Source organism: Tasmannia lanceolata, unplaced genomic scaffold (genome assembly GCF_043159265.1).
Source record: "Tasmannia lanceolata isolate RefF3 unplaced genomic scaffold, GAP_Taslan_0.1 ptg000013l, whole genome shotgun sequence".
Classification (NCBI taxonomy): Eukaryota; Viridiplantae; Streptophyta; class Magnoliopsida; order Canellales; family Winteraceae; genus Tasmannia; species Tasmannia lanceolata.
In genome coordinates this window covers 44,231,726-44,375,904 of record NW_027518690.1, presented here as the reverse complement: position 1 = coordinate 44,375,904, position 144,179 = coordinate 44,231,726, and the positions used below count along the sequence as shown (strand labels likewise).

The 144,179-nt window shown below is 38.8% G+C and overlaps 4 protein-coding genes and 1 pseudogene across 6 annotated transcripts; 2 read left to right on the top strand and 3 right to left on the bottom strand.

The window, feature by feature from the left end:
• The first annotated feature begins 690 nt into the window (after positions 1–690).
• On the top strand, positions 691–7,644 carry LOC143890214 (putative pectate lyase 8). Its single transcript, XM_077394808.1, has 6 exons — positions 691–877; positions 2,502–2,567; positions 5,084–5,723; positions 6,321–6,424; positions 6,572–6,710; positions 7,010–7,644. Exons 1-6 carry the CDS (start codon positions 771–773, stop codon positions 7,229–7,231), a joined length of 1,278 nt encoding a protein of 425 aa, XP_077250923.1. The 5' UTR covers positions 691–770; the 3' UTR covers positions 7,232–7,644.
• Positions 7,645–8,689: 1,045 nt separating this feature from the next.
• Positions 8,690–20,896, bottom strand: LOC143891308 (putative voltage-gated potassium channel subunit beta pseudogene; annotated as a pseudogene).
• Positions 20,897–37,915: 17,019 nt separating this feature from the next.
• LOC143890213 (3-ketoacyl-CoA thiolase 2, peroxisomal) lies at positions 37,916–51,232 on the bottom strand. The gene is made up of 14 exons (XM_077394807.1): positions 50,935–51,232; positions 50,440–50,516; positions 49,762–49,846; positions 49,282–49,408; positions 49,089–49,187; positions 48,936–49,003; positions 48,721–48,828; positions 48,558–48,635; positions 47,445–47,577; positions 47,242–47,338; positions 42,616–42,739; positions 42,309–42,417; positions 38,350–38,433; positions 37,916–38,262 (listed from the first exon to the last, which is right to left on the bottom strand). Exons 1-14 carry the CDS (start codon positions 51,019–51,021, stop codon positions 38,153–38,155), a joined length of 1,386 nt encoding a protein of 461 aa, XP_077250922.1. The 5' UTR covers positions 51,022–51,232; the 3' UTR covers positions 37,916–38,152.
• Positions 51,233–55,523: 4,291 nt separating this feature from the next.
• LOC143890212 (cytochrome oxidase complex assembly protein) lies at positions 55,524–68,897 on the top strand. The gene is made up of 4 exons (XM_077394806.1): positions 55,524–55,860; positions 56,108–56,242; positions 56,589–56,773; positions 68,474–68,897. Exons 1-4 carry the CDS (start codon positions 55,775–55,777, stop codon positions 68,623–68,625), a joined length of 558 nt encoding a protein of 185 aa, XP_077250921.1. The 5' UTR covers positions 55,524–55,774; the 3' UTR covers positions 68,626–68,897.
• A 1,258-nt stretch (positions 68,898–70,155) lies between these two features.
• LOC143890211 (protein CHROMATIN REMODELING 20-like) lies at positions 70,156–131,979 on the bottom strand. Of its 3 annotated transcripts, XM_077394802.1 has the most exons (26): positions 131,904–131,979; positions 128,341–128,495; positions 114,635–114,697; positions 114,443–114,535; positions 114,251–114,343; positions 107,745–107,935; positions 107,385–107,634; positions 98,745–98,858; positions 97,737–97,820; positions 96,783–97,355; positions 95,559–95,848; positions 95,071–95,161; positions 94,778–94,993; positions 94,307–94,426; positions 92,896–93,062; positions 91,306–91,444; positions 84,075–84,224; positions 83,915–83,970; positions 82,699–83,002; positions 82,096–82,228; positions 81,232–81,293; positions 80,776–81,008; positions 76,689–76,892; positions 76,517–76,595; positions 76,076–76,338; positions 70,156–70,721 (listed from the first exon to the last, which is right to left on the bottom strand). In XM_077394802.1, the coding sequence occupies exons 2-26, from the start codon at positions 128,491–128,493 to the stop codon at positions 70,367–70,369; spliced, it is 4,476 nt and encodes a 1,491-aa protein (XP_077250917.1). In that variant the 5' UTR covers positions 128,494–128,495; positions 131,904–131,979; the 3' UTR covers positions 70,156–70,366. The 3 variants fall into 3 exon arrangements, with proteins under 3 accessions (XP_077250917.1, XP_077250918.1, XP_077250919.1); XM_077394803.1 differs by lacking the exons at positions 128,341–128,495; positions 131,904–131,979 and having other exon boundaries at positions 114,443–114,528; positions 114,635–114,687; XM_077394804.1 differs by lacking the exons at positions 82,699–83,002; positions 83,915–83,970; positions 84,075–84,224.
• Between the last annotated feature and the right edge of the window lie 12,200 nt (positions 131,980–144,179).

Here is a 144,179-nt window from a genome sequence, read left to right as displayed (position 1 = left end):
CTGCATAGTTCCTGCGCACGTGCACAGGCGCGGGAAACCTTTTCCTACACAGTTTCCCTGGATTTCTTTTCCTATTGCCACGTCAGATTCCCGAGAAACCTTTTCTTTTCCTTTCCCGAGAAAACAAGTGAACAGGGCCTTAAGGCCTGTTTGGACGTATGAAAGATTTTTCTTTTCATAGAAATTAAAGAGGGCAAAACAGTAAAAAAACAAAAAACGTTCCCAACAAGCGTGAGTTCGTGCTATGATGGCCGAAGGTGGTAGATGCATGGAAGCATAATAATAAAGTAAGAATAATGGTGCCGGAAAAAAGTTAAAATTTTAAAAAAGAAAGATCCAGAAGGTTAAAATATTTCGATCTAGATCGAACGGTTGTGAATGAGCTAGAGACGTGGGACCAGGTGGGGGATGAGGTTCAGTTAAAGCGGTAAAGTTAGTTGAGGTGTCAGAGGGGAGTAAATAGGGAAGCGTCTCGCACGTGATTAGCCGACACATTTAACAAAGTGGCATATAACGGAGTCGGTGCTCACACGTATCAAGGAGGGTAAGGAATCTGTTAATGGCGGTTAGGGGATTGGACCTCTTAACCCTCGTCTAGGGTTAATTAACCTAACCCTGGGTTAAAATTGGTGAGGGCTTTGGGTTCTGGTGGGGTGAGGTTGAACGTTCTATAAAATGGATGTTTCAATGCAGGCTTTTTGACTGTTTTTTGTAGCTAATCCATTTTTCTCTCTCTTTTCTTTTTTCTAGAGAGAGAAAGAGGCTTTGAGATGGCAATGGAGGCTTCTCGGAAGCTTTTTACATTGATTTTTCTTCTTCTGTTGATGTTTGTTGAAGCTCTTGAGAGCAATGTGAGTGAGGAGAGTCTAGATCTGAGGTAAATTTTGTTCTTTTTTTTTTTGTTTTTTTCTTCTGTTCTTCAGTTTCAGTAGTATTTTAGTAAGGATAATCTTAGGAAGTTAGTAAAATGTGGAAAGATTTGAGTTGTGGAGTAGAATTATTCAATGTTTCTCTACTTGTTTGTGTTTCTATTCTATCTTGATTTTCAGCATTGGTAAAACGAGCGATTTTCTGATTTTTGAAGTGTTTTTTTTTTTTTTGCTTCTATTGAAGTTTAGTGTTCGAGTACGGAAAATGTGTAAGGTTTCAAGAGAACAGAGGATGTTATTGACGACTTTTTCTGTCTTGATTTGAGAATTTCTTCGTTTTAAAGTGAGAGATTTTCTGATTTTTGAAGAGATTTTTGCTTCAATTGAAGTTTAATGTTCGAGTACGGAAAATGTGTAAGGTTTCAAGAGAAACAGAGGATGTTATTTACGAGTTTTTCACTTTTTCTATCTCGATTTGAGATTTTCTTCGTTTTTCAGCTAGAATTGGAAAATCGTACTTGAATTCTGCTTCTTTTTTTTTCGAATTTTCTGCTGGAGTGCGGAGAATTCCAGAGATTTGAGAGCGAAACTTAGATCTTGAAAAAACAAACGCATTTTTTGGAATTTTGACGTGATTTAGGGCAAATGTGGCAAACCTAGTTGGAGATAACGAGGTTTTTAGAACAATAACTCGATTTCTGCAAAAGTAGAGCTCAATTTCTTTGTGCTTTTGCTATTGTATCCAGTTTTTTTTCGATTTTCACGCAATTCAATTTGTAGAATGTGAACTAACGAGGATTTTCTGCTTTAGAGAATGAGAGCAGAGCTTATTAAAAGAAGATGTAGAGAAGTTAATGTCTGAGGAAGGAAGGTTTAATATCTTCTCTTTTAATTCCTTTCCTCTTTTCTCTGTTATTCCGACAGAGAAATGCATAAAACTGTCTCACTAACTGCGATGAAATCTGGATCGTTGGATTCCTTCCAACGGTTGCCTTGAATTTCTCAGATCGGGATCTGAGGATCTGAACCGTTTAATCCGTTAGATAGTTTCAGTTTCACCTTTCGTTTTCAGGAAAGCCGTTTAGGGCAACAGACTCAATTTACTGATACCTGCATCAGATGTATGAGACGAATTAAACTTGAGTCCTCGTATGTTTTCAAATTCCTAAAATGTCCCCTAGTTCTTTCGTCTTTTCAGTCTACATGAGGGTAATTTAGTCATTTTCTCATGGGCTACCATGGTCAAGGTAAAAAGTTTTCAAAGGGGAAAAACCAAAAAAGGATAAAAACATTGACACATCTACATGGGCAAGTGAGAAGAATCCTCTACTTTCTCGGAATCCAAAGTTCGAAATTAATTGGACGTTTGTTGTGATCTAACAGTTAATTTTATCTGGTTAGGGAATTTAGGGATTTAAAATCAACGGATTAATCTAGATGTGGAGATGTACTTTAGGGTAAGAATATAATAGTCTTTATTCTAATCTAATTACTAATTTTATCTAGGTGCCTAATCTAGCTAGGTTAACTCATTCAACCCATTTAATCTACCACCAACATAATCCAATGGTGAGATCTACACTCAATCCAATGGTTGGATCTTACATAATCTAACAGGGATATTGCGTGCAGGTCCGGGCATAACCCATGGGAACACGCCGTGGAGGATCCAGAGGAGGTTGCCTCTACTGTGGAGATGTAAGTCTTCTTTCCCATGATGGTTTTTATTCATGGAACTTCATTGTTTACAAAACTTACTACATCTGCTTCATTCATATGTGATATCTCGATTCTTGATTTATACGATTTTCCCTCCAATGTCTGAGAAGCAAACTAAAAATAAATAAACATTAAAAGATATGAAGAGCCGTTGTCTGTGATAGCTAAACAGTCTTGCTGCTAATTGGCGAATTTGGTGTTGCATATATCTTGTCACAGAGCTTTTGTTATTGGATTATTAGCCCTTTAAATTTTTATTGGAATATTTTTTTCCTTGGAAAAAGATTTTTCCATTGTTACACTCATTTTCAATGGAATATTTTCTATTTTCCCTGTTTTGTAGGAAAATTGTAAACCCATTAGATCCTTGAGAAAAAAAAATCATGGGTCTATTTAATTTTTGCTTATTTTTTTCCTAGGTCCAAACACCCCCTAGGTTTACACTTCTGGTGTAGGGCTGGCCCTAAAAAAAAAAAAGTTTGGACTGATGCCCTGTTATATGTAACTAGGAAATAGCTTTGCAATTATGACTTTATGATGACTTTATTGATTTATTGTTTTGCTTATAAATTGTAGAATTAAATGACTTAGGTAGGAGTGCCAATGGACCTAGATGGTCCGGTTGAGCCAAAGGATCCAAACATTAATTGACAAGATTTAGGCACAACCACTGTATTCGAACCATGTCCATTGAATGCGTATCCTAAGGTCAAAAATCATTTCAGATTGTTTCTTGACAGAGCCTCAAAATTCTTTGAAGCATCCTAGATCTGAATATAGGGCACTAATGTAGAAAATACCTTTATATTTTTGTTCTTTTATGTCTATTCACAGGAGTGCTTTCGTAACAATAAAAAAACTTACTCAAAATGACAAATGACATTCCAGTTTCCTCCTTTTCATTTCAACGATGATAGTCATCTCTCTCTCTCTCTCACTCTCTATCTCACATCCCCTAACCGTAAACCCTAATTGTGTACAAAGTAGAACTTAGGACATTCCACTGAAGACTAAACTTGGGTAGGGTAATAGCATTATCACCAAACTCCCCTGTTTCCACCAAATTGTGTATTTATCTAATTCCCAGATAGCATTCCATTTAACTGGTATTGACAACTGTAAATTTAGGCATTTTGCATGATTCCACTTTGTCTTTTCTGTTTTCTTTTACCTTTCAATATTTATGTCAAACCGTAAACTGTAAACTGGGCTGTCTACTCCACCCATCATTTGAAGAGAAATTATACAGTGGATGCGGTAAAAGTCAAAAAAGAGAGTTTGACCTTGATAAAAAATTAATGAGGTAAGTTTTTTCTCTCTCTGCCCTTTATGTTGGACGGTCGGCTACCACATAAAAACTCTCATTTAAAACCTTCTTAAGTGGAGAACAAATGAAAAGAAGAAAAGACCTTTGAGGCCATTCTAATTTTCTGCCGACATTTTTTACCTCCTCCCGTCAGCTTGAAAATTCAAATGTACGTCAGACAGTAAATCCACATCTTGTCACTCTCTGTGTTGATCCTTTGGCATGTATTCCCAATTGAGCAAATGAGTATAAACTTTTTTATTTTTGTCCATTGTAAAACACCGACATTGCTATCTCAGTGTCGGTGAACCTCATCACAACTGATAAATAGGTTTATTTCGAGATTTTTTACCTCTCGTCAGCTTGAAAATTCAAATGTACGTCAGGCAGTAATTCCACATCTTGTCACTCTCTGTGTTGATCCTTGGCATGTATTCCCAATTGAGCAAATGAAGGAAAACTTTTTTATTTTTGTCCATTGTAAAACACCGACTTTGCTATGTCAGTGTCGGTGAACCTCATCACAACTGATAAATAGGTTTATTTCTCATTATTGTTTTATCTTGACCAGACAGTGATAATGTTCATCAATAGTAAAATCTAACTTCTCATTTCCAAAAACATCCCATCTCCCATCAATTAATTACATATGTAGAAACAACAAAGACGTATGAAGTTAATCAACTAAATGTTAAATATGGAAGGGAGATTACCATCGACCCTGTTGAAGATGAGGCAAGAAGAGACAAAGAGCTTAGTCAAGAAGCTCGAAAGAAGAATGTACCATGGGTGGATGAGCGTCATCTTGTCAAGTTGATCCAAAGTGAGCAAGAGGACAATGAAGAAGAGGGCCCAAAACTAGATGAATCAAATAAATATGGCAGAAGGTTCCAAACACAAATTGTCTGAGAGTCTCTCAAAGATCCCAATATACTCCCATCAAACTAGCTGATTATGTAACTCAAGATTATTGGGTAGTTCGATCTCTTAGGTTTAGTATTAGCCTTTCCTGAGTTTGCATTTCCTTCTGTGGTGTGTTCTTAGTTAGGGAAGGCATCTTGTGCCCATGAATGTGATATCTTTCTCTTTATCTAATAAACCGGTAGGGTCCCATCAAACCCCAGCTTACCTACCAAAAAAAATTAATTACATGTGGTTTATAACATAATGATATTATCTGTTTGTGCAGGACCATAAGCAACAGCACGAGGAGGAATCTCGGCTATTTTTCCTGCGGCACTGGTAATCCCATTGATGATTGCTGGCGTTGTGACCCCCAATGGCATATCCACCGCAAGAGGTTGGCTGACTGCGGTATCGGGTTTGGACGCAATGCCATCGGAGGTCGAAATGGACGCTTCTATGAGGTCACAGACCCAGGTGACTACGACCCTGTTAATCCCCGGCCCGGCACTCTCCGACATGCTGTCATCCAAGACAGGCCCCTCTGGATAGTGTTCAAACACGACATGGTGATCACCCTTAAGCAGGAGCTTATCATGAACAGCTTCAAGACCATCGATGGCCGTGGGGCCAATGTCCACATTGCCAATGGCGCATGCTTAACCATCCAATTCGTCACCAATATCATTATCCATGGAATTCACATCCATGACTGTAGGCCTACTGGCAATGCGATGGTTCGCAGTTCCCCCACACACTATGGATGGAGAACAATTGCTGATGGTGATGGTGTCTCCATCTTTGGTTCTAGCCATATCTGGGTCGACCACAATTCCCTCTCCCATTGTGCTGATGGCCTCGTTGACGCCATCATGGGCTCCACTGCCATTACCATCTCTAACAATCACTTTGCTCACCATAACGAGGTAATGCTCTGCTTCTTAATTAATTACTTTAAAGTAGTTGGCGGGCTCAACCCAATTTTGGATTGGGTTGGGTTAGGATTGGGAAAATACAACCTGATTTAATTTCGAGTTGGGTTAGGATTGAGGCCTTGCGCAACCCGACCCAACACGAACCTGACCCATCCTGTAATTTCATTGTGATTTTTAAAATCATAGGCCTATGTTTTTTTTTGTATTTTTCCCGGGCCAAGCTGAACCCAACCCAAGTCAACCTGACCCGATTTGGAAAAAGGGGTTAGACAGTTTGGGTTAGGGTTGACAGATTTAGAGGTGCGATGGGTTAGGGCTGACCCTCCTTCACATGTGGATTGGTCGAGTCATGTTAGAGTTGAGGTAATGTTACCTTGGGTTGGGCAATGGTTGGCCTCAATCTGACCCAGCCCGGCCCGAGTTACACCCCTAACTGGAAATTAACTAACAATAAATGAAGCCAATCCCACATATGTTACAGAAAAACAGAACAGGTCTTTAATTTAGGAGTCCTGCCTTGTCTGAACTCCAAGTTGGGCATTTGGGTCATACATCTTATCTAATGTGGGGAAATTAATATTGCAACAGGTGATGCTGTTGGGTCACAGCGACTCTTATGAAAGAGACAAGGCAATGCAGGTGACCATCGCTTTCAACCATTTTGGAGCAGGTTTGATGCAGAGAATGCCGAGGTACCAACCAAACATTTGAAATTTTTTTCCTACATGCTCTTCCTAGATGCATGTATCCATCAACATGTTGATTCTTGTTTTAAGCACTACTGATTTGGTAGATGGAAATATGAAGTGAAAATGGTAAAAATAAATTTCCTGTTGCAGGTGTAGACATGGGTACTTCCATGTGGTGAACAACGACTACACTCACTGGGAAATGTACGCCATCGGTGGAAGTGCAAATCCCACCATCAATAGCCAGGGCAACAGATACCTGGCCCCAGTCAATCCCTTTGCCAAGGAGGTATTGTATGAAAGGTTTTGAAGTTATAGGAAAATATGAAGAGAACCCAATACATTCTGGGGTGCCTTTGCGCTATATTTACAGAGACTTTTACAAGTGATTTTCATGAAACACATGAAAAAACATGTGCTAACTACCTAAATCTACCTGTTTCAAATTCAAAATACATAACAAAAAACTAACTGTTAAGCAGCCTAATTTATATATGAATTTCTCAAAAATCATCCAAAAATGCTATCCACAGATTTTCCCAAAACACCCACCATCCACTGATTTTTTCTATTTTCATTTTCTCACAGGTGACGAAGAGAGTAGAAACATCAACGGGCGTTTGGAAGAACTGGAATTGGAGGTCTGAGGGGGATTTGCTGTTAAATGGTGCCTACTTCACTCCCTCGGGCGCAGGTGCTTCGGCCAGCTATGCCAGAGCCTCGAGTCTTGGCGCCAAGTCCTCTTCCATGGTGCCTTCCATTACTTCAGGGGCGGGCGCTCTCGGCTGCCGCAAGGGGGTGCGGTGCTAAGCACTCTCTACCCTTTGCTCCCTTTTGACAGTGTACACAATTTTTTACACAGTCACTACAACAAACAAACAGCCATTATTCCTTATTCCCTTCCCCATTATCTCTGTCCTCAACCTCGGCCTGCTTCTCTCCTTTATAACACAATTATGAAGTGGGTGCAGAAGCGTTGTCCTCCATTTGTCGCTTCGAATCCCCCCATTGCTATTTTTTCCCCTTTTTTCTTCCCTGCATTCATCGTCTCTGCATCTTCTTCGATATATGATTGAATGAGTTTGGATTTTTCTTTTTCAAAGCTGGTGATACGTGCATAGTATAAAATGTTTTCAGTTTGCAAACTTTGTTACAGATGCATATAGAGGGTAATTGTAAGAAGTCCTATTAAAGCCAAAGGAAGCAGTTTTCTTTCTTCCCAAGTCACCGTGTCTATCATTTTCCTTTTGTTTGCTAAGATGAGGACAATCTTTACTGAAAAAGGTTTACATTTGAAGTAGAATGTGTTATTGAAGTACTCAACTATTATATGTGTCTTGCAGTCTAAATGCCAGTTAGTTCTTACCCAAAGTCCAGATGAATAGCTGATTACACTACACTGATGACTGGAAAATCATCCAGAGAGAGAGAGAGAGGGAGAGAGAGAGAAAACATAATCTGATCCACATCTCTTATAGTCTCATGGAAAGAAGTCTCTCCTAATTCAACAAAGCTACCCTCCTGCCTCTAACTTTAATTCGCCCCACGGACAACGGTCTCTCCTCTATCTAAAACTCAAAACCCCCTTCTCCCATGAACTCAGAATCAATAGCCTGAACGGAAAGCAGCAGATACCGTGTATCTCCAGAACTAAAATCTACTGAACACAGCATCGAAAGGTCCTCTTATATTAATCGTCCTATTTTGATCAATTGGAACCCATTGCAGTCAAGGCGCCATAGAATTACAGAAGCTCTAAGATAAAGTAAAAACGACTGCCTGGACCAAAAGAGAAGAACCAGAGAGAAAAACAGAAAGAAGTGCACCATAGAGGAGAACAACAAGAAAGAAGAGAAAAAATTCATGAAATCTGAATTGCGAGGCTTTCAAAGCATCATCGAAGAGCAATCTCATTGTAGCCACCGGAGGGATACAAAAGAAGTCACTACTGATAGTTCCTCTATTGGCAAACAAATCTGGCACCCTGTTCCATTCACGGTTTTAGTGTGAGATTCTCCATTGGATCATGGACAGCAGCTCCCTTTTTCTTGAATAGCATTGTAGAGTGGATACAGATATTACAGTCCTGTGTGTTCAAATTAACGGCGAAATTCAAGACACTTTCAATCCAAATGGGAATGCCCGGTAAATGGTTGGTAGCCAACTGGATTCCAAATTAGATTCTGTCAACCTGAGAGACGGAATTGGAGTTTCTCAGGACTTATACTGGTCCCAAATCTTTGATCTAACGCTTTATAGCTAAAGAATTCAGCTATCTGGATACCCTTTAGCCATTGAACTTTGCCTGCTTTCGAATATTCCGTAAGTGTGCCAAACAGGGTAGCCCACCATCACAGCTACAAAGGTCTTTTCTGGACCATTGAATGCAGGATGAAATCCGGCGCACTTAAAGATGTCGTCAAGGCTATTGAATTGAGAGATCTTAAGAAGAAACCAGGTTTGCAACTGCATCCAAACAACCCCAGTTACAGAGGAGGAAATAAGAGTTCATCACAAACTCCTCTTCCCTAGACAGAATTGATAAACGGTAACTATCATTAATCCCATTAAAGATAATACATATATCGAAGCGCAGGAGACAAGGTGTCGCCTAACTCTCCTAACATCATTACATCTATGGAGCACCCTAATCATCGCCTGGTATATTAACACACGCTTCCATCCACAACTTCTCCACCTCTTCTTTGGCAAGCTTGTCCGCCTCCCCATTTGCCGATCGAAGAATATGCGACAAGTGAGTGGTTATTCTCCTACAACAGTACTGGATTTCAAATATGGTACTCGATAGCTTCCACGGGCCTCGAGTTGAACCATTCGCACATGCTATGACATTTGATGAATCACCCTCCACTATCAAGGGATAGGATAGATGATCCCCAAACCACTAGAGCCCCAGAACAGGGCTTTGGCCTCTGCCTTGTTGGAGTTGCAAACACCAATTGGGCCAGAAAAAAGACATCCAAGTCATTTCAACTGAGTCAAATCAGCCCTCCGATCCCAGCTGGAGGTAGTTTCCTAATCCATCATGGAAAACTGCCCACGAACTACATGGAGGTAGTTTCCTAATCCGTCAAGGAAAATCACTCACATCCTTCTATACAGGGCAAGAGATGCAAATCGTGCCATACAACATTACTTGTGGGAACCGTCTGCTGGAAACTAAATTCGACCCGGGTTTTATGGAAAATGGTTTTGACCATTGCAAGACCAAAATCCAACATACATCGGTACTAAAATGATCTGGAATAGCCCTCCTAATAAGTCTCTCATGAAAGGCCTTACGGCCACCAAGATAGTGGAAGGCACTCCTCTGGAGGGCCATGTCTTGAAAATGATATCATTCATTTATGTTCTTCATACATTGCGGGTAGAAATGGACCTTGTTATTCATGTTTATGAGATCTTGGCTTCATTGCCAGAATATTGGGCCATGACTGCCAGTAAAGAATTTTTTTTTAAAAATAATTGTTCTAATCAAATTTCTTTAATTTAAAAAATAACTGAAAAGAAAGAGTAGTTAGTCAAGCAATTTATGTGGAAAGTGGATATCTCTTTGCTAGAATCCTTGAATACACATTGGGAGCTGCTTTGAAGACTTTATAATTATATGTAGATAAAGTAGCAAACCAGTATTGTTAAAATTCTACAATCTACAACCTAAACATTCTGATTTGAATTGATGGATTGAATCTCAAGGGGAAATATTAATGATTCTATTATGCATTCTGAGAAAGTAATGTATGAACCATAGGCTTCCTTGAGAAATGGAATGACACAGTGATTTATGATTGTTAATAGAACATTATCAAGTTAAAGTGGTAACCCAGTATCCATAAATCAGTAACAATTCAATTGGGTGCTCAAACTCCTTGGAAAAGCAGTATTCTGTTCTTATTTAGTAGCAACATTATATAATTAAGCATTGTGCTAAGTACAAATAACCAGAAATCTGTATTGAAAAAGAAAAGACAATTCCTATAAGAACAGAGTAAATCATTTCAAAGATAGTGACATAAAATGTCCGATTCACGACATATGTGTTACTAATCTCCGAAATGTTTTCAATCAACTCAAATAAGTACACCTACAGCATAGAAACAGCTCTGTTTTCTGAGAATCAGAGTGCAAAATCTTAAATAACTTGATTATGGCTGCCACATCCTCTCCCGCAGCTCCTTCAACTTTCCAATAAGAATAATACTTGAAAAGCAGATTGCAATAGCATATGAGATAAAATAGTCATGATTCTTCTATCTAGATGTAATTGCTAAAAATTTAAATTCCTGTGAAGAGTTAAGATGAGTAAAATTAGCACTAAGAGTTAAATAAAAATGGATGATGGATCATTAACAGCCACATTATGTCCTTTAAAACCGATAACGTGGAAAGAGGTTGAAGAAAATACAACGGTGTTAACTTTAGCTTCCAATATGAAAGAGAAGACCACCGGATGGCTAAATAAGGTAACATTAGCTCCTTTTATCTTGGATGCATTAACATTTATTGAACCATGCTAATAGCTCAAGCAAGCATCTCTGTTAGCACATACATGTGAATAATATAAGCCATTCGCATTAACTAGTGTTTAAAAATGCGGATGCGGGTCAAAATGCGACCAAGGAAAATCCTTGTCGACGCCATTTCAAAAAAAAAAGAAAATCCTTGTCGACTCGGCATAGACGCGGCCAAGAACGCTGTCGATGCGTCTGAATTCGCCCCGTATTTTTCAAAGGGAAAACTAGCAAAAACAATACCCTAGATAAAAACATATCTTCCATAATCCCCCCAAAATATTCTTAATTACCAATATACTATTGATAGCTTTTAATTTTTTCTTTTATCCATTTTACGCTTAGATTTAGACAACATAGACATCCCTAAAATCCCTCACTCTTATCACTGAGTCGACTAAATCTCTCTTATAAAGGCAACTTCTCTTGTTAAATTTTATACTGTGTAAGCCGTGTAGTCCATTATTTTTCAAAAATTAGGATATCCAAACCGTCAATTTGAAGGGCACACTGTAGGATGATCCAAACCGTCAATTTGATGGGAACATTGTAGGATGACCCAAACCATCCATTTGATGGGCAACCCGTAGGATGATCCAAACCGTCCATTTCATAGGCATACCGTAGGATGATCAAAACTGTCCATTTGATGGGCCACAACTTAAATAGGTTGTAGACCAAAATTCATTTACATAGGATAATCCCAAGCCTCTGATCTATAGATCGAGGAACTGCATATTATGGAAACTTCTATAGATCCAAGTGTTGGGATCATCCTTGGGCCACAATATATTTACGTTGTGGCCCATCAAATGGACGGTTTGGATCATCATATGGTGTGGCATTTAAAGTACTTTTACGTTGTAGCCCATCAAATGGACAGTTTGGATCATCCTAAGGTGTGGCCCGTACATGTACTTTTTGAAAAATAATGGACGATACGAACTTACCATATAAAATCTTCTCAGAGAGAGAGCGAGAAATGTTTCCTTTATTTGAGAGTGAAAGATTTCCAAAGATTTAATGCGGTCTTTAGTGATGGAGAGATTTTGAGGATTTGTAAGCGTAATAAAAATGCGGGTAGAATAGGTAAAGGAAAAAATAAAAGCAATTTAAGGCACAAAACGATGTCATTGGTAATTATGAAAAGTTTGGGGGGATTCTTGTAGATATGTTTTGATCTAGGGGGTTTCTACTAGTTTTTCCTTTTTCAAAATAGACTGGACAGACCAATGTTTTAAATTTCGACAGAAATCCAAAATTTCGGACAGAGATTTCACATTTCGGTCAACACCGAATTGTTCCGAAACTGAAATTCCCAAAACGTACCAAATTTCACAAATTTCAGTCTAAATTTCGGTCGAAACTTTAATAGAATATTAATATTTTATTTCTTTACGGAATTTCAACTGAAATTGACCGAAATTTCGGGAGAAAAATCAGTAATTTCGTTAAGGTCTACCAAATTTTGACCAAAATTTCGGGATTTCGGCCGAAATCTCAGTTTCAATGAATCTCAAAATTATAGCCGAAACCGAAATTTAAAACCTTGGAACAGACCACACCATAGGATGATCCAAACTGCCCAATTGATGGGCCACGACGTAAATAGGTTGTGCCCCAAAAATCATATCCATAGAATGATTCTAACCCTCCGATCTAAAGATGGGACTCACATTATGGAAACTTCTACAGAGAAGTCTTTCACCACTCAGGGTTTGTCTACATGGTAGCGATTGGTTAGTGAAAACCAGGCAGACAAGACTTTGAATCTTGGGTGGTGGACTACAATGGGAATTTTGTGGTATTCTAAAATACCTTGCTTTTTTACTCTTAATATAAGTTATCTTTTACTCAATAAAAAACATGTAGAAGTATTTCTCTAGACGCACCCTCTGGGGAAATTTTCCAGGACATTCTAGACACATTTTTTAAAATTCGTTTACCAGTATAGCAACAAATTCCAGTGTATTTTACATATATATTTTTTAATTGTTTTATCCAATTGAAGCTAAGAAAATATAAGGAAATTCTAGATATCTTTGTTTTTGTTTCTTGCATTTTCAATTCCCAGCAAGCTGGTATAAAAAAAGGTTTAGTAACTGGTGGACTGGCACTATCAAAACAAGGGAGTGCGGGAATCATTACCCTTTATTATAGCGACAAAGGACTTATATTCTCCCTTTGGTTTATAGATAGTTACACCCCTCCCTCTCTTTATTCTAAGGGGATACAACACAATTTGGTATTCATCATTTTTTTTTTCAGAAAACATGCAAACTTCCTCAAAAGAAAACCCAGAAAGGATGAATGAAAAGGCATGCTGTCATTAAAACATCATCCAAATCAAATTCCAACCAACCAAGACAGATGAAATAAAGCTGTGTGGAAGAAGAAGAAAAACACAATCTTATTCAATTTCTTTTTTCGGCTTACATGAAAAAATTTCTAATAGAACCTGGGTTTGCCTGGCACCCAATGCTCTTCGCGGGCTCTCTTTCTCGGTCACTTCTTGCTCAGATGGTTCATGGCAATCAGTTCCAAAAAGGAAAGATCAGAAAGGGAAATCACCAGCTATGCTTCTTCGACCATCTCCTACCTGTGTGCTCCCCTCCTTATCCACCTCAAATACGCCCCTAAAATTTGGATAATTTTGAGGCTTTGGTTGTGTTTTTGTGGGGTGCTTGTCTTTTCCCCATTTTGGGTGTTTTTGCTTGGAGGCCCTTGTCCCTTTCTTTTTTGTTTTTCCCGGGGTTCTTCTTTGTTTGGTAGTTTCTTGTTTTTTTATGTTGTAGCTCTAGCAAGCTGCTTGTTTTTCCTGTTTTTTGGTTTTAGATGGGTCCCTACTTTTGGGTCATCCTGGTTGTTATTCCCCTCTGCATGTAGAGGGTTTGCTTTCTATGCTTATTATTTATCTTTTCCTTAATCAATATATCTGGTCGGGGTCCTGCCTAACCCCAGCTTACCCATCAAAAAAAAAAAAAAAAAACTTGTGTATTGCATGAGTCATCAGTTGCAACAAAGGGAGCTTATGAGAGTAGCTACTGTTGTGCACTACTTTGATAATATTTGGCACCTTACATGCAAATGCCCCAATTACCAATATATTGTTAATTTGCAACCCTATATGACATAGTAGAAACAAAATTTTACACCTTCAGTCCCTTAAAAAAAAAAAAATAGAAGAAATAAAAAATAACTTCATTGGAACATAAATAGACATACATAGATCAGATGGTGTGCTTCTGGGATTTGTTCAGAGAAAAATCAGATGATTATCATTTGAATGGACTATGTATTGAGGGGAAATATGAACTTGAGAATCAGATCATAAATAATTAAAAGTATCCAAATGTTATATCTTCATTTGATTTTTTTTCTTCAACTTTTAAACATAAAAAATAAAAAAAATAAAAAAATTCAAACAAGAACCATGCCAAGAGAAATGTATCTATTTCTTATCATTTGAAATTTCTTGCATTGCAAAGAAAAAAATTTCGCTTCTTTTGGATTTAGTCTTCCTTAATTAGAGTCTATGTAATTAAATCCCTTTTTTGAACTTAATACAATAAAATCCCACGCATCTGCTACCATTAATTTTGCAGACTATTTATCTTCCTTCCTTTACCTCTTCTCCAAGTAATTTCAAATTCATAAAGCAAATCAGAGACATCTTTTTCTATAAAAGCATTCAATCTCAGTTACTTCAATCACCATCACCTACCCAAAAAGAAATACAGAAAACAAAAAAGAAACTTCCAAAAGAACATTTCATACTTGTTTCTTACCAATAGTAACAATCCACCATGCTTGCTACAAGCTTCTTAGCATTCAAGTCCCTTGGTACATTGCTCAACTTGTCTTCGAAGTACTTGAAGTTCATCGTCCCTTTCATGTATTTGTTCAAAAAGAAAGCAAATCGGAGCTAGCCTGAGAGTGCAACGTTGGCTATGATACAAGATGAGAATTAGTTTTTGTTTACTATAAATGAAGAGAGAGATCGAGTGTCGGTTCGTTATCATCATCATCCTCTGGCTGAAAATTTGAATTATTTTTCAAATAAGACGAGGAGGATTCACACCTTGGATCAAACCTAGGTGCCAAGTTGGATCTGAACTGTACAGAAGGTGGGTAGTGGGCCGTGAAATGGCCATGGTTTGAGGCGTGGGAAGGTATGAATAATGAATTGTTGAGAAAACTTGGATAGTTTGGGGTGAAAAAAAGGGGAGAAGGAGCAGAGGCTAAGTTAGAGAGCATGTGTTCAGAAACCCTCTGTGCTCTTTTCGCTGCATCTCTCTCCTTTTTGTGTGCGTTTTGGTGACCTCCCAAAGCTTGATAAGTATTAAACTTTTTTGAACAAAACATGCAAGGGAAGATGCTGGCCGTTGGTTCTGCATCAACTGTGGGAACATCATCTTTCTCTTCATTCGCCATGTATAGTGGAAATTCCTATCATGAAAAAAGATTAACAGAAAAATGGAATTAGTAATCAGAGAAGAAAACCCAACCGAGGAAAGTTTATAAAAAGGCCACAAAATCGCCATTTCGTAAATGATTAGGAAACTAGCAAGAAAACCCATGAGACAAAACATAGTAAAAACCTTAGTAAAATCACTGTTTTTTCAGAACTAATCTCCCTATCCCTCTGGTGAGACGAATCGCTTTGAGAATGAGAAATGAAACTATGGTGGGTGTGGCTTAAAATATCACAGGTTACGTATAAAGCCAAAACAGAGGGATTATCAGAAGAGGGGTAGAAGTGGAAAGGGGCGATTGAAGGGGAGAAGGAAGGGTAGAAACTAGAAAGGGCAAAATCTATGTTAAAAAATTAAGAAAAACAAAAGGATATATTCTCATGGTTGGGAACAAAGAGAAAGAAACAAATTGAGGGTTCTACTTCTCTAACAAGGGAGTGATTGTTTCCTTTGCATGCGTTTCTTTCCCTTAAATTTTTATTACCTTTGACAGTTATTTTATAGACTGTATAAAGTGGCGGTGTAAGTATCAGTTCCATGTATGTACACTATGTTTCTCCTTGTAATCTCTCTATTCCTCCATGCAATTTGTCAGAGTCTTTGCAACCACATAACTCCACGCTTTCAGAAAAGTAGACAATTCATCATCATATATCCTCAAACCTTAAAAAGGACATCTCACAAACAGTGGCCCCCGCAAGGACTAGGAAAATTCTTATGTATGTTGCTGTATTCTTAGAGTTGGAGGGAAAATGGCAAAAATGGCAACTGCCCTTATGGAATTTTTGAAAATCTCGTTTTAGAAAGGCTAAAATCCTTGCCGTTACGCAATCTCGTAGATGTTTTAGAGTTTTAGGGAGTTGCGAAAACGTGGTGTATCCCCTCTTTATCTCTCTTTCCTTCTTGCTTAGGGGTTTCTATTTCGTCAACACTTCAATCGTTTTTGTTTTCAAACCTCACAAATCACAACTCCTCTTTATGGATTAGGCCAACGGACTGGGCGTGTGGGATTTCAATCACAATTAGGTATGTATGTTTCACCCTCTTTCTCTCTCAATCTCTCTTTCTGTCTTTCCCTATTCTATGTCTCAATCTCTCTTTGACTCTGTTATGAGTCAAATGGAAACTCATGTAACTCTCTAATTACACTAATTTTGGGTCCAAATCCAAATATGAAATATCAAATAATGAGTTTTGAATTGGAAATAGACTTTCATAATCTAAAACATATAGGGCCTTAGTATGGTGTAAGCCGTACAGTACTTTTTGAAAAATACTAGACTATACAGGCTTTCACCATATAAAATCTCGAGAATAAGAGCATGAAGAAAGAAAGAAAAAGACCCCACTAATCAGTGCTTTAAAACCATTTGATATTGTCCTAATTATCAAATAATTATAAGCAAATTAGGATTAGAGATTTGCAGAGACATAAAAAGCTGCTCGTGAGAGAGAGAGAGATGATGACCTCCAATTTGCATATTGGAGATCGAGTTTCCTCGAATTAACTCATTGGAGGCCTAAGTTTCCTCGAATTAGGATTAGAGATTTGCAGAGACATAAAAAGCTGCTCGTGAGAGAGAGAGAGATGATGACCTCCAATTTCCATATTGGAGATCGAGTTTCCTCGAATTAACTCATTGGAGGCCTAAGTTTCCTCGAATTAACTCATTCTATCCATTTTTTCTATCATCTTCTTCCCCATAGACAGAGCCGCGGGGCGGGGGGGGGGGGGGGGGGGGGGGGGGGGAGGAGGCCAAATTTTTTGCTACCCTATAATTTCCAAACCTAATCTTGCCCGTCCCCTTGGATTTTGCCGAAATGTACGCCTCTCCTTAATTTCCAAACGCAATCTTGCCCGCCCCCTTGGATTTCTTAGAAAATTAATTAGGTATTTAAGGGATTTCACCTTGTTTCCAAAAATAGCTATTTTTGTGGCATTTTTAAAGCATTTAAGATCTTCATCTCTACCGTTCATTCTAAACTTCAACACCTAATATGTCTAGGCCTCGGTCCAAAAGCAAGATACATTTGGAGTTTTCAAAAAGTAAGTTGGGCCCACTTCATAGGATGATCCAAACCGTTCATTTGTTGGGCCACAACCTCAATAAGTTGTACACGTAAATCATCTCCATAGGATGACTCTAACCCTCTGATTGGTAGAGGGGCTGAACATTATGGAAAATTTTATAAATCCGAGGGTTAGGATCATCCTATCGAGATGATTTACGGGAGTACAACTTATTTACGTTGTGGCCAAATTCAACTGATAAATAGTTTGAATCATCTTATGAAGTGGGCCCACTGTGCTTTTTGAAAAATACTGGGCTTTAACCTCAAACACGGTATATAATCTCCCCTTGTTCTAACCATGAATCCTATTTCCATATTCCAATTTTATTTTATTTTTTTATAAAAAAATGTCATAAAATTGAAGCCCCGGTTGATTATTACAGTACACAAATAAACAAGATAAATATGAGAGTGTTTTCATCACTAAATGGGGTCTAAATGAATTTTTTTTATTTAAATTAAGAGCAATTTGATTTGAAATTTATGTCAACCCTTGATATTTTTTTTACTTCATATTAATTTAGTAATTGTTATAAAACCACCATCCTCTTCCCCTCCTAGAGCAAATTCCTGGCTCCGTCCCTGTTCTTCCTTATTTTCTTTTCTGATAGAACAGTGTTCTATCAATCCGGGTCATAAACATACAACCCATAATAGAGAAAGTTGAGCTTGAAAATTCCAGGCACTCTTAAGCCTGAAAATTCCATCAGATTCTGGCTTCCATATCGGAGAGGTCAAAACAGATTTATAGAAGAGACCAGAATTAATGATATGCTTTAGATCCAGGAGCTATGGATGCTCTTGAATCATGTCCCACCACCCTTGAGATTTAGTGTTGTCAATGGTAGCCTTCAAAGGGATGAAATTAATGATAGAGCCAATTGAAGACTGGGAAACGAGGGGACCCTTCGGATGCCATGGATCCGTCCAAAATTTGAGACGAGGGGACCCTTCGGATGACATTTTGACCATTTGCTATGAGTTAGATGTATTTTGGTCATTTAATATGAAATACATGTGTTCCTAAGGTTTTTTTCTTCTTTAGGATTTTCTTAACTTTTCTCATATTTTTCTATTTTTCATCAAACATAGCGCTGATACATAAATAGAGGTGTTCTACTTGACATAGGTATTTTCTTTTCTTGGAAAATATTTTGAAGACTAAGAAGATGCCTGATGAGTGGAGAAATAGTACATCAGTACCTATTTATAAGAATAAAGGGGATATCCAGAATTGCCCAATTACCAAGGAATTAAGCTAATGAGTCACACCATGAAGCTTTGGGAGAGGGCAATTGAACATAGACTAAAAACGGAGACTAAGGTATCAGAGAATCAGTTTGGCTTCATGCCCAAACGATCAACTATGGAAGCTATCTTTTTTATTAGGCGGTTAATGGAGAGATTTAGAGAAAATAAAAAGGACCTTCATATGGTTTTCATTGATTTGGAGAAAGCGTATGATAGGGTGCCTAGAAGTATTACGTTGTGGGTCCTTGAAAGGGAAAAAGTACCTACTAAATATTTTGATAAGATTAAGGATATTTACGATGAAGCAGTAACTAGAGTTAGAACTACGGATGGCACGTCTAGTGAGTTTCCAATTACAATATGACCGCACCAAGGATTAGCTCTAAGCCCTTATCTTTTTTCTCTAGTTATGGATGAACTTACGGAGGGTATCCAGGACGATGTGCCGTGGTGTATGACATTTGCAGATGACATAGTATTGATTGACGAAACCAAAGCAGGAGTTAATGCTAAGTTAGAGTTATGGAGAACTACTTTAGAATCCAAAGGTTTTAGACTGAGCAGAACTAAGACAGGGTATATGGAGTGCAACTTTAGTAATGTAAGGAAGCAGAGTGAGGATGTAGTAAATATGACTGGATAGGAAATACCGAAAAGGGATATCTTTCGCTATCTTGGCTCAATCCTACATAAGGAATGAGAAATTGAAGAGGATGTTAACCACAGACTAAGAGCAAGTTGGTTGAAGTTGAAGTATGCTTCAGGAGTTCTGTGCGATTGTAAAATACCTACCAAGTTAAAAGGGGAGTTTTACAAGACAGCAATGAGGCCAACCATGTTGTACGGCTCAGAATGTTGGGCCACCAAGAAGCAGCATGTGCATAAGATGAGTGCAGCGGAGATGCGAATGCTTAAATGGATGTGCGGCTACACAAGTTTAGATCAAATTAAAAATGAAGACATCCGTAAAAAGGTAGGGGTGGCACCAATTAAGGAGAAGATAAGACAGCGCCGCTTAAGATGGTTTGGGCATATCCAACGTAGGCCTTTGGATGCTCCAATGAGAAGAAGTGACTTGTGCCAAGTTGATGGAGTAAAAAGAGGTGGAGGTAGACCGAAAACAACTTGGGTAGAAAATTAGTGTCAGTCAATTTGAGCCGTGTAGATCCTTTCACCTTCTTCATGAAAATTTTCTAAAGGATTCATTAGCCGACCCCAACTAGCTTGGCACAAAATCTTAGTTGAGTTGAGTCTTTCTACCTTCATCCCTTTACGAGTGTAAAACACTCATTAGTGCTAATTGTATTGCAATAAAGATTAGTGTATTCTCTTAATTTTATCATAGCCATTACTAGTTTCCATTAAAAGAGAAAAAAACACAACCATCAACAGATCATAGATCCTGAACCGGGTAATCACAAACAAACCTTGTGTCGATTGAAAAGATTGTACTCAGGCTGTTCGACAATAGGCCCCACTAAATGAAGCCTATTAGCAATCCCCCAAGCCTGAGTTATCTGCTGAGCAGACCACTCACTGGTCCCCCAATAAAATGCCCTCCCCTCATCAATCACATAATTCATAGCCCTCACGGTCTCCTCTAGAGGTGTAACATTATCAGGTCTATGGCAATAAATAATATCAACGCAGTCCATATCAAGACGCTTTAAAGAAGCCTTCGTGCCCTCAACGATGTGCTTGCGTGATAGACCTTTGTCGTTCGGGCCGGACCCGCCCCAGAAAATCTTGGTTGAAATGACGAGATCGGATCTCTTCCATCCGAGTTCTCGGATCGCTTGGCCCATTATCTCTTCGGCCCGGCCATTTGCGTAGGCCTCTGCATTGTCAAAAAAATTTACACCGTGGTCACGGCAACATTGAAGGAGGAATTTGGCCTCTTTACGTCTAGTCGGTTTCCGAAGGTCACCCACGCCCCGTATGAAAGAAGGCTCACCTTCAGACCAGATCCCCCTACGTTCCTGTACAGCATCTTTGTTCTTCTTGGACTAGAGTCTTCTAGGATCGCCCCTCTGAAATGGCTGTAGCCTGTTATGTATGATAAATTCTAGAGATTTCACAAAGGTTGGTTTGATTGCAATGGTGCTTATTTAGAGCACTTGCGAATTGCTAGCGGGTTTTTGCGGCTGGTCTGTCGCTCCTCAGACCAGCCACCTCGTGAATTGAGACAAATGCTGTTTGCCTCCGTTCACGAGGTGGCTGGTCTGACATGCCACAGATCAGTAGCAAAAACCCTTTTGCGATGGACCTTAGCAAATCCCACAGTACGTATATAGAATGAAATCAAGATAACTATGAAAAGAGATGACGATAAAAAGATTGGAATCTAGTCTAATATCTAATTCAATCAAATCCCAAAGTACGCATATAGAATGAAATCAAGATAACTATGGAAAGAGATGATAATAAAAAGATTGTAATCTAGCCTAATTTCTAATTCAATCTTATTGCTTAATCTAGCTAGGTTACCTCTCCTAAAGTACTCGCCTCACCTACACCAAGACGATCCAATGGTGAACCTCAACCCAATCCAACATCTCACATGTTTTAACAGAGTAGGATGAGAATAGAAGATTTTGGGTCGTACAAGGGTGGACATGTATGGGAGATCAAGACCGTTGATCTTGTAGAACATTTTGCGGTGTGCGTAAGATGAAGGGCTACAGAAATCAACGGTTTGGCTTTACTTGGTGAACGAGGTGAATCGAAGGGCTAGGATCATTCGATCACTTACACGAGGCAGAAGTGGGCACAGGGGCCATCGGTATCAATGATCTGATGATTTCAGAAGTGAACCTAAGGTGGCATCGTGGATGGGGGCATCCAACTACGAAATGAAAAAAACGCTCTGCTACGGAGACTTTGAGTGGATTGGAGAGAACCGAAAAACATCCCAAAGAGGGTATCCTTCAGGTTGGGTTTGGGTTGAGGGCTTGGGCAACCCGACCCGAGTGAAGCCCGACATTTTTTATCTAAGCTTAAAAACTCGGGTTGGGTCTGGTTTGGGTTATAAAAAAGGGTTCATCGGGTCATGTTGGGTTTGGGTTAAGTGAATGGTTCCTCGAGGCCAACCCGACCTAAGTTGCACTCCTACAAACAGAAGATGATTTTAAATTTCAAAAGGACAAAATTATCCTCTATTTTTATTTAAAGAATGTTAGGTGGCATTATGATTTTTCCACAGCCCCTAGGATTTTGGAGTTTTTATATGGTGTAAGCCGAAATAGTCCAATACTTCTCAAAAAGTATTGTATGACCCGCACCATAGGATGATCTAAACCGTTCATTTGATGGGCCATAATGTAAATAGGTTGTGCCTCAAAATCATTTCCATAGGATGATCCTACCCTTCCGATCTATAGAGGAACCACATCTTACGGAAACCTCTATAAGACAGAAGGCTAGGATCATCCTATGAAAATTAACTAGGGGTGCAACATGTGTCAGGTTGGGTTGATCTTTTGGTAATCAATGAATTGTAATCAACCCGAGCCCAACCCCATTTTAAGGTAAAATCTCAGAACAAATTAGTAGGAATAAAAAAAAACCCAGTTGCACCTCTAAAATCGACAGGCTATTAAACATTTTTCTGACGTGGGAGCTGAAAAGTAATGGCTAGCAACTGAAGGGTTCAGATCAACCCAAGGTGTGTGTATCAACTAGGTTTTGATTGTGTTGTATTGTGTGCGCGGCATTATTTCAAGCATGTCTCTTAATGGGTGCCATTATAAAACCAAGGGGTATGGGATGATCATTAGTACCTTGAGGTGTGCGCAAGATAAAAAGACTACAAAAAAAAAAAAAAAAAGTTTTGCAAAAGAGTATCCAACAAATAAAGTAACCTAGTTTGTTATTTTGCAAAAAGAGTGACACGGTTTGACCATTTTTTTGCTAATGTGGTAAAGTTGATGGTATCTCGACGGAATTCAAAGTGGGGGTGCAAGCAACTTGAGTCGGGTTCAACCCGGAAAAAAGTCGGGTCAGATTGGGTATCCTTTAGGTTGGGTTTGGGCAACCCGACCCGAGTGAAACCAGACATTTTTTAATCTTTCTTTTAGTAAGTAAGCGTAAAAACTAGGATTGGGTCGGGTTGGAACTCGGGTCAGGTCGGGTTTGGGCTGGTTTGAGCTGAGTGAACTGGTTCCTTGAGTCCGGTTGAGTGAATTGGCTCCTTGAGTTCGGTTCGGGTAGGCCTCAACCCGACTTGAGTTGCACTCCTACGAACATAAATGATTTTAAATTTCAAAGGGACAAAATTATCCTTTATTTTTATTTAAAGAATGTTAGGGTGGCATTATGATTTTTCCACAACCCCTTGGAATTTAGAGTTTTTATATGGTGTAAGCCGATATAGTCCAATACTTCTCAAAAAGTATCCGCGCCATAGGATGATAAAACCGTTCATTTGATGGGCCACAGTGTAAATAAGTTGTACCCCAAAAATCATTCCCATAGGCTCTGTTCACTTCTTTTCCCCGGAAAGTAAAGGAAAGGTGTTTTCCTTTCCTTTCCTTTCCAGGTGACATGGCAGAAGGAAAAGGAATCCAGGCAAATTGTCAAGGAAAAGGTTTTGTTTTCCTTAGAAAGCCTCTTTCCGATATATTTAATCGCAAATCAAATCTCGAGTAACAGGGAAAAAGTCAATTTCCACATCATTTTCAACTTTTAAATAAGAAATTCCAAATCTGATAATATTTTTCCCTAGAAAAAAAGTGAATACAAAAATTTTGTCTTGTCAAGGTCTTGTCAGGAAAAAAAAGGCTGTTTTCCAGGAAAATCAGCACCAGGGAAAAGAAGTGAACAGAGCCATAGGTGATCCTACCTTTCCGAGCTATAGAGGAACCACATCTTATGGAGACCTCTATAAAATGGAAGGCTAGGATCATCCCATGAAAATTAACTAGCTAGGGGTGCAACTTGGGTTGATCTTTTGGTAATCAATCAATTGGAATCAACCCGAACCCAACTCCATTTTAAGGTAAAATCCAACACGAATTCCTAGAAAAAAAAAACCCGAGTTGCACCTCTAAAATCGAGAGGCTATTAAACATTTTTCTGATGTGGGAGCTGAAAAGTAATGGCTAGCAACTAGATGGTTCAGATCAACCCAAGGTGTGTGTATCAACTAGGTTTTGATTGTGTTGTATTGTATGCGCCGCATTATTTCGAGCATGTCTCTTAGTGGGCGCCATTATAAAACCAAGGGTTATGGGATGATTATAGTACCTTGCATGTGAAGAAGGAACGTGGCCAAGTGCAAAAGGAATACAGTATCTTCAGAAAGAACAGTAAATCAGTTGAAGAATTAGCTTATTTAAAGACTAGATTTTTATAAGGTGTAAGCTCCCACAGGATTATCAAACTCACTAAAAAGGGGGTTATCAACCCTCTAAATGGGATTATCAAACTCTCAAAAGCCCCCTTTTCCAATTTTTCAAAAGTGTGTCCCCCATTTGCAATTTTTCCTTTCAGAAATTGGCCCAAAATTTCTTCTGAAATCTGGCCATCCAATTCTTGGGCTTCAATTTGTCTATTATGGTGATAATTTGGAAGAAAATTGTATTTCCCTTCGACATTTTTTTCTTAGGGCGATGGATTTTTCGCTCCCCCCACCTTCCTGTGAGATAATGCGCCCCCTTGTTAATGTGATTTGACGTCAACAGTGTAAAAGTTTGCCCACAATTCACGTTAAAGGAGGCGTGCATTATCCTTTGGGGGGTGGGGGGATGGCAAAACATCATCATCAACTAATTGGAATTGTTATTCCAAAACTACCCCCATATCTCAATATTATCTCTTAGAAAAGAATGTCTTGATAACCGTAGGTAGGACCAGACAACATAGTACACTTATAATCAACTTAAGATGAGGGATGCTAAACTCACATGAGCCCTTGTTGAAACCGGCTACAAGGGCGCCTCCATCGTATCCACATCATCCTAAGTGCATTTCTGGTAATCGTAAGTTCAGACAACATAGTACACTTATAATCAACTTAAGATGAGGGATGCTACACTCATAGGAGCCCTTGCAGGAACCGGCTACAAGGGCTCCTCCATCGTATCCACGTCATCCTTAGTGCATTAGAGTGCATTTCTAATGGCACTGATAATGGTGAAGCAGATGACGTGGATCCAATGGAGGAGCCCTTCTACCCGGTTTCTGCAAGGGCTCCTACGAGTGTAGCATCCCTCATCTTAAGTTGATTATAAGTTTACTATGTTGTCTAATCTTATGAGTCATCATTTGCAACAAAGGTAGCTTCTAAGAGCAGCTACTATTGTACACTACTTTGGTAATATTTGCCATTTGCCAAGTGGCAAAGTGAGTCTCATCTTACATGCAGATGCCCCAATTACCAATATACTGTTAATTTGCAACCCTATATGACATAGTAGAAACAAAATTTTACACCTCACTCCCTAAAAAAAAAAGAAAAAAGAAATAAAAAATAGCTTCATGTCTGAATTTTAGTACAAGAATCAGATCGTGTGCTTCTGGGATTTGTTTAGAGAAAAATCAGATGATTATTATTTGAATGGACTATGTATTGAGAGGAAATATGAACTTGAGAATCAGATCATAAATCATTTGTACATATATGTATGTCAGTATGTGTGTCCGGACACTACAAGAAAAGTGATATTCACCGACGGTCGTATATAGAAAAAAAAATGAAAAGAAAAAGAATCACACTATAAATATCTGAATTTAACATGAAAGATCATGGAAGTCTTACTGTGAATCCGCTTATTCTTTGAGTGCTCGTTCTAACATTCAATGCTTGGCCAATAAATAATTCTAAACAAAAGAGATGGGACAGTATCAAAACAAGTGGGTGGCAATATCATTTCCATTAAAAATATTTTTCAAGTTAAACCATACGATTCATATTTGGCAAAAACATCCAATGAACAGTGACACACATTAGTCATAGATAAAATATCATAAGATAATTAAACATAGCCAATTTTATATCTTCATTTGATTTTTTTTCCCTTCAACTTTTAAACATCAAAAAAAAAAAAAAAAATTCAAACAAGAACCATGCCAAGAGAAATGTATCAATTTCTTATCATTTGAAATTTCTTGCATTGAAAAGAAAAAAAATTCACTTCTTTTGGATTTAGTCTTCCTTAATTAGAGGCTATGTAATTAAATCCCTTCTTGAACTTACTGCAATAAAATCCCATACATCTGCTACCATTAATTTTGCAGACTATTTATCTTCCTTCCTTTACCTCTTCTCCAAGTAATTTCGAATTCATAAAGCAAATCAGAGACATCTTTTTCTATAAAAGCATTAAATCTCAGTTACTCCAATCACACTCACCTACCCAAAAAGAAATACAGAAAACAAAAAAGAAACTTAATTAACAATAGAGAAAACAAAAAGCATTTCATACTTGTTTCTTACAAATAGTAACACTCCACCTTGCTTACTACAAGCTTCATCGCATTCAAGTCGCTTGGTACGTTGCTCAACTTGTCTTCGAAGTACTTGAAGTTCATCGTCTCTTTCCTGTAGCTCTTCAAAAAGAAAGCAAATCGAAGCTAGCCTCAGAGACTAACGTTGGCTATGATACAAGATGAGACATAGTTTTTGTTTACTATAAATGAAGAGAGAGATCGAGCGTCGGTTCGTTATCATTATCATCCTCTCGCTGAAAATTTGAATTATTTTTCAAATAAGACGAGGAGGATTCACACCTTGGATCAAACCTAGGTGCCAAGTTGGATCCGAACTGTACAGAAGGTGGGTAGTGGGCCTCGAAATGGCCATGGTTTAAGGCGTGGGAAGGTATATAGAAGGAATTGTTGAGAAAACTTGAATAGTTTGGGATGAAAAAAAGGGGAGAAGGAGCAGAGGCTAAGTTAGAGAGCTTGTATTCAGAAACCCTCTGTGCTCTTTTAGCTTCATATCTCTCTTTTTTGTGTGCGTTTTGGTGACCTCCCAAAGCTTGAGAAGTATTAAACTTTTTTGAACAAAACATGCAAGAGAAGATCCTGGCCGTTGGTTCTGCATCAACTATGGTAACATCATCTTTCTCTTCCTCCGCCATGTCTAGTGGAAATTCCTATCGTGAAAAAAGATAACAGAAAAATGGAATTAGTAATCAGAGAAGAAAACCCAATCGAGGAAAGTTTGTAAAAGGCCACAAAATCGCCATTTCGTAAATGATTAGGAACCCATGAGACAAAACATAGTAAAACCTTAGTAAAATCACTGTTTTTTCAGAATCTCCTAATCCGTTGCGTGAGACGAATCGCTTTGAGATTGAGAAATGAAACTGTGGTGGGTGTGTCTTAAAATATAACAGGTTACTATAAAGCCAAAACAGAGGGATTATAAAAAGAGGGGTAGAAGCGGAAAGGGGCGACTGAAGGGAAAAAGGAAGAGTGGAAAGGGCAAAATCTATGTTCAAAAAGAAAGAAAATATCACAGGTTTCGTATGGTTGAGAACAAAGAGAAAGAAAGAAACAAAATGGGGAATTGCTAGGGTCCATCGCAGTTCCTTTCTGAGAGGATCTTGCATGTGTTAAAACTCTTATGAAACTCAAAGAGCGGAGATAGGAAGAGAAGATGAGGAAGAGATCTTTGAAAATATAAGAAAGCTCAAAAAAGAGCTAAGAACTAAGAACTAAAGAGAAGTTTTGATATGATCCTATGCAAATCGCTTGCGCCATATTTTTAACGTGACCACATAAACGGTCAAATTATCAATGTGGTCTGTAAATCTAGTGGGGCCCACCTTTAATTTTCCTTAGCCTAAAACAGCTTTGATTGGACAATTTCTCTCCATTTTAGCCCGGTACAATCCAAAGTGGAGTCACCAGGTGGATGGTCGGTATCGGTTGTTTTTGGTTAAAATCCCCAGCCAATGTGGAGTTGACAAGTGGCATGCGAAGACCTAAAGGTGAGAGGGTAAAAAGGAAACTTCACCGCACTTCGAGAAATGGAGGATAAATTAGAAACCGATATTCCGGGAGCCTATTCAAGAAAAAGTGGGAGAGAGGCAAAAGATTCCTGAGAGGCCAAGAACTATAGTGGGAAGACCATCTTACAAGTCACCACCATCTCTCTTTCCATTCCTCACTAGGCCCACCAAATAAAAGGTGCCCGGGAAGACCATCTTATTCTCCAGAAACGATCAATTAAAACCCAAGAAATGGAACAATCGCAAATCTTCCTCACTCAGCTCAGTTCGTATTGTTCCCCACCTAGCTAGCATCAAGAGACCTACCGGAGTCTAGTTCCGGTCATAAATCTTTCCGACGTGTTTCCGTGAGCGGAGGTCATTCCTCCATAGTCAGCTCAGCACGGGACTGCTTCTAAGAGCCAATCCAAATTTCGGCGGGAACAGATTGTAATGTGGCTATAGGTGATGCATGATATTTGTATTGAGCCAATCCAAATTTGGACATATCCAACGTAGGCCTTTGGATGCCCCGGTGAGAAGAGGCGACTCGTGCCAAATTGATGGAGTAAAAGGAGGTAGGGGCAGACCGAAAACAACTTGGGTAGAAACATTGAGGAAAGACTTGATAGCTAGGAACATAACAGAGAACTTGACCTTGGATAAGATAGAATGGAAGAAAATAATCCACGTAGAAGAACCCAACTAGAATCAGGATTAGAGCCGGTTAGATTCCTTTTACCTTCTTCATAATTTTTTTCTAAAGGATTCATTTAGCCGACCCCAACTAGTTTGGGACAAAAGCTTTGTTGAGTTGAGTTGAGTTGTAGCAGATTACAAAATTCACGCTAATTGTTGTTTTTTATCCCTAAAACATCTCAATTTCAACTCTACATGTCTGAAAATCGCCTCACTTTAAAAATATTAATATATAAAAGGGATTTGCTAGCATCCATCGCAGAATTCGTGTATGTATAATGTATGTCGTTGTACATGATACATACATTTAGATGAATTGTGAATAAATAATCTTTTCTTCCTAACTCCTTGATAATATAATATGGCCTCTTCAATGCGGAATATCCCAATCGAAAATAAACTAGCATATTCTGGTTGTGCCTGGTGACTATGCCTAAAATCCTGAATGATCTCTATATTATAATAGTGAATAAATTAAACACCAACTATAAATGTCAACTTTAGAAGACCCTTTATCTTGAATCAATGGGGGCAAAGTGGCAATAAACTCTTCCACTCACCTTTAAACAGCAAATCAATCAAGTAGATAAGCATTGGATTTGTGGGAAATTGGCAACCCACCCACAAATGAAGTAGGGAGGATAAAGATAATCATTAGGCATTTTCCAAAAACAAGAAACTTAAAAATTATTCATTAATAAGCTTGGAAAGTGGAGAAGCCAAAGCTCGATGCATGAAGAGAGTGCTTCTCGACATCATCAAAAGATATGTTTCCTCAACAATAGGTCTAGGTCAAATGTGGAGAGAGCTTTATGAGCCTAATCATTGACCCAAATGGGTCTCGAGGACACTTCTATCTCTTCCCCCAAAGAATAAATAATTACTTTAATATCTTACTCAAAACCCATCGTGGAATCTAGTTGGAATGTAAAGAAGAAGAAGAAAAGGCAGTTGAGCTATAGAAACATACATACGTGAGTTGGGTTGTTGATTTTTTCAAACGGTAAATATATAGTAATATGGCTCATTTGATTTCTGTTCAAAAACAGAAAGTAAAACCCTTTCTTTGATGCAGTGAGATGAAGCATGGAGTACTTCACTCTCTTTAAGGTGAATTTGCGCCTATACGGAAACTAATTCCAGTGCTGCGGATCCAAAGGCGTATATGATACCTGGGGATGTAAGAAAAATCACCAACTTGACCCTTAGCCCAAGTCACCCCATGATACAACAGCCCGACACATCATTGTTCTTTATCCAACTACATGATCGAAGAGATTTGAACCACCTACGGGAACACTCCGATTGTTCACAAAAATCGAGAAAGAAGAAGATAATAGTAACAAAAATTAAAAGAAAATAGAGATTCTTTTTATTTGGATAGATACTTGCGTATTCTCCTATTATATAAACTTGTAAAAATCTATTAGAGATAAGAGTCTATTTAAAAACACTCATTTGACCATTAAAGACACCCCTTCAAAGCGCCCATTAAGAGGAAATCCATTTTCCAAATGTTACCCGAGATTTTTTATGGAAGTTTTTCCTTTTACACAGAAAATCACAAGCCGAATGGTCGGAACTTGAATGGTCACGATTTTACGACGGAAACCTTTTTCGGCATAAAATAGTTTGTTGAGGGCACGTTTGGCTACCATGAATTTTTATTTTTATTTTTTTTCATGATAAACCGGTGCCTCTAAGTGGTGAGAGAGGGGTTGTGCAGGTGAAGTGGCTAAAAATAAGGAAACAAAACAGGAAACTAGCGTATCCAAGTGGTGAGAAGGAGCTAAAAATTAGGAAATAGAAAACTTTTTTTTTTTTTTTTTTTTTTTAATGGTGTTGGGAAACAAAAAAACTCTAAATCCAGTAGATTTTTTCCTTATTTTTAGCCACTTTTCACCCTCATCTCAATCGGCCCTCTCAAATCTATCTCCTTCCCCCCACCTTGGCTACCCCTCTTTCACCACTCGGGGACACTAATTTATCATGAAAAAAAATTCCTTACTACTAGACATGACCTTAACGTCCGTGGAAAGCCACCCGAAAATATCCTTCTAATGGAGGAAACTTTCTTTACGAAGGAAATTTCCTCTTAAAGGAGTAAACTTGCTTTACGGTAGAAATTTTTCCTTTACAAGGGAAAGGGTGTGTGTGGTATAGCCAAAGCCCACCAAGCTCGATCACTTCGTAACTCATACACATAGAGCCCCTTTTTCTCTTCTCATTCGCAAAGCAAGAGAAGGGGGATGTTAATTATATATATACCTATGAACTTTTTCTCCACTTTCCAATATGGGACTAAAAGCTTCGGACGGGTAGAGTGAAAACTCACGGTAAAAAAATGGGTGGAAAATTGTAAATAGAGCAAACTTTTTGACACCAAATTTTACCTTCCCCTTTAGAACGCCTAAAGAAGCGCACGAAAATTCAGAGAGAGAGAGAGAGAGCCTTAGAACTTCTAAAGAAGAGCATAAAATGTCAAGAGAGAGAGAGAGGGGGGGCCACTCATCTAATCTACTTTTCCATGATCTAGAACAAATGAATTTGGAGAAAAAGGAGGGTGGGTTACAAACAAAGCAAGATGAGATAAGGTGTGAAACAACAAATTAGTGTCGTAAGACTCCACATTTTCACTATAGTCGAAGAAGAGGTTGGAGAGTTATGGGGATGACACACGTTTTACCTTAATTTTTGTCTTCCATTGATTTGGCGAATATACACTTGCTGGAGTGTTTTCCCCACCTTTGGGCTTTCTCTCCATTCCTTCCAATGCCAACGGTTCTTAGATTGTCAAATTTTATCTATCATCAGTGAATACGAAAAGAATAATGAAACAATACAAGCAAGAGTTCTTGATTATAATGTAACGTAGTTACTGCATTAATGGGTACTTTTGTCCTAAGTGAGGTCTTTTTTTAAAATTTTCTTCATTTGTTTCTCTCTTCGTCTATTGACATGAATCAGGCTTTTGTAATTGTGACACGTGTAGGGTGTCTGTTTGTTACCACATGGGGTTGGGCCGACGGTGGGCCCCACTTGATTGGATGATCCATTCGGCTCATGCAGGAATGCTAGACTTGGTGAACACAAATCAATGGTCTTGATAACACTTGTATGCTACGTTGGACTTGGTGAACACAAATTTTAATTCATGAGGAATGCTAGACTCAAGGTCTCCCTTGCATAAATAAGATGAAGGGCACCCCATTGGTCTAAAGTCACCAAAGTGCATATATAATAGCACCGGAAACTGTAAAAGTAAAAGACATCGAATGCACTTTGGTGATCGACTTTTAACCAACGGTGGCGCCTTTGATGCAATTTGATGACTTCCAACCATGTTTTTAACCAAAAACCAAATTTTCGGCAGGCCTATATAATTAAAAAATTGAGATTTTTGGGTTGAATTTCTCGAAAATTTGGACAAAATTATAAAAACACGAAATTTCGGACGAAATCCGGTATTGTTTCGGGTATTTGCGATTTTGTCTTCGGTGTTGACCGAAATCCGAAATTTCAGTTTGGAATTCGGTCGAAATTTAAAACCATGCTTCTCACCAATGGTGGCGCTCTTTCATCAAGGGCGCCCCTAAGTTTATCATTGTCATCTACCCTTTATTTATACTGCATCTATCTATAATAGCGATTTGCTAGGGACCATCACTGAAGGCATTTCGCGGACAGCTGTTGCATGAGAGTGCAACCACCTCAGATGAATTAAATGAATAAGAAAAAATTTGAGCATTTCGCGGAACAGCTGTTGCATGAGAGTGCAGCCACCTCAAATGAATTAAAGGAATAAGACAAAATCTGAGCCCAGGGAACTGAACTCTCATCCAACAGCCGTTCTGCTAAAAGCCTTCTGCGATGGTCCCTAGGAAATCCCTTGTGTTTCTCTTCATTTTCATTTACCCTTTCTCTATACAGCATGTGCTGTTTTGATAGGGTGGGTAGCAACATTTTATACCGAAGCATAGTATGGGCGGAGGCTGCCATTTTAACTTAATGAGTGGGCCCACGATCTCTAAGCAAACCCATGCATATGGTGGGGCCCTCTATTTTTCACACGCTATGATTTCACGGGGCTACCATTTTACACCTTATGTTTTGACAAGGCGGGCCACCATTTCCCCCTAAACCCATGAATTACTGTGGGGTCCACCATTTTACACCTCATGTTGTGGGTAGAATGGGCCCACTATGTTTTTTATTGGGCGGGCCTACACTTTACACCTCAGGTTTTTATAGGGTGGGCCCCACCTTTTACACCTCATGTTTTGGATGTATGGAAGGGAGCTCAAATTCCCCCGTAACGCAATAAATACACCTTGAAAAGGGTCAAATAAAAGGGAGTATCCCGTTTTTATTTTCCACACGGAATCCCGTTTTCAAAGTGTTTTCCATCTATTGGCTGAGATAGATTGCATGGTCGAGATGTATTCTTGTAATACGATGCTACTGTCGCATGATTTTGTGAGTGTTAGACCTTTGATAACCAAGGAAGATCCCAACACATGCAATCTAGAAAGCCTACCTTGGACCACAAACCAAACAAACTCTTTCTAGGCATGAGTGCATGACATACCTAGGACGCATGAGCCCAAACTAGACTCGTCACTCGTATACCATAAGCCCCGTTATAGGCATACGATCGACCAATAGTTATAAGTGGGCCTTAGCTTGGACCCCATACTTTTCCTTTCCACACTTTTCTAGAAAATTCTTACATTCCAAACATGGCCATGGGTCCGTTTGGTTGCAACAAAAATAGGGAAAATCAAGTAAATATGGGGGCCGTCTGGATACGCAGATTTTAGAATCCGTGATTTCTTCAAAATTGTAGCTAAGAGACAAGAGAAGAAGCGGACCAACGGTCGTTTTTTACTCGTTTTTTACTTCTCGCCCTTCTTTCCGACAGCAAGAGGGTAGTAGATCCTCCCATATTTCCAGGTGTTAGAAATCTTAGGATGCAAGAGGGATTTTTAAAACCTGAATTTCTCACTTAAAATCTAAGAAACGCTGTCAGGACAGCATACATCAGCTTGATCATGAACCCTCTTTTACACTGTTTTCAAACTAAAAAACTTGGATTCTAAAATCCGCATATCCAAACGGCCCCTTACATACTTTCCTTTTTCTGGTATCGATGGATATCAATGGCGAGGGAAAACAGGAGAGAGAGAGAGGTTGGATTTTCTCAAAAGATGTATGGGTTGCCCAATGCTGATGCATTACAGCTACTTCCCTGCTTTAAACATAATAATTTCAAGACCTTCCAACAGACCACTCTGTATCACAGATCTCACATCTGCGATTCAAGTTATAGGACTTCAAATTGCTTTGATCGATTTAAATGGTCCCTCTAAATAAAACTTGTTCAATTTCTTGGGAAATGATTTCACCACAACCACGTTTTGTTACATGCACATTCCTAGATTGTCGTTTAGTATTCAATTGGCTTGTAAGTGCTTCCTGGAATGGTAATAACCTTTTTACAGCTCTTTAAATTCTAAAAAGACAAGCTAGGTGTGTGCATGTATCAACACATGTTTGTGATGAAATCATTTCCCTTTTTTCTCGTGCCTAAAGAACGAGTGAAAAAACAGTAAATTTTAGAAAAGTCACCCCATTCCAAACTGTTGAAATCCAAAGGGGGCATTAATCGATGACAATATGAGAGATGAGTTTTATCGGACCATTCCATCCACCAGATTTAATTGAATTTGATACCATTAGATTATTGAACTTTGACTTATTGATTATACAACTATTACTTGTGATTTATTTCTTAATTATTAAATGGGATTTGCTAGCATCCATCGCAGAAGGCATTTCGCAGATGGTCTGTTGCATGTGAGAGCCGCCACACAGGCTCACTTTTCAACAGATTTTGTCTTCATTCATCTATTCATCTGACGTAGCTGCTGCCTTCCGCAATGGACGCTAGCATTTGGATTATTGGTCCGCTCATAATTTCTTTCCAAAGCCCTAGGTGTTTGAATGGTAAGAGGCCACCAAAGGCCACCCCTTTTGGGGAAGAAGCTGATGGAAATTTAGCACCATAATCCATAGAAAATTAAAATTGTAATATACTGGTAGGGTCCACCTTACCCCAGCTTACCCATCAAAAAAAGGAAAATTAAAATTATTTCTTAATTTTCCAAACAAGATGACATTTAAAAGTTTAACCTAATTTTTGTCAGGTTTTAATTTGCCCGAACCGGGTTGTTTGAATCCTTGCCTGCTCCAAAGGTCGACGATTTGAGAGGAAGGCGATTTTCAGCGCCTCCCTAGGTCGACAGATGCCCTAGGGAGGGAGGCGGTCCCCAAACCGGGTTATTTGAATCCTGCCTGCTCCAAAGGTCGGCGATTTGAGAGGAAGGCGATTTTCAGCGCCTCCCTAGGTCGACAGATGCCCTAGAGAGGGAGGCGGTCCCCGAACCGGGTTGTTTGAATCCTTGCCTGATCCAAAGGTCAACGATTTGAGAGGAATGCGATTTTCAGCACCTCCCTAGGTCGACAGATGCCCTCTCTCTCTCTCTCTCTCTCTCTCTCTCTCTCTCTCTCTCTCTCTCTCTCTCTTCCTCTGTTTTTTTTAGTCCGCCCTCTTTTTCTCATCTCTCTCCATTATTGGCCATCTCCCGTCTCCCTCTCTTCCTCTGTAACTTCTGAATCTCGCTCTCTCTTTCTCGTCTCTCTCCATCGCTAGCAAAAGATGAGCCGTGGAGGCCGATTCTAGAATCGTGAAGGCCAGATTTGGAGCAAGGATCTTCCATGGGGGTTGGATATGGGGCCGTGGACGTGGATCTGAAGCCGTGGATGCCAGATCTGAAGCCGTGGATGCCAGATCTGGAGCCGTGGGCGCTGTGAAGCTGGATCTGGAGCCAAGAAAAACCGCGGAGGTTGCCAGAGGCTGTGAAAGGCCGGGGGTTGCTGGATTTGGAGCTGTGGAAAGCCTGGCTATAGGTGGAGCAAGGCCGTGGAGGCCGTGGGTTACCGGATCTGAAGGCCGTGGGTTACCGGATCTAGGAAGCTGTGGATTGCCGGATTAGCAATGTGGTTGCTGGGCATGGCTATGGGAGACTGTGGTCTTCGGAATCAAGATCGTGGCTAGTGGCCTGAGGACGGGCGTAGTGGCCAGTGGCAAAGGAGGTTGTCTGATTCTTAATGACGATGGCGATGGCTGAGTCACCTCGGTGGAGATGATTTATGTGGAGGGGATGTAGGAGGGGCTGGAGGTGGCAACTGTGGAAAATGAGGTGGCGGGGAGGATGCCGGTGATTGGTGGTGGTACGAGGTGGAGGTCGCCGGAGATCCGACAATGCTGTTGGGTGGTTGTCTAATGTGCACGGTAAGGGACGCACGATAGCTCTGGGCTCTTGAGCGGGATTTTTGAAAATTGAATTCGGAATGTAGTGAATAAATCTGTGTGACGTGGCAGATCACGATATTGACTTGGTGGGCCCCACAATATGGCATTCTTTGTTGGATTCGATACAATTGAAGTTATCGGGTAATGTAAGGGGTAATGGATTTTTCTTTTGGGCCAAGGAGAATGCTCCTGGGCAATTCATACTATGTAAATCTGGTGGGACTACTAGTCCCATTGTAAATTTTGCTGGTATGAATATATTTATCAATTTTCAAAAAAAAATTGCCCGAACCGACTTATATATGCATTCAAAAGCCAGAAGAAAAAAAAAATAGAAAAGAAGAAGAAGAATTGAATGACACTTTGCAAAGAAAATACTTTCCACATTGGAACAAAAATCTGATGGAAAATTACCACCATAATCCTTGAAATTTTATTAAAATCATATCTCAATTTTCCTAAAAGATAACATTTAAAATTTCAAGAGAACAAACCTTTAGACACCCCCTTTCATTGAACCACACAAACGCAAGAATTCCTCACTTCCCCAATTTCCTCATCTTCCAATCCACTGTAACATAAAATAAAAACAGCTGAGAAACATTAGGAAGTATATCTAAAGTGCATATCAATTTATTAGACAAGGGTATAGAGACCCTTTATTTATATTGGATCATAAAACCAAACAAACCCATAAAAAAGGAGTGGGAAAGATGGATATATGTACCTTGAATGAAACTCTTGAACATGTGCAAGATCTTTGCCATGGGCATCTGGCCAACTTACTTTCCTCCTTCCATTCCCTAGCTGTTGTTCTTCCACTATGCTTGGTTTCTTGAGATTACTCTTGAGAGGGGGCCCATTAACTATGAGTGATGATGGAACTCTTGTTGCTTTACTACTACTCTGGGTGTTCCTAACCTGTTGACCCTTTGCTTCATGAGTAGAAATGGTTTGCTTAGAGGAGAATTCATGGCTATTGTGATGCCTAGTTGGTGCATAACAAGAGCACACTAGGGAGGTGCACTTGTTCTGCGCCGCCGCCGCAGCCAGGAATACAGACAATAAGGCCACCTCTCTCTCAAAATGTCTGTCGCTCTCTGTGTTTATCTATCAATCTATCTCTCACACATCAAATTAGAAGAGATAGCTCTGTTCTTAGGAAGAGAATCTCTATGCTTGAAACTGCAGATAGATCAAAAGGAAGAGATGCGAAGATAGGAGAGAATTTATGCATTTTGTGAATGTTGGCTGGCTGGAAATGATTAGTCTTGAGGTTCATTTTGAAAGGTTGATTTGTGGGGTAGAGAAAGAAGGGTGAGAAAGCTTTAAAAGCATGAAAGACAACCATGCCTCCCCACTAATGAGTGGGTTTTTTGCTTTTGCCTTTGCACTCATGTGCCGAGCGAAATTGGGGGTAATACTAAAGTAGATGACAACTCTTTTCTGAAAAGCAAAAGAAATGTTCTATTTCAGCCATATTCAGTTTTTTTAACTTATTCTGTACAACAGAAAAACATACATACATTGATTCTAAAGAGCTAGATTCTTAGGAACAAAATGTAGACTCAGAGTAAATCCAACGCCATCAAATCAAAATCGGATGGTGAGGGAAATGCGCTTTGTTTGATTAACTACTTAGGAGGAAAATGCAAAGAAGACAATGAAAAAGACACGTTAGGCTCGTTTCTAAGGATCTCTAGTCCCTGACCAAAATGTAGACTCTAACTACTTTAGAGGAAAATGCAAAAAAGACAGTGAAAAAGACACCTTGATCTGATGATCTTAGGTCTGCCATCCATCAAGCCGCTTTTAGGGTTCCACCAACAGCGGCTAAACCATTGATTTGATGTCTGATATCGGACGAAGATAATGTTAATTGACTCATGATGTTCTACAAGTTCAACAGTATTGATTGCACATTTGCACATACATGTCCCCATGTGTAACTATAAGATTGATCATCACCATTGATCCTGCTTATTCTTTCTCAATTATAGATGCAACTTTAAAACCCTAAAATGCTTTTGATACTGGTCCAATCTGTGTAGACATAATCAAAGCCCACTCGGGTACATGCCATTTAGAAATCCCCCCTTGTGTACATTGATTTATTTCCTGTTGCTCCACACACCATGCAAGAAAAGTTAAAATATTCTCAAAAGGAGCAAGGTGAGGCCAGTTTTGCATACCTTATGCTTTAAGCTAGATCAAGTAAACCAACAACACGTACTTCAATCATGATGATTGATATAAGTTTACACTCAAATTTAAAATTAAGAAGAAAAAAAAGAGGCCTAATATCACCCACTTTAATTTATTCCATCGTCGTTTATTCAAGTCCAGCAACCTGGGAAATACATTGGGGGATTGATGGAGGGATAGAAAGTTTATAGTGCGTCCTTCGAAAGGAAGTTGTTTGGTTGGATCTTCCTGGCATTGCTCAAATCATCTACGCAATCACCTCTTTCGAAAACAGCAGCAGCGCCCATCCCCGTGCCTGTCAAAGATATAAAGCATTTGGATAAGTTGTCAAATATCCCCTACTAACCCTATGTGTGTGTGTGTACGGGCGAGAGAGACTCACCTATGCACATAGATATCACTCCAAATCGGCAATCCTTGCCCCGGCGTCGCATCTCATGTAGCAGTGTTGCCACACAACGGGCACCTGTGACAAGAAACAACAGCAAGGTTGTCTTCAAGAAGTGTCTTTAACTGTACTCCAAACCAAATCACCATACCCAGATGGAGAAGTTTCCAGTAAGGCAGTTAGAAAAACATGGCCATGGAAGTTCTATGAATATTTAACGTTATTATCTGGATAACTCTCCTCAACCCTGCTCTAACTGATTAGACTTGACGTGTGATTAATTGTATATGATGTCAAAAGCTTTTCAGGATGTAATAAGACAAGCCTCAAAATTACAAGGCCAAAAATGCCAATTGCATAGGCCTCTGGAGCCCCCAAGATACCCCTGGAGATGTATGCATGGAAACAATCAAGGATGCCTAACCATTTATGGTCCCCTGCACCTTTCGTAATATGTAGAAATGAAGCGGAGTATACTGGAACAACAAAGGGAAACATGTCACTGTTAGAAAGACGACACCCATTGAAGATACATCCAAAACCCTAGTCTTGCACTACCTTAGAAGGATAGAGACACTACCCTGGAAGAACACGTGCACTGGAGTTTTTTTTTAAAAGTACATCGGGATGCGAACTCCTAAGTGTCTCACTAGTCGCCATTGTAGGATTTTGACATTTGACGGCCAGTGGCACAGTACCTGGAATTGTATAGACGCTACCCTCAAACAACAGACAGAGTACCTTCAATATAGACAAACACTAACCTGGAATGAGAAACAATTTTTTATTTTATTTTTTGAATATTTGCAAAACAATTTTGCAATAATAAAAAGTCATTCCGGATAATATTTCTCAGTTTCCATTCGATTAAGTCTGTAGCCATCCAACTTTTGGACACGTACTATTCTTCAACGATAGACCTTTGAACAATACACAAGATACATTAGGAGATATAACCTTGGAAAGTGACACACAACTATTCATTGTCCGATCGTTTCATGGTTTCATCTGATCATTTCGAGTTGTCGTCTGGTTGGTGAAAGCAAAATACTCTATCATGTCCAAGTGGAAGTTTAAAGAGAAGCCTACAAAGATATTAAATGCAGGAGTCAATGAATCGACTCGGCTGCAGATAAGGAAGACACTACTCCCTAATGGCCCTCTTTTGCTAGATGATATGGACTTTGAAGTTTGAACCAATAAGAGGAAGAGGTCACCCCAAGCAGTAAACACTAAACAAGTATACAGTTTTAAACCTACTTGAAAGTATTGGTGACAATTCACATCACTTGTTTCCTACACATACAGAAAGTAAAGGAGTGTCTAAAAATTGTTGATAAACTACAGATTGAAATTATAAATGAAATCCCTATACAGAAAACATATATGTGAGGAGTCAAGGAAATGACTGGTCATCCTATTATTGTATATGGAATTATGAATAACAAGGAATAAACCTCATTGTATATCCAAGAACAAATCTTCACTTGGCCACACTAGACACTCAGTTGAATCTCCACATGCAAATCTATATAATTTGAATGAAATGCCTGTGTTGACCATTGCCTTAGCAGATGAAAAAATTTAGAGACCAAATTATGAGATATTTTACCGGACTTTTGGGATTTAATAATGTTTGGATGTGATAGAAATTGTGAATTTTTAAAATTGGAAAAATACCACATTGTTTGGAAGTTAAGATTTTGATCCGGCCAGAATGACCAAAAAAATGTCAGATTTTGTATTAGAAATGGAAAGTTGACATTTTATCCTTTTAGATTTGGGCCTCGGAAATATTTTTAATAAATCCAAATGGAGGGTATTTACCTATTCACATGTAAATCTTACTTAAATGACTTTGCATGTAAATACCACATTTCATGTAAATCTTACTTAAATGGATGCGGTGCAAAGAGTGGACGCGGGGAAACATGCTTTCCCAATTTTTAGGCAGCTCTATGTTTACACAGAAGCATGCTTCCCACTTTCCAGAGGCACATCTGGTAACTTTGGTTGGTCCACCCCCACCTAATAAAAATTGTTTTCTCAAGTATATGGGTGGTTAGGGTGGACCATCCGACCCTCTCACCCGGAAGGAATCAAACTTCGGTCCCCCCAAAAGTGGAAGTTTATGGAAGTCGGTGGAAATCTTGTAAAATGATGGAAGCCAATCCATGGAAGTGGTGGAAATTTAAGATGAAAGATTAGAACAGAAAATGTGAGTACTACTTTTAGAAGAAAACGTTAGTGTATCAAAACGTTTTCTTAAGTTTGGGTGGACTGGGTGGATCATCCGACCGACCCTCTCACCGACAAGGAAACAATCTTCAGTCCCCACAAAAGTGGAAGCTAATGGAAGCCGATGGAAATCTTGTAAAAATGATGGAAGCTTATGGAAATCCATGGACATGGTGGATATTTAAGATGAAAGATCAGAAAATGCTACAACTACTTTTAGAAGAAAACACTACTTTATATTATTTTTTATTATTGACTAATGAACGCATAAAGAAAATTAATAGGAATTTAGAAAATAAACAGAAATAAACCCCACTACCACTAGGGCCTAGTGGTACCAACATGGAGAAACAACATTATTCAACAGCAAAGCATATCACTTCTGAGTATGCAGCATTTTCCGATAACAAAATTCTTTCCACAAGTCTATAAATCAGTCACTATTTTGATTTTGAAGCTTGACAAGCAACATAGTTTTACTACATGACAGTGTCATGGGGTCCTCCAATTATCAAATATGAGGTCTCTAATGAAATACACACAAAAACTGCTTAAGAAATGAAAGTTGGAGACAATGAATCCAGTCTTCTCCTTGGCATTTTATACTTTTCGTTCTACACCATTCTATAAAATTTCATTAAGCCATTAATTTGGACCCAAAAGTAATATTTTTAATCTACATACAGTGTACTATTCATGGCTGTAGGAGTCTCGGAGATATGATACCTGCTATAAAGTTCAACCTCTTATCAATTAATTTAAAATGCTTCTCATATCGAAAAGAAGCTACAACATGGTATGGCATTAGTTAAGATGCAGAGTTAGATTAGGATGCCCCCAAAAGTTCTTACCCTGATATGAGCACCAAACCTTGTGCTGACTAATTAGATGCCCATTTACTGGTTTTATTACTTCTTTTATGCTTCTTTCATTTGTGTTAATTCTTATTTTTCACAGAATTTCAATTTGCATGAGTTCAAGAAACAAACAACCAGTCCTTTCAGAAGATATAGCAACTCAATTGATTTCAACAGTCTCATCTACATGGGAGCTAGTGTGACAATGGGAGGGGAGAAGAGAGAGCAATATAAATCTAGACCCAGCTTACGTGAGTCCACAAATGAAGTTAAAAAAGCTCGCAAGAAACAACGACCAACTTGGTGTTAACTAGGTGAATGTCTGCAAATATTTGGCAAAGAAATTTTCAGCTCTTGAAGATTCAAACCTGATTTATTTCATTAATGCCTAGAAATGAAGGAACTAGAAGTATGTATTGAAATATTCCAATTAAAGCTCGGCTGAACCCTGGTCATCCATTTTATGTTATGGCACACACTCTCAACAAACTACAGGCAAAATAACCTCTCTCTCTTCTTTCTTTTTTACCACCCAACCTTGTTCTATTTGGTAGAAATGTTACCATTTGGCCTCTAAGGATCAAACCCTAGGTGGTGCACCGGAAAATTACCTTTTTTTTTCCTGTAAACATAAGTGGTAAAAACATATACAAAAAAATACCTCTCAAAAGAAAAAAAAGAAAAGAAAAAAATAAATGGAAAACATAGAGATCCGACCATGCAAATACCAATCCTCAACCATCATTATTCAACAAGGTTAACAGTAGCAAGTATTACTTTTCGTAGTGATAATAACTGGAAGCATATCAAATTATAGGTATATTGCCATTATAAATTGGAATCAGTTATTACAAATACCTGTTGCGCCCAAAGGATGCCCAAGAGCCATTGCACCTCCATTAACATTCACCTTTTCTGGATCAAGGTCCAGTTTCTTGGAGCAATATACAAATTGGGATGCAAATGCCTACAAATTGAGCGATGAAATTGCAAACAATAAAAAACTTAAACTTTAGTTCAAGGAGATAAAAAAAATTAGTAAAAAAATAGATCCTCCAGTGTTTCATTTGGGTGGACCAACTCGGTCTTCCTCTTGATTTAATGAAATTTTTACCATTAAAAAAAGAGATAAAAAAAATTAGAACAATCCTGTTGGAGCTATTACCTCATTGATCTCAAAGAGATCGACATCATTAATTTCAAGACCAGCAGACTTCACTGCAGCAGGAATTGCAACAGCTGGTCCAACTCCCATGACTGCAGGATCCACTCCAACAGCAGCAAAGCTCCTACACAAGTACCACCAGAGGATTTTGAAGCAAGTGTGATGTGCATGGGACCCATTCCTCCCTTGCAAGGTATTTGTGGCAGAAAAAAGATAAATATCGCCATTACCAATGATGGTAACATCTATTATCCCATTAGACACTGATGAGATTACAGTGGGTCCAAAGGCCCACAGAGCAGTTAACTGACAATTGAAGTTGGGGAACCCTAAAATGCTGATTTATCATGATTTTCAATTGAATCATGGAGGAAATTGAGTAAAGGTTAGTATGAAATTGTTTGTTGACTGTTTTCAGGAGTGCATTCCTAGATTTTATTTTCAGCAAGGATTCCAGTCAATTTAGGAGTTGAATTTGTCTTAGAAAAGGAGTTTACTTCGTGTTTAAGTGGATTTAACAGCACTCAATGAATGTATGTTGCCTAAGGAACGAATTTGAAGAAGAATTAAGCAATAATTTCTGAGATTTTTTCTGAATTGTTTCCTGCTTGAAGGAGTGTCAATTCCCTTATTCCTACTGGACAAACAGCCCATACCAGGTACTGCTCACTCTATTTATCACTTTTTAACTTCATAATTTTCTGTTTGGTTTTATTTCTTCTCTTAACAAGACGTATCAAGTGGTTCAGAGCAATTTATCACTTACTTTCTGTCGGGTTTTATTTCTACTCCTAACATGGCACATCAAGTGGTTCAGAGCATTAAAATCTTCTATTTTGTGCGTTTTTCATGGCTGCAATGACGAGGTTCTATTTTGAGCATTACATGTCAATTGAACCTAACTACATAAACACGACACTACATATACACTAAAAAAGAAGTGCGACAAATGGATAAGTTTTCACTGATATGTGCAATTAGTCACTTAAATAAAGTATCTCATGAAGATCCTTTTAAATGAGGAAGAGACTTGAATGTCCTGGTTAAACAATGGGTCTCTTCCCTAAAACATCAAATTGTATGCATTCAGGAAACAAAGATTGACGAAATGAGGAGAGTGGTCATCAGAGAAATGGTTTGTAGAGTCAGCTGGGATTTTGCTGCTCCTAATGCAGTGGGCTTAGTGGGAGGCATTTTGGTAATTTGGGATAGTTCGACATTCGACCTAGTTCATGAGATCCAGGCATCTTTCTCTGTAACAGTGGTTTTAAGAAAAAGTAATGATGGATCGGTTTGGACCATCACAAGTGTTTATGGGCCAAATCTGGCCGCAGATCGCCCCAGTTTTGGGAAGAGCTTGATGATGTCAGGAGGAAGAGGCCTTATCTTTGGTGCATTAGAGGAGATTTTAATGTCATTATATTCATAGACAAGTGGTTGGGAAGTACTAGGAATGCCCCTACATGGAAGCCTTCTCTGATTTCATAAACAGACGTGAGCTTGTAGACGAGCGCAGAATAAATGGGTAAGAAACCAGAGCATGAGTCGTTTACACAGATTTCTGATATGTCCAGGCTGGTTGAATGGGAACCCTGATTTCCATTACTTTTCATTACCCAAAACCATATCGGATCACTCCCCTATAGTTCTTGATCTCCGCCTAGAGTCTTAGCAGCCCCCCCATCCCACCACCCACACACACACATTAGGGGTGCAACTTGGGTCGGGTTCAACCCGAACCGGAAGGGTTCAACCCGAATTTGAGTTGGGTTGGGTTAAGTTTTTTCAAAAATCGGGTTGGGTTGGGAAAAATCAACCCGAATTGGAAATCGGGTTGGGGTGTCCGCCAACCCGACCTGACCCGAAACCCGATTTCCAATTCCGATATGTATAAAAATTTTACTTCTATGTTTGTTTTGTCATTGTATAACTCAAATCTAGAAAGAAATAAAAAAACTTGGTGAAAGTTGTCCTAATTAACCCTCTTGTTGGGGAACATCTAATGACTAGGATGAGATGGAAATAAAAAAATAAAATGGAGAAATCAAACAAATGGTGAAATCGGGTTGGGTCGGGTCAGGTTGAGGAAATTACAAATTGGGTTGGGTCGGGTTGGGTCCAGTCAGGTTGGAAATCGGGTTGGGTTGGAAAAATGGGTTACTCGGGTTGGGTCGGGTTGAGGTCCAGTCAGGTTGGAAATCGGGTTGGGTTGGAAAAATGGGTTACTCGGGTTGGGTCGGGTTGAAATCCGAAATCCCCCAAATGCAGAATGAGGTTTTTGCCTCGGGAGCAGCCAATGTAATAATTCACAAGAAGTTGCGGTACATCAAATGCAAGCTAAACGAATGGACTAAAGAGGAAGTAGAGACAAGAACACGGCCTAGTTTCATGGGATCAAAAGTACCAGAAGAACAGGGAAATGGATAAGCACCATTCAAGTGGCTGGTACCAGATATGAGGATAAGGAATCTATCATTAATGAAACAGTCAACTTCTATCAAGCGTTCTATGATTCAGAAGTAGGAGAACGACCAAGGCCAGAAGGAGTGTCATTTAAGTCAATAGATGAGCAGGATAGAAAATCCTTAGAGAAGCCTGTAGATGAAGACGAAATCACGACTGATTTGTTTGGTTTAATAAGAAGGGATCGCGCTTCTGGCCAAATGGATTCTGTTTAGCTTTCTTTCAACATTGTTGGGATTCAATTAAGGTGACATTTGTGCCTTCTTTAATGAGATTTATGATGGATTGGTGTTGGATAAGAGCACAGGTGCCAAGTGCTCATTCCCAAAGGGGTTGTCAAAATTACTGACTTTAGGCCGATCATCGTGGTCGGATGTCTTTACAAAGTGCTAGCCAAAGTCTTGGTGGATAGATTGAAGAAAGTGCTCCGTAAGGTGATATCAATCAATCAATCTGCTTTTGTCCTTGGTGTCAAATTCTAGACAGTGCCCTCATAGCTAATGAGATGGTGAATCTTTATGCCAAGTCGGTAAGAAAAGGAGTGGTTTGCAAGTTGGATATGGAAAAGGCCCATGACAGAGTGGAATGGGATTGCTTGGATTACTTGTTAGGTAGAATAGAATTTAGAACTAGGTGGTTTGCAAGTTGGATATGGAAAAGGCCCATGACATAGTGGAATGGGATTGCTTGGATTACTTGTTAGGTAGAACCGAATTTTGAACTAGGTTGCATGCTTGGATGATGAGATGTGTATCCTCTACCTGGTTCTCTATTCTATTAAATGGCCCTCCCATGGGTTTTTTCAAGTCTTCACATGGCTTGAGACGAGGTGATCCTCTTTCCCCATTTTTTCTGTAGTTATAGCGGAATCTTTGAGCACCATGCTAGACAAAGGAAGCGATATTGGGCTGATAGAAGGCTTATAGAAGGCTTTCACTAGGGAGATCAGGAGTTGGAAGTGTCACACCATCAGTTTGCCGATGACGCGTTGATCTTTAGTAAGAGTCTTCTTTGTATTCTGTTTCCTTATTAACAACTGTCTTTGTATTATGCTTCCCCTTATTAACAACTGTAACCTAAGCTGCTAACCTAGCTATTGGGCCTAGCCCTGAGTCTAGTCCAAATGGAAACTCCTCTTTTATCGTAATCGTGATGTTGTGGAGTAGCTCAGTATTTTCCTGGCCTATAAGAGAGTTGATCTCAAAACCCTCCCCCAGTAGTGCCTTTAGCTAATGCGATGCGAGGCCGGTCGCCGGTCGCCGGTGGCATAAGCTTCTTTCGGAACGCTTGACCTTTGCAACCCTTTCACTCCTCAAGTCAGGAACCAAGCTACGGATGAGCACTATTTCTCATTCTCACGGAATTATCCAAAGCGAGGCTCCTATTTAGTCCCTAAGGCTTAGCGCAGTCGAGTCCCGAGCAAGTATGCCATAGAGGGAAAGGGGGATATTGAATTAGAGGAAAGGAATAGCAGACAGTGGAAAGCCAGCTTCAGAAGTCAAGCCAGAAAGTAAATGAGAATTGGAAAGCCCGCGGTCAAGCCATCTTGAATAAGAAGAAAGAGGCTAAGAGTTGCGAATAAACTAAGACAAAGCGGCATAGGGAAGATGACGATAAGATCGTAAATCTCAAATCTATTTTGCGATGGTATGAAGTGGTAAATGGCCAAAGATCGAATTTGAATAAATCTAAATTGTTAGGCATTCACCTAGGCAGAGAAGCACAAATTAGCTGGTCTTTTGGGATGCTCTATGGAGGAGTTCCCCACTACGTACCCTTCCTCTTGGAGTTGGCAGAACTAAGAAGAGGGCTACATCATTATTATGTTTTTGCTAGTAGAGACTATACAAGCAGTTCTAAAGCTTATGCCAATCATTTTTTCTCTTTTCAAATCATATTTTTAATTTTTTTTAGTTTGCTTCACTTCAGTATTTGCTACATCAAAAAAATCAACGGAAAGACATCAAATGTATCATATCCATCCCAGAGGCCTGTTGAGAGTTAGCTACTGGAGCAATGAACAACACAAAAAAGGCCAAGGTGGAACATCCATCGTAAAAGATTTGATTCAGCAGGCAGATCTGTTGCAATAGGCACTTATATAAACCTAGACTGCCTGGAGTGACACAAATCAAACATTTAATTACGAAGGAAATAACATACCTGAATACACCGAGAATGGGAAGTCCTTTTTGCATTGCCACGGCTCTCCTCATAAGGAGGACTGCTCCAGCACCATCACTCAGTTGGCTAGAATTCCCTAGAAAAGCATGCAACAAAGATCTCATTTAAAATATATGCATAGGGGCAGCTGATTGATTGATTGCACCATCAAGACACTAGACATGTAGAAGATTATTGAGTACCAGCAGTGGTGGTTCCATCCTTCTTAAATACAGGCTTGAGCTTTGCTAGATCTGCCAATGTTGTGCTTGCTCGAATTCCATCATCCACAGAAATTGTTACATTCTTCTCCTCTCCAGTTTTTGGGTCTACAATCTTTATAAATGGAACAAACATCAGGTCTGAAATAAAGACCACATCTAATGTTGCAACTTGGGTTGGGTTTTACCCGACCCACCCACATCGACCCGACCCGACCCGACCCGAAAAATAAGTAAATAACATGGGTCGGGTTTAGAAATCATGGGTCATGGGTTGGGTCGGTTTGAGGTTGAAAAACCTAACTCAATCTCGGGTCAGGTCGGGTTTTAAGAAAGAAAACCCGAAACCCGGCCCGACTCTTATAGGTGTGCTATGATTTTCTTAAAGAACATGCCAAATTATTTTCAAGTATATTTGATATAATTTTTTTCACTAAGTTGTCAAGTTCAAAGACCGTATCTAAGGTTGCAACTTGGGTCAGATTTTACCCGACCCACATCGACCCAACCCGACCCAAAAAATAACATGGGTCGGGTTTAGAAATCATGGGTCATGGGTTGGGTCGGGTTTGAGGTTGAAAAACCTAACTCAATCTCGGGTCGGGTCGGGTTTTAAGAAAGAAAACCCAAAACCCGGCCCTACTCTTTTAGGTGTGCTATGATTTTCCTAAAGAACATGCCAAATTATTTTCAAGTATATTTGATATAATTTTTTTCACTAAGTTGTCAGGTTCGTGATGTGCAAAAGTACTTTTCTTCTTAGATTTATGCATTTGACAACTTAAATTTAGAGCTTTTGGTGTGAAGATTTGTTGGTTTCTACAATCTTTGAAATGAATCACTATAGTAATCTATAACATTAAAAACCCGACCCGAGAAACTATCTTGGGTAGGGTAGGGTTTATGAATCTCGGGTTTTCCAACCTGACCCGAGATAATTTCTTGGGTTGAGTAGGGTTATGGAAAACCCGGCCCACCCAACCCGAGTTGCAACCCTAACCATCTCTTTCTTGATATAGCTTGTAGCATCACGGCAAAAGCCAATAAGAATAAAATGAACTTAGGACTACTAGGATGGCACTGCATTAGTTTCACCTTTGTGGCCACAGCGATTATTTCGTCCTTGAATTTACCAGACGCAGTAGCTGCAGCAGCCCGCTTGTGAGATGTAACCTGACCATGTGTTTCAAGACATTATTATTAACACAAACAGCTATATTGGACATCAAATGATGAACTCCATATGTTCAAAACTCACAGCAGCTTGATCTTGCACTTGTCGTGTCACACCATAACGATGCGCAACATTTTCAGAAGTAATACCCATAGGCAGAAGACAATCTTGAGCTTGTTGGAAGGCCTTTACCTGGAACATTAACAAAGAATCTTGTTAGTGCACAAATACGACATTGAGAAATACTTTGTAAGAGCCACGAAAGATTTTGTGAGGTATGGAATCCGGTGAGAACATACTTTGGGATTTATTGACCCTTCCCAAGCCATTGGATTTGCCGTCATTGACTCCAATCCAGCTCCAATGCCTGTATGAAGAGATAAAATAGGTAACTCCGCAAATTCACGCGCAATGTAACCACAACAGATCCTATAAGTAAGTTCCACTCGTACCTATGTCATAAAATCCAGCTTTAATGGCGGCAGCAACATCGGCAACTGCCTGAAGACCAGATGAGCATTGCCGGTTGACAGTTCTAACAGGCACGGTTTCTATGATATCCAGATAAATTTTGTAATTACAAAAGATAAAACTTGAAAGGAAAGCAAAATTTCCCAAACAGTACAAGAACAAAAGAAATAATACCGGGGAAACCAGCATAGAATGCAGCCATCCTGCATTCACTTGCTCTTTGAGAGCCCGGTGCCAAGACTGTGCCCACAACAATGTCCCCAACCTCATTTGGGTTCACATTAGTTTTTTCTATCACCGCCTACAGTTAACATTCATCAATGTGAAAAATGAACAACATAAGAGCAAGGTCAATGAACCAAGTTGTTTACAAATTACACCTTTTGATACTGACATGGACAGATGCAATATTGATTAAACTAAGCAGAGCTTAAACACTTAATATGAAGATTAAGATTTGGACATAAAATAAATATTTTACCCATTTTGAAGTACCGACGTATCATATTTTACATTTCACATTCCTCCCGGATTCAACAGAAGTGAAAATTACATCCAGGCTTTCCCTTTTGGCACAAGGATGATATGTTGAAAAACCAAATTCAAATTTCAAATGAATCAAATTATATGCTGAGAAAATAAAATATATCAGACCTTGAGAACAGGTGCAAGCAGGTCATCAGGGTGTGTATCCTTGAAACCCCCACGTTTCGACTTGCAAAGTGCAGTCCGGTATGCGCTGTGCAACAAGAAAAAATGCCCAAATATTTTAATCAATTCTCAAATTACATTTTTGAACATAGTAGTATGGTTATAACAAGTAATATATATTGAATAGTTTAATAGATTGGGATGGGTAAAACTCCTAACATGTGGTAAGTGTGAAGTTGTGGTGGAAGTAGTTAGAATTAGAAACAACAGATAAAAGAGATCTAGAATTGTCTTAGAGAATCTTGAAGCATTGAAATCCGAGACGTGTCAGACATGGATTCTTCTCCCAATTAGAAGAATCCATGTAACAGTGATCATGAAAAAATAATACATCCTTTTATACGAATGAATTCGATGTGGAGATACAAACAGAGCCAAGCTTAAAAAGGTAAATAATTTAATGGCTACCAAGAAATTTTCATTTATAAATATATATATATATATATATATATATATATATATAGCTATAAAAAATTATATTTACATAGTACATGAGCACCCAACTTTTCTTTTTTTTATATATAGTACAGATAACCCAATTAAACAACAGATCAACAAACACCATGATATCCACATAACTTTCAACCGAGGGTGCCCTTTGGAACAGAGAGAATAACTTACGCCACAATCACAACATCATCTCCAAAAGAAGCATTCCTCTGATACGCGGCGCTATCCCCAGCCAAACAGATGGAAGCCTTTCAGAACAAATCAAAAAAAAGAAGGCAAAAGTCAGATTTACAAAAAGAAAACCCAGATTCCCAAATCAAATTCCCTCCTCTCATACTCCACAGAAAAACCCAAAACTCTCAAATCCAAACCAGAAAACACAACCCTAATTCGGATCTCCATGTCAATTGCACAACACGTAAATTAAATTAATAATAATAAAAAAAGAATAAAAGCTAAAGCAAGCTGAAAACACCCCAAATTCCAATCACCCTCTTCCTAAACCCTAACAAAATTCAAATCTCCCTCAAAGAAAAGCAAACCCTAACCCTAAACCCACAAATTCTTTCTTAAAGTAGCAAAATTTTACACTATAAAGACACAAATCCATTAAGAAAACAGTAATTAAGAAACAAAAAAGCAACAGATCAGGAAAAGAGAACTCACAGAAAGATCTGATGAAGAAGAAGAAGAAGAAGAAGAGGGTCGAAGATGGTGGAGAAGAACTCTCTGCCTCTCAATCGCTTTCTCCATCTCTCTCTCTCTTTCTGTTTTTGCTTCTTTAGGGTTTGAATAAATTCAAGGGTGAAAGATTTAAAGGTTTTGTAGAAGAGAAAAAATATAGGTGAGTCGATGGCTATTTAGGGTTTGTAGACAAAGGAGGAGAGGAGAGAGATTGAATAGAAACAGATAAGGAGAGAAGTTTCTGAGAATTCTGTTATAGGTTTAGACGATCGAGGATGGATCGTCTTTATTTAGAGAGATGATAAATTCGCACCCCATGTAGGATAATTAGCACCACTGATTACGTGAATTGCGGCAGACTTTAACGCTTTTCGACGCCAAATCACGTTACAGGGGTGCGAATTATCCTCAGGGGGTGCGAATTTATCATCACCCTTTACTTATTATGTGTGTGATGACAGATATCTGTATGGGAATGCGCGCCCGTTTTGGAAAATGTAAGAGGATAAGAACGAGGAGTCCGGGAAAACGTATGTTAATGTCGGAGCGTCCGATGAAGATCGTACGGTGGGGATTATTTGTGGGGTCCGTTTCTTTTGGCGGTGTCGTGAGGTGGAGATCCTATCCTACAGTGGGTAATTGTGGGGCCTGCTCTTTGATTTGTTTCCCTTTTATGACGTGGGTGGTTTGTTAAGTGGGCCCACCTCATTACTATGACAAAAACGTTACCTTTGTCCTTCCACATTGAGGAACCTAGTTGAAGTTCACACGACAAGGAGAGTGAAATAAATTTATTTTTTCAAGTACAAACAAAGTAATAAAAATCGGATTTATTTTCTTTTCTCATGATTTGGGATGTGCAGCATGGACAACGAGGTTAGAAGGGGGGAGACAAGGATTGGATTTGCCTAGAATTGCCTCGGATAATAGTGGTAAGTGGTGTTTGGTTGCTCGGCATGGACTCGGAGAAAAAGGTAATAGGTAACGGGTGTCATTATAAATATCGAGAGAGAAGAGAAAGCAAAGAGAAAAAGAATCATTCTTAAGATTTTTCAAGCAAAAAATCATTATTTGGGGATAATTCGGTTGGAGATCTATTATGAGAGGATAAGAATTCCACCCTAGCAACAGATATGTAGTAATTACCTAGGAGACATGCCAATGAGTCTCCTGCGAGTTCAATGCATTAATATTGGCGCAATTAGGATAGATATCTAAAATTCCTTCAAAATCATGACGGCTGCCAAGAGTATGTGCAACCAAGCATTGCCGCATTGCCAAAGGCCTCTTCACTTGATTTCTTTTCTGAAGAAATTAGGTGGAAAGTGAAACCACTTTTTTGTCAAAATGAGTTTACAGGTCGTTTAGTTGGTTTTGCGAAAACCAGGGCGATGACGTGTTGGCTGACTTGTAATTTTTCTCAGCCGACGTGCGAGGGAATTTCCGTTTATTGAGTTCCATTGCTGAGCAACAGAAATGAGCTTTCCGTCAACAATTATTTCCCTCTCTCCTATGTGCACGCTTGCCGCACCCCTTCCACTTGTCACAGCCTCTTCCGAACCAGTCGAAGGACGAAGAAGTATGTAAACGGTATTTTATAATTTTCCCAGGGATGTCGCCTTTTTTCTATTTTTTATTGGTTTCCTTTCTTTTCCTGTTCTTCCTGCCATGTCATTTCCTCTAGTTTTCCAACTTGAGGAAGGCAACTAAACAGACCTAAAAGGATATTATTTGAAAAATCCTAACGAGCAAATAAAATAGAATAAAAAGTGCAGGGCAACCAAATTTATATCTGGGGAAGAGAAAATGACATCATTTTACTTCTTTTTTTTTATAAGGAAAACGACCCTATTTCATAAAAAAATATCCCTATTTTTCTAAGAGAGAAATATTTCCCTTATTTCATAAAAAATGATCAAAGTACCCCTATCTCACGGAAAATAACAAAATACCCCTAGTCCCCTGGGTGAATGAAAGATGAGGTTATTTTGGTTTTTTTCTACTAGATATGGGTATTTGGGTCTTTTTCATGAGTGTAGGTATTTTCATCAATTTTAATTGAGATAAGGTATTTTGGTTATTTTTTATGAGAAGAGGGTATTTTGTTCATTTTCTATGAGATGAGAATTTTAGTCATTTGCTATGAAATAGGTCTATTTCGGTAATTTGAAATGAGATTGGGGTATTTTTGTTATTTTTATAAGATAGTGATATTTGATTGCCAGGGTAAAATCCAACTGACCTCCAATCATGTCCGAGAGCCGAGTACCTTGGCCAAGAGCTGAGTACCTTGGCTGAATGTTGAGCACCTTGACCGAGTACTAGTTGGCCGAGGACTAATCACGACTTATACAGCAATACGACCCTTCACCATCACTTGCCAAGTCACTGACACATCACCACCTGGGAGCATGCTAGGTCTCCATCATCTTCCAACCCACTAACACGCCGCCTGCCAACTCCCTGGCACACTGCCTGTACAAAAGTCCAATCACCATCAGTCCTCGGACCTGTCATTTCTGGTCGACCGTGCAACACCGGTGCCGACGTCCACACCCGTGATCAAACCAGCGCCATGTCACTGTCACATCATTAACCTCAAAAACAAGGAACCTCCACCTATAAAAAGGAACCCTCCACTCAATTTCAAAGGTATGGAAACACCTCTATTTCTCACCCAGGTGCGCACACCCGACAGCCACTGCTCTCTTTGTGCTCAATTCTTTTTCTATTGCCTATGTCTGACTTGTCGACCCAGAGTTCCAACTCCGGAGCTCCTTAACCTTTTGTCTATGAGCGCAGGACACAAGGATTTATGGTCCAACCATCCATTCAACCTCCTGCTTCTGCCAAACCGAGGGTAGGACCCTCCATGCACTCATTGAATCCATCGCTTGGGCTCATAACAAATTAAAAGTTGCTCCTGCTACTTGATTTGAGCAGCAACATTGATTATGAAAATTGAATTTGTGAAAGTGACAAACATCATCGTAATTCTTTGGAGGCTATACCATGGAGAGCAAGGCTTAAAATATAGTGGGGGCACATTGTTTGGGTGATCAAAGCATTCGTTTGATGAGCCCTCGCATAGATAGGGTGTGCCCAAAAAATCAGCACCATAGGATCATCCTAACCCTTCTAACTGTGGAGGCAAAAAATGGACAGATTTGTGAAGGTTTATACCTACCCATTTTTACCTCCACAAATCGAAGGGTTGGGATGATCCTATGGGGCTGATTTTTTTGGCACACCCTATCTATGTGAGAGCCCACCAAATGAATGGTTTGCATCACCCAAACAATGTGACCCCTATTGTATTTTAAGCCTAGGGAGTAGAAAAGTTATCTACTCTAGGGAGTAGGAACTCTTTTGGTCCAATGCAAACGATGCCTCTCATATGCATTTCTTATATTTCTTCAATTCAAAACTTATGTGGAAAAAAAAGAGTGGTCATAATTTGAAGGTCTTTCGAATTGAGCAAGTAGAGGTGATGGGTTGTTGAATTCATTTTCTCCTTTTTGGTTAGGGAGTGATATCAGCACAACCATGTTTTAATAGTTGCACGGTCGAGCTTGTCTTTTATTTTTTTAATGGGCTTGTGAGAGCTTTTTGGGAGATGTAATAACCTTTTGACACCTTAAACAGTCAAAGACAAGATGTTTTAGTGTAAATATCAAAACATGCATGGTAGGGTTGATATCATTTTCCTTTGAGAAAAGCACGGCAAGCGGATAAAGATTGCAAACTAGTACACAGTGAGGGTAGTTTTAGACTTCAGTTCAAAACACGCACGAATCTTGAAAAAGTGGAGGTACAAAGACACTTTTACCCTTTTGACACCATTAGAACCCAACCTCAATCGCTCTCTTTGCGATCCCATTTTGAATATTTTATTATTGAGATCCTCGAGGAATGCTAGACTCGCAGGAGCCCTTGCAAAAAAACAGGGAAATGGCGCCCTCATTGGTCAAAACCAATTTAGGATGCGCAGAAAATCACGGTCATAACTGCCATAAAGCAGTTTTGACCAATGAGGGCACCCTTTCCCTTATTTTTTACAAGGGCTCCTGTCAGTCTAGCATTCCTCTTTATTATTTCTTTCTGTCTATTTCGGATAGCATTTAATACACATTGATTCCCTTCATGATCTGGCCCTCCAATGGAAACCCTACCATTAAGAACTACGGCATCGTCTCTTCCACTTGCTCTGAGTTGATTAAGATAAATAGTCAATCGGTAGATCAGAAATGGCAACGCTACTAAATATTCCGCTAGCGTTTTTTCCACTCCAACCGTTCTATCCACTAATCGCTTATCCACTAATCGCCCTAATAAAAAACAATAACGCGATTAAATATGCTGCTAGTGTTTTTCCCACCTGAGCCTTTATATCCACGAATTGAACCATAGTTTATTAAGGTACTCAAACCAGCGTTTTCCCACTCTATGAACGATATTTCTCTTATAGAGGCGAGTTACACGTTGAGTTGTAGTCTCGTGCAACAAATCCGAGGAGGCTATAAGCCTTATAAGGACTCTGATGGTGTTTGGAAGGGCAAGAGGATTTTTTTTTCCTCCACTATTTCGAGATTCCTGAGTATAGTTTGCAATTTTTATCACTCATTCTCAAGTGAGTAAATTTTTTTTACACCACAAGGGGGTGTCCCGGGGAAGAAAAGGAGCAAATATATCATCTTTCTCTGGTAGATTTCTTATTCGGAAAGTAGAAAACGATAATCCAATATCGGTGCTAAGATTCTGTTGCTGTATGTATTGAGAGAGAGAGAGAGAGAGAGAGAGAGAGAGAGAGAGAGAGAGAGAGATGTCAGGGAGAAGGTTTATTGAGATCTCAGGGAGAAGGTTTATTTCTCCCCTCTTGAAGAACTCATTAAACTCTTCCAATCTCAGGTAATCTATCAATCTCCTATTCTTCTCCTCATCTTTTTGAATATCACCCACCAGACCCCTCTCTCAAATTAAGGGTTTAGTCATAGCTACATCAGGAATATTTCTTCTGCAAAAAGAAGAAAAAAAAATTGAAAAAAAGAACAACAAAACCAATTTACAATCAATAATCTTCACAACCCATTTGTTTATTTGCTAATTGAAGTAGAACCCTAATGTTATTTCTCATGTTAAAAGTCTCTTCTTACAGTTTCTCTACTTCTGTGGAAGCCAAGAAAAAGAGGTCATTAGGTAGAAAACTCGTCTCGGTTTTGTTGTTTAGTGTGACAGGGGGGCTTGCTTTGAGTGCTCTTGATGACCTTGCCATTTATCATGGATGTACCAGGTACCTTCCTTTTCATTTTTTTCATTAATTTTAATCAAACCCATATCAGTAATCTCCCCAATTTTTTACCTCTCTCCCCATGCTACCATGTTAGATGGTTTTCCTTTACCTGTTGTAACGCTTTGATAACTCATTTGCATAAGTTTGGAGATTCTTCTTTAAGTATTCTTTCAAGTGAATATATAATTGTGAAACAAGCAATTACTCCAAAAGCTTAAGCTGTTAGAATTTGTATTATTTAATCATTTACACTTTAACAATAATCCTCGGTTAAGAGGAAGGATATTGTGTCAAAGGTGTAGAAAAATTCTCTAATTTTTATCATCATTTGTCTTACTTTCTTCAGTAAGGCTATAGAAAAAGCCAATCAGAATAAGGCAATAGTTGATGCTCTTGGCGAGCCGATTGTAAGGGGTCCATGGTACAACGCATCACTTGCTGTAGCTCATAAGAGGCATTCTGTATCTTGTACATTTCCTGTTGCTGGGACGCAAGGAACCGGTATTTTTCAGTTGAAGGCAATTCGTCAAGGTCTGTACTCAAATCTAATGTTTGGTCTATCACAATTTGCAAGCTTTACATCTTTGCTTTTTCAGCGTAAACCTCTGATCAAACTTCATTTCGTACTTCCCCACCCACATTGGAAACTTCTCATTTGAATAATTTCCAGATGCTTTTTTTAAATATTGCTCTGTGGTCAATCGCCTATCTGATCTTTAATCAGTCTTCCATGGGTGAAGCGTTCCAATCTTTTAGTCATCTCAAACAGTTTACTCTTTAGAATTTGCTACCCTTAGAGTTGTGCCATAGATGCAATATTTTGTGCTTGATGCTTTATATCATATTGTGGTTGAGTTTATCTGCATAACATCCCTTTGTTTTATGTGATCTATCATTAACATGTTACTGAAGCCATGTGTGTGGAATTACAACAGATTAAGGGAAATCCATCTATAATAAAATATTGATCTCAGTGCTCTATGGAAAGTCAAATACTATGCAGACATTTACTCAATGAATTGAAAATACAAAAGGAATTGGTATAGTTCTGACTTCTGAGGGTATTGAAGATGAAAAGAACATTGAGGGAGGGTATCAAAAATTTAGAAGTGAAATGTAGTTTTCAAAAGATTTACATGGATGTTGTTTGAAACCTTATGATTATAGCTTAGTTTCAAAACTTCCCACGTCATCGTGGACTGCCGCAAGTCTACTCCCTTTTACCTTGTCCTCATTCATGGACTGCATCAATCAAATACTCAGCCACTTCTACCGAGTACTCGACTACGGCGTCCCGTGTTGACTAGTGGGAGAGTTAGCAACCCCAATGAGAATAATGGAACATACATGTCCATCCATCTAGCTGAGTATAACTTACTGTTTGTAGAAGTTAGTTTTGATAATTCTAAGCCTCTCTACATGAAATGTAAACAGACCTAACCTCATAATGATTTTGAGTCTTTGATGACGTCCGTCACTTCAACAATTTTAAAATGTTTTTGGTGTTTAGGTCCAAAAGATTCCTTTAAGGGAGTGAGAAGAAACAAACTTTTTGAGGTTTATGGGTTACTGTGGTATGGATTGTTCCCTGCTCCTTTAGCATTCAGCATCTTTTGTTAGACACAATAGTTCAAATGCGTAGGCATCCCTAAATGACACCCCCCTGAGAGTTGAATCGTTAGGTGAGACTTGTATAAAGGTGAGCCTAGGGTTGAACCTATAGCTACCAATTACCATCAGAGGTCAAATTTAGGGAATTCACCACTTTCAACAATCCCATCCTTTGACTTTGCTGCCAAGTATGATTGAATCTGCCATTTGTTCTGTACTCGGAGTTAGAGGCAGGTGTGTTAATGGACTAAGAACCCTTCAAGCTATGTTAATCTTTTGTGTTCCATTTTCACAATGACAGAATATATAGATGAAATTATGGGGGCATGCAGGTGTTTGACTTGGCAGGTTTTTACTTTCCATTTTAATAGCTCGTATGACTTGTAAGATTTGACAGATGATTATCATAAAACAATGTAGAAAGTGGTCCCCTTTTGAAACACTTATGTCGATTTTCATCAGATAATCACTCGCATAGGGTCAATCTCGCTTCCTGCTGGTCTTTCTTGTACATGATACACACATAAAAACCAGTAAAGAAAGCGGCCAAATAATTGTTGTAATGATCCAGAACATTTCATAGAACATGTCACAATGGAAAAAGGAAAGGATGGAAATGTTATTTAATAACCAAAGAAACTGCAGGATTGCAGTAAACATCATCAGTAGTGGTACGTACTGTGGACCCCGATCCGAGAGAGGCGGGGGACGAGCCCCACACGAGTCTTAAGTCTCTTTCTAGATCATCCACGTGAATGGAGAGCTCTACCAGGGAACTCTCGAAAGAAGTGCCCCTCACAGCATGAGTGGCGATACAAAGGGAGATACCTCTCGATTCAGGGACTAGCCCAGATTCGAGGCGTACCTTAAACAAAGAAGAGTCGTCATCCAAGGAAGTGGGCCCTGGATCCCATACTATGCTCTGTTGCAACGGATAACCAGAGATATAAAAAGAAGGTTCGTGCCTGGTTACGAATTTGGAAGGTCCGAAGAGCACCTCATCTGCCCAAGTGTAAACACCTGGTCTCTTATGCCATTTATTATTAACCTCGAAGAGTTTTGGGCGAAAGTCATATGAAATGGGAACGAATATCTCCGAGAAGATGTCTATCTAATCATGCATGTCTCGGAGATGATTAATAAGCACACATAAAAGAAATGAAATAAGTGTCACCTGAGAATAACTAGGTTATGAATGTCTTACCTAATTGGTTTCTAAGTTCTGGTGTGCAAACACATGCATGCTACAGCTAAAAGTACAGGATCTGTACATGAAAGTAAGAAAACACAAACTCTATACACGACTGGACAAGACGAATCCTAAAACTCTAATGCAAGACTTGATTCGGACCAAGATGGCCGTCCATCCCAGCTGCTCTACGTATCCCTGCTTCGGGAAGAATCAGAATCACGTAGTTCGATGACCTATTCTAACTATGATGCCTAACCATCTAGAACCGCTATCCTAGACTCGATCCACTAGACTCGACTGATTTTTAAAGCTTTTTATACAATTGCTTAAGTTCATGTGAATTGTAATTTTTAGACTCTCTATATACCCTAACTAATGCAAGTTGGTTAGCCTTAAGCTAATGCAGGTGGGCCCTACATCCTATGTGTAACTAGGCTGTGCATCCTAAGGAAAATCATGGGCTGACTAAATGCTTCCTAGTCTAGCCATCGGTTTGACTAAATGTCTAACCGATCAACTTGATGCCTCCTAACTCTAAGGACACTCACACGACAGGACACACCATATCAATACAAATCAGGACAGCTTCCTAACTCTAAAACACTCCAAACAGCTAGGACAAACTCCTAACTCTAGAGGAAGATCTGTTTGAAAAAAGGTTTTGAATAATTTTTGTATTTTTGGAGAATTTGAAATGTTTATTTTTAAAGGTTTGGCTGGACTTGGGATGTGGATCCCAAGCTGCACTACGTACCCTGTTGAAAGGGATCAAGCCAACGTAGTTCGGAACAGAATTTCCTAACTACTCTAAGACTTAAGACTTTTGAGATTTTTTCAGATGTTTTTCAAGTGTTTTTGTTCTTTTTGACTCAAGAAGACAGACTCATATCATCATAAGGGTAAGACAGACTCTTGATATCCCGCAAAGGTTGGACAGCATCCTATGCTTTGCGGGGGAATTAGGCAGAATCACGACTTTACAAGGGTTGGACAGCATCCTATACCTTGCAGGAGCGGATAAAAAATCACATGATTTGATGAGAGGTTGGACATAATCCTAACCCCTATGATGATAGGACTGATTTCGGAAACTGAAAACTGACTCTCTAGCTAAGGACAGACTCCTATGCTAAAAGACTGGCTCCAAAACTAGTAACTCTAAGAGGGAGGTGCTAATGAGACAAGGCATGTCTCTTAGAAGAAAATAAGACAAAGAAGAGTGCTAGTGAGACTGGGCAAGTCTCCTAGAAGAGAGAACACTATGACCAAAGAGACAAAGCCTGTCTCAAAAAGGTTTGACTTTTCTGCTGAGACATAGCTTGTCTCCCTAAAGGTGCGACTTTCTATGAGACAAAGCATGTCTCTCTAAAGGGTGTGACGTTTTTACACAAGACATAGCTTTTCTCCTAAAAGGGTTTGATTTTTATGTTGAGACATAGCTTGTCTCCCTAAAATGATGATAACCACTCAAATAAATGAGACACAGCCTGTCTCCTAAGAAGGCTCTACATAGCTCCTTCATTGCCTTTGCAATAAATGGGTTTCTAATGTTCAAGGTTACACATCAAAAGACTGGGTAAGCTTTCTAAATGAGAGAGGAATACTATCAAGACTAAGTGAGTCCCCTAATAATGGGCTTGGGTTATCGCCTTCATCGCCCTCGGCAATGAGTGGGTTTTTACATTCTAAGATACCTGAAAGGAGGAGAGATCTCTACCTAAAGAAAGAGGGAATAAGAGGGAAGAGGGTACTACCACGACCGGGTAAGTCCCTCCAATGATGGGCTTGGGCTAACGCCTTCATCGCCTTTTGCAAAGAAAGGGCTACTAGTGTTTAAATGTCTAAGCAATTCTCTACCTAAAGAGGGAAAAAGAAGAAGAAAGAGGGTACTACCATGATATGGTGAGTCCCCCAAAGGATGGGCTTGGGCTAGCGCCTTCATCGCCGCCGATTAATTCATTTATAATGCTTTCATACTAAACGAAGTAAAAAGTTATTATAGATTCTTAAATACTATAGAAATGACACAAGACACCAAGCCCACTTTCTATTTAAAATTGTCACCATAAAGAATAACTACCAAGGCATGACCCTTATCAATTACCAAAGAAATGATCTACTATTACCAATTTTTACACAGTACACACAAACTCAACTTGACCTACTTCATCTGTTTCAGCTATCTTCTTTAAAATTATAACCTTCATCTTAATGAATACATTTTTAACATGCTAGTTCACGGAATAAGTAGACAACTGAACTACTTTCAAACGAGGCATTAGGAATTTTTTCTATCCTTGACATATGTATGCTATTGAGTTAAATATAACTACTCATTATCTTTTCTTACAAGCAGCCCTCTTATATTAGACAAAATACATATGGGGGCAATCAACACATATTATGAAATATACCAGTTTCGAGAGAATGTCAATATCACCAACGAGCACATCTATTAATAAACTAGGAAAATGTAAAAGGTAACCAAGCTCAAATACTACATAACTATCACAACACAGATTCATTAGTTATATGGAAAAAGAAAAATTGCCAAATGTATGCAACTGCTAAAATACAAATAAACAAGGAAACCATCCTCTATTCCATTGTTATGACAGTACAAAAAAGGGTGAACCAATATATAGAATAATAGAAAAATACAATATTTCACTGAACAATAAATACAATATGCAAGTCATTTTTAATGATATTCCTTAATTCAAGATGAGGTCTTATATGAAGATGATGAGAACTATCAAGTTTAGTTCTAATCTATGTTCAGGACGAGATTACTACACAACTCACCAAAACCTGCTACGACTATGCTTGGCACAAAATGATCATTCAACATGTCATACCACTTAAAAGAAAAGCATGGAAATCACACACTAGAATTACACAAGGATTACCAGGTTGAGTTCTACCCTAACAACGATTATGTTAATTCAATCAAAGGATATTTAACAGTCTAAGACATTACCTGAATTGTTGAGATGGATGGAACATCGAGTCAATTAACAAGAATTCAATCCAAACAGAGTACCTCGCCAATATTATAAGGAATCGCCGATTTCGAGATTTATCTTGTACAAGTGAGCTGATCTATTTCTCCTTCCTTTTGCTGCTGGATCTAAGATGCTGATGACACTCTTGTTGAATAAAAGGCAATTAAAGCTTGAAATTACTTGTCAAAAACAACAAACTATGAGCTCCAAACTCCTCTGTCTTCTTTCAGATAGAATATGTTCAAATTCCACTTACAATTTCTCGCTCTAGACTTGAAATCTGCAGATTAGAGCTCAAACAAACTTTTCAAAAAAAAATTGCATCTAAGAAGTTCAAACCTCTCTCAATCAATTGATATTTCACAAATTTATAGAGGAAAAAGGTTAATAAAGGTCAGATCCTGAGATTTTCAAAGGATCTAAGGTTCAAATCAAGGTTTTAAGGAAATAGATTCTGAAATTGTGAAGAAAGAATACGATGACAACAAGGAAAATGATCGGAAGTTTTGATTGATCAGTTAGAAATTAATTAGAACTTGACCGAAGACTCGCCGGAGAAGAAAGGGAGTTAGAGTTTAGAATTTTAGGGAAAATCTCAGATCTATGAATTTCAAGGTTAGAAAGGGACGAAATTTAACAGGGAATGAAGATCTGTAAAAGAAAATTGATTGGAGACTGGCCGGAGTTCCGATCGGAGATGGCCGGAGAAGAAGGCCAAGAGAAAAATATGTTTTGGTTAGGGCTCAAAATAAGGATGAAATCTTGCAGAGAAAGAGAAGTATAATGGCTTAGAGGAGTAAAAACGATCGGGATCTAGCCGGAGCCCTGGCAATCTTGCCAGAAGTGATAATCAGAGAAGAAGCTAATTAGGGTTTCAAATGAGGATTCTCTCTCTCTCTCTAATTAGAAATTAAAAATCCTAGATCCCCTTTTTGATTTCTCAGATCTAAAATTTGGAAGGGAGCTAAAAGAGATCTAAGAAATTGCCAAAAGATGAGAATGATATGGTTGATGATGGAGATAGGGGATGGACCTAGGGTTTCGAAGGTAGAAATGAAAGAACTCGATTGGATCTAAGGTTTTGAAGATGGTAAAAGCTATGGAAGGAAAGGAGCTGAAAGGGAAGGAGCTGGAAATACCAATTTATAAGGCCGAAAAGCAGTCGGAATCAATGGACTCGCTGGAGAGATCAAATCTGGAGAGTTTATTTTGCCGGCGACAAAGAATCAGCCAGCCGGAGATTAGCCGGAATGGAGGACGGATTCCGGTAACAATGAGGAAGAAGATAGCAGTGAGATGGTTGAGTTCGGCAATGGAGAAGCGAAGATGGTCGGAGGGAGTGATGATCAGAGAAGAAGATCTAAACAAGAAACCCCATTTTCCCCTCTCTCTCTCTCTCTTTCTCAGACCTGTTTTTGCGAAAAATCCCCTTTAAACGATTTTTTTTTTTTTTTCATTTTATAGGTAATATGGGGTGCTGATATTGGCACTCCAAAAAATGATGGGCGCGCGGTTGCACGAATTTTGATGGGCGCACCTTTGGATCGTGTCCTATTCGACCAATGCACGCACCGTTTCAGGATAATTCACCCCCCTTTTCTGGTTTACACTACGGCACCGTCTTAGCCCGTTCGCTAGGCAAACACGCTCGGATTTGGACGAAATTTTGCGGGGACTCAGATGAGACCCAAAGCTAGCCTAGGGTGAAGTTTGGGACCCTACCTCGTTGATTTGATGGGATTTTGCATGAAAAACGGGAGGTTTAGGGCACGGTCAAAATGGGGTGTCTACACGTACCAACACACCATCTTATAAGTCTTAAGTTCTCATAAATATGAGAAAATGACCAAGTCAGGAACAGATGTAAGACCACTTAATGTGATTGGGGAAGACCTGCAGCCCAATCACTTTAATCACAGTAACAAATTCATCAAGCAATTAGCTAACATCATACCCAAATATGATTTTAGTTTTCGAAGTGGACTGCATAAGTATCAAACTGATCCCACAATAATTCCGTCCAAATGAATCATTCATTTACACCTCTACATGTCAATAACCAAGAAGATGTCCTAATGTCCTCGTGTGGTCCGTGAGTGGGTAAATGCAACTTAGTCTAACTTTAAGAACTTTTAAAACATATGAAAAGACTTACTTATAATTAATATTTGACAGATAAGCTTGGACTGAACTCTTGACCTGATAGTTGCAAGTTGCAACAAAAATACAAAATTACACCATGCCGATATATATTAGCCCATGGAGCCTAGTGTACCTAAATTACCATAGTCACAAGGAGACACACATACATCCACAAACCAGCTCATATGCATTATAAAACAATACAAGGAAAAGCATATCTAAGTAATTATAAACCTTGACAGCTTGATACGAGTATACGACTTGGATGCGATTCATATCCATGATTGCATCATAAATGCACGACAGCCTCCCACTGTGTAAAAGAGTATTTTTCAAAAACAATCCCTTACAACAACAAGAGCAGTTTTAGCTTGAGTCAGGGAAATACAACAGGGCAATCTGGCTAGATTGAGGAAGTCCTGATTCCTAGACCCTTCTCACCATCCTTCAGCTGCTAATAAGGGGATTATTTGGCTCTGACAGAAACATGTAAATAACTGCCACAAGACTATAATTAAAGCACAAAGGCTTAAATACACAGAAGCATTTTTTTTATTTTGTTTGAATGGTGAAGAAATCTATTAAAAAAAGAAGAGGGGAAGAATCCCCATCAACCTAGGTGGTCAGTGCAAAGGAAAGCAAAAACAAACGCTACCCAACTAAACCTGAATATACAAGGAAATCGGGGAGGGAGTTGGTCAAAAAGCTCCAAACCAGTCCTATCAACTCCAGATCGAGCCAACCGATTGGTGTCATTATTGGTTGATCTCCTTACGTGCTGAAAAAGAACTGAATGCCCCTCTAAGCGCTCCTGAATTTCATTGATTACATTTGAAAACCACTATGGGTAGGGATTCCTACGATCCATTCCATCTGATTGCCCTAAGGGTGCGTTTGGATTGCCGGAATCAAGAATCGGTATCGGTATCATATTCCAATCGTATTCCAATTCTTTTTTGTGTAAGCACTGGAATTTATCTAAGGAATCAATCGTGATTCCGATTCTAACGTTTGGAACCGTCGAGACCAATGTCGGAATTGAATCAAATTTTCAATAAATATTTCAATTAATAATACTTGTTTTTTACTAAAATGTAAAACCATATACATATAAGAGATTTGACACTAGAGAACTGTAAAACCATTTTTTGAAATGGTTTTTCAATTTTTTTGAAATGGAATGGGCACTGGAGAAATGCCATTGCTAGGTTGATATAATACTCAATAGTCAATACTCTAGCATTTACCCCATCCCCTTTTTTATTTTATTTTATTACTCTTTCTAATATATAATATAATATAATATCTATATATATATGGAGATTTGCTAGGGACCATTGCAGAAGGCATTTTGCGGGCCGGTTGTTGCATTAGAGAGCAGCCACATCGGTGAATTAAACGAACAAGACAAAATTTGTTAAAAAGTGAGCTTATATGGCTGATCTCTAATATACAACAGCCCGCCCGTTAACTGCCTTTTGTGATGGTCCCTAGCCGCAAATCCCATATCCTATTTTAAATAGAGAAATCTAATATTATATTATATATATTCAACCCCATATCCTATTTTACATAGAGAAATCTAATATTATATTATATATTTCTTTTCATTTCTCTCCTATCAAGAGAACTCTAATATTATATTATATATTTCTTTTCAGTTCTCTGCCACAAGAGATACCTAATATCATAGTGTAATATTAAATTATATATTTATGTGTTGCTGTCAGTAGTATCTGACGAGAGTTACACATGGCCTCTTTTTCTTACTTTAGCCATTTTAGCATCTTCTTCCCTTTTAATACAAAATGAAAAAAACAGACGGAAGCAGGGTATTTGTTCTCGAACGAAAATAGAAGAAAATCGTGGCCTGATGGAGGGAGACGCTGTTTGTTTAGAGTCGTCGGAGGTGTTTGACCGTCTATCTTCCCCACACTAGAGCAAACCTCCCTCCAAAACATTCTAAAAGCATAACTAGAGACATTCCTAAAGCAAAGGACTTCCGTCGAAAGGATAGTTAACGAGATCAGCTTTATAAAGATCTAATAGTGGCCTCTGGAAATATTTTTAAAATCCAGGCAGTTCCTTTCTTTTCGTATAACCCAAATGGTACTTAACAACAATCTCCACAAAATTCTCCCTTTCCTCGGCCTGTCGGCCATAGGACGAAGATCCAATTATCAGAAGGGAAGACCCACAAGATACCAAATTGGACAAAGATATGGCTCCACACCTTTCGGGTTATCCTGCAATAAATGAATAAGTGATCTACAATTTCTCCCGCATCTAGACAAAGCTCACAATGTTCAACAATTAGAATTCCAATTTTGGAGGTGATCAACTGTGATAATCTTATCCAAGAGTGTCGTCCAACCAAAACACACACTCTAGGCGGAGCAGGAATCCTCCAAATTTTGTTAATTGGCGACAACGACAAGAATGGATTGAGATGAAGTTAGAAATATTTGACATTAAAATATTAAATACCCCGATGGAGTTCCAAATCTAGACCCTTTTGTCACTTCCTTCCCTCTTCCCTCTTAATGGAAATGGAATCCAGAATATTTAGAAACATGACGACCCTCTCAATCTCTTAGTTCAAAAGGTCCCATCGGAAGCTCACTTTTCATAATATCCCGTTGTTTAATTAATCAAAAGTTTCTTGAACCGTTGCTTGTAGTCATTGCAAAGAGAAAAGGGAACATATCTATTAACACCATCTCCTTCCATCATCAAGCATGTAATTTTCCAGAACTTTATGTTACAAAATACAAACAATTATCCAGGATGTTGGGTATTCCTTGAAAAGCTGGTCGATCTTCTCCAATGTTGGTCCCTTGTTCGAAAAACGCTCTGGAATGTGTCTTTCCTCGCTACTATTTGGGTGCTCTGGAAGGAAAGGAATGGCAAAGCATTCAAAGGAGTTTCTTGAAATTAGAAATTCCTTTTTATTAGAGTTTTTGCGCTCACGATTTCGTGGGTGAAGATCCTTCCTTCCTTTAGATTTGTTTCTGTATATGATCTTTGGGTTGGTTGGAGAGTGGTGTGTGGATCGGCATTCACGAGGCCAAAACTGGCTCAAGAGTGGGTTCCACCAGTCCCGAATATGGAAAAATGAATTTCGATGGCTCAAGCTTTAGCAACCCGCCGGCATTGGTGGGCTCCTAAGGAATAGTCGTGGAGAGGTTTTGTGGGCTTTTGTCAGTCTCATTGGGATCGCTGATGCAACAAAGGCGTAGGTGAAGGCAGTTCATCAAGGATTGAAATTTTTAGCTAGAGATCGGGTGGCAAATGTGCTAGTAGAAGGAGATTCTATGAATGTCATAAGGTGGCTCAAGAAATCATAAAATCCACCATGGCGGTTTGACGATCTGTTTGACGAGATGTTTGATTGGATGTCTCAGTTTTCATGGTCCTTTCATCATGTTTGCCGCTCTGCTAACCAAGTGGCTGACTGTCTTGCGCGAGAGGGAGCCTCTAAGGATGCCCTAGCTCTTTTCGATTCTCTTCTTCCCCAGCCCTTTCTTCATCTATTGTACTATTTTTGTTTTCTCGTTTCTCTTTTGTATTTTAACCACCTCTGTCGCTTTTCTCAATAAAATTGGCTATCATTAAAAAAAAACAGTTCTCCAGGATAAGCAAGGATTCATGAAATATGGTGTAAACATTGCACAAAAGTTGCATAAAAAGACGCGAATGTTTTAATTGAAAATTTCAGAATCTAATCTTAGAATGAAGGAAATTTTGAATGAAAAATTGAAAATCAGGCATAAGAGTGTTTCAAACAATAGGCAAAACTTCAAATCAAAGTGAAAACTTTAACACTTAATGAAAGAAAGGAAATGGATCTAGTTCCATCTTTTTAACCACATCTACTACGAAAAGAGAGTAGATGGTGAGTTTTTTTAATATAGACCTTAAACTAATGCAAATCTGGTGAAAGTCTTGCAGAACCCTTTTTCTTTTCTGTTCTTTTCTTTCTTTTTCTTTTTTTTTTTCTTTTTTTCTTTTTGCGTTGGTTAAGTGTTCGTTATATGGATTGGTGGCCCATTGGGTTTGGTGATGCAATGTCTGTTACTTAAAACACATGCGACCTCTATGAGAAGAAAGAAAGAAAACGATATTGCAGCAGGGAGTTTGCATCTGCATACTGCACTACAAGAAAAAGAACATTATTAAGCTTGAGCATTAAATTTTATTTATTTTTAAATCATACATTGAGATACAGTTCACACTAATTGCTTAATTTCATCTACTGATCAGTAGGTTTCTGTGCTGTAGATAACTCATGGCTTTCATTTTTGCGATACCAAGACTGGGAAATCCTAGTTATGGAAGCTCTTGTCCATGCTCCTGGAAACGAAGAGAAGCAGCAGACATTCAGGATAAATCTCATGGACAATAACTACCCTCCAGATTGCAAAGCCTGCTAATCTCAAGAGTCAGTGACCCCAGAAAAAAGCTGAATTACCCAACATCGTAGGCGGGAAATTGTTTTTATTTCTCTAATTTTTCTCAAATATTAAATTAGTTCATGCATGAATAATTTTGTAGAATGGCACCATGAGTGAGGAGTACCATTCAGGCTTTATACAGTGTGCTTTATTGTTTTGTAGTAGCTAGACTTTGCCAAGCATATATCCTTGACTTTTTTGAAGTTACAGAATCATAAAAAGATGGAATTGGGTGTTGGGGAGTGGTCTAATATGCCTTGCTTTCAATACATTACTTTCTTAACAATGACTATAAACAGGGATTCATTCTGCTTCTTTTTGAAAAGAGACTGATAGTTAGCAAGGGATCGTTCTCGAAACATGTCGTCCTGCAATGTCTTTCCCTTTTCTACTCCCCTGTGGTAGCTTTCTCAGAGGGGCTCTAAAGCTTCTTGAATCGTTTTATATGGAAGAGCTTATGAATGAGTGCTTACATTGATGCTTGACAATGGCAGATGCTTTCCATTATAAAAGAAGAAAGCAAGTTAATGATAGGGAAATGATAAATTTCGCCCCTTTTCTTTACATGGAACAGCCAACTCCAGTGTACGTGGCAATCAAGGCCATTGAGTTCTTCCCTCGTGAAGTAATTTCAGCCCATCCGCGGTCATAGATACACAAGAGGTGGCTGTCTCAAGTAACAAAAGGGGTGGTTGTACCCCCTTTAGGATAATTTGCACCACTTTCACGTTAAAAAGCATTAAAGTTTGTGACATAACCTCCTTTGAAGGGGGGAATTATCCTTCCGGGGGTGCGAATTTGTCATTACCCGCAGTTAATTCTATATATTAAGAGCAAAACATACAAAGTGCAGCTAGACAACTAGAAAAAAGAACAGGGCATATTGTTTGTTCCACACGACTAAATAAGTACATTCAACCCCAAAGTTAGCTAACTTATCAGCTCTATGGTTTCCTTCACGATACGCATATGGGAAATGGTAAAAGTGATATGCATATGTGACATGGTAAAGTCCAAGAACTCAGATAAACCATTCCTCATATCACAAAAGATGCTCTCAAGGGGACGACTCATTTTTCGCCTGGCTGGAAATTTTTTGAAGGGAGTTGTGTTTGAACTTGCAGAATCTCCTAGTTCCCTGCATGCCCTTTCTAACTATGGTTAGTATTTGTTTCCACGCTGTTTGCAGAGGCTTTTGATGTCACAAGTTTCTCATTTGATTTTTCTTTCAGAGAAGAGTCGATGAATACCAGCTATTTACAACAATAAAATCATCTGTTAGTTGTATTTCCAATTGTCAATCATGATAATTAACTTCAAATTAACTATAATTAATTCTTAATCTTCTTAAGAGGCATTTGGTTACAGCATTTGTTTTTCAGTGAAAAACATTCTGCAAAATACTTATTTTACACCATTTGATAGTACATTTCCAACGGAATCCATATTCAAGGGTGCTGAATTTGACATGAAATTCAATAAAATGAACAAAAAAGGAAGGAAAGAGTATAAAACAAACAAAAAGCTCGTATAACAAAATGCCCATTTGTGATTTTTTTGTGTATAATGAACAAAAAGCTCGTATAACAAAAGCCAAGAGCATATAACGAACAAAAAGCTCGTATAACAAAATGCCCATTTGTGATTTTTTGTGTATAATTTACAGACCCTACAAAATACATACATTAAATACATGTATGAACAGGTAGGCCATAAAGCCTCATCCCTCCATCCCATCCTTGTTTTCCCAGCTGATTTCCAGTGTGCATTCTCCGCAGATCGTGCTGGACCCTTGTTTGGTCCCCTGGCTTCTCAGCGTCAGCATGTGTGCGAGATTTGTGCACTTTCGCTGAACCAAACAATTCCTCAAACTGCTCTTGGTTAGTCTCAAACTGTTCTCCATTATGGGAGCTGTTGTCATAGGTTTTGAATCATCCAAAGACACTCTTTGTACTTCCTCCCACTCTAATGACCTCTGGAATACTTCCCACGCCATGTCTTGCTCCTCTTTCGATAGCCTCTCCTCTTCATTCTCTTGCAAAAGTGTCTCGTGCTCATGGTAATTTGCAATCCAACTGTGGACAGCATAATAGAACAAAAGCTTAAACCTGAATCTTCTCATATCATAAGAAAAGTTGGATATGATTCATCATACGCACAGTGATTTTTCTCGGATCATATGCGAAGTTGAATGCATGGCGGCCATAAAAAAGAAAAGTTGTATGCATGGTTTTAAATTTCGACCGAAATTCGAAAATTTGGAAATTTCAGTATTTCGGCAGAAATTTAGGTTTCAGCTATGTCCGAGACCGAAACCAAAATTTAAACCTTGGTTGTATGTGATCCATTCAGCAATCACACAACAAGCTCTATCAACAACTTAATATGTTCTATACATATGCTTTTCTTGCATAATTTTTTTTGAAAGTTGACATATTTCATTGATGTTTGGAATAACATTGAGGACCAGGAGTCCTGTCCTGCATTACAAAATATCAAAGAGAGCTGGATCGGACATACCCGGGACCAAGAAATAATAAAACATCAGAACAAAGCAAAATACAGTAACATTTTTTCTCTTTTCTTCTTCATGCCATTGCCCACAAAACTTTTAAGGCTCAAAATGCGTCTCTATCCCCTCAGACCTCTCTGCAAGCTAAACCCCATTAATTGTTAGCATAACAAACACCCGGTCTCCAAAACACTGATGTAATCACCGCACCCCAAGAGATAAGTTAGCAACGCAAGAAGATGCCGTCTAAAATCCAGTCCAAGCGAAAGACGTAGTCTCTCAAGCCAAAACTTGTGAAAATTGTAGTCATCTGGATACAGACAAGTTTTAGTATCTTTGCTATGTAATTGTGGCCGCTCTACCCTACATAATCACAAAAAACGATAAGCATTCTCCAAAAAAAAAAACACACTTCCCCAACCTTACACTTCTAACAGCCTCCAGACACACTTCGAAAGAATATCATCTCAACGTTCTGATCACAAGAAAAATTACTAAGGAAGGATTACACCCTAAGCGAAAGACCCTGCAGTCTCTCAAGCCCAGGGGGATCAACTTCCCGGCAATTGTTTAAATTTTCCGCTATTTTGCACCTTCAGAACACTCAGATCCATCTTCTCCCCCTCTTTTTTTCCCCCTTCCCTATAAACCCTCTAAACATCTTCTGAAGAATTAGGAAAACTCACCAACTATTTACAGGGGTCGGATGGCCCTTCCTTTAGGGGTTTACAACCCTCAGCCCCCAGAACTTCAACCTGCTTCCCCGATTCGCGCAAGTCTCCCTTTTTCCCTTCAAATCTCTTATCTCCATTGACAAAAACATATTTTTTGTTGCTTCTAGGTCATCATCAAAACTTATCCCAACCACGTTTCCTATAGCTAACATCTCATCAAATTCTTCAGAAGGAAGAACATCATTTTCTTCTGTCCCCAGAACTTCAACCTGCTTTTCTTGCATCATTAAAATGACAAGAGATAAGCAGTAAGAATTGCAGTATACGATCAAAACAGATCATTAAAATTGGTATGAAATCTCTATATAGCTGCAATGTGTTTCATTTTGGAAACTGCATATGGGTTTGTTGAGTGAGAATGGCTATAAAGCCACTTTACTATTTTCAGATCCTAAGGAGGGTGGGGGCAAGCATGTGCAATCAAGATCATTGATCTTGTGGAACATCATGAGGAGGCTCACATGGTCTTGGTCCAACACTGAACTGATCTCTCATGTACAAGATAAACGGTTTAGCTTTTCTTGGCAGAACCCTAAACGAGTCCTGATGGATCTAGGGCCTAGGACAATCCAATCAAGGAGTTTCTCAACAGCATTTGACTTACAGTTGCCATTTGGATCAATGGATCTGATCACATAAATGAGGCAAACCTGGGGCTAAAGAAATGCCTTTTAGGAAGGAGCATAAAAGTGGCTTTCTTTTTAACATTCTTCTTGTTAATTAAGAGTAATAAAGGGTGGCCCAGTGCACGAGGCTCCCGCCATTGCGGGGTCTGGGGATGGCTAGATGTACGCAGCCTTATCCCTGCTTTGGGAAAACCCCCGAAACAGGGTAATAAGGTATCCAGAAACTAACCTTTTACTTAAACGTTGGGAAAACATCCGATTATCAACTGCTAAATAATATTATGTCCAAAATGTCCATGAACTCGGGTGAAACCATGATTTTGTCAATATGACCAGACTGGAAAAAAAACAAAACAAAGAAAAGAACCATGCATAATGAAAAGATAAATTACAAGGGGTAAAAAATTAAGTGTAGAATACTTGTCAACGAAAGACAATAAGAAGAGTAGATCAAAAGAAACACACTTAAATTCAAAGAGTGGATTTTGTCAACAAAAGAACACAACGGTCGCCATCAATAAAAACCAAGTTCAAAGGATGTTCATATTCAGCATCATTGATTCAATAGAAGTATAGAACTATAGATGCCATCATGGAGTTTTTTCAATGCAAGGCCCGTGAATTGGAGGGAGGCAGGTTGCACTCACATGTGCCACGAGTACAGTGGTGTGAGCACCTTATCGTATTGGCTTCATCAAGCATCATTTGATTAGCATCCAGCTTCCATAATATGCAACCAAAAAAATAATATGGACACTGGATATAATATATATATTTTTTGAATGATAGCAAATTTATTTATAAAAAGGGAGATCGAGATGTTCAATACAAAAAATGGAAGCATGACATATATTATACTGGATATAATATAGGGCGATGATAAATTCGCACCCCTTTAAAGGAGGGTATGTCGCTTTTTAAAGTAAATTCACATTAAAGGGGTGCGAATTATCCTACAGTGGGTGTGAATTTATCATTGCCCATAATATATATATATATATATATATATATATATATATATATATATATATATATATATATATATATATTATACTGGATATAATATATTTTATTCCGCCATATAATACAACATAATCTAACAAGCATGACAAAGTAATACGGGAGCTGATATTGGCACTCCCTTGTTTTGGCAGCATACACTTCTCCATTAACTGGTGCTCATTGCAAACTGAAGAAGCCAATGAGAAATGCTAAAATACGAGATGCGTGTATATTAACCGATCAAGGTGGTGAATATCAAATGAAGCAGAAACTCGTGCTTTATTATAGGGGTTGAGGTCGTTTGCAAAGCATGGTAGTGGTCGATTAATTAATGAAGGAGACTCGTCAAATGTTATATCTTGGGCTTCTAACAAGGCCATAGGTCTTTGGGTGTTAGCAGATATTGTGGCGGAAATTAGGAACCTTGTGGCCTTGGTATTGCTGAAATTTCAGCATATGCGCAGGTCTGCTAATGAGGAAGCTAACAAATTAGCAAAAGATGGGGCAGATAGAGAAAAGCTGATCATAGTCTAGGAGAACCATGAACTACAAACTGGAGACGAGAGAAGAATAGGGGTTCAAGCCTTATTCTCTTGATTATTGGTCATTGATCTTGCTTTCAGGGTGATGTAAAGGATATTATTCTAGTGGGACATCTTGTCCCGTTGATGTAATAGTCCTTACAGTATAAAAAAAAAGTTATCTTTCAAAAAAAAAAAAACTCCCTTTAATGTTTTTTTTTTGAAGATGTACTCCCTATTACATAATATATTAATTATGTATTTTGAAAATAATATAGTACATACAGACTACAAAATAGAAAACATTGGCATATGTTTCCATATTTATATAGTATAAGTATGAACATGTTCCAAACAATATCATATTGTTTTTCTTTTTTTTCATTTTAAATAATTCTTTTATTCAATTATATATATATATATATATATATATATATATATATATGTAATATGAATATAATGTCAAAAACCATAACATGACGTTAGGTAAAAAGACACTAATACCAATCACTTAAGTACCCTACTTTATCATAAAAAGATACCCTTTCATTTCCAACAAGAATAACCTTTAAATAAGAGAAAAACCTAAATAAATTTAAATAAAAAATAAGTCCCTTCTAATGCTATTCAAGGGTCACGAACCCTTAGGTGGGCCATGGCTCACTCATGCATCATTTAAAAATTATATTGATACAATTAATGCACTGCACATCAAACCTTACCATGAGCTTATCCATAGATCCCTAAAATACTTTAAACCCCTGATATATTACTTCTAGTCACCAGGTTAAATTTCTGAGCGAATCAAGATTTGATCTGAAGGTGAAACTTTCACAAGTTCATTAGAAATCTTCACATTTAGAGATTAATATCCAGATAATTCACATGGACTATTGGGGTACCAACACATCATCACGTAAATCCTAAGTTCTCATAAATTTGAGAAAACGACAACTCAACTCTACTCAACTCAACTCAACTAAGCCTTTGTCCCAAACAAGTTGGGGTTGGCTAATGGATCCTTTAGAAAATTTTCATGAAGAAGGTGAAAGAATCTACCATGCTCAAATTGACCAAGTCTAATCCTGACACTAGTTGGGTTCGTCTACATGGATCATTTTCTTCCATTCTCTCCTATCCAAGGTCATGTTCTCTGTTATGTTGCTAGCCATCAAGTCTTTCCTCACCATTTCTACCCAAGTTGTTTTCGATCTGCCCCTACCTCTTTTTACTTCATCAACTTGGCACGAGTCACTTCTTCTCACTGTCAGGAATAAATTTACCAGTTAATGTAATTGAGGAAGACCTGCAACTCAATCACTTTAATCACAACAACAAATTCATCAAGCAATAAGCTAACATCACGGCCATAATATGATTTTAGTTTTAGAAGTGGACTGCATAAATATCGAACTAATCCCACAATAATTTTGTCACGTGAATTTTAAACTCGCCTTTTTTAAAACAAAACCAAATACCCTTAGTTTTCTACCGATTTACAAGCTATGCCCCCTACTTTTAAGTATCAAAACAACCCAAAACCCCTTCAAATTTACAAACCCTTGCCACTCTACCCTAAATACGAATTTTCTCATATCCCAAACTCATTTCTCCTCCAAAATGGAAAACCAGCCCCATTCATTCCCATTTCTCCACGCAAAATCTTCCTTAAAAGAGCCAAATCCCCTCAAAATTTCATATCTTTGCCTTTAGAATCCCATTTCACAAAAAATCTATTTTCCCCCCTCAAAAACCTTTCCAGATAAGCCCAAATCCATTTAAAATCCCAAAATTTCACCCAAACCTTCCATCACCACACTAAATCTCCCTCAATCAACCCATAAAGTCACAAGGAGACAAGTATATACATGCACAAACTAGCACATGCACATTTACAAACAGTTCTCCATGTTACGCTATGATTCATGAAATACAGCGAAAGCAATTACACAAAAAGATGCATAAAAAGTTATATTAATTTCTTATGTGAACAGCAGCAAAATAGTACAAAATGGGTAAGTACAGGAATTATACCGTGGATAATGTCTGCTAAGTAAGTTTTCCATGAACTTGTCAGAAGAGCAGCTCCCCTGAGATAAGAGTTTTTGCTGGGAAAAACCAGCAACTTCAATCGTATCTTGATTGGAAGGCACTGGGATCTCTTGGTCTTTCTCAGGCACTTCGACCGCATTCTCATCGTCACCAAAATCAAAGAGATGTAGTACCTCCTCTTTTGACATAGTTCTGTGTACCTGTTGTCTATCCACCACTCTTGCAGCAAGGCCCTCCTTTGTCACCTGTTCAGACCGCCCTTAGTAATAACATTCTGCTCATCCATGGCAATCATTTTCTCCCTTCTCATTTTTGATTGATGAAAAGGTTTTAAAAGAAGACTTGGATGCAAAAACTTATAACGTGTAATTTCCACAAGAAACCATTCAATAATACATATCTGCATTTATGTTTTGCTTTTACCTGCCGTTTATATATTTTCTCTTCCATGGTTCCATGTGCCATCAAACGATACGCATAAACTGGCTTATTTTGACCATATCTACAAGCATGTAATTTTTTTTTAAAGAATAGATCTTTCACAAAAATTAAGTGTGGTTCTGTATGAAAATACAAAGCATAGTTGAGATCATACCGCCAAACCCGATATATAGCCTGAAGATCATGAGTAGGATTCCATGATCCGTCAACAAGAATTACACGGTTAGCAGCGTGAAGGTTGATACCCAGCGATCCAGCCCGAGTTGAAATCAAGACACATTTCACCCTCTTATTAGTGGCCTCGTTAAATCTTTCAACAAGTCTTTGCCTTTCAGACCCCTCAGTACTTCCATCAAGCCTGTTTGGTATGTTAATAGTCATTACTTTTGTGCTATGGGACCAAAAAAGGCTAGAAGTTGAAAAACAAATCTTTTTCCTTCATAAAAAAACAAGTGGCCTTATTCAGAGTTTTAAAAGTCGGATTCGGATGAGAACTTGACCAAGGTAAAACAAAGTCGAATCGGGTGAGTAAACGATTGACGTGATCAATTTGTCATTATCTCAGGAGAGTCAAAGCAGTTTTTTATTGATTCAGTAGGGCCAAGCTCAAGCCTCGGACGAGAACTCGACCAAGGTAAGATTGAGTCGACTCGAGGAAGTTGACGATTGACTCGAAGAGTTGTTAAACAATGGTCTTATTTAAAAGTAACGCATAAAAGGTGGTCTATTCCCAAATATCTCACACCATGGCTAAAATCTCAAATAAAACTATCAATTCCCACTGAATTGCCTACTGATCTGCCTCGATGTGTCTGATCTAATCTACACTCAGTCGCATCAACCATGTCCAGAACAGTCATCCAAAACGCCATAGGGGTGGGAAATGTGTTTCCGAAAATGCGTTTTCCTGGAAATGCATTTCTGAAACGTTTCCAAAATGTGAAAAAATAGGGAAAAAGTCTAAGAAATGCATGAGAAACGTGTGGGAAACATAAGGGAAAGTTTTGTGAAACATGTGTGAAACATGTGAGAAAAATTCAAGAAATGCGTGGAGAACATATGAAAAACACATACAAAATGTATGTGGAACGTGTTGGAAATATGTGTGAACCGCATGGGAAATGTTTTGTAGAAACCACACAAAAAATAATTGTGAAATGTATGTTAAAAAAGGAAAATAATACTATAGAGAGAAATAAAATAGAAATAAGAAAAAAACTGCTTAAAAATAGCCAAAATACAAATTAAAAAATTTAGGGCAACGAGATAAAAAAAAAACCAAAATACAAATAAAAACATATTAGGTGCATTTCTCACATTTCTCTTGTGTTTGCATCATGTTTTATATTGGTTTCCCTTGACATTTCGCTATCATTTATGAAACATTTCTAACATGTTTCCAAAGACATTTCTCAATGTGTTTTTTTTAATGATATTTCTCAATGTGTTTCTCATACGATTTTCTATCACTTCCTCGTTTCTTGTTTCCCCTCTATTTTCCCCCGCATTTCCCGCTTCTGTTTCACATGTTGCATCCTAAATTCATTTCTCAACTTGGTAACTATAGTCCAACATCTCATAAAAATATGTGTAGTCACAATTTAATCAAGAAGAGTACACTCAATTACTTTAGTTCACGACCTTCCGAGACGAGTAGTTGATTGACAACATGGCTGATGCATGCAAAAAGTTTCAGACAAATATTAATCTGAAAGAAAAAAAATTAGGGCAACAAGATAAAAAATAACCAAAATACAAATAAAAACATATTAGGTGCATTTCTCACATTTCTCTTGCGTTCGCATCATGTTTTACATTGGTTTCCCACATTTCTCTATCATTTCTGAAACATATCTAACATGTTTCCAAAGGCATTTCTCAGTGTGTTTTATTTATTTTTAATGATACGTTTCTCAATGTGTTTCTCATACGATTTTCTATGACTTCCTCATTTCTTGTTTCCCCTCTATTTTTCCCTGCGTTTCCCGCTTCCATTTCACATGTTGCGTCCCAAATTCATTTCTCAACTTGGTAACTATAGTCCAACATCTTATAAAAATACGTGTGAAGTCACAATTTAATCAAGAAGAGTACACTCAACTCAATTACTTTAGTTCACGACCTTCCGAGACAAGTAGCTGGTTGACAACATGGCTGATGCATGCAAAAAGCTTCAGACAAATATTAATCTGATCTTAGATAAAAATAATCTCTATTTTCCTCCAAATGAGTTTGACATGTTCGTGAGAACCAAAACCCGAGTGCTGTAGTATGTAGAAAAGTCAAACTTTTAGTCCAAATTATGAAAAATTACAGCATTTGGCATTTCAGGGAAACTCAATAATAAAATAACACACAATAGACCTATTGACAAAGAATGAGAAACTCCACTAGCACATCAAAAGCTTGTTCGAAAGATCTATTAGGAAAAAGGCAAAATACTTAGAGAGAGAGAGAGAGAGCGCGATGGATGGGAGAATCAAATAGCTCAAAAGTTAAGACTCGGAGTGCACCCAACATGGGATTGGATTCCACCCAGTGTGCTAGTGGGCATGCTAGGCGGCAAAGGCTCCATCATGATGACAAACAAAGAATGCGGGGGTATGACAAGGGATGTATGGTAAAGTTATCTCCTACCAAGTAATTGTTCACTTAGGACGGCAGTGCTTGGATGTCCATTCTAACAGACCTAGTCTACACTTTGATAAGAACACAATCAAAGGAATTGCCAGGTATTACCTAAACTATAACGCAGATGGTAAAAATCAAAATTGGGAGGACTTTAAGAGAAAGTTTTTTTAATGGTAAGAGAAAGACTTTTGTACAAGGGAACATCAAGTATATCTTCCTAATAACTTCAATAAATTTTATAATAGTGCCTCTAGGGAGAGGTTCTCAAGAGATTTTGACTCTAGGATCCAAGCGCCACAAAGAAAAGGATAGTCTATGAACCGAGGATATGAATAATTTCTTCTGTTAGAAGGAGTCACAGTCACCACAAGAGTTTACCTGAGTATGCACGATCATAGGCTTCATTTGACAACCAAATCAATCTTTAGCAATTGAACCCAAATCAGTCATTACAATCCAATGTGTTCCCTCCCCCTTTGGAGGGTCTCCCTTCCCCATCAATAACTGCCTCTACGGCTATCAAGTGTAATGGTTTCCAAAGGGTTGGTACTCTAATTTAGGTGGGAATTGATAATGAGGCCTATCATGTATAACAATGTCCAAATGTTTTGTACTTTGTACCACTACTGACTATTTTTGGTAAAAAAGTTCGATTTTCCCACACTGATATGAAAATCCAAAATACCTTATAGAAACCCAAAAGACACTATTACATTTTGTTAACATGAAAACACCATATTTTTCTTATGCTAACAATGATTTTCTCCATTTAATCATATTAAGTTAATTTTGTCAATGATTTTAATATTGGTATCGTGCAAGTTTCAGGTAGGGGTCCAACTCGGGCCGGGTTGGGTCGGGTTGAGGCCGACCCGAGGAACCCTTATTTCCAACCCGACCCCGACCCCCAAAAAAAAATTAATAATAAATGTCGGGTTTTACTCAGGTCGGGTTGTCCAAACCCTCAACCCGAACCCGAACCCGAATCCAAATTCAACCTGGGTTGGGAAAACTCAACCTCAACCCGACCCCAACCCGACTTTTTTCGGGTTGAACCCGACCCGAGTTACACCCCTAGTTTCAGGTGAGAGCTTTCGAATGAAATCAAATTTTCTGGTGAATGTTAACTTTTATGTTGAATACACTGATTGTTCTCTTTCTGTTTTTCTATTAACTAGATCATTTTTCTGTCTCCATCAACCTAACAAAGGGGAAAGGTGCCGTCAAAATCTTCTCATGAAACCTTTGTTTACATGCCCCTTGACTAAACCCGCCCAAACGATATCATCATGATTCTCCATTTACATCACATTCCACCATGTTTTAATTTTCACAAATGTAGAAATAAACATGTCAACAGCCAATGCGGTTGAAAGCTTGATATTCAAGGAAGGCATTATGCTTACATCAGATGCTGAATAAAAAGCAAAAAGTGAACTGGAAAGAGAACATGAAATGTCAGAGAGTAGCTAGCAACATCTCATCACCAAAGCTTTCTTTTAGAGCCTCACATTTGATTGAAAATTTAAGGCATTCTACATCCATTATCCTTGCTTAAAAGGAATGAAAAAAAAAATTGTGCCATAACCGGAAAAATAATTTATACGCACCGATACCAATCCTTTCCTTGTTTCCAACATTTGCCTTCTCTTCCTTGTCGTGGTAATTTTGATAGAAAGAACTCAATGAGATCCAGAGTTGGCAAGCTTTGGCTAAAAACCAGTGCCTTATCGCCCACGTCAGAACTCATCGACAGAATATCAAGCAACAAAACCATTTTACCACTATAATCGACCTCTTTATAAATTTTTTCATGAAGAAGATCCTTCCACCAGTCAATTTCCTGGGAAAAGATGATGTGACGGGCCATTAGACTGTCTGCTTAACAAATAATGATGCGAAGCAATATAACAATCATGTTAAACATATTTTTTGAAAATATGTCACAAGTGAAGATCCATGAACAAAATTCCTTTGCCTTTAGGTATAGTCAAAGAAACATGTAAAATTTATTAATCTTATTAATGATAGACTTGAGCAATGGAAGTACCATAAGTTGGTTATACCTCATTTAAGGAGCCATTCTCAGTTCTTTTATGTGCATCACCATTCTTGCTCTTGGCCTTCTCTGTTTAGAGCAAGGGAAATATTAATATGTCCTGACATATTGTAAAATAACTAGAATAGTAGATATGTACAAGAAACATCACAAACATTGTCTGAGCGATAAAAAAGTATGTGTAAAACGAGAGTAAAATTGGTGACAACAACTTTAAGCATACATGTCCAAAGTAGCAAAAAGGATATCTGATGCAACTCAAGTGATCTGAATAATACCAAAATATATAGAAGAACAATTTATATGTATTAGCTTCCAGTAAATTCTATGTCGCAAGTTATCCCCAGTTCAGATTTACATCCAGAAAATACAAATGAATAAAATACAATATACCCATTGAAGTATAATAAATCAGCTTTGGCTAATTTTATGTTTCATTTCCTAATCACTTTTCCAATGTTCCAGCAATAGAATTAGCAGGACAATACTCTCCAGAGGAGTTCCTTATGGAACAATGGGGAGGCCCAGAAGTACCACCTCATCAATTGGAAGTTAGCATGCAGATCTAAGGAGGTTGATAAGTTGGGATTAGGCTTCTTGGAGCTATGAATAAGGTTTACTTGGAAAGTGTGTTTGGAGAGAACGGGGGAGGGGATTGTTGCTGAATAAGCAAGGTAATCAACTAATCATCGATATATAAATGTAGAAGTACAAAGAAAGAAAATCAGTGTATGAATAGCTTAAAACTCCTCCATCTAAAACACATAACTGACACAAAAGTAGCACAAGCTACCTCATGGTACAAAATATTCATGCATAAAATTCAGAGATAAAAAACAAAGCAGATGCCCATCACAAACAATGTCAATACCTTCATTCGGTATCTCACAGTCCATGTTTTCATCACTGGAACTGTCATCAACAGGCAAATTCTCAATAGCATCTTCACGGCTTACGTTGTCCCTGTGTTTGGCCATTTGCAAGAGCCCAGGATGGTTCCATATCTACTAGAGAATTGTAAATTCAATTAAATTATCAGTAGCAGTGCATCAAACCTGTCACAAATATCTCAAAATATAGTGATTTTATCATGATATTTTGATAAAACGACAAAATTCAGGGAATTTAAAAAAATATAGACATTTTCATTTATCGATATAATATCACGATATTTTTACGATATTTTTTTATGGGCAGTGGTAAAACGACCCCGTAATATCTTGAATCGACCCCAAAAAAAAATCATATCCTGAGATTTTCCCTTGCCGAGAACGATATTTGTGGCATAGCATCAAACCAAACTCCATCAAACTTTTATATATTTTAAAATAATTTATTTTCTCATTTTTTCCTGATATATAACCAAAAAAAAATCATATATCCTGAGATTTTCCCTTGCCGAGAACGATATTTGTAACTCCATCAAACTTCTACAAATTCCAGGAGATGAATATGACATAATCAAGGAATATACCTGAGCTAATGCCTGATATCCAGCAAAGAAACTTATTCTTATAGCTTTCTCACGAGAAAGCTTGTCATTTGTGAATCCATGCACATCTAAGAATTTTTTGTATAGCTTCCTTTGCAGTGGTGAAAGCTTGACAGTAATCACAAAGACAATTTTAGGAGGCAAGTCCTTTTTCACCACATCCATGTCCATTCTTTGAACAAATCCTTTTAATTGTTCATAAAGGATATGTGACCTTTGGTTCATAATTTTCACATCATCCGAAGTAGAATTAGTATGTTGTCCATTCTCTATAGGATTTTGAAACCTGCATATTGGACAAAACTGTCAAAAGGAAGCAGAACATGCCAAAAAAAAGTTTAAAAAATAAACAAATAAATTTCTCCACGTCCGGCGATCGGCTAGCGAGGTGGCCGATAGGTTTAGCTAGAGAGGGTGTTTCGAGAGCGGAAGTGGAGTTGTTTGATTTCCTCCCCCCTAAACTGTTTTCTTTTTCTGCTCTTTGTACTTGTACCTTCTCATTGTATTTTCTCTTTTCTATTGTAAAATACCTACCAAGTTGAAGGGAAAGTTTTACAAGACAGTTGTGAGGCCGGCCATGCTGTATGGATCAGAATTTGGGCCACCAAGAAGCAGCATGTGCATAAGATGAGTGTAGCGGAGATGCGAATGCTTAGATGGATGTACGGCCACACAACGTTAGATCAAATTAAAAATGAAGACATCATGAGAGAGCACCGCTTAAAATGGTTTGGGCATATCCAACGTAGACCTTTGGATGCTCCAGTGAGAAGAAGTGACTTGTGCCAAGTTGATGGAGTAAAAAGAGGTAAGGGCAGACCAAAAACAACTTGGGTAGAAACAGTGAGGAAAGACTTGAGGGCCAGGAACATAACAGAGAACATGACCTCGGATAGGAGGGAATGGAAGAAAATGATCCATGTAGATGAACCCAACTAGTGTCAGGATTAGACAGTCAATTTGGGCCGGGTAGATCCTTTCACCTTCTTTATGAAAATTTCTAAAGGATTCATTAGCCGACCCCAACTAGTTTGGGACAAAGGCTTAGTTGAGTTATGTTGAGTATTGCATAGACCTCCGTGGTCTATTTCCTTGGAATGAAATTTTACTATTAAAAAAAACATGCACAAAAAAAAATCTACATAACTGACCAACCTAGTAAATCGTGCCAAAACAGCAAAAAGTGGAGAAGACATGCCTGTTCCTAAATTCGTGGCTGCTTCCGAGAAACCCTTCTCTTACAAAATCAACCATCTGGCCCATACATAGAATGCCCAAGTGTAATTGTTATGTTCAAATAGAAATTTGGTATAGCAAAATAAATTATATTTTCAGTTCACGGGACAAAAGATTCTCACACAATAATATTCCATCAGGTTGTTTTGTAAAGGTGATCCAGTCAATGCAATTCTTCTTTGGCACTTCACTTGTTTCAGGGCCTGAGTGGTTTCAGCCTTTGTGTTCTTAATTATATGAGCCTCATCACAAACTAGTATATCAGGTACATTCTGACAAAACAAGTCCAATCTATATCAAATTAGTGCAACCTTTAAGCCATAAACACAGAGAAAAAGGTGATAAATTTCCCAAAAACAAAAATAAGTACCAACCAGATCAACAACCTCAGCTTTTCTACATTCTAAAAAAGAATCCACGGATATCATGAACTCACTGCATGTAATTAAAGTTAAGGCAAAAGCTTTGAACTTAATCTCAACAGGGATAATCAATTATAGAACGACGTATCTAATAAAAGGAAATAATGGAGTGACGAGAAAGATAGTTCACTTCTAATCAGAGTTCGGCTCTAGGTATCCCGCTGCATAAAGCACTACAATTGGTTTTCAATGGTCAAAAATGAATATTGTGAACAATGTGGATATCATTTGAAAATGAGTAGTTCAGATAGAATCGAACTTCCGATTGATCCGGGCACTTGGGATCCTATGGATGAAGACATGGTCTCTATCGACCCCATTGAATTTCACTCCGAGGAGGAACCTTATAGAGATCGTATCGATTCTTTCAATCCTTTCCCAGACCCTAATTTGATTCCCCATGAGCCTGCCCAATCTAATTCAAGATTCAGTCAGTAGACACTAGTGTAGGAAGTATTGATAGCCCTTCCTATCATCCCTTTTTTTTTTAAATGGCTCCATCCTATCATCCCTCCTCGATGAAATGGGAGGAATAGCTACCAATGCCAAAAATATTTACCATGTTCAGTAGCTTCTCGCAGGTAATTAAAGTTAGGGCGAAAGTTTTGAACTTAATCCCTATTCTTCATTTATAGGCTTTAATATCATGTTATCAGAGTTTTTTGAGGACATAGAGACATCACCCACTTGCTATCTGCAACTAGGTCTGATACTTAATGACTAACATTTATGGCCATGTTTCCAGCTCTATTAAAAGAACCTTAAACAACAGGGACCGAATATGGTTGACTTGTTGGACCATGTGCCCACTAAGATAGACTTGCAGCCAAATGACACAACACTTCAATTATTTGCTGCTGCTTCCTTTTTATTTATTTATTATTATTTTTTGTTTCAGGTTGTTAGAGTGTGTTATATGCCAAAGGGCATAATGGACTTTGTACATGTAACTCCAGTATAAATATAATAGAGCGAGGGGGAGATCCTCACAACTCATTATTTTCTCCCTAACTCTTTTCTCTCAACATGGTATCAGAGCCCTAGGGTTAGCGTGCCGTAGGGACATCCATTGAAGACATTATGTCTTCTTCTTCTCTGCGCCGCCGCCACCTGCCTCCATGCCCTGAACCTCGCTTCGCCGCTCCCCTTCTCTCGCCCCTCTCCCTCGCTCCTCTCAGACCCCCCGACCGTAATCCCTCCCCCCCTAGTCCCCCTGTATCCCCCCCTCCCCTCCCTCCCCAACGGAAGCCCCACCCCTTCCCCCACCCCGATGGTACCCCACTCCTTCCCCGACAGTACGCCCCCGCCCCCGCCCCTACCCGCAAAAAAAAAAATTTTTAAATCAAAACCCTAACCCGAGACTTCATTCTACCTTTATTCTAGTGCACTCATGCCCTAGATTCCTACTTGGAATTTATCTGCCTCTCGTATTTGCGGCTCTACCTCTCTATTTCATGGATTTCGTCTGGGATTGTGCTTTCGATTTATGCACTTCGTGGAGCCGCATTTAGTGCTCTTCTCCATTTGCCTCATCTTCTGATTTCTAGTTCCTTTTCTATGCACCGCCGTTGTCAAGGTTGTCATCTCCCTTGTTGTTTGTCATTATGGATCCAGTGATTGAGAATCCATCGACACGAGTGGTTCCTGTAGTCAGTACAACACCTTATTCGGCTTGTTCTTCTTCGCCTGCGATCTCGGTGGATGGTTCCTTCCCACCGATGACTACAGTCAAGCTAGATGGGGTAAACTATGTTACTTGAAAGGTCACAGTAAGCCCTATCTTGTTGCTCGTAGCAAGGCCCATATTATCCGCCGTGACCCACCTCCTAAAACCGATTCCACATGATCGGTGGGAACAGGAGGATGCCCTCGTTCGTTCTCTACTTTGGCAGAGTATGGTTCCTCAAGTTTCTGGCCCTCTGATGCTTCTTCCTACTGCCAAACATATATGGGATCAGATCAATCTTCTCTATTCTGGAGTCGCTAACATTCATCGTATCTGTTCCACGTACTCAGAGTGGATCCGTCTTCGGCGTGATGATCTTTCACTGGCCACCTTACTACAGCCAGTTTGTCGCCCTCTGCAACCAGCTTGATGTTTTCACGCCTCTCACGACCGATTTCAGTATTGCTGCTCGCTAGAGGGATCATATTCGGGTTGTTCAATATCTGGAGAGTTTGGGTCCGGAGTACACTCATCTCTGTCAGTAGATTATTGGATCGGGCTCTATTCCTTCCCTCACCGAGGTTTACTCCCATGTACAACAATGCTCTCCTAGTGATTCTTTCTCCCCCGTCCCGGTTGAAGGCTCGGCTCTTACGGCCTATGATAGCAGTAGTCGTCCAAGTCGTGGTGGTGCCTCACTGCCGCCTTCGGCCGTGGTCGTAGTCGTGGAGGACGGGGAGGTGGCCGTGTTGGTAGCGGTCGTGGCAGGTCGTTTTGCACTCACTGTCAGAGAGAGGGCCATCACATCGACATCTGTTACACACTTCATCCCGAGCTTCGTCAAGCTCGCTCGGCCCACATAAGTGCTACTGGTTCTTCCGACCAACCACAACCCACTACTACTTTCACTGCACCAGTTGATGATTCATACACCCTCTCTCATGTTGACTATGAGGAGTTTCAGCGCCTTCGTCTCGGTGCCCGTCTGCCTACTGCAGGGTTTGCCCAACCGGGTAGGTCACCCATCACTCTTCTTTCAACCTTCGGGTCATGGATCATTGATTCGGAGGCACTGAACCACATGACCGGCAACACTTGTCACTTGTCCTCATTTCGGTCCTTTCCCTATGATTTTCAATCTATTACACTTGCTGATAGCTCTACTACTCCCATCACCGGTGTCGGCACTTTGTCTCCTCACCCTAGTCTTACCTTATCTTCAGTCCCGTGTGTCCCAAAATCTACTTTTAGTTTACTGTCCATTAGTCAAATTACTGAAAGTCTTCGTTGCTATGTCTCATTTTATCTGTCTTACTGTGTTTTTCAGGATCTCTCGACTGGGAGGACGATTGGATCGGGTCGTAAGGTGGATGAGTTGTATTGTCTTGACTGTTGACCGCCTACTGTCCTGCATAGTTCTGTGGATGCCTATCAGTGGCACTGTCGTCTTGGTCATTCGTCGCTTCAGCGGCTTCAGCAGACACATCTTGTTCCAGGCTCTCTTTCATCCTTTTAGTGTGAGTCGTGTGAACTCGGAAAGCACCATCGTGTGTCATTTCCTTCCCGAGTCGTTAGTGAAGTCTTTAGTCCATTTTGATGTATGGGGACCCCCTAGGGCCGCGTCTGCAACTGGGTATAAGTATTTCATTATCTTTATTGATGACTATTCTCGCATGACATGGTTTTATTCTTAAAAGACCGTTCTGAGGTCTTCTTTGCTTTCGCAGGTTTCATGCTGAAATTCAAAATCAATATAATTGCAATATCAAATGTCTGCACACTGATAATGCTAGAGAATTTTTATCTGGTTCACATGGTTTTCAGGAATATATCTATCCACCCATGGCATCCTTCATCAGACCTCATGTGCTTACACCTCTCAGCAGAATGGTGCTGCTGAGAGGAAGCTCTGTTACTTACTCGAAGTCACTCGCACCCTACACTTTCAAATGAGGGTACCTAAGCAGTATCGGAGTGATGATGTACTACCTGTTATTTGGCTAATCGCCTTCCTTCTTCCATTCTTCATGGGGACTCGCCCTTCATGGTTTTACATCCTGGCAAGGATCCATTTCCGCTTACCCCTCGTGTTTTTGGATGTGTTTGTTTTGGACACCACCTAGGTCCGGGTCGTGACAAACTGGATCCTCGTTCAGAGCGATGTGTTTTCTGGGGTACTCGCGTACGCAGAAGGGGTATCGTTGCTACAATCCTCATCTTCGTCGAAGGTTTGTGTCTGCTAACGTTACATTTTTTTAGTGTAAGCCTTTCATCACTCAGAGCTCTGAGCATCGTACTTCTCTTCCAGACTCAGAGATCGCTCTTCCTCAACCAGCCCTGCCGGATTCCATAGTGCTTCCATCAATTCCTCCTTTTATTCATGTGGCTCCTTCGCCAGCTCCGGAGCCTTTGCCCCCTCCTGTGGCACCCCCAGAACCTCTTGTTACTACGAAGCAATATCAACGGCGCTGGCAAAAAACTGATCCCACGCCACCTCCAGCCGATCTGTCCTCTCAGGCGATGATCTCAGCGTCTTCTTCTCAGGTATCCACTCAGCCTTCTTCTATTGAGGTTTCTGACTCCCCTATTGCTTCCGGCACTCGTTCTCAGTCTATTGCACATCTTATCTCTAATTTTGTTTCATATGATAATCTCACACCCTCCTCCAAAAGCTTTGCATCTTCTCTGCCTTCTGTCTCCTTACCGCAGACTGGGGCTAAGGCTCTCGCCCATCCTGGCTGGCGTGAGGCCATGAACCTGAAAATGGGTGCTCTTCACACTAATGAGACTTGGAATCTGGTTCCTTTACCATCTGGTGCTCGCCCCATTGGTTGTTGGTGGGTGTTCTCCATTAAATACTTACCAGATGGCACTATTGAGCACTTGAAAGCACATCTAGTTGCAAAAGGGTATACTCGGACATTTGGTGTTGACTACACTGAGACGTTTTCTCCAGTGGCAAAGATTCCATCTGTTCGAGTTCTTCTTTCTCTGGCAGTAAATGGTGGTTGGGCCCTCCATCATTTAGATGTGAAGAATGTGTTTCTTCATGGGGATCTCACAGAGGAGGTGTATATGGAGCAACCACCAGGGTATGTTGCTCAGGGGGAGATTTCTTCCTCTGTGTGTCGTCTACGGAAATCTCTCTATGGACTCAAACAATCTCCTCGTGCATGGCTTGGAAGGTTTAGCAAGGCAGTCATGAGCTTTGGCATGTAACAATGTGCAGTGGACCACTCAGTGTTCAGTCATCACTCATCAGAAGGTTGCATTTTGCTGATCGTATATGTCGACGATATCATCATCACAGGTAGTAACTCAAGAGGGATATAGAAATTGAAAACCTTCTTACAGAGAGAGTTTTCCACTAAGGATCTGGGTTGTCTTAGGTACTACCTTGGAATAGAGGTAGCACGTTCTTCTAAAGGGCTTTCTCTATCTCAAAGGGAGTATGTCTTGGACCTACTAGAAGAGACAGACAATCTTGGGGTCAAGACAGCTTCTGAACCCATGGATCCTAATGTGAAACTGGTTCTAGAAGAAGGTGATATATTGGAGGACCCTGGTAGATATAGAAGACTAGTGGGCAAACTCATATATCTTACAGTAACCCAACCAGACATATCATATGCTGTAGGGGTAGTCAGTCAGTGCATGAGCTCTCCTCATACCTCTTACTGGGATGCAGTTGTTCAAATCCTGAAGTACCTAAAAGGCTCTCCAGGAAAGAGTTTGCTGTTTAAAAGACATGGCCATATGAAAATCAACGGGTTCTCTGATGCAGATTGGGCTAGATCTCCTGCAGATAGGAGATCGACTGCAAGATGTCATAGCCAAGTCCAGTACAAAAGCAGAATACAGAGCAATGGCACATACGAGCATTGAACTCATTTGGTTGCACTCACTTCTGACTGAGATTGGCTTTGGTCCCTCTTCTCCCTCGCAGTTGTATTGCGATACACATTGCTACCAATCCAGTGTTCCATAAGCGCACAAAATACATTGAAGTAGACTGTCACTTTATTCATCAAAGAATTCAGAAAGGGGAGATAAGAACTGAGTTTACTCGTTCAGTAGATCAGTTGGTTGACATGTTTACAAAGTCGTTAAGCAAGTCTAAATGAGTGATATTTGTAACAAGCTAGGAATGTATGATATATACATTCCAGCTTAAGGGGGAGTGTTAGAGTGTGTGATATGCCTAAGGGTATAATGGACTTTGTACATGTAACTCTAGTATAAATATAATAGAGTGAGGGAGAGATCCTCTCAACTCATTATTTTCTATCTAACTCATTTCTCTGTGTTCATTTCTCTCAACACAGGTCAATTTGAAGATATGAAGAGTCATGTTATCCAATGGGATGATATTTATTTGCAGTAAGTTTTTCAGGGGTCTCATTTTAAAAAAAAGAAAAAAAAACCAGGATCTGAAATTTCCACCTCAGAACTTTCAGCAATTAAGCCTTTCTGGCCTGCTTCTGTTTGGGCTTTTCACACCATGATATGAGGTATAATGTGATTGAGTATCCATTTCTTTCACTAATTTCAACGTTCTGAACTATCTCATAAAATCCATAAATTTCAGAGTTGTTTACTTCAAAATCTTGAGCTAACAGTAGAAGTTCTTCAATTCTGAATTTCCGAAATATGATATTATTGTCACTGGTTAAATTTTTGAAAGGTTACATGCTTCAGATTTTCCCCTCAGACAAGTCTAGGTCATGAAGTTAAATGATCTGAATTATCAGGAAGCTGTTAATCTGCTGAATTCTAGAATTTTCACAATATTAAGTTGGTTCAGCGTTCTGAAATTTTCGAACAAAATTTCCAGCAAGATGCTACAAGTACTATGGGTGTAATTAGCAGTTTTTTTTTATGACATAGGGTATGCCAACCCCAATTTATAGGACGGGACTATTCCCTACGGATGTGCGCGATCACCCGTAAACCACTTGCATCGTGTAAGCCCGGGGGCATTCAAACTCGCGTCAATGGGAAGCATACACATGACTGTAAATTCGGTGGACAGCCCATACTTGCATCAAGTGCCATCTCCTATTTTAATTAGAAAATCTGTTGCATCAGGCTGCAACAACATAACTAAACCAAATGGAAAATTGGAAAGAGAAATGCATGAAGTGAAAAGAAAATAAATACACATGAAAAACCTTTTACAGTAAGAATAAAAGAATACCTGAAAAATACCAGAAATAAAAACTAATATAGCAAGGAACAAAAGAAAAGTTCTGCTAAGTATAGTACCAGCAGGGCATGCGAGATCTCTAAAGCCATATTCTTGTCCTTATTCTTTCCGAGGGATAAGTTTCGGAACGCAACATACCCGATCAACAGTACACCACCCTTTGCTCTCCATTTTGCAAGCAATTCTGCCCTTCTATCTCTGAGAAAAAGATGTGTCATTTGATCAGCTTTTGCCGTGTCATCTGGTCAGCTTTTGTTTGCACTTTGTCCACCATGTTAATTCAATTTGCATATTCAAATTTCACTTCTGGCAATTTTTAAATTTGAAGTCATTTATTTAATAACTCAAGACGCTAAAACAGTCTTTTAAAGCTAGTATTCAATTCCCTGGTCAGGTTCAATGATCCAGTGCATCAAAAAAGTTTGCACAAGATCAGAAGTCATATTTGAAATTTATTAAATACTTTTTTATGTTCTGTTATGGGTTAAGATGAAGTTTGAACCCTTGACCCCAACACTACACACTTGAGTGAATCACCACCAGTGCGAAGGCTCAACTTCTTTAGTGGATATTACTGAAAAGTGTTAAAAGTATGAAAGGCTAAATAACGCCTTCTCCAACGGCTTAAGCTTCTGGATCTGGAGTAACTGGTTGTTTCACATGGTATCAGAGCAAATGCCTATGTTCAACCCTCCTTGATAACAAAAATCCACATGCAATGGCCAAACCCAAAACAGGGGCCACATGTGCCAAGTGTAGGCCAAACCTAAAAAGAGGGGCCACACGTGAGGGGGAGTGTTAAAGTATGAAAGATTAAATAACGCCTTCGTCAACGGCCTAAGCTTCTGGAGTAACTGGCTGTTTCACAAAAAGAAAAAAACACTAATAATAATAAGATAAAATTTTCCAACTGTGTTTGACTTAATTAAGGTGTCTTGGCAGAATAACCTTAATCGTCGCTGTATAATCCAACATAATTATCCTTTTATGTCAAATCTTTTTCAAGCCCTAAGAGACACATTTAACTATGTCAAATTCTTACCACCAGTATGACCCTAATTAACAGGCTCTTCAAGTAAAAAAGAATATTGCCCATCGAAAAAGCTGTTTCCTAAACGTACTCATCAATGCTAAAGTCAAGTGAAATCCATGATTAGGATGGTCATGGACTCAGAAGAAAAAATATAAGTATAAAAAGATGGGAAGCGTGGAATGTCATTCAAGATTAAATTGAATAATTCTCAAGGTCATCAAACTAATGACAATATGATCTGCTATAAAATGACAAAATTCTGAAATTTTCCAAAGACTCTGAAAATCAATGAGATATCTTCATATCTTAGTTCTTACCACAAAAATATCACGATATTATTTGTTATAATAATTTTGCTCTAAAACTTAATATTTTTATACAATTTTAATATTTTATTTTTCCAGTTTTTTCACTCTATAAAGTAAACCCAAGAATAACAAAAAGATACAATAAAAATATCCCGAAATACACCCATGCCGATAAATTCCCAAGCCAAATATTTGTGATTGTGAAGATCACAAAAGAAACATAAAGACCATTGAACCAATGGTCTCAAAAGAATATTGGAAGACAGCAAATGTAGAAACAAGTGTCTAGGTCGGATAAGTATGCCAACCTGGAAACATCTTCAAGCATAAACACACGGAGAGGCTTAAAGTCCAGAGGTCTCCATTTTATAAATTCTTGCCTCCAGTTGTGTAGTACATTTACAGGTGTAACTATAAGTGCTGTTCGTAATCCTAAATCAACACTCCTCATAGCAGTATACAAAAATGCTATGACCTGCATACACAATTTGAAGTCAAACCAAACAGCATTTAACAGCTACCTTAGAGAATAATGGTCATACAAAACTATATTAAATGTATTGCATGAATTGCAAAGGGATTTGCTATCCAATTTCACAGAAAGCCATTCCACAGCACATCAGATGTATTAAATGCATGAGACAAAATCTGCCAAAAAGTCAACAAATGCGGTTGTTCTCACATGCAAAATGTCGGAGCGTCTGGACACAACCTTGGTATTGCTAGAGGAGGAGGGCTCATTAGTGACAATAAGAGCAAGGTAAGATTTGCTTTTTCTCACTTCTACGATGAGAATCCTAATGTGTTTGCTGAAGCTAGAGCTATGAGAGATGGCCTTCATTATAGTGTGACCGTTGGTATCAAAAGAATATGGATTGAATCTGATAGCCTGGTCCGTGCAAATATCATCAAAGGTAAAAACAGATCCCCATGGAACATTCATCATGTATTAAAAAAATAAGGAAACTATTATCTTCTATGAAATTTGCTATCACTCATATTTGCAAGGAAGGTAATCTTGTTGTAGACAGCATGGCGAACTATGGTTGCGACACTAACACAAATACAGTCTTTTTAGATTGGGCCGGCCTACCAAAGGGCTCCAGATGGGTTAGATGCGACCAAATGCGTATTCCTTATATACGTAATAAACAATGTTGTCTTTTTTTGGAAAAGGGGAGTTGGTGTTATATTTTTTTTCTTATATTATGATGGGTTAGGCAAAGGTTTTATGTCCTCATCTAGTATCTCTTATTCTTATTAATAAAATTTAAGGTGCCGCCCCGGGTTCCTAAATAAATTCCGGGAAAAATGTTTTGAAGCTCATGGGTAAAACATTCTTCACACAAATCAACTCGGTTTTGGGCCCACCGAATCAATTAAAAACTAGTTCAACTCATGCACAAGTCAATAAAAACACACCGTAAATCATGACTAGCTCGAGTCAATCTAGAATTGCCTTGGGTAAGTTATTGACCAAGGAATTTGAGTAGGTACAGAACTGCAACATATTTAAAAACAATAAAACTATCCAGTTTTAATTAGAGAGGTTTCAGGTTGTTACATGGAAGATTCAACAAGCATACAATTGAACTGGGACTCAGAAGTTGAAAGAAAATTCAAAGGGGCATAAATTTATTGCACTCTGCAAACTAGCATTTAGCTGCAGAAAGAATGATCTATAACATTAAAAGATGAAAAGAAAACACAACAGCAAACCTGAAAAGTTTTCCCAAGGCCCATAGTGTGAGCTAGAATGCAACCAAGACCTCTATCCCCAGACTTCACCTGTCTGACAGATTGTATGATGTTTTCCCAAATAAATCGTATCCCTGCAATCTGCAGTGACCACACACAAAACATTAAACTATTAAAGAATAATACCAATATGATACAGATACAATATCCCCGGAAAGGCGGAAACATATTGGTTTTCAGCAAGGCAAGACAAAACGAAAAAGAATAAGTAGCAATCAGCTAACAAACTCATTGGATCATATTTGTATTGGTACACAAGGCAACCAAGGTTTTAAATTTCGGTTTCGGTTTCAGTCCCTACTGAAATCGATTTTTTTTTTCAAATTTCGGTCATTTCGGCCGAAATCCAAACTAATTCGTCCCAACCAAAATTTCGGATTTCGGCCGAAATTTAAAACCATGAAGGCATCACAAGATAAAAGAAAAAGATACCTGATGTGGTTTCAATTTGGCAGAGACACTAGGAGGAATCCTCACTGGTTCTTCATCTTCCTCCCTGACAACATTCACTATATAACCTTTCATTGCATCACCCAAAACATCAGCACTGGCACCTTCTGTCGCATTTCCATTATAACTTGCAGTATTGTTACTCCACGATTTGCCAGCAAATTGTACTTGCAATGACTTAAGATGTTCTTGACGTGCCTATCAGAAACAGAATCAAAATAAATAATAGGTTCAAAATATACATTTTCAAGAGAGTATTCCTACAAAAAGTAAACCTTTTCGATAGCAATTTTCCGTTTTGTCTCTTCTCCAAGTTCAGTATCATCGAGAATTCTTCTAATCCTCCTTTTCCGTCTTTTTTTATTGCTGGAATCAGAGATCAAAGTCCAGTTCAGATGAACATGTTCATAAATCTGTGCATAAATTCTTGCAACCAATGGAAGCTTCAAAATCAAGTAAAAGCAAGTTCTTCACTTCAAATGCGATATAAAGCCCAGATCAGTGTTTTTTTTTTTCCAATCAGCAAATTAGTGCCATAATTTTGCAATATACAGCTACAGAGAATGATATCTCAGTGTGGAGAATTATATCTCACTGTCAACAAATAGGAAAGAGGAAAAGGTAATATTACACATTACAACACTAAGAAATAGACATAACACAATATAACAATGTGAAGTGTATATTATGTAAAAATTTAAGGAAAATAAATTCAATACCACAAAGTTCCAAGCTCCTGCATCAATCATAAATATGGTATTACCTGATTGAAACATGGATGTCAGTGTCAGAAAGCTCCGAATCACTATCTGAGCATGAAGCCACCTTGTCTCCAACTTGGAGAGCTTTATTATATTCTCGAATAAAGTTTTGCAATAGACTCGGCGAACAACAACAACAGTGCCAACCAGAGGCTTGAAGTTCGGACAAGCGTTCTTCACCAAAATTCTTCCTTATGCATATGGTACAGAATAACGACTTACATGATTTACAATTTATTAGGTCATTGCTCCGTCCGCACCATCCACAGTAACATTCTGAGCAATCAGGATCCTGCAGTGCCAACTATATTAATAAATGGTACCATATAATTAAGGGATAATACTCAATATATATATATATATATATATATAAGTGAGGGGTGCTGTATAAATTAATAGCATAGAAGCTCAATGCATCAGTTACTTCATAAATTGCCAAATAATAGTGCAATTAGTCCATTCAAATTATTTTCCATGCCGCCACTTCAGAAAACAATGGAATAATTGTAAAATGTCACTAATTTGTCCTAGTATACGTTGTTCATTCGTGCATGAAGCAAGACAGACTAATAGACAGAGTTCCTTCTCACTTGCAGTGAATGACTTAATATGTGACAAAACCATTAATAATCCTTCCCACTCGCAGTGAATGACTTAATATGTGATAAAACCATTAATAAAAACCGCACACAAGACATAAGAAACAATTTAGGATTCAGTGTTCAATATTACATCAACCCCATATGCCCAAAATAAGTGAGTATATTAATTTTGCTAAATAAAACAACAAATTTTATGAAATATAAAATTAAACCTAATTTATGTGAAACAGTTCTCCATGTCATGTAATATTTCCATGTATAATGTATGTATGGAAACTCATGAGATTAAGTATGAGCAAGTCAATTATTGTCCGGGTGAGTCAAATGAGTTTTGACTCGATAGGCAAACAAGGCAACTAAGAGAAGTCAACAATATAAAATGTTTCTTTCCGTTCCACACACCCTTGTTTTAATAAGGGTAGTATTCTCTTTGTTTTATGCTTTTCTAATTGGCTGTTACAGGAGATTACAATTCCCGACAAGCTATAACCAGCCAATCAGATATGTGTCAATAAAATAAGGAGTGCCACTATCAAAACAAGGAAGCACAGATACCAGTACCACTTCCATAAATAAAATAACATAAATATTGACGAGGCATTAAAAAACTGCAATGACCCGTACCTTTTGTTGCATCAATTGTTCAATAAAGCACTTGCAATTTTCACAAACGATGACTTCAAACAGTGGATGTCGATGCACTTCACAAGCTCCCAACACTCTGGAACAAGCAGTACAGTGAAAATCTTCCGCATCATCACTCACACGTAAATAAGATTTGACTGGACTTGGGGAAACAATATCAATCACTTCATAAGCAGATTTTTCCGCCACCACATGCACTTCATCATCACTATCGATTATTACAGTCCGACTCTTTTTATTGCCCTTTTCTAGATCCTCGTCATCATGTGAATGTTTGGACCCACTGAGTTCCGTCAATTCAGTCAAAGCAAAGGTACCATTCAGAATTTTCTTCTCTTTATTGAGCACATCAGAAGGCTCAAGGCTGCCATTTGTATCAGCCATCATATGTTGAAGAGAGCCGTCTTTATCCTCAACAAGTTGATCTTCACCTATTTCCGAACAACTTTTCTCGGCAGAAACAAAGTGGGAACTCTCATTCAGTGCCAAGGAATCACATACTCCACTTTCCAGAATCCGGTCAACTGAACAAACCTCTTTTTGATTAGTCTCCTGATTCATGAAGCATCAGATGGATATCACAAGGTTCAGAAGGTATCTTGTAAGCAACATGAGAAACTAATAAGCATATGGACTGTCACTTTGATTAATTGATTCTATCCGAACACATCCTCATGTTTATATAGCAAACATTTAATCTTACATTTCACACTGAGAACTATAATTGTAGCATTATATCAATTCACTTTCACTCTCTTCAAAACAATAATGAAAAGTTCATTTCCAAAAAAAAAAAAAAACAATAATAAAAAGCAATAAGATGGAAAAATAACATTGGCAGAATTAAGTCATTGGCCACAACATATGAGCACAAGTGCACAGCAGACCCTAAGATGGCCAAAAAAAAAAAAAAAACAATAGATAAGTTCCCACCTGAAATTTTCTGTTTTTTCGTCTCTGCCTCTTCAATTGAAGTTGCAGCTTCTGTGCAATATTTGCATCATCCTCTTCTTTGACCTGTCAACAGAAATTTGACAAGTCAAATTTGGGGCGGTTTGGCCCTATTGTAATCTGAGTCTCCACAAAAGCTTCACTTTTTATTATTCCTTACAAGAAAAACAGCTTAGAATCAAAGAACCATACAGCTCCATACTCTTATGATTTAGAGTTTCCCTCATCTAGCTTTTCCAACAAATTTATACTGGTCATATCACCTCTCGTATCATAAATAACTGTATCATATCTTAGCTTTTAAGCAATGCAAGGGAAAGCCTTGTGGTTGGCTACGATCTTGTGATAAATATAGGATTTTTTTTTTCTTTTCAACCACTTACACCCTGAAATCCCAAACCAATGTCAGACATGAGTCACATCATTTCAAGTATGCACGTATTTTTGTGTGTGGATATATAAAAAAATTAAGGAAAGAATTAACTTAAGTGGGTCCCAAAAACTGACTGTAAATAACTGACACCATGCCTTTATCAAAAAATTAGAATTGAGAATTGTGTGTTTTTATATTTTTATGACAAACACATGATCGAGTGATATTCATGCCTCTCAACCACCTACCAACAGAAGTCTTCGGCCAAATCATGCTAGAACCACGTCACATTGTTTAGAATTGTGTGATACTTACCAGAAACCCATCTTCAAGCTAACTCACATGAGAGATCTCTGTGGCCATGATACACTAAATGAAAACATGATGCCCATGGCTAAATCATGCTAGAACCAAGTCACATTGTTTAGAATTGTGTGATACTTATCAGAAACCCATCTTCAAGCTAAATCACATGAGAGATCTCTTTGGCCATGATACACTAAATGAAAACATGATGCCCATTAATTCTCTATGTTCTATCACAGAATTTATGAAGCAATGAGAACTAAAGAGAATTACTCTACCAATGGATTAAATGCAACTAAATATTGGTATACCTTCCTAAAGTTTTTCTTTTGCTCTTCAGAAAGATCAATTTCTTTTTCATTTGCAACTGCATCTGCATAAAATGGATCTCCAGAGTTGCTCTCAATGTCATTTATCTCCTCAACCTGACAAAAATAATCCCACACTGAAGTTCTGGTAACAGTAAAATGAAATTACTGCCAACACAAAATGATCCGTGCTATATATAAGGTAACAAACACGAGCAAAAAAGAGTAAATGACATCACATGATAACAGCCAAGTCGAATAACAAAGCAACTGATATAAGTGGCTAGGTGTTTGTAGTGGAGAAAAGTGGAAGGGTGATACTTTTAGCTTTAGGCACATAATCAAAACCACCAAGCTAAAAGAAATCCGGGGGACAAACAACTAGAAGCATACCCAGAAGCAGCAATATTGTCATTTAAACAAACCGAATGCATTTCAAAAAGCTGTAAAATCAAATCCAACAACTAAAATAATGTTTTCAAAATCCCTGAATGTTAATTTCCTGTATTTTTTTAACTAGACATATACATTTTGATTTATATGGGAGTTGTTCAATGCCTTTGCTTCCTTTCCATTTTATTTTTGAAAATCATCAATTTTCCTCTCCTAATTTGTTGGTCAATAAGAAGAAGATACTGTATGCGCCTTTTAAACAATCACTTTTCCTCAAGAAGCCGCCACATGAAATAAGACTTTGGCAATAATCTTAAACACCGCCCACCAAGATTTACAAACTAAAAGACCATAAAGACTGTTTAATTAGAAACCAAAGTGTTAAAGAATATCATATTTGTTTAGATCTGACCGTTGGATTGGATGTGGGAGATTAGGCAGTTGGGATAGATTTAGTATGTAGGATTTCCATGTTTATCTCTTTCCTTGGTTAGGCCAATCTCTTGCTAGCTTTATTCCTTTGAGTGTTCTATTTAAACACTCATTAGGGCTAATTGTAATCAATCCAAGAATAATAGAAATCTCTTAATTTTATCATGGTATTAGAGCAGGTCGATCCGACCACGCATTGAGTACAACCCTAGCAAACCCGTCCTCCGGCGGACGGCGGATCTAGCCGTCGTCAGCCGGGCCGCCATCAATCCCCATCACAATTATCTTCACCATTGCAAATCCTTCTCTCAGACCCCAACTATCTCCTAGCCTGGTTCAGCCATGCAACCGCAAACCACCTAGCGTCGTCCTCATCGAATAGACTGCCTCGGCTATGATCAAGGGCATCTTTGCTCGAATCCCAAATCCTTGGCAACTTTCTTAAAACCCATGTCCTCGGTGCCTTCTTCTCGAAATGATCAATACTTTATTAGTCAAATCCATTGAAATATATGCAAGGAAGAGGAGTGGTTTCCTTGGCCATAGATTCTGTGGACATTGAAAACAAGAAGCAGCATCAACAGGCAGGGATCATCATCTTTGGCAGTCAATATTATTGGCTATTCAGCAACATCATCAAACTCTTTCATCATCAGAGGATCTTCATCAGCGTAGATTTCACGACGTGGATCAAATGTCTAATTTCATTTTTTGGGGGGAAATTTTAATTGTTGGGAATTTTATTGTAATATCAAACCTATGTCGATTTTTCAATCCACATACATTTGAGGGGGCATGTTAAAGAATATCATATTTGTTTAGATCTGACCGTTGGATTGAATTTGGGAGACTAGGCAGTTTGGATAGATTTAGTATGCAGGATTTCCATGTTTATCTCTTTCCTTGGTTATGCCAATCTCTTGCTATCTTTATTCCTGCGAGTGTTCTATTTAAACACCCATTAGGGCTAATTGTAATCAATCCAAGAATAATAGAAATCTCTTAATTTTATCACAAAGCAATGTAACTACCATCAATTCCTTCACAATCATGAAAGTCAGAAGAACCTGGTATTTCAACAAGAATAGAAAAAAGAGAATGAGATTACATCCAGAGCTGAAATTCTAACCCTATAAAGGTCAAACATCGCTTCTCTGAACTTTTCATCAAAACAGAGCTTCAGCCGAGTCGAAGTTGCAGAAATCCTATGGAAGTGAAGCCACCACACTCGGAATCCTCATCTCTCTTTGCAAAACAGAGGTAGAGAAAAATTGTTGACTGTTCGAATTACAATCTACGCTAACCAGATCTGACTCATACCAATCATAATTAGCAAAATGAAAAATCGAAATGAAAAATGTCAAGCCCAAAAAACAAGTTTAAAATGTCTACAACTTAAAAAAATGTGGGAAAAAAGCAATTCAAAAATTGCAGAGAAAAAGAAATACAGCAGGTCAAAAAGACACTGTAAAACAATACCGTTCCAATCGACCGTTGCAAAAACAGGGGGGCATATATGAATCAAAAATTCAAAAAACCATCAATAAGTATAATCAAGTTACCATTTCAAAAATAACGTATCATCAAGTTCGAAAATCTAACAAAAAAAAAAACCCCTATGATTCATTCATTCCTCATCATATTTAACTAACACAGATTACTCGTAATCATGGTTTTAAATTTTGGTCGAAATCCAAAATTTCGGATTTCGGTTGAGACCAAAACCGAAATTGGTGAAATCTGAAATACTGGGTTTTACCAAATTTCGGACATTTCGGCTGAAATTTCAAGAAATTGATTTAAAAAAATAGAAATATTCTGAAATTTTTGCCAAAATTAAAGAAATTTAGGTAATTTCGGCAGAAATTTGGTAAATAATTGAATAATAATTTGGATATATGGTTTGGGAGCTAGAGCTCAGCCTGAGCTAGAGTTCAGAATACACCATCTCCCATAGTTGTTTAACTCATCCAACCCATTCATTCTATAGGTTTATGATTAGGATTATGATTTCTGGTTATGGTTAGTATTATACGTTATGGTTAGGGTTATGATTTGTGGAGGTTTAAAATGGATGGCTAGAAAATGGGGTTCTATAGATCGTATGGTTAGGATTATGATATGGAGATGGTTTGTTAGGAACATCCTATCTATGCGAGGTCCTATAGAATGAATGCGCTGGATGAGTCAAAGAACATGGAGATCACGCCCCCTAATAATTTATCATTATTACCAGATGTCAGCCGAAATTTCAGTTTTCAGTTTCGGTCAAGGCCGAAATGGATGCCGAAATCGAAATTTAAAACCATGCCCGTAATGCATTGAAGTGAGGCGGTCTATTTTGTTTCTTCTTAGATAATGGGACGAAGTAGAGGGTGAGACATCGAGTGGGATGGAGTGATGGACTACCAAAGACACCAAGAAGCATGGGAGGAAAGGAAAATGATAACAAGGAAAAAAAATTTCTCGAGTCTTTGTCTGAGAGGCCAAGAGAGGCTACTAAAATGAAATTCGTATAAAGTGGAAGCAAGAATTTTATTTTATTTTTTATTTTTATTTTTTTTGTACTTTCACTCTGTGTGCTTCTTTTGCCTTGTACTGACCATCTTGGTCGTCAGGGTCCTCCCTTTTTCTTTATATTAATGAAATATTCTACCATTAAAAAAAGCAAGAAAAAAGTGAAGTTGATTAAAGAGTTGAAAACAAATATCAATTTGAAACAAATGCTCGTCCTCCACACTCAATTTAAAACAAATATTAAAAATTCTTTGATCAGTCTTTGTTAGGCAATTGGTTGTGGAGGTTCGGGAAGAGAGTGCTCTTTGGGTGAGAGACTGAGAGTAAGTGCTAGTAAGTATGGTTCGGATTTGTCTCGATGGATGTCGGAAGATAGTTTTTCGAGGAAAGGATGCACAGTGTGAAAGGACATTTTGGGCATTTCCATAGATTTTCATCAGGGCATTAGATTCAGGGTGCAGAGAGGCGATCGTGTGAGATTTTGGTTGGACTTGTGGTGTGGGAAGGAACTATTGAAGGATGCATTTCCGGATTTGTTTTTGGTGGCGTCCGCTAAGGATGCTTTGGTTAGGGATTGTTATGTGAGGATGGAAGGAAGGGTTATATGGGCGCCTGCTTTTAGGCGTAATGTCTTTGATAGAGAACTAATATTGGTTTCCAGGCTTTTTGATGTTCTTGAGAGTTGTTATATTAAGAGGGATGGGATGGATGCCAGGGTATGGATTTGGAACACTGCAGGTGAATTCACATCTAAATCTTTTTACAACCATTTACTGCCCTCTCCTGTTGCTCTTGATATTGCCAGAGTTTGGTCTATCCCAACCCCCGCCCCCCCCCCCACGGCCCCTTCGGTTGTTGTTTTTGGGTGGGCGGCCATATTAGGGAGAATTCAAACGATTGACTTTTTTAGAGATAGAAAAATGAGCATTATTAATTTTTGTACCCTTTGCCATGAATAAGAGGAGTCGGAGAACCATTTACTTCTTCATTGTAGTTTTGCGAGAAAGGTGTGGGGAATGGTGTTGGGGAGATTTGGTGTGCATTGGATTTTTCCGAGAGGCATTGCCCGGGCTCTAGAGAGTTGGCAATTAGCTCCGCGGGGATTGAAGGGGAAAATTCTATGGAAGCTATCTTTTCTTGCCATCATATGGTCGTTATGGAGAGAAAGAAATGCTAGAACTTTTAGAGACATTTCTAAAAGTGTTATCTTTGTTGCTTCAAAAGCTACGGCGTTAACTATATTTTGGGCAAAGTCATTGCCTTTATTTAATTTTGTATCCGCATTCGATTTATGGTATGGGTGGTTAGAGGTGTGCTCAAGTGTTGAAAGGAAAACTAATATTGTTCAAGCTTGGGATCCTCCAGAGTATGGCTCCTGTAAGCTTAATTTTGATGGATCAAGTTTAGGTAATCTCGGCCCGGCAGGTATTGGAGGGGTTTTAAGGGATGATAAGGGTGAGGTGATTTGGTCATTTGCTGGTCCTATTGGGATTGCCGATTCGAACGAGGCAAAAGGGTTGGCTACTCATCAAGGAATAAAGCTTCTTGAAGGGGAATATCTTAATAATGTGGTGGTGGAAGGTGATTCTATCAATGTTATCCGATGGTTATCGGGTTCTCATAAGTTTTCATGGACGTTTGCGGACTTTTTTAATGAGATCCTAGATATTATCTGAGATTCTCATGTAGCGTTCAATCATGTTAGGAGGTCGGCAAATGAAGAGGCAGATTCTCAAGCTAGGAGGGGGGTTGGTTTGGAGTCTTTGGAGAAATTTGATTCTCTTCCCCTTTGATGATGTTATTTCTTGAGTTGTAGTGTTTATTTCTTTTCTGTAATCTATCGGTCTTTTTTAATGAATTTTACCATTAAAAAAATTCATTTGATCAGATAATGGAGATCAATACACTTCTCATACTACAAAAATTATCTAATGGAGAATGGTTTGAGTTTCAAAGTTCATGTCCTTATACTCCACAACAGAATAGAGCAAACACATACTGGAAGTCATCAGGGCCTTGATCCTTGGAATGAATGTGGACGAGATTAGGTGGTCCCACGTGCAAGATAATATTTGACATGTAAGGATTTGCACATGTAAACAATAAGATAAACATCAAAGGAATGATGAGCTGACAAGTCTCTTTTATTTTGTTGGAAAGAATTTGTTCGTTTCTAATTCCATTGAAGTTTTTGATGCCTTAGCTCAACCACAGCAGAAAGAAGTCGTGATTGAAGAAATGAAGAATTGAAGACACATGAGTTTGTTTCTAATTCCATTGAAGTTTCTGATGCCTTAGCTCAACCACAGCAGAAAGAAGTCGTGATTGAAGAGATGAAGAATTGCAGACACATGAAAAAAAAATCATAAATCGGACATTGTTGCGTTGCTGAAAGGCAAACAATTAGTCGGATCGAAGTGGGAATACATTGTGAAACATTAAGCAGATAGATCTACAGAGCACTAAAAAGCCCTTTTGGTAGCCAAAGGATTCATACAGTTGTAAGGGATCAATTATCATAAGACGTGCTCTCCTGTGGCTAGAGACTCAACTCCGTCAGAGTTCATCTCTATTTAGCTGCCAACAAGGAGTGGTCCTTCATCAATTAGAGGTGTAAAACGCCTCCCTTCATGGAAATTTTGTAGAAGTCTACATGGATCTTTCTCCTAGATTTCAACCTAATGGGTAGAACGGGAAAGTATGTAGGATAGAGAAAGCGATACATGACCTAAAAGAGTCGCGTCGAGCATGCTTTGACTGATTCAGTTCAGCTATGGTCCAAAGGTTTTTTTCTTTTTGGCGGGGGGGGGGGGGGGGGGGGGGGGGGGGGGGGGGGGGGGTTGTAAATGATCCAAAGGAAATGTGTTCATTGAAATTGGTCCTCTCAAATATTTCTTGGAAATTGGAGTGGCTAAGCGTAGCATCTTCATATCTCAAAGGAAATATGTTCTAGATCTACTATAAGAGACTCGTAAGTCGGGAACAAAGCCAACTGATTGCCCCCATGGAATTGAACCATAGGTTGGACGATCAACAGGGAGAACCTCTCACTAATCCAAGAGTCTATCAGAGACTTGTTGGAAAGCGTACTTACCTCATCATCGCCCCAACATTGCATTTGCTATGAGTATGGTTAGAAAATTTATGCACTCACCTCGGACCAAGCAGCTAAAAGCTATTCAAAGGATCCTACAAAATCTCAAGGGAAAACCAAGCAAAAGGTTTTTGTACGCCAAGAAGGGTCATTTGACTATTGAGGCATAGACGGATGCAAATTGAGCAGGCTCACAAACTGGTAGGAGATCTAATAGTGGCTAATTCACCCTTGTTGGGGGCATTCTGGTCACGAAGAAGTCTAAGAAACAACTCGTGGTTAAACAAAGCAAACCTAAAGGTAAAAACAATAAAAAAATACTTGAATTTATAATTTTCCTTTAATTTCGATGGGAGCTGATAGGCAATCTAGGAAGGGCTGGGATTGGGGGGCTTATCAGGGATGATAAAGGAAACAACAATCATGTCTTACTCCGGACCGGCAGGAGAATGTGATGCAAATGCGGCCGAAGTTAAAGCTCTCCTCTTTGGCCTTCGATGGGCCCATGAGCACGTTCTGAGTCAGCTAATAGTGGAAGGTGATCCAGCCAATGCAGTGAGCTGGGCATCAAGCAAATCTAAGGGTCCTTGGAGGATCCAAGGTTTGATTGCGGAAATCTTAGACCTTATGACTCTATTGAAGTCGAAGATAGAGCATCGAAGGAGATCTGCAAATGAGGCGGCAGACTCTTTGGCTAAGGAGGGGTTCCGCGGGAATCTACACTGATGGTATCATTATCTAATCCCCCTTTTTAAAAGTATCTTGTAAGAGGTCTTCGGAAAGTTTTTTATGTAATGTAAGTCGTGGGACAACTTGTCCCTGACTAATCTTATTGAAATTAATGAAATGTCAATTTTCAAAAAAAGAAAAAAGAAACAACACGTGTTGGCTAGATCTTCTGTCGAGGCATAATACATAGCTATAGCACATGCAACGTGTGAACTTTCTTGACTTAAGATTCTACTCGTAGAAATGAGAGTAAGAGTGGAGAACCCCATGAAAATCTAATGCGATAACCAGGCAAGCAGCCATCCATGTCATCTCTAATCCAGATTTTCATGAAAGAAAGAAAATATAGAGGGGGAAAGTCATTATTTGAGAGAGAAAAAATGGAGCGAAATAACACTACAGTTCCATACGTTAGATCAGAGGATCAACTTGCCAATATTCTCACCAAAAGAAAATATAGAGGGTGAAAGTCATTATTTGAGAGAAAAAATGGAGGGAAATAACACTACAGTTCCATACGTTAGATCAGAGAAATAACACTACAGTTCCATACGTTAGATCAGAAGATCAACTTGCCAAAATTCTCACCAAACCTATTCCTAGAAAACGTCTACAAAGGATTCTTGGAAAGCTGAACATGTTTCAAATTCATGGTCCAGCTTGAGTGTTGAAATGTAGATGTTTAATTCTTGTTTATTTTAGTTGCATCTATGGTAACGTAAGGGACATTTTTGTCCTTTTGCTATAAGAACTTAAGCGAATATAAAAGGAATCCCCCGTGATGGGAACACAACACTCCCTTCTCTTATCCTACTCTTGTTCTCCTTCTTCCATTGCTTTGAACTACAATATCCAAGATAATTTTCCATTGTTTCCATTCGTGAGAAATTGAAAAAGCTTTAGAAAACCCATTCACCACCTCACCTTCATAACTGAAAAAGTTGTGTTGCATAAGATCCCTTCAAAGTTCATGGCTACAAATGTGTGTCTATATCTTCGGAAATAATTTGAAGTCATATTTTCAGTACTGTCAGTCAATCATATCAACAACTACATAAACAACTACATAATTCTGAAAATTACTGAATAAAATTATCAGACAGCGGTACGATGCAAAGTTAAATCACTAGTCCTGACTGCAATAGATAAAATACAATTATAGATAGTTCGGAATGGTCTTGAAAAATGCAGACCCCTTCATTAGTTAATCATCGGGAAAAAAAACATAGCTCAGATATAGAGTTAAGTGTTGCATGTTTAACTTGTTAATAGATAAGAAAACGTAGTCGAATTATTTTAGTCACACTTTAAAAAAATGCAGCCTTTTTTTTTTTTTGAAAATGAAAAATGTAGCCTTTCTAGAACAAAAGAAAAATATCAGAATTAGAATGTGTGAAGATACTAAAATATCATTTTATGAGTTTCAGAATTAGAATGTGGAAAGGTACTAAAATATCATTTTATATGAGGTTTGATACCTCATCAACTCCAGGCAACTTGAGCCCCATGTTAGCAGCTTGCTGTGGAGTGCTGGCCAAATAGACACAAGCCCAATGCTTGCTGCCAAATGAAGCATTATCCTCAGCTGCCCTGTGAGATTGAATAAGCTCACTGAATGAGCTCCAATCCTTTTCTGAATTTTCTGTCAGCATCTCTTTAGTTTCTTCAATTACAAGTTTTTTTCCCAGAAACCCACTAGCACCTTCTTCCAACAACCTACCATGTTGTCTGGTCCCATAACAAATCAATGAATTAATAAGCTTGACAAACTAAATATGAAATTCCCAGAAGAAACATGATAAAACAACAAACCATTCGGGGAAAAAACTCATCTATACCTCCTCACAGGCCGACAAGATTGCAGATACTTTTCCGCATTTGAAATTGATTCAGTAACTTCGGTAGTTATCTGAGACCCTACCCAGTGTGCTCTTTTTTTCCATGCGTCCGTGCAGCAACCATTAGGTGCCTGACTTTCAATCCATTTATAGAGACTTGGAAGCTCAATACCAGCCCCATCAAGTTGTTCCTGTATGTGAATTTGATTTTTAAATTTTCAAGATTGTTAACTTACCAACTTCTCCAATAGCTTAACCTGTTGGAGAAAGGCGTTATTTATCTTTTATACTTTAACACTCCCCCGCACGTGTGGCCCACTTGGCAAACACGTGGCAAATGTGGTCCCACTTTGGGCCGACCATCGCATGTGGACTTTTTGCTATCCGGGAGGTTTGAACTTGAGACCTTTGGCTCTGATACCATGTTAACTTACCAACTTCTCCAATAGCTTAAGCTGTTGGAGAAAGGCGTTATTTATCTTTTATACTTTAACAAAGATTAATAAAATAAACAACATATCTATTATATTTCAATTAAGTGAATAGTATTATTTCCGAAACAGTAACAAAAAAATTTATTGAAAGAAAAATACAATCCAACTGACTGAGATGGTCAGGCAAGAAGGAAAAGGAAATCACAGGATCAGTTCTCATAGAAAAGAATCAGAAATCATCGCTAATTAATAAGGAAACCCTAACCAACCCCTCCTAATCAATGAAAATCACTCAGGATTGGCATCTCTTTCTACGGGGTAAAATGAGAACTGCCAGTCTGCTAAGAGATCAATGGCATTTTCAATCCCGTTCATTAACCTCCACCTCATAGACAACAATCAGAGGATCATCGCCAATTAACAAGGTATACCCTTAACCAACCCCTCCTATCAATGAATTTTCTTCTGGATTGGCATCTCTTTCTACAGGGTAAAATGAGAACTGCCTGTCCGCTAAGAGATCAATGGCATTTTCAATCCCATTCATTAGCCTCGACAAAAATTCAGATCTCAAACCTGTACGGGTGTGGCTCTTTGGCTTAAAGTCATGGATATGCTCCCAAGTGACGAGAGTTAGAATCCCACTGGACTTACCCGATGCGCGTGGTTTACGGGTGACCGTTCGCATCCGTAGGGAATAGTCCTGCCCTAAAAATTGGGGTGGGGATATCCTAAACTCAACTCAACTAAGCCTTTGTCCCAAACTAGTTGGGGTCAGCAGTGGGGATACCCTACGTCATCAAAAAAAAATTCAGATCTCAAGAAGAAAAAGTGTTCACCAAGATATTATGCTAAAAATTTCAGAAATATCTACACTGTTCAAAAATGGACCCTCCATGATAAAAAAAAAAACGTTCATACTTTAAGGAAGAAAGCAAGTCCTCATCCACATAATTACTTTAAAGTTGAAGTATATGTATTTTCTGAAAATAACAGAAAAAATTTCTCCTACCCAACACTTTAGATAGGCGCCCAAAACGTTAGATCGCCTTTCGCAATTGTCACTGCTAGAATCTGACTAATGTCAGCAGATCAGTATCCTTTTTTTTATGGGTAAGCAGGGGTAAGGCAGACCCCTACCAGAATGTATAAATGAAGAAAGATATACAAGGATCTTGAGAAGCCATCCTAACCTCCATAGAGGAAAGGGGAACAAAACAACAACATAGAGAAAAGGCCCACACACAGCTTGGGCAAACAACACTGATAGCAACAAACTAAAACTAGTAAGGGTCGAACCAAAACCACAAGGACACAAAATATGCCTAAACCACCGTCAAGCACCAACTTCCCCAAAACAGCCAAGCCCCCTTATTAACCTAGCTTTGGGGGAGGCCTGGATAAAGATGGAAGAACACAGGAGGAAGCTGGGCGAAGGAGAAGAGCCAGAGATTCTCCATTTTTTTTCTTTTGAACCCTTTGCCAGGCACCATCATCAATGGAACCATCTCCTAGGATTGCGAATTTGTTGCCATCCATGTGAACTTGGATAGGATTTGAGCTAGAGCCTAGGATGTTGCAATGAGTGGGATTATTCGAAGCTGCTGAATTTGGAGTGAGTGTAGCTGTTTCTTCTACTTGGTTTGAAGCAACTGACCTTGCTTGTCTTTGGACTGGTTTCCACACTAACTTTGAATTTTCATTGCTCCCTCTCAGATAGAGATGACACTCCACGGTACAATGGCTAAAATCGCAACAGTAGGAGCAAGCCTTTGGTTTCCAATCATAGACAATCAATTGAGTTATCTCTCCTGAAGAAGTTCTTAAGGTAATGGAGTCTTGTAGGGCTTGCTTAGCACTTATTTGAATACACAACCTCACGTAGTCTAGCCTTGACGATTCCGCCATTTCAGTGTCCATGTAGAGCGGCTTACCAATCAAGCTTGCAATCCTACTCAAGCAGATCAGTATCCTAAAACATATAATTTGTAGAAAGGCCAAGTCATGATCAAATTTTTCTTAATAACACACTTATTAAAAGAACAAAGGAAACAAGCAAGGTCTCGACCGAGATGATCATGGGTTAACAAAAACAAAGAATAACAACAAAACAACCAACTCGATCATTATCCTCAAAAGGAAAATGATCCCTGGCAGCCAAGGAGGTACCGGTCCTACCGGATGACAATGATGTCGCCTTCTGCCATTCATTTTCACCCCATGATAATACCACTGATGGGCTTCAACAGTCGGAACAGATGCTGGTCGAACATTCCCCACGATATACAGTGACTTCCAATGGAAGGGACCTTGCAATGGTAGATGCCAGAGGTTTCTTGGTGAACTAGGATCTAGCCATAGGTAGGTCTAATTCAAACACTTGCAGCCTCACCTTCAAAACTGTCCCTGAGAAATATAGAGATAATTCAACTTTCAGCAGAGCTCCAGGATGATCCATGCCAAATCCAACCTTTGGAACATTGTCATTGCAGGTAGAACATGTAGGAGTTTACCCGTCTTGCCTGGAAGTGCCGAGAACACGGTGTCCGGTAAGGACGCAGCAAGCAAGAGACTTTTACCCATCTAGGGTTTATTGCAGTCTTTTGTGATGAGTGCTCTTCCCATCTTCACAGCCTTAGGGTTGGTTTACCTATTATCCAATGATCAACCCTGGATAGGAGGAGAAGAACATCTACCTCCGAGCGACACTGAAAGAGGAACAAGCAGTGTCCAAATGGTGCAATCGAAACTTGCCTCTTCCATACGCGACGAAACCCATTCAAAGAAAAACTTTAGATCATGATCAACCCTGGATAGGAGTCCTCCAAGTGACACTGAATGAGGAACAAGCAAGGTCCAAATGGTGCAATCGAAACTTGCCTCTTCCATACGCGACGAAACCCATTCAAAGAAAAACTTCAGATCATGCTTAGACAGGAGGGACCTTGCCACTCAACTCCTCTTAAATATGCTCAAAGCTGACTTTACTGCTCCTCCAGCAACACGGGCCTCTCCTCCCCTCTTCTCCCAGTCCGGATTGGTGATAATCCAGATGATAAAGAGGGGAACATTAATATTGGGGTGTTAACTTACCAACTTCTCCAAAAGCTTAAGCTGTTGGAGAAAGGCGTTATTTATCTTTTATACTTTAACACTCCCCCGCATGTGTGGCCTACTTGGCAAACACGTGGCGCATGTGGTCCCACTATGGGCCGACCATCGCATGTGGATTTTTGCTATCCGGGAGGTTTGAACTCTAGACCTTTGGCTCTGATACCATGTTAACTTACCAACTTCTCCAAAAGCTTAAGCTGTTGGAGAAAGGCGTTATTTGTCTTTTATACTTTAACATGGGGGAACCTTGAAGTGCAAAATAATCTCCCTGCAGAACCTCTACAAATTTTACTCGTTTAGAGGGGGAATCAGAGGATTTAACACACACACACACACACACAAAAGGGGTGCCTCTGATTCCCAGGACAGCATAGCTACAAAGCATTTACATTCCCAATCACCGTCATACTATTTATTTATTTTTTATGGGTATTTTTTATGGGTAAGCCGGGGTTAGGCAGGACCCCAACCAGATATATTAGAAAAAGAAAGATCTACAATAAGCTCCAACCCCCGAGAAACAAGGGGGAAACAAAGGAAAAACAACAAACTAGACTGAAGTAGAACAAGAACAACACAGGCAACAAACCTAAGCAACAAAATCCTGAAAAAACACACAGGGAGGGGAACAAAATCCCCTTAGGTCAGAAACCACCAACCAAACTAACTTATTTCTCCTGATTGGTAGACTTTGAGAGCCTTGGAAGAACACAGGACGGGGAAGACCAAAAGAGAAGTGACGGAATCTTTCCTTTCATTTTCTTTACCATCAGCCAAGAGTCACCTTCGGATGGGGATGTCAAATTGTTAATCTCTATTTTTTCCTTTATGTTCAGGGCCCTGACTTTCGTGATCTTCAAGGGCGGCAAAACGATTAGGCTGCGGGGATATAGCTTCAAAGTGAGGCTGCAATTGATGTAGGGCAGGCAATTTCACCCGTGAAAACGGGGGAGGGGACGGGGATTTAAAAAATTCCCTGCAGCAAGGACGGGGATAGATTTGGCCCACCCCCGCCCGCCCCGTTCAATATCCAATCATTAGTTCATTTATTTTCAAGTGTTTTACTATTTTTTGTGAGAACTAGGAATATATTTCTTATAGGCTAGTGATATTAGCACTACCACATTTTGATAAGTGTACAAATACAGCTTGTCTTTTCTTCGTGTATTAGTATTAACATTTGACAACTATTCAAAAATTAAAGGACAAGATGAGTAAGCCCAAAATATCAAAACATGGGAGTGCCAACATCAATTTCAGGGCAGGGATGGAGCGGGTATTTTGTCCCCGTAGAGTACGGGGAGGGGATGGGGATTAGATATTCCCCGCAAGGAGGGGATGGGGATTCCCTGCCATCCCCGCAGCGGGGAGGGGGTAGGGATGAGAAAAATTCCCTGCAGAGGGGAAGGGGATGGGGGATGCAACATCTGGCCCCGACCCGACCAATTGCCAGCCCTAATTTGATGCCATGAGTAGGATTAGAGTCCCTCGGGTCCAAAGTTGCACTATTTGTCTTAGACGGAGCGGTGGTGGTAGCTTGAATGCCCATATCTTCCAATGGTTTTTGCTTAGGAATCCAAATTTTTCTTGCCTTCTTGATCGAATCTTTTTTATTATCTGAAATGAAGCTACATTTGTCGGTTCCGTGGCTGAAATCTATACAATGAATGCAAGCGGAAGGTTTACAATCATACTCCACTGGTTGAACATGTGTTCAGTGGGAGTTTCAATTATGATGGACTCTGAAAGGATCTTATCAACACTGACTTCGACGCAGATGCGAGCGTACTCTTGCAATGGTAGAAAATTGCAGCGACAGATTTCAGCGGTTAGGAGGCTAATTGCCTCTGATTCACTCGACCACTTTCATATTGAAGAAAGAAAACGTCCTATGGACCTTCCTCTCTTCTTCTATTGGTGTTCTACATATTTCAAATGAATGACTTCTCCTTCCCCTTGTATGGCTACCAGCCCTGGCAAAGAAAAGGGAAAACGAAGGACCCCTACGGCGTGCCTCTAGTTTCCGTCATTCCTACGGGGTTGTAGATATGATCACTGCCGTCTTGTGCGCCACTAATTCCGATTAAGAAGTGTTTCCTTCCCGTGATTACCCGTCGTTCGGCAATAGAACTAGGCTCTACGGGAGAGAGGTGTTTTGTCATGCCCTGGCCCTACAAGAATTTCTTTTTACAGGAGAAGAAAGCCATATTTGAGTACTTAACCTGCGACACTCCCGTGTCAGGGTTGCATGACTTCCGGTCCCTAGTGGAAATGATACGTAAGGAGTGTTTTGCACCGGACACGTTCAGTGATTATCTACGCAATATCAGAATCAGTGAAGTGAGGTACCTCTAAAGAGAGGGACCGAACTGAATGACTAAACCGATGCCGGGGTGCGGTATGGAGGACCGGAGCGGAGTAGGAAACAAAAAAACCATAAGCCCGAGCCAGTGCAGTGAGGACCCACGGGGCCCACGGAGCATATTGTTTATTCTCTTTTCACCTGGATGTCCCTAAATGGAGCAAAGCTGCACTGGCACTGCTCTCTGATTTGGTAAAATTTCCTACTTCCAAAAAACAAAATTTTCCTTCTTCCTTTTTAATTTAGAACTTAAGCAGTGAGTTCAAGTCGGGCATTTATTGACACCATTTTAAAAATGATAGAGAGTTTCCGGAATTAACTACGAACAATGATCCCAATTCTCACACAGAAATGTAAGTAAATAAAGAATGAGTACTTGTTTAGTAATATTGCCATCAACCTGTGTAACAAAAAGAAACACTAGGAACATTGAAATGCCCAAAAAGATGCATCAGCTGCATCCATATCCAAATAACAAACAAAATGATGTCATAAAATTACTGCAAGTTAATCTTTCAAACAAAAAAGTTACTGCAAGTTAATATAAAATGCAATTCAAAGAAAACAAAAACATGAAACAGGAGAGATAAGCACACCAACAAGAGGGCACTCTCAGCCTCTAGATCATCAAGTGTCGTTTCCCAATCTTCTATGAATGTTTTCATTTCAGTTGACACAGCCAGTTCCAACTGTACACAAACACACAAAAAAAACATATACAATATGGCATTTTCAAGGCCAAAATGAGGACTACCAACACAAGGGACAGAAACTGCAAAGATACTGACATCTCCATGAAGGGTTTGTGCCAATTCTGCTCTGACTAAACTCTCCACTTGTGCAAGTGACTCCTTTTCGAGAGATTCTTGAGCCTCTGCTGCCTAAAAATTAGAATGAGTGAAGAAAAAAAGGGCAAAAACAAAAACTTACTGCTTAACACATCAAAAGAATAATTGCAATATGGGAACGGAGAATAATACCTTACTCTCGACTTCAAAAAACTCCGAAATTATTTCTTCAATTTCTGCATCAGTCAAAAGAGCCTGCACAAAGAAACCCATCACCCATAAATTGAATTCCAAAGAAAATATTGCTGGCAAGAAACAGTTCAGTATTATCCAAATTTGAGCATTCTGCAAAGTACTGTGATCCAGAAAACACTCGTACATGGACTAAGTCGGTTTGCAAAAAACAAAATCAACACATTGTAAACCAGACTTGTTTAGACAGTGCATATGTCAGCAAACAATTTGAGTTTACAAAGACTCCTTAAATATAGGATTTAGCTTTCCTCTTCTTTTGCTAAATTTTTTAGTTCAACGCCCCTATTTATAATGTATAACCAACTACCCTAACAACCTGTATTTGGCTTCTAAAATTATAACCAACTAAGAAGGGGTTGAGCCTCTAGCTCAACTGGTCAGGGCTTTGCTCTTCAACCTTGAGGTCGGAGGTTCAATCCCAGCTAACCTACCCAAATATACACACACACACACACACACACACACACACACTAGTAAAAAACCCCGTGCGATGCACGGGCCGACAAAGAACTGTACGGACCACATCATCGGTTGATCCAAACCGTCCATGTGATGGAACACAACAGAAATAGGCTGTGCCTGTAAAATCATTTCCATAGGCTGATCCTAGCCCTCCGTTCTATAGAGGTTTCCATAATTAAAAAAGCATAAAGGACGGTGGTAGGAATGAAATTATGTGGCTTTAATGGGTGCCTTTGTTAAAAAGTATAAAGGAGGGGGTAGGATTGAAAATATGTGGGTTCAATGGGTGCCTTTCTTAAAAAAGTCAAAAAAATGATGTGTAATTCTCATAGAATTTTGGGAGAAATTCTCTCCTTTTCTCTTCTGCTATATATATATATATAGAGAGAGAGAGAGGAAAATGATTATACGCTTGAAGCGCATTTGCTTAGGTAGGCTTGAAGAGAGAGAACTCTTCTTATTGGCTGCAATGGTGGGCCCAAAACATTAAAGAAAAAAAAAAGTTGCGGCGTTACGGAGGGTGTGCGTCTTCGACGGACCCTCGGAAAAAAAAAAAAAAAAAAACCCAATTAATGTTCTCTCTCTCTCTCTCACTGTGTTTTAGGCGAAAAAAAATAACCCAAACCCTCTTTCTACGCACTCTCTCTCTCTCTCTGTCTCTCTCCAATCTCTCTCTTTGTTCTCTCTCCGACCTCTCTCTGATCGGAGCCCATCACGCCGACAAACCCTACGGGTGCGTTTCTTCCTCATGCTTGAAGCGCATATAGAATGGTGCGGTTGAAGAGAGAGGGTTTGCTACCATTGGCTCTCCTCTCTCTCTCTCTCTCTCTCTCTCTCTCTCTCTCTCTCTCTCTCTCTATGTCCCTGTGAAAATTTGAGGGAAAAAAAAACCGAAACCCAAAACCTCTCTCTCTCTCTCTCTCTCTCTCTCTCTCTCTATTAGAAGAATTTTTGGGTGAAAAAAAAAACCCAAATCGCTCGTTGAAGCAAACCCTCTGTTGGAATTTTTGGGTGAAGAAGCAAGCAAACCCAAATCGCTCGTACGCTCTTCTCTCTCTCTCTGTTGGAATTTTTGGGTGAAAAAAAAACCCCAAAAGCTCTCGTACGCTCCACTCTCTCTCTCTCTGTTGGAATTTTTCACCCAAAAAAAAACCCAAATCGCTCGTTCAAGCAAACCCTCTTTTGCAAAAAAATCAGAAATGTGGAAGAAGAAGAAGCAAACCCAAATCGCTCGTACTCTCTTCTCTCTCTCGTACGCTCATCTCTCTCTCTCTCTCTCTCTCTCTCTCTCTCTGTTGGAATTTTTGGGTGAAAAAAAACCCCCAAAAGCTCGTTGAAGCAAACCCTCTTTTGCAGAAAAATCAGAAATCTGGAACAAGAAGAAGCGAACCCTTGTTGAAGCTCTCACCTCTTCTACCCGGTGCGTTTCTTACTCTTTCTCTGCTATCCATCTCTTTTATTTTTTTTCTTTTTTCATCTTCATGAAAAAATAGGGTGAAATCTGGGATTTTTAATCTTCTTTGTTTTTCTGGAAATTTGGGATTTTTTACTTATTTGTGGTCTTCTGCCAAATGAAACCCTAGTTTCCCACTTTGCAAGTTTCATTAGTTTCCTACAGAAGATGATTCTAGCCACCAATTTAATTGCAATGAAAATAGATGGTTAATAAAACTTGCAAATAATGAAAAGCTCGTTGAAGCAAACCTGAAAAGCTCGTAGATGCAATGATTTCATAGACCTGATTTTATTTTTTTAATTAGAGCCACTACAAATTCTGTGCATATTAACTTGTGCTCTGGAACCATTAGCTAGTTATTTTAAGAAATGATCTGTATGCTATCCAGATGGTGTCAAAAACTTGAACTTTGCTTTTCTCTTTGTTCTCCAAGCAGTGACCAAGGTGAGTATTGTCTGTATATTTTTATTTTTTTTTGCTCCATGAAATGTTAGGGTTTGCTCCTCTTCCAGATTTTTTAGGTTCTATTGTTGCCAATGTGAAAAAAAAAAAATGTGATTATCTTTATCATCTATTCTTGTATCTGATTTTCTTAGCTATACATTTAACCATTTCTAATTATGATGATGGGCCATGTCTATGTTGTATTTTTTAGGTATAAAAAATGGATCCATCTATTGACGAAGTAAGATGCAACTGGTTTAATTGAGTTTGGCGATGGATTTGATCTCTGTGATGATAATTTAGTGTGGGATGGGACTATGGTTGAGGTTAATGATGGGGTGAATCTCAATGATGATGAGCCAGTATCGGAGGCTAATGATGGGAAAGACGGAGATGAGGGTTGTAGTCACGAAGTTAGTAGTCCCAACAAGGTTGCCAGTCAGAAAAGAGTTATGAATAAGCCGTTTGTGGATCAAGTTTTTGAAGCTTGGGAAGCTGCATATGAGTTCTACAATAATTATGCGTACGCTACTGGTTTTGAACTACGAATATCTAGTACAATGAAGTCAAATATAACGAAAGAGGTGATATCGAGACAATACGTATGTGACAAAGAGGGACAGAAAAGAGTTAAGGAGAAGAGAGATGATGTTAAGGAGTTGAGGGAGCGTCGCTTTACCAGAATGAATTGTAAAGCGAAGATAATCATCAAGTTGAGAGATAATCAGTGGAAAATTACAACTTTCAACGACATTCATTCTCATGAGCTTACTTCTCCACTTAAAACCAAATGCATCATTCACAGTCAGTTCTGTAATAAAAATAGTTGATAAATATGGTATTGAGGAAAATAGAGGATTTAGAGACAGAATGGAAAACTATGGTTGATAAATATGGTATTGATGAAAGTCATTGGTTAGGAAAAATGTTGGATCTCCGTGAGCATTGTGTCCCATATTTATCAACCATTGTTATTACGGAACTGACTATGTGAATGATGCATTTGGTTTTAAGTGGAGAAGTAAGCTCATGAGAATAAATGTCGTCGAAAGTTGTAATTTTCCACTGATTATCTCTCAACTTGACGATTATCTTCGCTTTACAATTCATTCTGGTAAGGCGACGCTCCCTCAACTCCTTAACATCATCTCTCTTCTCCTTAACTCTTTTCTGTCCCTCTTTGTCACATACGTATTGTCTCGATATCACCTCCTTCGTTATATTTGACTCCATTGTACTAGATATTCGTAGTCCAAAACCAGTAGCGTACGCATAATTATTGTAGAACTCATATGCAGCTTCCCAAGTTTCAAAAACTTGATCCACAAACGGCTTATTCATAACTCTTTTCTGACCGGCAACCTCGTTGGGACTACTAACTTCGTGACTACAACCCTCATCTCCGTCTTTCCCATCATTAGCCTCCGATACTGGCTCATCATCATTGAGATTCACCCCATCATTAACCTCAACCATAGTCCCATCCCACACTAAATTATCATCACAGAGATCAAATCCATCGCCAAACTCAATTAAACCATTTGCATCTACTTCGTCAATAGATGGATCCATTTTTTATACCTAAAAAATACAACATAGACATGGCCCATCATCATAATTAGAAATGTTTAAATATACAACTAAGAAAATCAGAGACAAGAATAGATGATAAAGATAATCACATTTTTGTTCACATTGGCAACAATAGAACCTAAAAAATCTGGAAGAGGAGCAAACCCTAACATTTCATGGAGCAAAAAAAATAAAAATAAACAGACAATACTCACCTTGGTCACTGCTCGGAGAACAAAGAGAAAAGCAAAGTACAAGTTTTTGACACCATCTGGATAGCATACAGATCATTTCTTAAAATAACTAGCTATTGGTTCCAGAGCACAAGTTAATATGCACAGAATTTGTAGTGGCTCTAATTAAAAAAAAAATCAGGTCTAAGAAATCATGCAATCTACGAGCTTTTCAGGTTTGCTACAACGAGCTTTTCATTATTTGCAAGTTTTATTAACCATCTATTTTCTTTGCAATTAAATTGGTGGCTAGAATCATCTTCTGTAAGAAACTAATGAAACTTGCAAAGTGGGAAACTAGGGTTTCATTTGGCAGAAGACCACAAATAAGTAAAAAATCCCAAATTTCTAGAAAAACAAAGAAGATTAAAAATCCCAGATTTCACCCTATTTTTTCATGATGATGAAAAAAGAAAAAAATAAAAGAGATGGATAGCAGAAAGAGTAAGAAACGCACCTGATAGAAGAGGTGAGAGCTTCAACAAGGGTTCGCTTCTTCTTGTTCCAGATTTTTTATTTTTCTGCAAAAGAGGGTTTGCTTCAACGAGCTTTTGGGGGTTTTTTCACCCAAAAATTCCAACAGAGAGAGAGAGAGGAGCGTACGAGAGAGAGAAGAGCGTACGAGCGATTTGGGTTTGCTTCTTCTTCTTCCACATTTCTGATTTTTCTACAAAAGAGGGTTTGCTTGAACGAGCGATTTGGGTTTTTTTTTTGGGTGAAAAATTCCAACAAAGAGAGAGAGAGAGAGAGAAGAGCGTACGAGAGCTTTTGGGGGTTTTTTTTCACCCAAAAATTCCAACAGAGAGAGAGAGAAGCGCGTACGAGCGATTTGGGTTTGCTTGCTTCTTCACCCAAAAATTCCAACAGAGGGTTTGCCTCAACGAGCGATTTGGGTTTTTTTTTCACCCAAAAATTCTTCCAAGAGAGAGAGAAAGAAGGGTAGGAGACAGAGAAGAGCGTACGAGAGAGAGAGAGAGAGGGGTTTTGAGTTTAGGTTTTTTTTTTCCCTCAAATCTTCACAGGGACATAGAGAGAGACAGGGATAGGAGAGCCAATGGTAGCAAACCCTCTCTCTTCAACCGCACCATTCTATATGCGCTTCAAGCAGGAGGAAGAAACGCACCCGTAGGGTTTGTCGGCGTGATGGGCTCCGATCGGAGTGAGGTCGGAGAGAGAAAAGAGAGAGATTGGAGAGAGACAGAGACAGAGAGAGAGAGAGAGAGTGCGTAGAAAGAGGGTTTGGGTTTTTTTTTTTCGGCTAAAACACAGTAAGAGAGAGAGAGAGAACGTTAATTGGGTTTTCTTTTTTTTTCGAGGGTGCGTCTTCGACGCACCCTCCGTAACGCCGCAATTTTTTTTTCTTTAATGTTTTGGGCCCACCATTGCAGCCAATAAGAAGAGTTGTCTCTCTTCAAGCCTACCTAAGTAGGGCTGTGTATTATTCGGCTAAAACCGAAATAACCGACCGAACCGAATTCGGTCGGCCATTTCGGTTCGGTTTGTAAGAGTTTCGGTTCGGTTTCAGTTAGTAAAAACATAAAATTTCGGATTTCGGTTTCGGCTTCGGTTATTGTTCTGAAAAAGTCGGTTTATCCAAAAAAACCGAAGTGGCGGGTTGGTTAATATACGTTATGTACCTTCGTCTTTTTCTTTTTCATTTGTTTTAATGAAAAAGAGGCTTTGCATGTGAATTCTTGGGGAATGTGCGACATTTTTTAAAATTTTGGTGTATGAGTATGAGTGTATGACAGCTGTTGTCTGTTGCCATGTGCCATTTCCTAAAAAAACAAATGTACAAAAGGGTGCTACTTACTAAAAAGACAAATGTAGAAAAGGGCCTTTCTCTAATATCTCTCTGACATCTCTCTCTCTCTCTCTCTCTCTCTCTCTCTGACATCTCTCTCTCTCTCTTAAGATTTGAGATCTCTCTCTTACCCATAAAAAAAAGATCTGAGATCTCTCTCTCTCTCTCAAGATCTGAGACGAGGGTTTAGGGAAGAAAGGAAAAGGGGATGAGTTTAGGGTTTGGGGAAAAGAAAAAAAATAGAAGAAGTTGAAGAAGAAGAAGAAGAAACAGAGCTCTCTATTCCTAGAGCTTGAGCATGAGCTTGGAGAAGAGAAACAAGAGCTTGGAGAAGGTAAAAAAAGAAGAAGAGTAAGAGTGCTCCAGATCTTGAGTTTCTTTAGGGTTTGGTGAGGAAGGGAATAGGAAAAAAGTGAATCAAGATTCAAGAGATCCCTCTCCGATCTCTATCCGAATATTTGGGTTTCAAGCTTGACTTGCTTTTGAATCTGGTCATCCTCTTTTTTTTAACTCTCTCATTTGGAGAGAAACACTGTGTTGTGTGTGAAACGAATTATTCGGTTCAAACCGAACTAACCGAAAAACCGAATTTGTAATCGGTTCGGTTTCGGTTCGGTTTCTCATAAATTCGGTTTCGGTTTCGGTTCGAATTTTGGGAAACCGAAATAAATTCGGTTTTAACATTTCGGTTTTTTCGGTTCGGTTTTAACCGAATAACCACCCCTATACCTAAGCAAATGCGCTTCAAGCGTATAATCATTTTCCTCTATATATATATATATATATATATATATAGACACACACACACACACACACACACTAGTAAAAAACCTCGTGCGATGCACGGGCGGAGAAGAAAAGATAATGGTTAATTAAAAGAAGCATTAAAACTATTAACAATAGCAAAATTGAAGTAATTGTATAACTAAAAGTGGCATACATACGAAATGATAAAAAAGGGCAATGGCTTAGATAATTGGCATGGTAATTAGTTTCTCTATAAATTGGAGGGCTAGGATCATCATATGGAAATGATTTTTGGGGCTTGCGTCGCGGCCCATCAAATGGACAGCTTGGATCATCCTATGGCGTTGACCATAAACTTCATTTTGAAAAATATGGGTGGGGCCTACAATTGGGCCTTAATGTTAATGCACGACCCACACCATAGGATGATCCAAACCATCCATTTGATGGGCTACAATCTAAATACGTTGTTTTGATAGGTATTTGCTAGCCACCTTCTCCAAAGGCTACTTCTCGCCCATCCTTTGCAATTGTCTGTGTTGAGAGATTTGTCTTATTTGACGTGGTGAGAACTGCACGGAAATACTATTTCTGGAAAGGTGGGTAGCAATAATAAGTACCGAAAGAAGCTAGCAATAATAATCATAAGCTACTAAAGTTTTGGAGGACAATTACGAAAAAAAGTAATGTACAGTAGCACAATTACGGGAAAAAGTACCCACCAATGGTACCTTGCTATGACAATTACGGAAAAAACTACAACGATGTATAGAAATATGACAATTATGGTTCTTATGTAACATACACACCCAATCGGTAATTTTGCAAAGAAAAAACGTCACTATGTTGACTTTATCCACTTTTTTTATTCAAAAAGCATAAAGGAGGAGGTAGGATTGAAATTATGTGGCTTTAATGGGTGCCTTTGTTAAAAAGCATAAAGGAGGGGGTAGGATTGAAAATATGTGGGTTGAATGGGTGCCTTTGTTAAAAAAAGTCAAGAAAAGTGATGTGTAATTCTATTAGAATTTTGGGAGAAATTCAAATAATTCTCTCCTTTTCTCTTCTGCTATATATATATATATGTGTGTGTGTGTGTGTGTGTGTGTGTGTGTGTGTGTGTGAGAAAAGAGTTCCCACTCCACGGAGTAGATAACTTATCTACTCCGTGGGCTTAAAATACAGTGGGGGCCACATTGTTTGGGTGTAACAAAGCATTCATTTGATGGGCCCACACAGAGAAAGGGTGGGCCAAAAAATTCAGCTCCATAAGACCATAGGATCATCCTAACCCTTCAATTTGTGGAGGCAAAAAATGGACAGATTTGTATACCCGTCCATTTATGCGTCCACAAATCAAAGGGTTGGGATGATCCTATGGAGCTGATTTTTTGGGCATAACCTATCTATGTGAGGGCCTATCAAATTAATGCTTTGGATCACGCAAACAATGTTGCCCCCACTGTATTTTAAGCCCATGGAGTAGATAACTTATCTCTCTCTCTCTCTCTCTCTCTCTCTCTCTGTATGTATATATATATATACTAGTAAAAAACCCCGTGCGATGCACGGGCCGACAAAAAACTATACGGACCACATCATAGGTTGATCCAAACCGTCCATGTGATGGAACACAACATAAATAGGTTGTGCCCCAAAAATCATTTCCATAGGCTGATCCTAGCCCTCCAATCTATAGAGGTTTCCATAATATGTTGTACCTCTTAAATCGGATGGTTAAGATCACCCTATAGATTTTTTAATAAAAAAGCATAAAGGAGGGGGGTAAGATTGAAATTATGTGGCTTTATAGGTTGATCCAAACCGTCTATGTGATGGAACACAACATCAATCGGTTGTGCCCGTAAAATCATTTCCATAGGTTGATCGTAGCCCTCCAATCGATATAGGTTGATCCTAGCCCTCCAATCGATAGATGTTTCCATAATTGTTGTTCCTCTTTAGGTGTCCGAAATCTGTCAATATTTTGCAAGTGTCCTGCATGAGTAATAGAAGTAGTTCTTCCGTCATTGTCATATGTCTTTACCTCTTCTCGGTAGTTTTTCCCCGTAATTGTCATAGACAGGTACCTTGTGTTAGTACTTTTTGTATGTAGATTACGATTTTACCCCCAAATAATTTTCATAGAGTTAGATGTTAGATATCAGCAAAGGGGTTAATGGTAAAAGAGTAATGATGATGGTAAAGGAGTAATGATGACTGCTATATTTCGGGTGAATTAAATGTCTATTTTACCCTCATAGATAGTATGTACATATATGTTTATGATAGTATGTACAGATATGTGGGGAGGGCAAAAAAGGTAAAATCATGCACACTGACGTGTTAAATGGACAATAATTCTCCAATTTCTCTTCTGCTATATAGTAATAGATAGATATATATATATATATATAGAGAGAGAGAGAGAGAGAGGAAATGGTTTGTGTGCAGCTGCACAAATAGCTTGTCTGTGTATGGCTGCCACAAACCATGGGGGGGGGGGGCACATTTTTGGAGGGATCCAAAGCATTCATTTGGAAGGCCCTTCCATGGATAGGGTGTACCAAAAATCAGCCCTATAGGATTATCCTAACCCAATCAAAGTTGGAGGGGGAAATGGACAAACACTGTTTCTGTCCATTTTTTCTCTCCACAAATGGCAGGGTTAAGATGATCCTATAGGGCTGATTTTTGGTACACACCCTATCCATGGAAGGGCCTTCCAAATGAATGCTTTAGATCCCTCAAAAAATGTGGCCCCCCCATGGTTTGTGGCAGCCATGCACAGATAAGCTATCTGTGCAGCTGCCCACAAACCATTTCCTCATATATATATATATATATATATATATATATATATATATATATATATATATATATATACGGAAAAGTGTTGCTACTCGGTCTTGTAGCTAAGCTTATCTACTCGGTCGAGTTAAATACAGTGGGGGCCCACATTGTTTGGGTGATCCAAACCATTCATTTGAAAGCCCCTTACCTAGATAGGGTGTCCACAAAAATTCATACCCACAGGATGGTCCTAACCCATCCAACAGTGGAGGGAAAAAAGGGGGAAAATGGACAAACACAGTTTGTCCACAAATCTGCCCATTTTTCCCTCCACTGTAGGATGGGTTACGATCATCCTCTGGGTCTGATTTTTTGTGGACACCCTATCTAGGTAAGGGGCTTTCAAATGAATGGCTTGGATCACCCAAACAATGTGGGCCCCCACTTTATTTTACTCGACCGAGTAGATAAGCTTAGATACAAGACCGAGTAGCAACACTTTTCCGATATATATATATATATATATATATATATATATATATATATATATAGAGAGAGAGAGAGAGAGAGTAAACAGTTCTTGAGGTAGTGCTAGCCCTTCCTTATATGAGGTGGCGCTCACAAAACATAGGGTGCCCACTTTGCTTGGATGATCCAAAGCATTCATTTGATAGGCCCTCACATAGATAGGATGCCCACAAAAAATCAGGTCCATAGGATCATCCTAACCCTTCCATTTGTGGAGGTTTAGATTTATGGAGGTTTATACCCATCCATTTTAACCTCCACAAATGGAAGGGTTAGGATGATCCTATGAAGTTGATTTTTTGTGGGCACCCTATCTATGTGAGGGCCTATCAAATGAATGCTTTGGATCATCCAAACAAAGTGGGCCCCCTATGTTTTGTGAGCGCCACCTCATATAAGGTAGCACCACCGCCACCTCACATACCTTTTCTCATATATATATATGTGTGTGTGTGTGTGTGTGTAAAGCTGAATGTGGTACGCTGAGGGTGTGCCACGTGGCACCCCCTCTGTATCTACGGAATTTCAAAAGCTTTTTTACTTCCGTACGTATCTACTCAACTTCAACGTGTATCCCCTAAAATCTAAACAACATCTCTCAATACTAAGACATTCTGAAACCCTTGCATAAACGGTTTTTGTGAGTGTGCCATGTGGCACTCTAAGAAAGAAAACTCAAAAATCACGAAGCTTCATTTTCCGAATAGTCGAGTAACGGAAGCCTAATTTTTTTATAATGCTTGATATTTCAAACGACCTCGATAATCCCTTCAAATTCCCTACCGTTCCACTTTCCCACGTAACCCTTTCCCCCAAAAGTTCATTCTAAAACAGATGCAAACCTTATTAATTGCGTGGACACGTTTCCAAACTTCATGAGTTTTGAAGAGAACACGCCCCTTCCCCTACCAATGGTTTCCATTCTAAAACGTTTTAAGAGAACATGAAATCGTTCTGTACATCTCAGTTGGTTATTTTCTCTCCCAAAACCTTCTCTTGATGTTTGTACATTTTATTTTTTTTATTTTTTTATTTTTTTTTAAGTTTTCCCCTTTCTCAATATTTATCTTTCTTCCTCTTATACACCTTTTCATTTCTTTTCTTTCATGTTTTCTGCTTCAGAATAGTGGGCTGCCTTGATTACCATCAAGTAGAACACTTGGATTCAGAAGATCTAAACAATGCAATTTGAAAGCACAATGTGAGGGATGCGATAAGCTTATCTGAGCTCGAGCTCAAAAACACGTGTGGCCCCACATTTTTTGGGGGATCCAAAGCATTCATTTGAAATGCCCTTCCATGGATAGGGTGTGTACCAAAAATCAGCCCTATAGGATCATCCTAACCCTCCCATTTGTGAAGGGAAAAAATGGGCAAAAACACCGACACACTGTGTCTGTCCATTTTCCCCTCGACCTTTGTTTGGGTTAGGATGATCATATAGGGCTGATTTTTGGTACACACCCTATCCATGGAAGGGCCTTCCAAATGAATGCTTTGGATCCCCCAAAAAATGTGGGGCCACATGTGTTTTTTAGCTCGAGCTCGGGTAAGCTTATCTCTCTCTCTCTCTCTCTCTCTCTCTCTCTCTCTCTCTCTCTCTCTCTCTCTCTCTCTCTCTCTGTGTGTGTGTGTATATATATATAACCATTTCCTCCAGAACAAGACTTCACTAAATCCCAGCCTAGAAGCTTCCGAAAATCCAATAAAGATAAGCATAAATGTTAATCTATATAAAAGACCATTCCTTTCTAACTTTCAAAATGTATGAAACATGGTGGTTCAATGCTGACGTCAGAATTGTCTTGTTCTGTCAATAGTTGGGCCTATTTTTTTCGAGATGCAACTTGCTGCTCCCTTTAGCTAAAGTGTTTTAGGAGCTGTAGGGCTCATGGTCCTGCATGATTTCAATCAACAATTCAGACATGAGACAAGTGACATGTGAGAGAAGAAACTGACAGAAATAAACACCTCAAAAGTTTGAAGCATGTACGCTCGCACAAGTACACACGAAGGACACAATGGCATGAAAGCAATGTCATATCCCGTCTAAGAAAAAATGATTGGCAATGTACAATTTGTTAATATCGGATTAAATCTTGACTCTTGAGCCATGGTACACAGATTCTTCTGAACGGGCGAAGTACCCATGGCGGACACATGTCGGATTCCAATACTTCAGGATTCACTGTGACACTTTTACATCTCTTTTATTGTTTTTCTAAATACTACTACGACAACTTTACAATTACAACATGTTTTGAATTTTATCCAACCTAGCAGTAATGTTTTATTTTGTAATGTTTTTATAGGGAAATAAAACATTATAATTACTTAGAATACTAAAATTTCTAATAGATTACTTATTATATAGCCTATTAAAATTTCTAATAAATTACCTGTTTTAACCATATTATTATGTAAGAAATTTAAAATTTGAGAAATGATTAAAAATATTTTGGCAAATCCATGAATCTTTCTTTCTGAGAATTGCCGAATTCAACACTAGGTACTTGTCAGATTCCGACACTCGTATCTGTTCTGATGCAACATAGCTCATCTATCGTCTCTTTCCATTACATAAAAGGAAAGTGAGTTAGGTATGCAATAGCGACTTCTTCAACTAAAAATGCTCATTTCTGAGAGATTTTGATCGATTGGTTTGAAAAATAACAATTATATGGTGATAATTTGCCCATCATATGTGTAGCAGACATGCTTACTTTTTTCTTAACCATTCATTTGCAAGTCACCAATTGAATGGTTAAGATTGTCCAATTGGAGAGGCTTCAAGGATATAGCATCTAACTGGTGGAGCCTCTCGAATGATCATGCATAAGTCATGCAGGTGGAGTGAGACATTTTTAAATGTGCTTCTCACAGAAGAAGCTTCATATACAAATAATCCAGCCTATTGCCCCATCGTGATCAGACAACCGTACACCCTTAATCATCAACTTGCAAGCATGTATTGAGCAAGTGATCCAGAACATCATTTTGAAAAGATGTGAAGATCTTTTGGGAGGTTTAGTAAAGTGAGAAGTGAAACCCAAACTCATTTTCCCTCTTGAGAGGAGAACAATGGATTTTTACCTAGGGATAATCACACAAGTCTATTATAAAATATTTGTCTTTAAGGCTACGCAATGGACCAAAGTCCAACAACCTAGGCATCTAGGCCAATAGCATTGACTATAGCATATCTAACATCCCATGAATAGATAGGTTTTCCAGAAGGCAAGTCTTCATTGGGACTTGATTATAGCCTTGAGTCTGAGAAATATATTTGTTCAGTTTTTATTACTCACAAAATAAGGGTTCTGCTTGTCATTGTAAACCTATACTTCCTTTGTTTGCCTTCACACATGTGGATCACTTTTGAGGAAAAACAGACCCTTGCACATAGCAGTCAATACAAGAAACGACTTGCAATGCAACTTCCTACATAGTACAAAGTGAGGGAGCAGAACTAAGTATTTTAAGCCAAGACGAACTTGGTAGAAGAAATGTGGAAACTGAGAAATTGTCAAATTCTGAAAATATCTTATTGTAACTAATACATGCAATTCAAACAAACAGGGGGGGAAATTTTATTGTAGCTTACCTCAGAACCAGGTTCTTCATCAATTTCGGATGTTGATGGTTCATCATCTGAATCGTCAATAAATGAATCGTTAGAATCACTTTCTGCATCTTGAGCGCCTTTCTGCTCATCCTTCATTTCATTCATACTTGAAGACTCAGATGCATCAATCATTCCTACAAAAGGATACAACCAATAAATAAAGGCAACTACATACAGCAAAAAAAAAGGGAAGCCATAGACCTATGCTGTTTGATACAATTCATCAACATGAAAACGTTGAAGATCAGAGAACAATACAAGGAAAGTATCGTAATAATATACTAGAAAATGAATGTAAATCCTAAGCACTGTGATTGCTGCAAGTCTAACCACAACATTGAAATCAAGGGTAAGAACAGTGGGGACGAGGTAATCGAGCAAACAATTAATGAAGGGGGTGTAGGGAGTAAGAATCCAAAAGTTATAAAATGAATTGGAAAAGCTCCAAGAAAGAGAGGTAAACAGAAAGATAAAACAAAATACGTGCTTCCAAAAGAGAGTATAACAATCAGAACCAATGTTTTCAAAGGCGTGTGTGAGGCATACGCCTGAGGGCGTGCCGCAAGGCAAGGCGTAGCAAGAAATCCTCAAAGCGAGGCATCCCAAAAATGCCTCAAGGCGTTAAAAAAAGGCATTTTGCCTCAGGCATAAGCCTTTAGGGGGAGGAGGAGTAAAAGGCGTATGGCTTTCAGTTGAGGCATAGGCCTCCAATCAGGTGTGATGCGTAAATGCGTGATTTTCACAGCCCAAACCCCCAAAAATTTGATTTTTCACTTTTCTTTTTTTTCTTTTTTTTTCTTCTTCTAATCAGCCATTAGTTGAGTTATACTAAGTATAATCTATTAAGACCAATTTGAAGAATAAAGAAGGGTTTTTATGAGATTTTTGGTGTTTTATGAAATTTTTCCTAAATTTTGCTTTTGTGATTTCTCTCTAATCGCTCAACTAGATCAAAATCCATTGCTACCTCCAGAGGGTTTTCTTTCATCAAAATGAGGCTTTTGGTGATGGAAAACTTTGTGATTGTGCATTCCTTCAATTGGTGAGTAAAGAACACTAATATTTAGGGGTGCAACTCGTGGTCAGGTTCAACCCGGAAAAAAGAAAAGGCCGGGTCGGGTTGCGTTGAGTTTTCCCAACCCGGGTTGAGTTCGGGTCGGTTTCGGGTTGAGGGCTTGGGCAACCCGACCAGAGTGAAACCCCACATTTTATTTTATTTTGGTAAGCTTTAAAAGTCGGGTTGTGTCGGGTTGAACTCGGGTGGGTCGGGTTCGGGTTGGAAAAAAGGGTTCCTCGGGTCGGGTCGAGTTGAACCTAATCAGGTTGGAAATCATGTTGGCTCGGGTCGGTTCGGGTTGGCCTCAACCCGACCCGAGTTGCACCCCTGCTAATATTTGGGTTTTTTATTTATATTTTCATCGAAAGCTATTAATTATTCTCAAATATTTGGTGGTGAATAACTCTCTTCTTAAGAAATGGATTTAGTGGTTTAGGATTGATAGGGATCATTGTGGAATTTTTACGTCAAAGAGAAATACAGAACTAGCTTTGGGGGCTGGTATTCGCTTGATGAGTACAGTTTTTAGAACATCACAACCTAGAGCGATATCATATGTATTGCTGGCTCTTTTTCAACATGGGGTTCGATTTAGAGTGGCTAATGGCGTGACCCGAGTTTTGGCAGGACTTTTGGGGGAGGTATAAATCTTTGAACATCGATTTTCCTTTTCTTTTTCAAATTTCTTCTGCAAAAGATATTAGCATGGTAGCCTCTTAATCGGCAGGATGGGAGAGTGAACTGGAAGGTTCAATTCTGTAGAGCTTTTTTTCAACTGGGAGATCGATTCGGTTGATTATCCAGTTTGGATTTTGTTCTTCTTCGAAGGCAGGGTAACTGTAGAATTCGGATGGGAGTGTTTTCTGTGAGCTGATTTTATGGTGTGCTTGCCCTGCAATTTTCCAAATCCCGTGTCATGTGAGTTTGGAGAGTGCCCATTCAATTGAAGGTAATTGCTTTCTATTGGACCCCGAGTTTCAATAAATCTTAACAGTTGATCATCTCTATAATCATGGTAGGATTATTGCTAGCCATCGGACCACTAAAGAATGTGCATATCTATAAATGATGTATCATATGGATAAATCTTAATTGAAAATTCTTCTCTTATGATATGTTTGAATCACTAATGTACTATAAGCCAATGATTAAATGTGTTTGATTTGTCCCACTCCTGGATTTGGGTTATCATCCAGGTCTCGGGGCGTGACACATTCATTGCCAATTGCCTATCAATTTGAATCCATCCTTTAAAACATATCCTAGACATTGGCGGGTATATCTACGGTTGTCGCTAATCACAAATACCGCTTTCGCAGCACTCGAACCATTGACTGCTAAGATATGGCATTTGCCATGTCTTTTTATTTATGCCACTTTATGAAGCAATTCTCATCGGTGGCATTTGGACTTGGCACTCTATTTCTCTTGATAAAAAAAATTTTGATTTACCATTCCAAAAGGACTCGGTTACTCTACCTCTCTCGTGCTCTCTCTTGGCATTAGACCACTCTTCTTTCCCTTCCCTCTCTCAATAGATTTACTCTCTCTCTACTCTCGGTGTTCATCTCCGTCTCCCTCAATCATTCTCGGATCTCCCTCTGCATCTCACTCTCTTGGAATTTCGGCATCAAATCAACATCCCTGGACTCTCGTGCTCTCAGTTTCGGATCGGGTCGTCACCAAAGGTAGGTCCTTAATTCACAGTTATTTTAGGAATTTTTTCTGAATTTTTTTCCTATTTTTGCATGATTTTTAGGATTCAATTAGATTATGTGAATTTAATTCAAATATTGAATGGGCTAGCTATATTTTTGTCTTATATGGGTTTTTTGTGTCGATTTCGTCTCAAATTTTGATATAATGTTTAGTTTGACTAGCTCTATAGGATTGTCAGATCGGATAGGGTGTTAGATCCACATGTTAAGGTAATTTCGATGAAGTTTGGGATTTACTTAAAATAAACGCCGTAAAAATTTGAAAATCGTGAAAAACACCTATGAGGTAATTTCGATGAAGTTTAGTTTGACTAGCTCATTTGTTTCTTCATTGTTTCTTCATTGTTACTAGACCGGCGGGTGTGGGCAGTCTTCCTAGTGGGTTAGAAGTTGAGATCATTAAAGCCTACTCAAGACCATTTGGCACAACCAATTCTAATGAAGCAAAAATCAAAGCTTTGCTTAATAGGATTAAGCTTGTGGACAATGCAATGTTAGGCTTACTTATCGTTAAGACAATGCTTCATAACTTTGAGTTTTTCTCCATTTTAATATATGCATCACTGTTGAAAAAAATCATCAAATATTATAGCTGAACGAATCAAACTTACCTAGAAAATCAAATCAAGGGAGGGTTTTACCACTAAGATTAAGAAACAAAAATAAAGGGGAAATTATCGAATGAAATACAATTCACATGCTGAAATCTGAAGAAGAAGGAATAAAAGAAAAACATAAGTATCTAAAATCGAGGGTGAAGAACGTACCTGGAGATTTTTCTAGGGTTTGAAATGAGGGGCGAGTGGAGGGAAAGCGAGGGAAGTTGAAACGAATGGGCTCTCGTTAGGATTAAAAAATTAATAAAGGGTAAAGAGATTCGTTCGTATTTATAGCAAGTGAGGCGAGAGTGAAATTTCTATGGGGGTATTTTCGGTATTTTGTGGCAGTAGGGTCAGCTTTTGATGATTCGGAGCTAAGTTTTCAGGTACGAAACAGGTTGGCGGGGTATAGGAAATGACAGAGTAAAAAAGAGATCAATGATATCTTCTCTATTTTTCTTACCCTGGACACCCACTTTGGTGTAAAAACATTAGTAAAATGGGTGGGCCGAGGAAGAAAATGGGAGAATATATCACTTCAACAAAGAAAAGGGCTATGATAAATACGCATCCCTGCAGGATAATTCGCTCCCCTTAAATGTATGTTGCCGTCAAAAAGCGCTACATAATCTCCTCTACAGGGGGGCGAATTCCTACAAGGGGTGCGGATATATCATTACCAAAAAACTTCTTTGGCTTTATCCTAGTAGGTTGTTGGGATGGCCTTACCATTTTAGTAAGGGCGATGATATTTTCACCCCCCCCTGTAGTAAACATTCGCCCCCATTATAACCTGAACAGTGTGGAACTTTAACGCTTTTCAACGTCAAATCACGTTAAAAAGGGAGGCGAATCCGTACCTCAGGGTAGGTGAAAATATCATCGCCCTAAATGAGTTGGGCTGACGCACATTTTTTTGTTGCTGTATGAGAAAATGAGGGATATGTGGGATCTTGATCCCAATTTTAAATGACGTGACAAACAGTGGATAGGTGGGATTCAAGAATATCTTCTATCCTTGTTCATTGTCCCTAAGTCAAACATCCCAAATCGGAGGTACACTTGGATTACTTTAGTTGGGTCCCATGTTTGATTGATACGGAGTGTCTAGGTGGTGGGCCACGCCTTGGGATAAATGTAGCCAGAAAAATGCTCTGATCAGCCCCCGTGAGATAAGTTTGAGGCACAAAATAGAGGAATTTTTGTCTAGTGAAAATCTCGTAGGCTCTGTTGCTTTTTTAAATGAGTGTGTGTAAATTTGTTCAAGCCATTTTTTATGTTAAGGTTCTGTTTGGATGTACATAAGAAATGTAATAATATGAGAGTAGAAGGAAATGAATATAAAGTCCCGAGAAATTATATGATGCCCGACCGTCAAAATGTAAAGGGCGGAAGGAGACAAAACATGCTGCCTTGGTTTTTGAACCAAGGAAAAGTAAAAAACGGTGCTTTCCCTTGGATTAAAAATCAAGGGAGAGATGTTTTCTCTCTCTCCACCCTTTATTTTGACGGTCGGGCAACATATAATTTCTCTAGAGTCCCATCTATTCACTTCTCTTTTTCTCTTGATTTGAGAGGAAAGCCAAACAGTACAAGACGGTTTGCATATGGAGAATTTACAGTTGACGAGGACTGCCATGTAAATAGTAAATGCCAGTCAAACAATGCTAGAAAATGAAAAATATGTCATTTTTACTTTGATTTTCTCACTTTTTGGTGCATCCAAATGGACTTTTTTGGTGCAGACAATTTGAAAACAAATCTCTTCATAAAATTGTTGTCTTGAAAATGATCTTGAGAGATATCAAAGATAGAATTAACTGGCTCCAAATTCAAGATGAATATTCAGATGCTAAGATGAACATAGCGGAGACCATTGGCTACAAATTCAATGCAGTGCAGACTGCTCCCCAATACTGTTCCTGGATTCCCCCAGACCAGGGTGAATTTAAGCTCAACTCTGATGCTTCTTTGGACAGTGACGGAGGAGGTTTAGGAGGGCTTATCAGATCTCCATGTTTTCAACAAACACTGCAAAAAAAGAGATCTATGAGCTGGAGATTATGGTCATTCAGAGAGGAATTTCGCTTGCTATTCATTCAGGCATCAGTAAGCTTTGGATTGAATCAGACTCGAGCTTTGCTGTTGATATTATCAAAGGTAAGTCCAAAATCCCCTGGAAATTACTGGACATCACTGATCAGATTCGAAATGATCTCGCGAGATTGGAGTCGTGGAGAATTTCCCACATTTGGAGGGAAGCTAACTCTCCTGCTGACCTTTTATCCAAGAGGAATTGGCCGTGGAAAGGTGAGCCTTCCCCCCCCCCCCCCCCCCCCCACAATGCCCCCAGAGCTTGTATATCTTGCCTCAACTCCAACCGAGAAGGCAACTTGTATAACAGATTATAATTTTGTGTTACTCCCCTTCACTTTTAGACGATGTGTGCTTTTGGCTCTTCTTCTCTTGCTTATCTCTGCTTGATGGTATTCTGTTAGAATCCTCTCTTTTTGGGAGTATGTTCCCCTTTCTTTTTCTGGCTATTTAAGCCCCCCTAGTTGTAATTTTACTTTTTTTCAATGAATTCTGGTAGGGGTCTTGCCTAACCCCAGCTTACCGATCAAAAAAAAAAATATGGACTCTCTCCGTTTGGTTGCCAGTAAATTTTTTATCCTATGAGCTTTTTAATCCCAACAATGAAGTCAACGGGATTTGCTAGGTTTTTTTTTTCCTGCAATTCCTAAAATTCCCGCCAAAATTTAGGGGTGTCATTACTAAATATGGGAAGGGAGGAGAGAGAGGGAAGAGAGAGAAAGAGATATGACGTCATTCCCTAGGAAAGAAAAAGAGGGGACAAGGAGTCCATGTCATACTCATAAGCAATCATTACAAGAGTGGGATTAAAAAAATTATAGTGCTAAAAGGCAACCAAACATGGGATGGGACAAAAATTTTACTAAAAACTTCCTAGGTTTTAAATTTTACTGGCAACCAAGCAGACCGAATTTGAGCCATAGTTTCAAATGTTTGAGTGAAATTATTGCATTTGGATCATGGTTAGGATTCCATGTGTTCTTTTTGTTGTTTAACTTTCCGTATTTGGTATTTTGTAATCTTCTTTGCCCACATAGAAGTGCTTGCATCGCCTTCACACATGGACATAGTCGCACAATGTGCCGAACTACAAAAATCTATTAGACCACATTTGGCAGCTACGAATTATGTTTTTACGTGGAAGGGCTGAGGAGCGTGGGACTTGAAGAAACTTTAGATTCAATGACTTATGAGAGAAGTGGCTAAAAAGCACAGGAAAATAAAATGTATTTTGATTAGATTTTTCTTTTCTTTATTTCTAAGGATTTATATTCTACAAAATAGCCCCATTGAATTTTTTATTTGCATATTCCATCTAATATCAAGTCATTTGCATTTTCATCAAACAAGAGATCAACAGTTTTTCATAGCATCAGCCAAAATTATAGACATTTCATCAAAGGGCTTGTAAAGATTGTCAAAATAAATACAGGCAAATTTTACTTTCAACAAACTAATTAAATGCCCTGCATGTAAGTTGGCTGTATATTTGAGTCAAGTAATCAGCTTTGGAGTGATAATCGGTTCTCAAAATCCAAAACAAATAGGGACTAAGAGTGGTTGCTCGATGAGAGCAACATACATTGAGAGGCTAGAGTGATTTAGAGTTTTCTCTTGGCGGTCACTGGTCTACCAAGGCCAAGCCCAAGATTCTATCGATCTTAGCATCTGGATCTGGTTATATTGGAAGATCTCGATGGATGACATCCATCATTAGAATCTTTAACGGTTGGATCTCGCAGATAACGTAGCATCACCATATAACCATCATCACCGGAGATAATCAGTCTCCGCATTAAGATTTGAATGATAAACTAACAATTCTTACCATCTATTGAAAAGAGTGTCGGGCTCATCAAAGCAATTGGGACGCACGGCATACATTGGGTGTCCTACTTATGTGTCCTCTTATCATTACAAATTGCATGGGATTACAAAATGCTAGTAAGACCTTAAGGTAACTTATATATAAACTATTTGACTCCTTTGATCAAATGGGTAACTCATTTAGGGTCTGTTCACTTGTTTTCCCGGGAAAGGAAAAGAAAAGGTTTCCCGAGAATCTAACATGGCAAAAGGAAAAGAAATCCCGAGAAACTGTGCACAAAAGGTTTCCCACGCCTGTTCACTTGTGCAGGAAATCCCGAGAAATTGTGTAGGAAAAGGTTTCCCACGCCTGTTCAGTTGCCAATTAAACATTGGTAGGAAACCTAAACATAAAAAATCATTTTAAACATTTTAATCATTTTTGAAAGATACATGTTCTCATTTTCCTTCTTACTTTTCCATAGATTGTTGAAGAATTAATGCATATAAACCAATATTTTTCAAAATTACGTTACGCCACGGATGATCCAAACCGTCCATTTGGATTACAACAACATAAATAGGAGACAGTATCAATTTTAGTATGAAAAAAAAACAGTAACATGTAGAAGGTTGAGATAGTATCAATTTTAGTATGAAAAAAAAACAGTAACATGTAGAAGGTTGAGACAGTATCAATTTTAGTATTAAAAAAAAACACTAACATGTAGGGTTGGAAAAAGTTATCAGTGGCAAGAACAGCTTATGCAAAAATGCCAAGAAATTCGACCAAAAATGGCAAAAAAAATCCGACAAAAAAATTCGAGTTTCTGGGCCAACATAAGGTTGAGAACCACGAGTGTAGTTACTAACCACGAGTTTCTGCAAAAATGGCAAAAATTTATCAATAACAGCTTAAAAGCCAAAAAAAAAAAATGGCAAGAACAGCTTCACTGTAATAGAGGGGAATAAGAAGAAGGAAAAACCCAAAAAAAGAAAACAAAATAGAAACGAAGATAAGAGGAGAGAAACATACCTGGAAAGCCAAGCTTGCCGTACGTTTGAGGAAGACGAAATTTCAGACAGATGTGATGAAGATGATGGCTGCCATGGAGGGATGAAGAAGGGAGGAAGAAGACTACTTAGGGTTTTTTTTTTTACAACAACCCTCTTTAGATTTTCACCCACCGTATTTACTCACCGCTCGAGTTTTAGTTTCTCGGGAAACCAAATCGCACCAATTTATTGGGATTTGGTTTCCCACTCTTGTGAGAAAATGTCTCCCTCCATGTCAATTTTTCAATTTTCACGTCATTTTTTACAATTTCCATCTAACCACTGCTATTTTCCTGAGAAGACATGTGAACACCGCTATTTTAGCTTTCTCGGGAAAAAAATAGGTGTTTTCCCGGGATTTGGTCTCCCGGGAAGCAAGTGAACAGACACTTAGAGTTTGCTAATATGATTTTTCAAACCTATTTCTTATCACATCCCATGTTTATGCAAAACGAGCTACACACGGTTGCCTTTATTAGGGCAGTTTGATTGCAGGATAAGTCATACTGGCCTACTGGGTAAGGTTCTTATCTTGAATTTCCATTGTATTCGAATATAGTTTGTCTTCTATAATTTCTACCACACATGATTTTTTTAACCCGGAATTTATCTAGGAACTAGGAGCGGCACCTGAAATTTTATTGATAGAAGTAAAGAAGTAGAGGAGGATGATATATCAATTGTAAGATTTGGTAACCTTACTTGCTCTTATTAATAAAATAATATTTTGGCAATTCAATTTTGTAGCATTTAAATAACATGTTTTAACTAAGCATGAAAATGCTTGATGGCAATAGAGCCATTTGGTAGCAAGTGTGTGCTACTTACCCTTGGACCACCTACCACACTAGGATAGAGATCCTAGGGCAAAGTGTGGACACACTGGGCATGGCCCTGAATAAGCTCAGGCCTATGGAAGTGATAGGGTTAACTCTCTTAGTGGCTAGTGACAGGCCAGTGCAGCTCGTGTGTGAATTAGGAGGCTATCATGCTTCTGATGCACCCTTGTGCACGCTATGAGCAATACACGATGAAGAAATTTGGGATAGGACCTGACAAGCTTGAAAAGTTCCGGGACCATGGTTATGAAAGTCGTATTTTTGTACAAATATTTGATTTCAAAAATATTTATTTTATCCTAAGTTGCCCTCATATAAAATATTATACATATATATATATATATATATATATTAAGTATATAAGATTAGAACTATGGTGTATATATATAATTATAATATTCTTAAAGTCAAACATGTTTGAATTTGTTAAAAATTAATGAAGAGGGCCAACTTGGGAATTGGAATCAAGAGAAGGGGCATAAATGACAAAAGTCAAGGGTGAAAAGGTAAATGGTTGATGGTATTATTTTGGGAGTATTGTGTACATGTGAACCACATAATGCATTTCATGTTTTGCACACATGAATATGTAAGGCACATGTTGGATTCTTGGTTCAACGTATGCTCTTATTGCATACATGAACATTGTGCATGGTTCATTCTCTCATTAATAAACCCACATTAAGCCATGTTAACTTAACTCATCCTTAACTAAAAAAATTTAAAGTTCCTTAATAACCAGGGCACATTTAGAACTCTAAAAATAGCAAACCCTCAAGCCTCATTTAGCATTATCTTATGTGCTCTCGTAGGTTCTCTTTCAAAGGTCTCTTGAATGATTCCAATTAAAGTTTTTCAAAAAGGTTTCTTCTAGTTTTCTCAAGCAAGTTAGGTCCTTTGTCCATAGAGCTTCGTAGGCAGACTTGGTGTTCAAGCTTTGGAGAGATACTCAGGTGCTGTGAAGTTGAGGATTGCAGAAGACTTCTTGTCCTCTCCTACGTGTCTCACCGGCGACGCCTACACAAGCTCTTCAAAAGTCAGCGGAGCAGGTGAATTGCTTGTGGATGATTCGTAGAGGGTGCTTTCATGCATTTTTGGTTTGGTGAATGGCTCTATTTGATTCAAGACATTTTCATGTTATCATTTAATCCTGTTTTATTCTTTTGTTTCAGTTTATTACATATATACTTGTGCTAATGGATCCTTCTAGAGATCCCATCTCTTGTTCTATATCCCTTGGCAACGAACAGGTTCCTGATGGTTAGAATCATGGAGCCGAAGCGATGCAAGTGAACATTGAAGGTATTCGAAGAACAACATGAGATATTTATAAGTTGATGAATTCCTATTATTATTTTTATTTGATTCAATTAGATAGGAGCTAGAATTAAGATAGTGAAAGGGGAGATGAGAGAAAGTTGTAATCTTGTACTCATGACATAATGGAAATGTATCATTTCTTGTTTTTCATTTAACATTAATAAATATAGCAACAAATTTTTCCAAAACATGGATTGTTTCCAACAATGTCACCTTGCCTCTAAAACGTATACAAATACTAAAGAAACCACATCACAGTATAAAATACTTAGTTAACTTGAACATTAGGAATACCGAGCTGATCACATCTAACACCCTCCTTCGCGTCTCTTGAGAGATACAACCAGTTCCAATTTATAATTAAGGCCATATTTATCCTGGTTTTTGAGAATTCTGAGTCCCGTAACCAGTTCTCGAAATCCAAGACAAAAAGGGCCTAAGCATGCATACTGGACTGTTCTCCAGGATGACAAGTCGGGCTTTATTTTATCCTTGGATAGGCTTGTTATCCATTGTTCACATCGGGAACAATCCCAATAGGTAGGGTACAGTACTATACAAGAAGAGTAGTAAATTTCTGTGGTTTATTAAGATAAAATTATCCGAGCAAGGTAGCCAATCTTTGGAATAGCTTCTCTAAAGATTATCCCTGTGGATAACAACCCCATAAAGACTACCAAATGATTGCTGGAAAGTCATGGAAAGGAAAACCTTTTCCATGTTTTCAAGCCCTTCCTTTGTTTGGTTGTGTAGATCAGATTTTTTTAGGTGGAAAGATCTATTCACATGGAAAGAAAACCGCATCATTTTCATCCAAATCAAATCCTCCTAAAATGGTCGGATGCACCTTTCCCTCCTCCAATAATTGGTTTTGGACTCACTGTCAATTGGCATAATCTTAAATGAACAGGAGCTAAATCTAGTTTTGAGTCCGGTAGGAATCAGTTTTGGACTCAAAATCGATACTAAAAATCCCAATCAAACATCGCCTTAGGTCCAAAACCTAGATTGACTAATCCAAGTCCTCTAGCTGTGCGTCTCCCTACTGTGACCATAACTTTCATTAAAGCTATTTCCTTTTTTATAAAAAGCTCGTGTCCCTATTTTTGGTGCCCCATTGGCCGTGGGGTGGCTGCCTAATGTGCTGGGGTTCGAGCCAAGGATACCCAAATGGCAAGAGAGAGCCTGTGATTTGGGATGAAAGAGAGAGACAAGAGAGAGGTCTTTCTAACTCCAATCTTGTATCAGTTGATTTACGTAGAAATGTGCTTTGAGAAGAAGGGTAATGAAGAGGATTGGTTTGGTACCACACATGAGTACTTAATTGGATTTTTCCTTGCTTTCCAATGGTAGTAATGATAGGAGTTAGGACCCACCGTTAAACTTCATTTGAAAATTGAAAAGAGACCCCAATACTCAGTTGATTTTTTTATTTTTTACTTTTGCTCTCTTTCAATTGGTAGAAAAGTTATGTTTCATTTCATTAAGAAGAGAAGAGGATAGAGGGATGGGACAAGAAAAATCAAATAAAGAGCTGAGAGATTAAAAGCTAAATTTCTTTTCTTTATTTTAGTTAGATTCAAAACAAATTTTGGTTCTCTCTACTCCCCCAGCCCCAACAATGGCAGCTTTAATCACACCACCTTTGTTAATTTTTGCTTTAGTAGTTTACTTTACTTGGCTCTGGGTGTTCCCCTCTCACAACAACTTTTATCTCTCTACAAGATTTTTAAGAGAATTTTTTTGGCAAAACAAAGCATGATTTGCTAGGCAAGAAAGATCAAGCAGCTTTAATTAACTTATCCCTCCTCCCTCCCACTACAATAGTTTAATAATGACCACTACTTTAATAATTATATGATGTCCCCACACGTGCGTGTGTGTGTGCGTGTGCGAGTGCATGTCCTCATGTATATATGAATCCAATATCCGGATGCGTGCCGACACAATCTAGGAGGAATTTTTTAGGCCTTAGTAATTAGTAACTTATTTTTAGTAGCTAATGAAGAATATTTCGTCAGCACGCCTATTGCTCCTATGTATGAGTGTATGTGTATAAGTGTGTAGAGATTTTTTTTGATGGGTAAGCTAGGATCGAACCCCGACCTCGTGATGAAAGAACACGTCTTTACCAATTGACCTAGAGGCTCCGCCACGGTGTGTAGAGATTTGAAGACAAATAAATAACATCTTAGCGTCAAGAGAAAAAAGTTAAGGGCGCCAAAACTAGGGTTAAGATGAACTCAACAAAGACTTTAGGTCGTGCTCGTTTTAGATCGTGACAACCGACTGTGTGTCCCAAACAAATTATTTAACTAATTAAACATAATTTTGAGTCCAATAATTGGTTTTGTACCCATGATCGGGTGTCATAATCTAAAATGAACAGGGCCTTAATTGAATACCTTATCTAGTTGATTATACCCAAGAATGGTAATGATATCACATGGTATGTGGTGGACCTAAATCACGTAGCCTTGCATTTTAGGGCATTTTCGCAACCACTGAAAAATTATTCCGTGGAATATTTGGTGGACAAGTTGTCAAAATCCAAAACAAATAGGCCATTGGAATTTGAGAACCAATTGTGGGTCCAATACTGATTATTAGACTCAAAATTGAACCTAAAATTGAGTCCAAGTTTTCTAAATTGCTTTTGAACTGTGGAAAGCGAAAGTTATGTACCTAAAATATTTATTTCACGAGATCATGCTTTCTTGTAGATAACACCGGGAAATGGTGACGGAGTGTTTCATTCCTACCAAGAGCTCAATGATTTTACAAGAAAGCAAACGAGGTAAATTCAAGACCCTACCTTAAATACCCATTTGATTTGAAAAGCCTGAGGGCATGTTCCATATATATATTGTGACAACCGATTGTGAGCTCTAAACCTATTATTGGACTCAAAATTAAACAAAAATTCGAGTCCAATAATAGGTTTGGGTCTTTGGATTTTGAGAATCAATTGTGAGTTCAAAACTCATTATTAAACTCAATATTATGTTTAATTCTGAGTCCAATAATCAGTATTGGACTATAATCAGTTCTCATACTAAAAAACTATGAACCACTCTTTGGTTATTCTATGCAACAAAACCTATGAGTCCAATAATCAGTATTGGACTATAATGGTTCTGATCCTTCTCTGTTTGGCTGCACATATTTACCTTGTAGAGTAGTGGTGCAAGTAGTCAATAAGGAGGAGACAAGCATTGGATTTACCTGGAACTTACCACTCAGAATAGTGGTATGTCTTGGATTTGGGAATAATCTTGCAAGACAAATGTTTATAAAAGTAGAATGGGGCAAGCATTTACATTGGTTAAACTGCTGTTATAGGCTCGTATAAAACAATGTGAGTGCTCCCCATTGTCAAGACATGGCTGTATACTGCCTAAAATGCATGTATTTTTATTATTTATCTACTTATTTTCAAAATAAGATACAACATAAAAGCTCCGAAGGATGGTTAAGCTAGAATTTACTTCAATTTATATTACAATGTAATTTTTTCCGTAATTTTGAATTTCTGACAATATTTACAAATAATAGACTAGAAATTGCGTCAAATTCATGTATAATTCAGTAGAAAATGTCAAATTAAAACAACGTGAAAATGTCAGAATTTTAGACCATGTTTGGCAACCATGATAAAACATTCCATCGAATATTTGTGGGGCTAACTCTAATAAGAGATAACATGAGAAAGAGAGAGATCTGAGGGGGTGGGACAGAGTCACAGAGGGAAGCATAAAAGGCTTCTAAAAGCTCTTAAAACCCAAGAAAAAAAAAATCCAATATTAAATAGGTAATTTTCTTCCACTAGTTTTGGGAAGTGATATATCCGCCCCTTTTGATTACTTGGGACACCCAAGGCCAGTGTACGTGGCAATCAGCCCCTTTGAATCCTTCTGATGTGAAATACATCAGACCTTCTCCGGTCATTGATACACTGCTGCTAGGTGTCCCAAGTAGGGGTGTAAATGAGCTGGGCCGAGCTGGACTTGGTCCAGCTCGGCTCGGCTCGTTAAGGGCAAAACTTGGGCTCGGCCAGGCTCGCGAGCCTTAACGAGCTTGTTAGTGGACCTGGAATCAGTCTGATCTGTTTAATTTTTTCCCATAAATTGGAGCTCAATAATCAGTTTTGGACTCACAAATGGTTTTCAAAATTCAACAAACAATGACTCAATGAGATATTTCATATTTAGGATGTCTTCTGATTAGAATCATACAATTATACAAAAAGACAAAATCCTGAATAAAGACAAAATCCCAAATTGATTTTGATACTTTTAGTGGAAAATCAGAAACTTTTTTTAATGTTTCGTCCCACTTGGAAAGCCAATGGAAAGTTGGAAACCTCTTAATTAAATTAGAAATTTCTCAAATTACTAAACTAGTAGTCTAATATGGTAATATCTAATTATCTATGGTTTTAGACTTTTAGCCCTAAACGAGCTTTTACGAGCCGAGACGAGCCAAACTCGGGCTCGGCTCGTTAAGCTTAACGAGCCAGCTCGGCTCTGCTCGGCTCGTTAAGGATTCGAGCTCGTTAAGCTTAACGAGCCGGCTCGGCTCGGCTCGTCAAGATTCGAGCGAGCCGCCGAGCCCGAGCCAAAATTGACACCCTAAGTCCCAAGTAATCAAAAGGGGTGGATATATCTCTCCATTTCTCCCCCCTCGATGGTCAATAGTCTTCTTCTCCCTCTCTCTCTCTCTCTCTCTCTCTCTCTCTCTCTCTCTCTCTGACAGCTGTGCCCACGAGTATTCCATAGAATAATTTTTCACGGTTGCCAAACGTAGGGTTAAATTATTCTAGAACTTTTCAAAAGCAAATGGAATTACTTTTGTGGAAAATGGCAAACGCCAAAGGCCAGGCGTGGAAATAATAATAATTTTGCGTATCAAATATTTCAGCCGGCTAATAATGAGGAATATCCTTGGTGGGCCCCAATATGGCAGTGGACCTGTAGGCAGAAGGTACGCCCATCAATTGCGACGCGGACTTCAGCACCATTTCTCTAAACCACGGACTCCAAGCCTGTCCTATAAACTGAGTCCGATGAGCTGTCCCCGACAAAAGAAACAATCGGGGCCCACCTCTCCCCGCCATTCCTCTCGGGTCACGTGACGAAGGCCCCACCCCTGTTTGATTGTCCCTTGAGACGACACTTGTTGGGTCCCACAACGCCACATTGAGGGAAAAATACTCTTTTGAGCGCATCTCACGAGATTATGTTGTAATTACGAGAGACAGTCTAGAAAAGGTTATTCGCGACTAATTCTTATCGGAGCCCGTCACTGATCTCAACGTACACGTGGCCAT

Bases quoted from the DNA above. Each gene is read 5' to 3' on its own strand.
- LOC143890211 (XM_077394802.1), bottom strand. From the start codon at position 128,493: ATGATTGATGCATCTGAGTCTTCAAGTATGAATGAAATGAAGGATGAG. The intron at 76,893-80,775 runs GTGCGTATAAAT...CATACCAAACAG, and splicing joins CAAGGAAAGGATTGGTATCG to GCTTGATGGAAGTACTGAGG. The intron at 76,596-76,688 runs GTATGATCTCAA...ACATGCTTGTAG, and splicing joins GCTATATATCGGGTTTGGCG to ATATGGTCAAAATAAGCCAG.
- LOC143890212 (XM_077394806.1), top strand. From the start codon at position 55,775: ATGTCAGGGAGAAGGTTTATTGAGATCTCAGGGAGAAGGTTTATTTCT. The intron at 55,861-56,107 runs GTAATCTATCAA...CTCTTCTTACAG, and splicing joins TTAAACTCTTCCAATCTCAG to TTTCTCTACTTCTGTGGAAG. The intron at 56,774-68,473 runs GTCTGTACTCAA...TCTGTGCTGTAG, and splicing joins GTTGAAGGCAATTCGTCAAG to ATAACTCATGGCTTTCATTT.
- LOC143890214 (XM_077394808.1), top strand. From the start codon at position 771: ATGGCAATGGAGGCTTCTCGGAAGCTTTTTACATTGATTTTTCTTCTT. The intron at 878-2,501 runs GTAAATTTTGTT...TATTGCGTGCAG, and splicing joins GAGGAGAGTCTAGATCTGAG to GTCCGGGCATAACCCATGGG. The intron at 5,724-6,320 runs GTAATGCTCTGC...ATATTGCAACAG, and splicing joins ACTTTGCTCACCATAACGAG to GTGATGCTGTTGGGTCACAG.
- LOC143890213 (XM_077394807.1), bottom strand. From the start codon at position 51,021: ATGGAGAAAGCGATTGAGAGGCAGAGAGTTCTTCTCCACCATCTTCGA. The intron at 42,418-42,615 runs GTAATAGCTCCA...CTCAATTTGTAG, and splicing joins ATCTCTTTGAGATCAATGAG to GCATTTGCATCCCAATTTGT. The intron at 38,263-38,349 runs GTGAGTCTCTCT...TATCTTTGACAG, and splicing joins AGTGATATCTATGTGCATAG to GCACGGGGATGGGCGCTGCT.